The 144179-nt window shown below is 36.8% G+C and overlaps 3 protein-coding genes and 1 long non-coding RNA gene across 23 annotated transcripts; 2 read left to right on the top strand and 2 right to left on the bottom strand.

Annotated features, from left to right (window-relative positions):
* Positions 1-30001: 30001 nt before the first annotated feature.
* On the bottom strand, positions 30002-41329 carry LOC115509932. Its single transcript, XR_003967532.1, has 3 exons — positions 41263-41329; positions 36416-36543; positions 30002-30562 (listed from the first exon to the last, which is right to left on the bottom strand). It is a non-coding gene; the product is annotated as an uncharacterized LOC115509932 (long non-coding RNA).
* Positions 41330-41387: 58 nt separating this feature from the next.
* Positions 41388-84895, top strand: SUPT20H (SPT20 homolog, SAGA complex component). Of its 19 annotated transcripts, none has more exons than XM_030309177.1 (26): positions 41388-41441; positions 43922-44015; positions 47010-47045; positions 47703-47761; positions 48021-48087; positions 51112-51241; positions 52217-52320; positions 55776-55892; positions 56567-56620; positions 59941-60080; positions 61799-61955; positions 62047-62103; positions 65321-65392; positions 65907-66064; positions 67262-67288; positions 67853-67885; positions 68466-68583; positions 69124-69226; positions 69370-69528; positions 71233-71539; positions 72039-72193; positions 74789-74844; positions 77460-77579; positions 81966-82071; positions 83535-83638; positions 84398-84895. In XM_030309177.1, the coding sequence occupies exons 2-26, from the start codon at positions 44013-44015 to the stop codon at positions 84533-84535; spliced, it is 2580 nt and encodes an 859-aa protein (XP_030165037.1). In that variant the 5' UTR covers positions 41388-41441; positions 43922-44012; the 3' UTR covers positions 84536-84895. The 19 variants fall into 19 exon arrangements, with proteins under 19 accessions (XP_030165037.1, XP_032449956.1, XP_030165117.1 ...); XM_030309194.1 differs by lacking the exon at positions 41388-41441 and adding an exon at positions 41493-41553; XM_030309274.1 differs by lacking the exon at positions 41388-41441 and adding an exon at positions 41546-41627 and having other exon boundaries at positions 51115-51241; positions 71470-71539.
* Positions 84827-91940, bottom strand: EXOSC8 (exosome component 8). The gene is made up of 11 exons (XM_030309324.1): positions 91907-91940; positions 90789-90825; positions 90556-90619; positions 89507-89580; positions 88323-88368; positions 87506-87611; positions 87376-87421; positions 86576-86672; positions 86175-86295; positions 85609-85715; positions 84827-85032 (listed from the first exon to the last, which is right to left on the bottom strand). Exons 1-11 carry the CDS (start codon positions 91921-91923, stop codon positions 84917-84919), a joined length of 831 nt encoding a protein of 276 aa, XP_030165184.1. The 5' UTR covers positions 91924-91940; the 3' UTR covers positions 84827-84916.
* Positions 91941-93306: 1366 nt separating this feature from the next.
* On the top strand, positions 93307-135668 carry ALG5 (ALG5 dolichyl-phosphate beta-glucosyltransferase). 2 transcript variants are annotated; one of them, XM_030309300.2, is made up of 10 exons: positions 93307-93427; positions 97264-97435; positions 97818-97864; positions 99897-99965; positions 101287-101379; positions 105951-106064; positions 119892-119951; positions 124692-124843; positions 133240-133325; positions 135466-135668. In XM_030309300.2, the coding sequence occupies exons 1-10, from the start codon at positions 93362-93364 to the stop codon at positions 135579-135581; spliced, it is 975 nt and encodes a 324-aa protein (XP_030165160.1). In that variant the 5' UTR covers positions 93307-93361; the 3' UTR covers positions 135582-135668. The 2 variants fall into 2 exon arrangements, with proteins under 2 accessions (XP_030165160.1, XP_030165170.1); XM_030309310.1 differs by lacking the exon at positions 105951-106064 and having other exon boundaries at positions 93316-93427.
* Positions 135669-144179: the final 8511 nt, after the last annotated feature.

The raw sequence follows: 144179 nt of genomic DNA, 5'->3' as shown, positions 1-144179 counted from the left end.
AAGATTTTCTCTTTCTAGAATATGGAATCTCTCTCTTGCGATTGGCAGAACATAAACATGCTCAAATTTCTTTAAATTTTAAAATAATTGTATTATTTAAAACCAATTTCCCTGAACCTTCATTTTAATAGACATGGGGTATTCTTTTTCTTTTAATGCATGACCCAGCAGTCCCCAGTTTTCTTAGAGCACTCACATTAGTGGTTTCATGTGCTCAGAGAAAAGACCTGCCCCTAATCTGATTTAGATCTCCTCCACTGTACTGATGTAGCATTCACACACACTATAATTATATTGAACTGTGAACCCTGATTTATTATCTGTCTCTTCACTACACTAAAGACTTACAATGTTTTATGTGAATCTCATCCATTCAACATGGATGGATAAATGGGTGGATGGATAGATCAATGGATGGATGGGTGAATAAAGAGACAGATGACAAACCTCATTTAATCTTTATAAGCAGAGATTTTAATTCAACTCTATAATTTCATGACTGCAAGGGCCATGCTTCTTTACTTTTTAAATTTTTTTAATTGGTTTTGAAGTTTATTTTTATTTATTTTGAGAAAGAGATGGAGAGCAAATTGGGGAGCAGCAGACAGAGAGGGAGACAGAATCCCAAGCAGGCTCTGAGCCATCAGCACAGAGCCAAAGTGGGGCTTGAACTAACGAACTGTGAGATCATGATCTGAGCCAAAGTCAAGAGTCGAACATTTAACTGACTGTGCCACCCAGACACCATGCTACTTTAAATGTAGTATGTCTGCCATCTAGATGTCTTCTTTCCAAAAGTGTTCATGTCTTTTGCCCATTTCTTCATTAGATTATTTGTTTTTTGGGTGTCCAGTTTGATAAGTTCTTTATAGATTTTGGATACTAACCCTTTATCTATCATCTGAAAATAATTTCTTCCATTCAGTCGGTTGCCTTTTAGTTTTGCTGATTGTTTCCTTTGCAGTGCAGAAGATTTTTATATTGATGAGGTCCCAATAGTTCATTTTTGCTTTTGTTTCCCTAGCCTCCAGAGGCATGTCTAGTAAGAAGTTGTTGTAGCCAAGATCAAAGACGTTGTTGCCTCTTCTAGGATTTTGATGGTTTCCTGTTTTACATTTAGAACTTTTATCCATTTTGAATTTATTTTTGTGTATGGTGTAAGAAAGTGGTCCAGGTTCATTCTTCTGCATGTCACTGTCCAGTTTTCCAAATACCATTTGCAGAAGAGACTCTTTTTTCCAATGGATAGTCTTTCCTGCTTTGTCAAAGACCAGTTGGCCATACATTTGTGGGTCCATTTCTGGGTTCACTATTCTGTTCCATTGATCTATGTGTCTGTTTTTCTGCCAGTACCAAACCGAAAATTGTCGAACAAGACATCCAGATGGCTAACAGACACATGAAAAGATGCTCAACATCACTCATCATAAGGGAAATACAAATCAAAACTATAATGAGATATCACCTAACACTTGTCAGAGTAGCTAAGATTAACAACTCAGGAAACAACATATGTTGGCAAGGATGTGGAGAAAGGGAAACACTTGCATTGCTGGTGGAATGCTGGTGGTGCAGTCACTCTGGAAACCAGTATGGAGGTTCCTCAAAAAATTAAAAATAGAACTACCCTAAAATCGAGCAATTAAACTACTAGGTATTTATCCAAAGGATACAAAAATGATGATTCAAAGAGACACCTGCATCCCAATGTTTATAGCAGCACTATTGACAATAGCCAAATTATGGAAAGAGCCCAAATGTCCATTGACTGACAAATGGATAAAGAAGATGTGGTGTGTGTGTGTACATATACACAATGGAATATTACTTGGTGATCAAAAAGAATTAAATCATGCCATTTGCAACAATGTGGATGGAAGTAGAGTGTGTTATGCTAAGTGAAATAAGTCAGAGAAAGAGAAGTATGATTTCACTCATATGTGGAATTTAAGAAACACAACAGATGAACATAGGGGAAGGGAAGGAAAAATAAGATGAAAACAGAGAGGGAGGCAAACCATAAGAGACTCTTAAATACAACAACAAACTGAGGGTTGCTGGTGGAGTGTTGGGCGGGGGGATGGGATAAATGGGTGATGGGCATTATTAAGGAGGCACTTGTTGGGATGAGCACTGGGTGTTATATGTAAGTGATGAATCACTAAATTCTATTCCTGAAATCATTATTACGTATATGTTAACTAACTTGGATTTAAACAAAATTTTAAAATTAATAAAAATAAAATAAAATAATTTAAAAAGTATATGTAATATGGTTTCTTTTTCATTCAACTAATGAACAAATATATGAATGAAATGAAATTAGTTACCCAACTAATATATAAACTATAATTGACTTTATTTGTATTTATAAAACATTGGAATATCATAAAAATCTGATGTTGCTTTCAGTTATTTTAGTAAACTATCTGGCTTTAAAAAAGATATCATTTCATTTTCTTCACCTAACCAATTATCCACCTATGCAACAACAACAATATCAAAAACTATTAAATATTGCCAGTTATATTCTTATACATCTGGAAAAAAAATCATATAGTTCAGAACATTCTTCTAAGTAGTTAAAATAAATATAAAGGTTTAATACTGATATGGGCTGGAAAGAAGAGATATACTTCCAAAAATAATTTCTGAGAACTTATTATATAGGGTGACAGTAGAGAATTTTAAAACTTCAATTTTTAAGTAAGTGAAAAATACATTAGCTAAGTATTTAAGAAATTCCTAAGACCATTTTAACTAGACTTAAAGAATTTTTTTTCTTTTTTTTTTTAACGTTTATTTATTTTTGAGCCAGAGAGAGACAGAGCATGAACAGGGGAGGAGCAGAGAGAGAGGGAGACACAGAATCTGAAATGGGCTCCAGGCTCTGAGCTGTCAGCACAGAGCCCCATGCGGGGCTCGAACTCACTGAACGTGACATCATGACCTGAGCCGAAGTCAGACGCTTAACCGACTGAGCCACCCAGGCGCCCCAAGAATTTTTTTTAATGTATATTTATTTTTGAGACATAGAGCACAAGCGGTGAAGGGGCAGAGAGAGAGAGAGAGAGAGGGAGACACAGAATCCAAAGCAGGCTCCAGACTCCGAGCTATCAGCACAGAGCCTGATGTAGGGCTTGAACCCACAAACCGTGAGATCATGACCTGAGCCAAAGTCAGCCACTTAACTGACTGAGCCACCCAAGTATCTCCATTTTAACTAGACTTAAACAGTTCAGCATGATTCAGATCAGGCCCAGGTGTAGATAATAATAAAAGGCTAGCTAAAATCCATGACCTCACATAGTTAAATTTTTTTTCTTGAAATTAGAAATGTTAAGATTTACTTTCTTAGCAACTTTCAAATATACAATATTATTAATATAGTCCTTGGTCTTATTGGTCCCACTTTATATACACATGAACTGACACTCAAAGTGGTCATGTTACAAGATGACATAATAAAGTAGTGCCAGAATCTAAACCCCAGATTATCTGGGTTTAGTTCACCAAAGTAAAGATGTGATTCTCAAAATGTATAAATTACTGCTATTTTCATACTCATTATTGTTTTGACATTATGTTCTGGGGCAGTAATTTACCATAATAGTTGTGTTACTTAAATTCAATTTTTCCCACTTGTAAAGAACAAAAATAACACATATCTACCTCTATCAGCATCTCTAATAAAAATTATTACTGTGATTAAATTGAAGAACTTCTTTGGACCCTCAAGGCCACCCATTCATTCAATAGCAGGAATGTTTCAAAAAAAGTTCCAGAGACAGCACTGGGAAGCAGACCTGTGCACAATCCCAGGGAGGAAACACAGCTGCAGATTCCCACAGTAGCCACAGACATGCCTTAGTTCCTCCTCTCCTTTACTGTCATCCCCTTTTTCCATGCTTGGTTTCACTAGCATTTTTCCTATTGTCTTATTTTTCCCGTTTTACCATTTTAAGCAGAATATTGTATACAACTAAAGCAGCATACAAACTGAATTAAACTTCCAGGATACAGAAGTGTTTAAATCTGGGAAACATATAGTTTTAATATAGTGAAAATGGTTTAAAATGGAAAAATTATATTGCAAAACTATATTTAACCTTTTAAGACAGCCATCATTTATATTTAAGAGACAAAAAGGTTTACCCAAGAATTCCTAATGACACCTCATTAACAAAGATTTTTCCACTCTTTTACAAAACTTAAGTCTAGATCCTTCATGAAGTCCACTATGGTACTTATTATTTTTAAAACAAAGTCCTGACCTCTAGTGGCTAAATTGAATTAATTCAATAATTGAATCTACTGAATAATCCTAACATCAAAAAACAGACAGCTATTATAACCCCCCAATGTAATTCAGTAGGGAATATACAGTTCCACCTATGACATATTTGTAAAAAAAGAAAAAAAAGAAAAAAAAAAAGCTCAAACTTGAATCTGAATTAGCCTCTAGGTCTAACATAACAACCAGGTTAGTGGAAATAAAAAGCTAGATAAACAAGGTAAACAATACCAATCTAGAATGTGGGAAATTCTACCACCTAAGATCCATTCTTTACAAAAAGAAGAAAGTGGTGGGAGAGAAAACTCTTACAGATTAAAAGTATCTTAAGAAACATACTATGTAGAATCTTAAAAACAAAAAAACGAATAAACAAAAAATAAAATCAGAACTATACATACAGAGAACACTCTGATGACTGCCACAGTGAAGTGGGGTAGGGGGATGGGCAAAATAGGTGAAGGGCAGTAGGAGATATAGGCTTCCAGTTATGGAATAAATAAATCAAGAGAATAAAAGGCACAGAATAGGGAATACGGTCAATGATATTATAATAGCATTGTATGGTGAAAGATGGTAGTTGCACTTGTAGTGAGCATAAATAACATAAGATACAGACAAGTCGAATCACTATGCTATATATCTGAAATTAATGTAACACTCAAATATACGTATGTATATATATATATGTATATATATACATACATATATATGCATGTATCATCATGAACATACAAAAAAGAGACACACTAAACAAATGCAATGTGTGAACCTTGTTTGGATCTTAATCTGAACAGATTTCCTTCTAAATTACAAAAACTAGGGAAATGTAAACTCTGTAATCAGATGACATTATGAAATTACAGTTTAAGATGTGATAATTATGATTACTTTTAAATGATCTCTTAGATGTAATGAAGTATTTACAATTAGAATTTTTTAAATATCAGAGAATTATAAGAAAACTATAGATGCAAAGGCAGAAATGTGTTTGAGAAGATAAGGTAAGATCAAAAAGGTCATGGAGGTATAGGATAACATAGAGTTTTGTAGGGTTTTTTTTTTTTTTTTCAATGTTTATTCATTTTTGGGACAGAGAGAGACAGAGCATGAACGGGGGAGGGGCAGAGAGAGAGGGAGACACAGAATCGGAAACAGGCTCCAGGCTCTGAGCCATCAGCCCAGAGCCCGACACGGGGCTCGAACTCACAGACTGAGAGATCGTGACCTGGCTGAAGTCGGACGCTTAACCGACTGCGCCACCCAGGCGCCCCGAGTTTTGTAGGGTTTTTAATGACTTTGGCTATGTGAAATGGAAAGCCATCAAGAATATTTTTAGCAGAGGAGTAATATAATCAGGTTTAGGTATTAAATTCTTCATGGAAAGCACACTGTTGACAGGCAATGGTGGACACAGAGCAACCAGTCAGGAAGCTGTGGCCATTAGAGAGGATAATAAATGGGGGCTTGGACAGCACAGTGAGAAGTGGTCATGTTCTGTCATATTTCATAAGTAGAGCTGACAGGTTTACTAAATGTGAGCAAATGTGATGATTACATGTGACTATGAGAAAAAGAGAGGAGTCCTATATGGCCACAGTTTTCTAAGCTGATCTATTGGAAAGATGAAAATGCCATCAGGAAATGGGAAAGATAACAGGAGAGGACTTGGGGAATTTGAAGTTCAGTTTTTAACATGGTTTCCCTCCTTAGTTTTATTGAGATATAATTGACATATATTATATATATAATATTTTATTAGCTTAAGGTATACAACATAATAAATTTGATATAAATATACATTGTGAAATGATCACCACAGCAAGTCTAGTTAACATTCATCACCTCACATAGTTACAACTTTTTTCATGAGGTGAGGCTTTTAAGACTTACTCTCTTAGCAACTTCACGTATACAATACAGTATTATTAACCATAGTCACCACCCTGTACATTACATTCCCAGAACTTATAATGTGAAATTTATACCTACTGACCACCTTTGATTATCTTCACCCATTTCTCTCACCCCCCTAACACCTCCTCCAGCAACCACCAATCTTTTCTGTTTCTATGGGTTCAGGTTTTTTTTAATTCCATATATAACTGAGGGCATATAGTATTTGCCTTTCTCTATATAACTGATTCTACTTAACATAATGCCCTCAAGGTCTAAACATGTTGTGAATGGAAAGATTTCCTTCGTTTTTATCGTGAAATAATAACCCATTATAAATATACACCACATTTTCTTTCTTTTACCATTGATGGACAGTTAGGTTTGTTTCTATGTTTTGGCTATTGTAAATAATTCTGCAATGAACATTGGAGGGGGTCAGATATACCTTCAATATAGTTATTTTATTTCCTTCAGAGATATGACAGAATAGAACTGCTCTATCATAAGGTGCTTCTCTTTTTAACTTTTTTAAAGGAAACTCCATACTGTTTTACACATGGCTGCCCCAATTTATATACCCACCAGCAGTACACAAGGATTCCCTTTCCTCTATACCCTCACCGACACTTGTATCTGTTGTCTTTTTCATGACAGCAACACTAACAGGTATGAGGTGATATCTCATTGTGGTTTTGATCTGGATTTCTCTGATTATTAATGATGCTGAGCATCTTTTCATGCACCTGTTGGCCATTTGTATGTCTTCTCTGGGAAAATGTCTAATCAGTTCATCTGACCATTTTTTTAATCATATTGTTTGTGGCGTTTTTTGCCAAGTTATGTCATGTCTTTATATTTTCTATATTAACCCCTTATCAGATATACGATTTGAAAATATATTCTCCCATTTGATAGGTTACCTTTTCATTTTGTTGATGGTTTCCTTCATGTGAAGAAGTTTCTTAGTTTGATGTAGTCCCACTTGTTTACTTTTGCTTTTGTTGCCTTAGTTTTTGGTATCAAATATAAAAAAACATTGCCAAAACTGTTATCAAGGATCCTAGTCCCATGTTTTCTACTAGTTGTATGATTTCAGTTATCATGTTCAAATATTTAATCCAGTTTGAGGTGACTTTTGTATATGGCATAAGACAGAGTTCCAGTTTCATTCTTTGGCATGTGGCTGTCCAGTTTTCCCAGCACCATATATTGAAGAGATTTTCTTTTCCCTGTTATATGTTCCTGACTCCTTTGTTGTAAATTAATTAACTATATCTGCATGGGTTTATTTCTGGGCTCTCTAATCTGTTCATTAAGATATGTGTCTGTATTCATGCCAGTACCATACTGTTTTGATTACTAATGCTTTGTAATATAGTTTGAAATCAAGATGTGTGATGCCTCCAGCTTTGTTCTTTCTCAAGATTACTTTGACTATTTGGGATCTTTTGGGGTTCTATATTCCAAGATAATTTTTTTCTATTTCTTTGAAAAATGGCATTGGAATTTTGATAGGGATTGCAAAGAATCTATAGATTATTTGGGGTAGTATAGACATTTGAACAATATTGATTGTTCTCATCCATAAATACTATCTTTCCATTTAATTATGTCTTAAATTTCTTTTATTGATGTCCCTGGTTTTTAGTGTATAGCTCTTTACTGGCTTGATTAGACTTATTCCTAGTTTTGTGCAATTATAAATTGGATTGTACTCTTAATCTCTTTCAGATAGTTCATTTTTAGTGTATACAAAGACGTTGATTTTTGTAAATTGATTGTGAATCTTGTAAATTTACTGAATTTGGTTTTTTTGTTCCAACAGTTTTTTGGAGGCATCTTTAGGGTTTTCTATATATAATATCATGCCACTACAAATAGAGACTGCTTTACTTCTTCTTTTATAATACGGATGACTTTTCTTTTTCTTGTTTAATTGCTCCAGCCAGGATGCAGTACTACACTGAATAAAAGTGACATGAGCATCTTTGTGTTGTTCCTTATCTTGGATGAAAAGCTTTTATACACACTACTGCATATAATGTTAGCTGTGGGCTTGTCATATACAGCCCTTATGATTTTGAGGTATGTTCCCTCTAACCCATTTGGATGAGAGTTTATATCATGATGCATGTTGAATTTTATCAAATTATTTTTCTGCATCTATTGAGATGATCATAGAGTTTTTATCCTTCATTTTGTTAATATGATCTATCACACTGATTTGCAGATGTTGAACCATCCTTGCACCCCTGGAATAAATCCCAATTGATTATGGTATATGCTACATTTAATGTACTATTGAATTGGGCTTGCTATTTTGTTGAGGACTTTTGCATCTATGTTCACTCAAGATATTGGCCTATAATTTTCTTTTCTTGTGTCTTTGACTGGTTTTGTTATCAGGATAATGGTGGCCTCAAACAATGACTTTAGGGGTATTCCCTTCTCTTCTATTTTTTGGATGAGTTTGAGAAGGATTTGCATTAATACTTCTTCAAAAATTAGAATTCACCTGTGAAGCCATCTGGTCCTAGATTTTCATTTGTTGTTAGGTTTATGATTACTGACTCAACAAATTTATTAGCAATTGGTCTGTTCATATTTTCTACTTCTTCACAATTCAGTTCTGGAAGATTATATATTTATATGGATTTATCCATTTCCTCTAAGTTGTCCAATTTCTGGGTGTATAATTGCTCATATTAATCTCTTATGGTCCTTTGTATTTGTGTGGTAGTAGTGGGAGTGTATCCTCTCTTATTTGTAATTTTATGTAATTGAGTCCTCTCTCTTTTTGCGTTGGTGAGTCTAGTTATTTTGGTTTCTTTTCAAAAGTCAGCTTTCAGTTTAACTGATCTTTTCTATTGTCCTTTAGTCTCTAATTCATTTCTTTTTGCTCTGATCTTTGTTACTTCATCCCTTCTACTAACATTGGGCTTAGTTTGTTCCTCTTTTTCTACTTTCTTGAGGTGTAAAGTTAGTTTTGGGGGATCTTTCTTGTTTCTTAATGTAGGCACTTATTGCTATAAACTTATTACCTCTTAGAATGGCTTGTGGTGTGTCCCACAACTTCCAGTATGTTGTATTTCTTTTCATTTGTCTCAAGGTAGTTTTTTATTTCTCTTTTGATTTCTTTCTTGAGTCATTGATTGTTCAGTAGTATGTTGTTTAATCTCCACATACTTGTGAATTTCCCATTTTCTTCTTATAACTGATTTTTGGTTTATGCTATTGGCTCAGATACAATATTTGATATGATTTCAATCTTATTAAATTCACTAAGACTTCTTTTATGGCCTAACATCTGATCTATCCTGGAGAATGTCCATGTGCTTGAGAAAACTTATGTCCTGTTGCTTTTGGAAGAAATGTTCTGCCTATCTCTGTTAAGCCCATCTCGTCTAATATGTAGGTTAAGTCATATGCTCTCTTATTGATTTTCTGTCTGGATGATCCATGTATTGTTGAAAGAAGGTTATTAAAGTCTTCTATTATTATATGACTACTTCTCTCTTCATGTCTGATAATATTTGATAAAATTAGGTGCTCATATGCTGAGTGCATATTTGCAAATGGTATATCCTCTTGTTGGATTGGCCCTTTCACCATTATTTGCCTGTTATTACACTCTTTGGCCTAAAGTATATTTTACACAATGGAGTACTACGTGGCAATGAGAAAGAATGAAATATGGCCCTTTATAGCAACGTGGATGGAACTGGAGAGTGTGATGCTAAGTGAAATAAGCCATACAGAGAAAGACAGATACCATATGTTTTCACTCTTATGTGGATCCTGAGAAATTTAACAGAAACCCATGGGGGAGGGGAAGGAAAAAAAAAAAGAGGGTTGAGCGGGAGAGAGCCAAAGCATAAGAGACTCTTAAAAACTGAGAACAAACTGAGGGTTGATGGGGGGTGGGAGGGAGGGGAGGGGAGGTGATGGGTATTGAGGAGGGCACCTTTTGGGATGAGCACTGGGTGTTGTATGGAAACCAATTTGACAATAAATTTCATATATTAAAAAAAATAAAGTATATTTTATGTGATATAAGTATAGCTACCCCTACTTCCTTTTGGTTTCCATTTGCATGGAATATCTTTTTCCAACCCTTCACTTTCAGTCTATATATGTCCTTAAGGCTGGACTGTCTCTTGTAGGCATTATACACTTGAGTCTTGATTTTTTATCCATCCAGCCACTCTATGTCTTTTTATTGAAGCAGTTTTTACCATGCTAAACTTGAAATGCGTATTAGATGTTCAAGAGGAGATATTGAGTCAAAAATTCAGGGCACTAGTCCAGGTTTGACACATAAATATAGGAGTTGTTAAACTCTACACCTAACTCTCCTTTGTCTATCTTAACCTCTCAAATTTCCTCACCTTTTAGGTTGGGCCACATGTAACTGCCATTTTTGTAAGTCAAAAATGGTAAAATATTAGCAATTTCACATAGCTCAACCAAATATAAAACAGAAAAATTCCTACCTATTCCACAAGGTAGTTAAAATGTTCAAATAAGATAAACATATATTAAAATTTACACAGTAAATGTTTAAAGACACTGTTATGAAAGAGCTTGTCTAGTGAAAAATTAGAAGAGGCATTTTCATAACTCAGAATTCATCCACATATAAAATATACATTTGAAGACAATTTAAGGTTATCCATGTGGAATCTGTTTAGGGAAGAGGCCTTGTAACCAGGAAAATGCATTCAGCAAATGTTGGGAGTGCTCACTGTGTGCCAACACAAAGCTACGCACCTATTTCGGCAACTGTTCTTAGACAATGCTGGGGAGATAAAGTCTGTCAAAACATGCTTTTTAAAGTAACCTAGTTGAGACTAATCCAACTCCAGATCAATACCCCTAATTAATATACCAAAAGGTAGTCCAGTCTTGACCCAGGCCCTGCTGAAGTCAGTTTGAACTCCACTCAATTTGGGTAACTGGGTTAGACACTCTATATCTAGCAGCAATATCTTAGTTTGTATCACTTATTTTACCTTTGTTAACTAATCATTTTTAGGTCTACAGTTCCTAGAATGTGTCAAGGACTTACCCACCATCACCTCCATTCATTTCTTCACCTTTTCACTTGTTGTGGGTTCATTCCCTCACCTCCTTCAGATCTTTGCACACGTGTTAGTTACTCATGGAGTCCTTCACTGACTATACTTTTTAAAGATCAAAACCACTCCTGCCTATCTCTATCAGCACTCCTTATCCCCTCCCTCTCCTTGATTTATTCTTCTTCTTCATGGTATTCACTATCACCTAAGAAAGCAAGAATTTCTGACATCTGGAAATTGGCCTGATGCTTATAGCTACACCATGGTGGTCTCCTGTTGGACATAAACAACTCACAGAATATTAGCAATAGACAAGGACATTCAATTATAGAATTGTCCCTGCTTTCTGATAATATCAAATCCACAGCAAATCTCCAATTCATTAGACCCTTTCTCAAATTACCCAAACTAACCCTGTAATAGGTTCTGTCTAATCCTCTTACTGGGTCTCCCTACAGTTCCCCATGGTGACAGTTCTCCCTCACTGCAACAATAAACCCGAGTTGTAAAACTACAAGTGTGTTCCTGCTGGTCTTTGCCTGAAGGATGCTGACACATCTGTGTTCTTGTTTAGTTGTATAATGTCTGTCTCTCCCACTAGGATATATCTCTATGAAAACATGAATTTTTGTCTTTTTGGTTACCACTAACATTCCCAGCAGTTAGAATCATTCCTAGTATATTACAGGCTCTCAATAAATATTGCTAAGTGAATGAAAGAACACTAAGCACTAAGATTTCATCAGGCATTAGAGACACAAATGTGAATCAGAGTAAGTCCCTGAGATTTTCAGATTGGTGGCCCAGTTCCACCAATAATGGTTCAATAAGTTTGCCTGGGGAAAGGATGAAAGGGCACAGACAGTTAAGTTAAATTCTGCACTGGGGACTGGTATGTTACTCTGCTTTTAATTCCTGCTTTTTTGTGTGTTTCTTTGCTTTCTTTCATTATCAAGGCCATCCTTGGGAGAAAGTCAGACACATTTTTTTTTGAAAACAGTGATGGCTAAAGGAAACTTGAGTTTAGACTCTGCCAGTGAAAACTGGACTTGCTGTAGAATCTCATGCCAAGTCTATAAAATGGCATCATTGTCATCACAATCCCAGACTTTAGCCTCTACTACAAAGCTAATGGCCAACTAATCTTTGACAAAGCAGGAAAGAATATCCAATGGAAAAAAGACAGTCTCTTTAACAAATGGTGCTGGGAGAACTGGACAGCAACATGCAGAAGATTGAAACTAGACCACTTTCTCACACCATTCACAAAAATAAACTCAAAATGGATAAAGGACCTGAATGTGAGACAGGAAACCATCAAAACCCTAGAGGAGAAAGCAGGAAAAGACCTCTCTGGCCTCAGCCATAGCAATTTCTTACTTGACACATCCCCAAAAGCAAGGGAATTAAAAGCAAAAATGAACTACTGGGACCTTATGAAGATAAAAAGCTTCTGCACAGCAAAGGAAACAACCAACAAAACTAAAAGGCAACCAACAGAATGGGAAAAGATATTTGCAAATGACATATCAGACAAAGGGCTAGTATCCAAAATCTATAAAGAGCTCACCAAACTCCACACCCGAAAAACAAATAACCCAGTGAAGAAATGGGCAGAAAGCATGAATAGACACTTCTCTAAAGAAGACATCCGGATGGCCAACAGGCACATGAAAAGATGCTCAACATCGCTCCTCATCAGGGAAATACAAATCAAAACCACACTCAGATATCACCTCACGCCAGTCAGAGTGGCCAAAATGAACAAATCAGGAGACTATAGCTGCTGGAGAGGATGTGGAGAAACAGGAACCCTCTTGCACTGTTGGTGGGAATGCAAATTGGTGCAGCCACTCTGGAAAACAGTGTGGAGGTTCCTCAAAAAATTAAAAATAGACCTACCCTATGACCCAGCAATAGCACTGCTAGGAATTTACCCAAGGGATACAGGAGTACTGATGCATAGGGGCACTTGTACCCCAATGTTTATAGCAGCACTCTCAACAATAGCCAAATTATGGAAAGAGCCTAAATGTCCATCAACTGATGAATGGATAAAAAAATTGTGGTTTATATACACAATGGAGTACTACGTGGCAATGAGAAAGAATGAAATATGGCCCTTTGTAGCAACATGGATGGAACTGGAGAGTGTGATGCTAAGTGAAATGAGCCATACAGACAAAGACAGATACCATATGGTTTCACTCTTATGTGGATCCTGAGAAACTTAACAGAAACTTAACAGAAACCCATGGGGGAGGGGAAGGTAAAAAAAAAAAAAGAGGTTAGAGTGGAAGAGAGCCAAAGCATAAGAGACTCTTAAAAACTGAGAACAAACTGAGGGTTGATGGGGGGTGGGAGGGAGGGGAAGGTGGGTAATGGGTACTGAGGAGGGCACCTTTTGGGATGAGCACTGGGTGTTGTATGGAAACCAATGTGACAATAAACTTCATAAGAAAGTGAAAAAAAAGAATCCCCTAAGGAATTTGGGGTGCCTGGGTGGCTCAGTCGGTTAAGTGTGTGACTTTGGCTCAGGTCACAATCTCGTGGTTTGTGAGTTCGAGCCCCAGGACAGGCTCTGCGCTGACAGCTCAGAGCCTAGATCCTGCTTCGAATTCTGTGTCTCCCTCTCTCTTTGCCCTTCCCCCATTTGTTCTCTCTCTCTCTCTCTCGAAAATAAATTTAAAAATTTTTTAAAAAGAATCCCGAAAGAATTAGAAAAGAGACTTTTTAATTGAAATAAAATTTACGGGGCGCCTGGGTGGCGCAGTCGGTTAAGCGTCCGACTTCAGCCAGGTCACGATCTCGCGGTCCGTGAGTTCGAGCCCCGCGTCGGGCTCTGGGCTGATGGCTCAGAGCCTGGAGCCTCTTTCCGATTCTGTGTCTCCCTCTCTCTCTGCCCCTCGCCCGTTCATGCTCTGTCTCTCTCTGTCCCAAAAATGAATAAACGTTGAAAAAAAAAATTAAAAAAAAAATAAATAAAATTTACTAACTTTGTAATAAAATTAGTACATTGAACTTAAAGGCTTAAAATATCTAAATTTACAAGTTTACACTTACAATAAATTGAAAATTCATTAAAAGACTGACAACTGTAAATATCTTTTTCAAGTCCAAAATCTTCCCTCAAGAAAATTAATAATACAACAGACATTTCTCAGGGTTCTTTGCAAATACTCTTGGCTTACAACAGCCAACATACATGCTTCTCCTTTTCTTTAGTTTCAACTGTCAAAACCTTTAGGCCTATTATTTAAAAATTAGTAATTTTAATTTAGGGAATCTCTTAAAAGTGTGGTGGGTTTCAGACATGGTAAAGGCTATGGTGATCTAGCCAGGAATTGTCCCAAGCATCCTTTAGCAATGCTGTTAGCCTATTATCCTCTGATTGCAATCATGCTTATTTTAGGTAAACTTTAAAGAAGACATATGGAATCTGGACTTTTTAAAAGAGAAAAATTTGTTCAAAGAAAATATTGATATAGTACTGACTATTCCACTTTGTGCCACAAGATGTCACTTATACATCAGACAATTCTCCATGTATAATAGAAACCGTTTGAATTCTTTTCAGTAAACATTTTTTGAGCCCTAACATGCTTCTCAACCTCCAAGGGCTTTAAACATCACAGAGGAAAAGATGTGTGCTCAAGTAGCTAAGTATAATGCATGGTGCATACGATGCAATGCCGGAAATATGAACTGTCAAAGCAAAAACTGCCCCAAGGTTAAAGAGGTAAGGAAGACTATATACAAAGCTACTGAAATAAATATGAGAGATCAGGACACAGTCGGAACTCACCTTCTCTGAAACAAAAAATGGGAGAGTTGTTTTAGAGGTGTTTTCAGTATTTTGTTATCATGGGTAAATACACATAAGATAAAATTTACTATTTTAACCTTTTTTAAATAAACAATTCAGTGGCATTAAGTGCATTCACAAATGTTGTGTAACCACCAGCACTATTTCCAGAAACTTTTCATCTTACAAAATGGAAAGTCTATATCCATTAAGCAACAATTTCCCATTCCTCCCTCCTCACAACCCCTGGTAAACTGTTCTATTTTCTGCCTCTATGAATTTGATATTTTAGATACCTCATTAAGTGGAATCATAGAATAGTTGCCCTTTTGTGTTGAGCTTATTTCACTTTGCGTAAGATGCTAGGTTCATCTGTTAGCATATATCAGAATTTCATTCCTTTTTCACACTGTATGTTAGACAATTTGGCAAATTATATACATATAAAAAAGAATTTCATTCCCTTTTAAGGCTTAAAAAATACTCCACTGTATGCAAACAACATATTTTGTTTATTTATCTGTTGATGGATACCCTAGTTGTTTCCATCTTTTGGCTATTGTGAATAATGCTACTATGAACAAATATGAACAATGCCGTGCAAATATCTGTTAAAGTCTCTGTTTTCAATTCTTTTGGGAATATACTTAGAAGTGAAATTGCTGGATCACATAGTAATTCTGTTGAACTTTTTAGGGAACCACTATACCATTTTCCATAGTAGCTGTACCATTTTACATGCCCACCAGCAATGTGTAAGGAGTCTCATTTCTCCACATCCTTGCCAATATCTTCTATTTTCTTATTTGTACCTGTGAGGTTTTTTTTCCAATCAGGATAGGCGTACTCTCTAATCTCCATCACCTATTTCACCCAATCCCCCACCCACCCCCTCTCTGGTGACCACCAGTTTGTTCTCTACAGTTAAGGATCTTTTCATTGGTTTTTCTCTCTTTTTTTTTTTTTTGCCTTTGTTCATTTTCTTTCTTAAATTCCACATATGAGTAAAATCATATGTTATTTGTCTTTCTCTGACTTATTTCCCTTAGCATTATACTTTCTAGCTCCATGTAAATGACAAGATTTCATTCTTTTTTATGGCTGAGTAATATTTCAATATATATATATATATATATATATATATATATATATATATATATATATACCACTTCTTCTTTAACCCTTCATCTATCGATGGACACTTGGACTACTTCCATAATTTGGCTATTATAAATAATGCTGCTATAAACATAGGGGTGCACGTCTCCCTTTGAATTAGTATTTTTGTATTTGGGGGGTAAATACCCAGTAGTGCAATTATTAGATCATAGTTCTATTTTTAACTTTTTGAGGAACCTCCATAGTGTTTTCCACAATGGCTGCACAAGTTTGCATTCCCACCAACAGTACACAAGGGTTCCTTTTTCTCAACTTCTTTGCCAACACTTGTTGCTTCATGTGTTTTTGATTTTTGCCATTCTGAGAGATGTGAGGTGATATCTCATTGTAGTTTTGATTTGTATTTCCCTGGTGATCATTGATGTTGAACATACTTTCATATGTCTTTTGGCCACCTGTATGTCTTCTTTAGAGAAATATCTACTCATTTATGTCCACTTTTTAATTGGATTGTTTTGGGGGTGTTAAATTGTAAAAGTTCTTTATATACTTTGGATATTATACCTTTATCACATATGCCATTTACAAATATCCTCTCCCATTCCATAGGTTGCCTTTTAGTTTTGTTGAGTCTATCCTGTGCAGAAGTTTTTTTAAAAATGTTTTTAAATATTTATTTATATGTGTGTGTGTGTGTGTGTGTGTATGACAGAGAGAGAGAGAGAGAGAGAGAGAGCAGACAAGGGGCAGAGAGAGAGAGATGGAGACAGAATCTGAAGCAGGCTCCAGGCTTTCCATTCTTTGTGTCGTCTTCAATTTCTTTCATCAGTGTGCTATAATTTTCACAGTATATAGGTCTTTCACCTCTTTGGTTAGATGCATTCCTAGGTACCTTATTCTTTTTGGTGCAATATGGAACTGTTCTTTTATTTCTCTTTATGTTGCTTCATTATTGTTACATAGACGTGCAACAGATTTATGTATGTTAATTTTGTATCTTGCAATTTTACTGAATTTGTTTATCATCTCTAACAGTTCTTTGGTGGAGTCTTTTAGGTTTTCTATATATAGTATTAAGTCATCTGCAAACAGTGAAAGTTTTACTTCTTCCTTGCTGATGAGGATGCCTTTCATTTCTTTTTGTTTTCTGCTGTGGCTAGGACTTCCAGTGCTATACTGAATAAATGTGGTAAGAGTGGACATCCTTGTTTTATTCCTGATCTTAGCGGAAAAGCTCTCAGTTTTTCCCCATTGAGTATGATGTTCACTGTGGGGTTTTCATACATGGCCTTTATTATTTTGAGGTATGTTCCCTCTAGACCTACTTGTTGATGGTTTTTATCATCTATAGATGTTATATTTTGACAAATGCTTTTTCTGCAGCTATTGAAATGATCATACGTTTTTTTTTTATCCTTTCTCTTATTGATGTGATATATCACATTGGTTAATTTGTGAATATTGAGTCACCCTTGCATCCCAGGAATAAATCCCACTTGATCATGGTGAATGATTCTTTTAATGGATTGTTGGATTCGGCTTGCTAGGATTTTGTTGAGGGTTTTTGTATCTATGTTCATGAGAGATATTGGCCTGTAGTGGCCTCTTTTTTGTAGTGTCTTTATCTGGCTTTGGTATCAGGGTAATACTGGCCTCACAGAATGAATTTGAAAGTTTTCCTTATTCATCTATTTTTTTTGGGGGGAGGAATAGTTTGAGAAGAACAGGTATTAACTCTTCTTTAAATGTCAGGTAGAATCTGCCTATGAAGTTGTCTGGTCATGGACTTTTGTTTGTTGGGAGTTCCTTGATTACTGATTCAATTTCATTGCTGGTAATCAGACTACACAAATTTTGTATTTCTTCTTGCTTCAGTTTTGGTAGGTTATATGTTTATAGGAAATTATCCATTTCTTCTAGGTTGTCCAATTTGTTGGCATATACTTTTTCATAATATTCTCTTACAATTGTTTGTATTTCTGTGGTATTGGTTACTTTTTTCTCCTCTCTCATTTGTGATCTTGTTTATTTGGATCCTCTCTCTCTCCCGATTTTTTTTTTTTTTTTTTTTTTTTTTTTTTTTACTATGGCCATACCACCTTGATCTCATCTGTGATTTTATTTGGGTTCTCTTTCTCTCTCTCTCTCTGTTTTTGTTTTTGTTTTTTTTAATGAGTCTGGCTAGAGGTTTATCAATTGTGTTGATCTTTTAAAAAAAATCAGTTCCTGGTTTAATTTATCTGTTCTACTGATTTTTTGTTTTGTTTGTTTTGTTGTTATTGTTTTACTTTCTGTATCATTTATTTCTGCTCTAATCTTTATCATTTCCTTCCTTCTGCTGGTTTGTGGTTTTGTTTGTTGTTCGTTTCCTAGTTCATTTAGGTGTAAGGTTAGGTTGTTTATTTGAGATTTTTCCTGCTTCTTGAGGTAGACCTGTATTGCTATAAATTTCTCTCTTTGAACCATTTTGCTATACCCTAAAGATTTTAGATCAATGTGTTTTTATTTTCACTTGTTTCCATGTAATTTTTTACTTCTTTGATTTCTTGGTTGACCCATTCATTGTTGAATAGCAGTAATGTAACCTCCATGTATTGGTGTTTTCTCCAGACTTTTTTCTTGAGGTTGATTTCTAGTTTCAAGTGTTGTGGTTGGAAAAGATACATAATAGAACTACAATCTTTTTGAATTTGTTGTGGCTTGTTTTGTGGCCTAACATGGGATCTATTCTGGAGAATGTTCCATGTGTGCTTGAAAAGAATACGTGTTCTGCTGTTTCAGGATGGAATATTCTAAATATATCTGTTAAACTCATCAGGTCCAATGTGTCATTTATAGCCACTGATCCCTTGTTGATTTTGTTTGCATGACCTATCCATTGATGTAAGTGGAATGTTAAAGTCCTCTACTATTATTGCATTACTATCAATTACTTCCTTTATTCCGACTTCCAACTATTAAGTTGCTTTATGTATTTGGGTGCCTCCATGTTGGGTGCACAAATATTCACAATTGTTATTATTTTCTTACTGGATTTTTCCCTTTATGATTATGTACTGTCCTTATTTGTCTCTTGTTAAAGTCTATGTTTTAAAGGCTGTTTACAAATATTGCTATCCTGGATTTATTTTCACTTACATTTGCATGAAAAATGCTTTTCCATCCCTTCACTTTTAATCTGCATATGTCTTTAGGTCTGAAATGGGTCTCTTGTAAGGCAGCATATAAATGGGTCTCACTTTTTTTATCCTTCCCATCACCCTATGTCTTTTGATTGCAGTGTTTAGTCCATTTATATTCAAAGTAGTTATTTTAATGTTTATTTTTGAGGGAGGGAGGGAGGGAGGGAGGGAGGGAGAGAGAGAGAGAGAGAGAGAGAGAGAATGAATGAGTGGGAGAGGAGCAGAGAGAGAGGGAGACACAGAGTCTGAAGCAGGCTCCTGGCTCTGAGCTGTCAGCACAGAGCCTGATACAGGGCTCGAGCCCATAAACTGCAAGATCATGACTGGAGCCAAAGTCGGATGCTTAACTGACTGAGCTACCCAGGCACCCCTACATTCAAAGATTATTGATAGGTATACACTTATTGCCATTTTGCTTTTAGAGTTGTTTTTGTAGTTCTTTTCTGTTCCTTTCTTCTCTTGCTCCCTTCTGTCATAATTTGCCAGCTTTCTTTAGTGATATACTTGGATTACTTCTCTCTCTTTCTCTTTCTTTTTGATATCTATTACCAGTTTTTGATTTGTGATTACCATTAGGTTTACATATAACATTGTATGCATATAGCAGTCTCTATTAATTTGATGGCTACATAAGTTTGAGCCCATTCTAAAAGCACTAAATATTTACTCTTCTCCCCATCACTCAGGCATGGTGCCATGCCTTACTTTCTTCTCTTTTGTGAATCCTTTGTCTGATTTTTATAGATATGCTTAATTTTGCTGTTTTTGTGCCTCCTACTTTCTTACTCTTACTTAGGGTCTTTTCTTTCCATTCAAAGAATCCCCTTTAATATTTCTTATAGGGTAGGCTTGGTGATGAATTCCTTTAATTTTTGTCTGGGAAAGTCTTTGTGCCTTCTTCTATTCTAAGTGATAGCCTTGCTGGATAGAATATTCTTGGCTGCAGATTCTTTCCTCTCAGCACTTTGAATATATCATGCCAATCCCTTCTGGCCTGCAAAGTTTCTTCTGATAGTTTTATGAGGTTTCCTCTGTATGTAATTGTTTTACTTTCTCCTGCTGCTTTTAGAGTTCTCTTTTTATCATTTTTTTCTGCCATTTTAATTACTATGTGTCTTGGTGTGGACCTCCTTGGATTGAATTTGTTGGGGGCTCTCTGCCTCCTGGATCTGGATTTCTGTTTCCATCTCCAAGTTAGGAAAGCTTTCAGCTCCTATTTCTTCAAATCAATTTTCTTCCCCCTTTTCTCTATCTTCTTCTAATGGGATCCCTAGAATGCAATGTTAACACTTGTGGTCACTGTGTTCCCTTAATCGCTTCTCAGTTTTTATTATTCTTTTTTCTTTCTTTTTCAGCATTATTTTTTCATTACTCTGTCCTCCAGGTCACTGATACATTCTTACACTTCCTCTAGTCTCTTACTTATTCCCTCTGGTATGTTTTTAATTTCAATTATTAAGTTTTTCATCTCTGGTTCTTTTTTATGTTTTCTACCTCTTTGTTGAGGGTCTCACTGATGTCTTCTACTCTTTTCTCAAGTCCAGTGAATATCTTTATGACCATTACTTTAAATTCTCAATCATTCATGTTACTCATTTCTGTTTCATTTAGCTCTCTTGTGATTTTGTTCTTTTCTCTCATTTGGGACATAGTCCTCTGCCTCTGTCTCCTCATTTTGTCTACCTATCTGGATATGCTTCTATGTGCTAAGAAAGTCAAGTATGTCTCCTGCATGTGAAAGCAGTGGCTTTATGAAGAAAAGCTCCTACACTGCCCTGCAGTAACAATGCCCCTAGCACTTCAGGGATGTCTCTCTCCTATGTATGTTGTGTGCACCCTACCATTGTAGCTAAGGCACATTTGCCTTCAGTCCAGTCATCTGCAATGGTTCTTTCACCTGATATAGGTAGGGTTTGGTCTCTGTGTTATTAATGGGCCAATAAGGGGTTTCCTTGGGCTTTATTTGTGTCAGACTAAGCATCTACCAGAGCTCCAGTCACACCTAACTGAAGAACACTCACCCTGTTTGTCCTCAGAACCTTTATTCATGGGAGGGGTCTGCAGTCAGACCAGATGTCTGTCCCCTAGCCAACTGCTGGGGCCACAGTCAAACTGGTTCTCTTACCCCCTCTCCAGGGCAAGAGTGGCCTTCCACAGACTCTTGCCAAGGGTGTGCTAGATGGGGTGGGCCCAGAGGAGAATATGAGGGTGTGGCACAGGTATTAGCACAACTCTGCTGTGGGAGGAGACCTGGAGCAGCTTTGGAAAACTCCTGCAGAGGCCAGGTTGGAGGGGGCAGGTCTGAAAGAGAGGGCAGGGGCAGGGCATGTGGTTAGCAAGCTAGGTAGAAAAGTGTTAGCACTGGTTCCCACAGATATATGAAAGCTGGGGGAAGGGGAGGGAAATGGTGTCTGTCAGATCTTTTATCCTTGAAGAAGTCTCCTAATGATCCCTGCCCCTCCAGCACATTTCCTAAGATTAGTAAATGAACCTTCCCCTATACCCCACGACTTTTTCAAACTGCAGCTTCCATGCTATATCTCAGTGGGGCTATTTGTTATACTGCTTTTTTTTTTTCATTTACATCCAAGTTAGTTAGCATAGTGCAATAATGATTTCAGGAGTAGAATCCAGTGATTCATCACCTATATATAACACCCAGTGCTCATCCCAATGATGTTCTCCTTAACACCCCTTGCCCATTTAGCCCATTCCCCCAATGAAAACCCCTCCAGCAACCCTCAGTTTGTTCTCTGTATTTAAGAGTCTCTTATGTTTGTCCCCCTCCCTGTTTTTATATTGTTTTTGCTTCCTTTCCTTATGTTCATCTGTTTTTTAATCTTAAATTCCATATACGAGTGAAGTCATGTGATATTTGTCTTTCTCTGACTACTTTGGCTTACCATAATACACTATAGTTCCATCCACATTGTTGTAAATGGCAAGATTTCATTCTTTTTGATTGCCAAGTAATATTCTATTGTATATATACACCACACCTTCTTTATCCATTCATCAGTCGATGAACATTTGGGCTCTTTGCATACTTTGGCTATCGTCAATAGTGCTGCTATAAACATCAGGGTACATGTGTCTCTTTGAAACAGAACACCTGTATCCTTTGTATAAATACATAGTAGTGCAATTCCTGGATTGTAGGGTAGTTCTATTTTTAATTTTTTGAGGAACCTCCATACTGTTTTCCAGAGTGGCTGCACCAGTTTGCATTCCCAACAGCAGTACAAGAGAGTTCCTCTTCCTTCACATCCTCGCCAACATCTATTGTTGCCTGAGTTGTTAATATTAGCCATTCTGACAGGTGTGAAGTGGTATCTCATTGTGGTTTTGATGTGTATTTCCATGATGATGAGTGATGTTGACCATTTTTTCGTGTGTCTGTTAGCCATCTGGATGTCTTCTTTGGAAAAGTGTCTATTCATGTCTTTTGCCCATTTCTTTAATGGATTTTTTATTTATTTCGTGTTGAGTTTAGTAAGTTCTTTATAGATTTTGGACACTAACCCTTTATCTGATATGTCATTTGCAAATATCTTCCCCATTCCACTGGTTGCCTTTTAGTTTTGCTGATTGCTTCCTTCGCCATGCAGAAGCTTTTTATCTTGATCAGATCCCAATAGATCATTTTTGCTTTTGTTTCCCTTGCCTCCAGAGACATGTTGAGGAAGATGTTGCTGTGGCCGAGGTCAAAGAAATCTTTGTCTGCTTTCTCCTCTAGGATTTTGATGGCTTCCTGTCTCAATTTTAGGTCTTTTAACCACTTTGAGTCTACTTTTGTGTATGGTGTAAGACAGTGTCCAGGTCCATTCTTTTGCATGTTGCTGTCCATTTTTCCCAACACCATTTGTCTTGATTCTATTAGATTTTTTTTTGTGCTTTGTCAAAGATGAGTTGGCCATATGTTTGTGGGTCCATTTCTGTGTTCTCTATTCTGTTCCATTGATCTGTGTCTGTTTTTGTGACATACTGTCTTGATGATTACAGCTTTGTAATACATCTTGAAGTCCAGAATTGTGATGCCTCCAGCCTTGGTTTTCTTTTTCAGGATTCCTTTGGCTATTCGGGGTCTTTTCTGGTTCCATACAAATTTTAGGGTTGTTTGTTCTAGCTCTGTGAAGAATGCTGGTGTTATTTTGATAGGGATTGCATTGAATGTTTAGATTGCTTTGGGTAGTTATCAATGTTTTAACAATATTTGTTCTTCCAACCCATGACCATGGAATGGTTTTCCATTTCTTTGTGTCTTTAATTTCTTTCATAAGCTTTCTATAGTTTTCAGTGTATAGTTTTCAGTTCTCTTTGGTTAGGTTTATTCCTCGGTATTTTATGGTTTTTTGGTGCAATTGTATATGAGATTGATTCCTTGATTTCTCTTTCTGATGCTTCATTATTAGTGTATAGAAATGCAACTGATTTCTGGGCATTGATTTTATATCCTAAGACTTTACTGAACTCATGAATCCGTTCTAGCAGTTTTTTGGTGGAATATTTTGGATTTTCTACATAGAGTATTATGTCATCTGCAAATAGTGAAAATTTGACTTCCTCCTTGCCAATTTGGCTGCCTTTTACTTCTTTGTGTTGCCTGACTGTTGAGGCTAGGACTTCCAACACTATGTTAAATAACAGTGGTGAGAATGGACATCCTTGTCATATTCCTGACCTTAGGGGGAAAGCTGTCAGTTTTTCCCCATTGAGGATGATTATCAGTGGTGGGTCTTTTGTATATAGCTTTTATGATCTTGAGGTATGATCTTTCTATCCCTACTTTATTGAGGGTTTTTATCAAGAAAGGATGTTGTATTTTGTCAAATGCTTTCTCTGCATCTATTGAGAGGATCACATGGTTATTATTCTTTCTTTTATTAATATGATGCATCACATTGATTGATTTGTGCATATTGAACCAGCCCTGCATCCCAGGTATAAATCCCACTTGATCATGATGAATAATTCTTTTAATGTATTGTTGGATCCAGTTGACTAGTATCTTGTTGACGATTTTTGCATCCATGTTCATCAGGGAAATTGGTCTGTAATTCTTTTTAGTGAGGTCTGTCTGGTTTTGGAATCAAGGTAATGCTGGCCTTGTAGAATGTGTATGGAAGCTTTCCTTTCATTTCTATTTTTTGGAACTGCTTCAAAAGAATAAGTGTTATCTCTTCTTTAAATATTTGGTAGCATTCCCCTGGAAAACCATCCAGGCCTGGATTCTTGTTTTGGGGGAGATTTTTTATTATTAATTCAATTTCTTTACTGGTTATGGGTCTGTTCAAGTTTTCTATTTCTTCCTGTTTCAGGTTTCGTACCTTATACATTTCTAGGAATTTGTCCATTTCTTCCAGATTGCCCAATTTATTGGCATATAATTTCTCATATACTCTCCTATTATTGTTTGTATTTCTACAGTGTTGGTTGTGACCTCTTTCATTCATGATTTTATTTATTTGGGTCCTTTCCCTTTTTCTTCTTGATCAGTTTGGCTAGGGGGTTATCAATTTTGTTAATTCTGTCAAAGAACCAGCTCCTGGTTTCATTGATCTGCTCTACTGTGTTGTTGTTGTTGTTGTTTTAATTGCAATATCATTGGTTTCTGCTCTAATCTTTATTATTTCCCATCTTATGCTTGTTTGGGGCTTTATTTGCTCTTCTTTTTCCAGCTCTTCAAGGTGTAAGGTTAGGTTGTGTATCTGGGGCCTTCCTTCCTTCTTCAGGAAGGCCTGGACTGCAATATACTTCCCTCTTATGAGTGCCTTTGCTGCATTCCAGAGATTTTAGGCTATTATCATTTTTGTGGCTTTTTAATTTCCTCTTTAATTTCTTGGTTAACCCATTCATTCTATAGTAGGATGTTCTTTAATCTCCAAGTATTCATGGTCTTTCCAAATTTTTTCTTGTGGTTGATTTCAAGTTTCATAGCATTGTGGTCTGAAAATATGCATGGTATGGTCTCGATCTTTTTGTACTTGTTGAGGACTGATTTGTGTCCCAGTATGTGATCTATTCTGGAGAATTTTCCATCTGTACTCAAGAATAATGTGTATTCTGCTGTTTTAGGATAAAATGTTCTGAATATACCTGTGAAGTCCATCCAGTCCAGTGTGTCATTCAAAGCCATTGTTTCCTTGTTGATTTTCTGCTAAGATGATCTGTCCATTGCTGTATAGGAAGTGTTGAAGTTCCCTACTATTATGGTATTATTGTCAATGAGTTTCTTTATGTTTGTGATTAACTGATTTATATATTTGGGTACTTTCAAACTGGGGGCCAAAGTGTTTACAATTGTTAGCTCCTGTTGGTGGAGAGACCACTTACTTATGATATAATGCCCTTATTCATCCTTTGTTACAGTCTTTATTTTAAAATCTAGGTTGTCTGATATAAGTATGGCTACTCCAGCTTTCTTTTGGCAACCAATAGCATAATAGATGGTTGTCCATCCCTTGCTTTCAATCTGAAGGTGTCTTTAGGTCTAAAATGTCTCTTGTAAACAGCACACAGATGGATCTGGTTTCTTATTCATTCTGTTGTTACCCTGTGTATTTTGATTGGAGCAGTTAGACCATTGACATTTAGAGTGAGTACTGAAATATATGAATCTATTGCCATCGTGTTGCCTGTAGAGTTGGAGTTTCTGGTGGTGTTCTCTGGTCCTGTCTTTGTTGCTTTTGGTCTTTTTTGTTTTGTTTCATCTTTTCTCTCCTCAGAGAGGCCCCCTTAAAATTTCTTGCAGGGCTAGTTTAGTGGTCACATACTCCTTTAGTTTTCATTTGTCTGGGAAACTCATTATCTCTCCTTCTATTTGAATGATAGCCTTGCTGGATAAAGATTTCTTGGCCGCATATTTTTTTGATTCAGCACATTGAATATATCCTGCCACTCCTTTCTGGCCTGTCAAGTTTCTGGGGATAGGTCTGCTGCAAACCTGATCTCTTCCTTATAGGTTAAGGAAGACTTAACCTATAGGAAGACTTTTTTTCCCTTGTTGCTTTCATAATTCTTTCCTTGTCTGTATATTTTGTGAAGTTGACTATGATATGCTTTGTTGGTGGTCTTTTTTTGTTTGTTTTTAATCTAATGGGAATTCTCCGTGCTTCTTGGATTTTGATGTCTGTGTCTTTCCCCAATTAGCAACGTTTTCCAGTATAATTTGCTCACATAAAATTTCTACCCCCTTTTCACTTTCTTCATCTTCTGGGATTCCTATGATTCAGATGTAGTAAGGCACTGAGTTCTCTAATTCTTGTAGCATGCTCTTTTGCTTTAGTTTCCCCTCTTTTTTTCTGCTTCATTGTTCTCCATAATTTTTGTCTTCTATATCGCTGATTCACTGCTCTGCTTCATCCATCCTTGCTGCTATAGCAGCCATTCGAGATTGCATCTCGGTTATAGCATTTTTAATTTTGTCCTAGCTAGATTTTACTTCTTTCATCTCCAGAGAAAGGGATTCTATGGTTTTTTCAACCCCAGTTAGTATTCTTATTATCGTGGTTCTAAATTCTAGTTCAGACATCTTGCTTATATCTGTGTTGAGTAAGCCCCTGGCTGTCATTTCTTCCTGTTCTGTCTTTTGGGGTGAATTCCTTTGTTTTGTCATTTCAGAGGGAAAAAAGAATTAATAACATAAAGAATAAAAAATAAAAAAAATTAAGAACAACACAAAAAATCAAATAAAGGAATCTCGATCTTAGTGTGTTTGGTCTGGTCGTTGAAAGAAGCTTGATAGAACAGAGAAAAAAGGGAAGGAAGAGAAAAAAAGAAAGAGAAAAAATTTAAAAATTAAAGTATACAATAAGTAGAATAAAGTGAAATAGAATAAAAGACTTTACAAAAAAAATAAAAACATAGTAAAAAGAATTTTAAAAAGGAAAATAAAAATTAAAATATTCTCTTTCTGTATCCAAGAAAAAGAAAAAAAACAAAAAGAAAAAAACATTTAAAGCAAAAAAAAAAAAAAATAGATGAACAGCAAACAGAATGAAACCCCAATGAAGTTACATCCAATTTCCCGTAGAGCTCAAACTATGAAGTACTCTATAGTCCATACACTAAGCTGGTAGAGGGACTTGTGATGGTCTATAAGGGATTGTGCTTGGAGGGTGCAGTTGGGTGGGGTGGGGTGTAACGACTCCTTTCTCCACTAGGTGATGCTGCTTAGCTTACTGGGGTGGATAGGTGTGGTACGCATGCCCATGCAGGTGTATGTGCATGCATGAGAGAGGTGAAAATGGCATCATCCAGCTTCCTAGTTTCTGGCACAGGAACTCTGCACTTTCATTGACCCACAATCAAGTACCCCTCCTTTGTCTCAGGCTTCTGTCCACTCCCTGCTTCTACACTGTCCAGGTCCCAGCTGTCAGCCTTCCAGGCAGCACCTCCCTCCCAAATTTTATCAAAATTGGGGCTATGTTTCCAAACCCCTCACTTCTGAGAACCCAGTGGTGTGGACCCACTCTGACCCTCTGGGGGAGGGTCTTGCTGAGCAATGGCCTGGTACCAGCTCGCCCCAGGGAACATTTATACAATTTCCCTGCAGCAGAGGTTCAGAGATTATGGCAAATCCCAATATATAGCTGGCACTAGATTTCACCACACTCTGGAAACTTTGTTCCAATACCAACAAATGTGGCTGTTCTCCAGGGTCCCCTGGGGCCTTTGCCTGTGGGGAGGCCGTATGGCCTCTACCAAATGCCCTCCAAGAAGCAGAACCACTTCTCCTCATGTGGCCCACAAAACCCTTGGACCTGCTGCACTCCTGTGCCCCCCCTTCCTCTTTCCCTCTCCACAAAAACAGATTCCTACCCTCTGTGACTTCTCTCTCCCAGTTCACCTCTCTGCACCACATACCTGCCGAGTTCTGTGGCTCAAGTTATGCAGATTGTTGTGTTCTGCTATGCTGCCTTTTTAAAGGTAGAGACTCAGTTTCCTATCACCCTCCCCTCTCCCAGAGCTGAGTCACTGCTTTTTAAGCACTGTTAAGCCCCACTGATTACAAAAACTGGTGATATTAATCCCCTCTGGTTTTCAAAGCCAAATGTTATAGGGATTCATCTTCCCAGTGCAAGTCCCCCAAGCCTGGAGTGCCTGGTGTGGAGTCTGGTCTTCTCCCTCCCCCACTGTGGGTCGTTTGGCAAGTCAGTTTTGTTCCTAACTGCATCTCTGCCCTTCCTAGCATTTTTTATTTGGCTCTTCTCTGTGTTTAGCTGTGTAGAGTCTGTTCTGCCAGTCTGGGTTTCTGAGTTATTTTCTCAGAATTTTCCTAGCATTTTTTATGTGGCCTTTCTCTGTGTTTAGCTCTGTGGAGTCTGTTCTGCCAGTCTTTGGGTTTCTGGGCTTTTTTCACTGATGTGGGTGTTATCTGGGTGTACTTGTGGGAGGAGGTGAGCTTAGAGTCCTCCTACTCTGCCATCCTCCCTGGAAGTTCTATTAGCTTTTATTCTTTAAAAAGAAACTTTTCATAAATTAATTGAATCCCTTAAGGCACAGAAAATTACAAAAACAGAATAAAATGCTTTAATCCTCTCTTTATTTACCAGTTTCCATTAGTATTAGTAACAAAAGACACATATATACATACATATATATGCATATATAATATATAATAAATACATGCATATTTAATATACATGTATATAGTAACTATATTAAATAGAATAAACCAAAAAAAAAAAAAAAAACTAATACAGTTTTGTTACCAATATAGGGAAAGAGGAACAGGATGAGGGAACTGGAATAGAAGCTAGAATTTCTGAGTTTAACCTAATTTGTAGATTTGATATGTAACCACATATTTATTTCACATTTTTATGAAAGTAAATTATTAAAAAAATCAATTCCTAAAAACAAAAGCAAAACCATACTGAAATATATTTCAAATGTCTCTTTAAAAAAAACACAATTTGTAGGTGTATTTCTAATAGTATATACTCTACAAAAACATCTTTAAAAAATTTTTAAATGTTACAGTAATCGTATTGTTGATGGTAGTCTTGGTGTTATTATTCTGAAACAGTTGCAAATGTTACATAGGACAAAGCAATGGTCATTATTTTGGTGCACTTGGGGATGAGCATTTTCACTGTGGGAGAAAGCCTATATACACTTAAGATAAAGAGGTTAAATAAAAACCCAAAATACTGAATTTAAATTAAAATGTCCACACAAGTTCATGATGTATGTCAATATATTTACTTTTTATTTTTATTTACACTTATATTTATTTCCTACCACTGTCCACTGAAATACCTCGAAACAATGACTAATCTGAAAGCCACGAACACTATTAGTGCCAAGTTGTGCTCTCCTTCCCCACTAAAAGGAATCAGGTGTGAAGGGCACCTGGGTGGCTGTTGGTTAAGCATCTAACTCTTGATTTTGGCTTAGGTCATGATCTCACTGTTCATGGGACGAGCCCCACGTCAGGCTCTGCACTGTCAGTGCAGAGCCTGCTTGGGATTCTGTCTCTCCCTCTCTCTCTGCCCCTCCCACGCTTGCACACATGCATTCTCCCTCTCTTTCTCTCAAAATAAATAAATAAACATTATTTATTTATTTATTTATTTATTTATTTATTTATTTAAAAAATAAAAATAAAAGGAATCGGGTGTCATTGTAGGTGTGGGGCTTTCTTCACATAACAATACATGCTATAAAGAGATATATTTTTCATTCCTTTTTAGGGCCAGATTAGTGTACTATGGGGCCCTATCCTGGTTTACTCAGGTTACCTTTTGATGAAAATTTGGTTCCTTCTGGATCTGTGCTATCATAAACTGTGCCACAATAATAGACTCACTTTTTTATTGTTATATATTTTTGTACTGCTTTATGTTCATGTATTATCTGTCCAACTTTCTTTAAAAAGTTATGACAAAAAAGATGACTTTAGCAACAATCTGAACATAACTGAGTGGGAGACCCAGGATAAGAAAGGAAGCAGGGACTGCAGGTAAGAGGGACCTACAGCTATCCAGGTGTGAATACAGTAAACCAGAGTGAGAACCATGGAATTGACATCAGAGAGGAGAGGCCAGACCTGACAGGCATTCAGAAATAGGACACCAGAAACTTGAGGACTGGTGAGATGTGGGGCCTAAGAGAGGAGATCTCTAAGCCAGACTCTTATCTGTGGAAAGCTGATGATCACCAGCAGACAAACATGGAAAATCTGAAGGAAAAGATGTGAATTAATTTTGGACATTTTACATGTGAAAGGCCTTTGGCACAGCAAGTAAAAATGTTGAGTTACCAGAAATGGATAAAACTGAGGACTTGAGAGTCTTTAGCACATGGGCAATAGCCAAATCCATGAGACTAGATGAGTTTGAACCAGAATTCTGAGTAAAACTATATTTCATATAGCATATATTGGCATATGGTATGTATGTGTCTGTGGTTGCATGTGCATACGTTTATTTATTTTGGACATTTTCAAACATATACAAAAGGGGAGACAAAATGCATTACTAATACCTCTTACTCAGTTTCAGTAATTACCAATAACTTACCATTCTTATTTCATCTACCATGTATTTTTTAAGTATTTTAAACCATATTACAAAATTCATAATTTCACCTGTAAACACTATATTTTGTATCTCCAATAGATAAGGTTCATTTCTGTTATTCTTATAACCAAAAATTCACTGTTCCACCTAATGTTATTGTATTCATTTGCTGGTCTGCCATTATAAAATACCACAGATTTATGTGTTCACATCCCTGGTGTCTCTTTATGTGTCCCCACCTCTTTTTACAAGGGTATGAGTCATATTGGATTAGGACCCACCTTAACAGCCTCATTTAACTTAATCACCTCTTTAAAGGCTCTATTCCCAACTGTAGTCACATTCTGAGGTACTAGGGATTAGAGCTTCAGCATATGAATGGGGAGAGGGGAGGCACAAAATTCAGCCTATATCAGTAATTCCTTAATATCAACATGGCAAGTTCACAGTCCGTTTTCCTACAGTGGTTACCACATCATGTACTGGGTGGATTGTAGTATCATGGTGTTACTTAACATGTTACTCTGTGCCTCTTTTTTCAAGTAAACTGGTAGACCTGTAGGCTTCATTAGATTCAGATTCAATTTCTGATTTTGTGAAAATATATCATAAATAGTAACAATATGAAACATGTCATATGACAAAGCACAGAATATTTGATCATCTCACTATGGTACTGTTAAGATTGATCAAGTGTTGGCAGCCTGATCCACTTTTTATAAAGTTCTCCATCAACATTCTACCTAATGGTTATTTGGCAATCATGAGTTATTATTTCCTCTGCCAGCCCAGTCTACTAATAGGCCCATCAAAGGCATTCTTCCTTTCTTTTACACATTTTTTGGTCTCTAGCATTTATTTTTGGTTCTGTTAAGACTTTCGTCTCCATGCTCACACTGCCCATCTTTTCTTGCATTCTGCCTACTTTATCCATTAAAGCCTTCAGCAAATTACTCTCGGTTTTAAATTCCCAGTCTGATCATTCCAATATCCATGCCATGTCTGGTTCTAATGCTTGCTCTGTCTCTTCAAACTATATTTTTTGCCTTTTAAAATGTCTTGTAATTTTTTCTTGATAGCTGGACATGATGCACTATGTAAAAGGAACTGCTGTAAATAGGCCTTTAGTAATATAATGGTGAGGCTTAGGGGAGGGAAGCATTCTACAGTCCCATGAGTAGGCCTCAGTCTTTCAGTGAGCCTATGCCTCTGAACTATGAACCTCACAAGTGCTTCTCTGCCTCCTCCCCATTCCTCCCACATACGGGACAGGATGGCTAGAGTGGGCTAGAGTTGAGTATTTCCTTTCCACCAGGTGATCTAGGCTCTGATAAAACCCCTAATCTGACTAACTGGTTTCCTCTGAGGGCAAATCTTACTAAGAATACAGTTCTTTTTTTTTTTTTTTTTTTTTAATGGTTCTTCTTCCTCTTCTCCTGCATGAATCATAAGATTTTTCTCTGATATTTACTGTGAGATCCTGGTAGAATTCTTGGAGGTATAAACTTATAAGAGTGGGGGCTGCCTCATGACTGGGTCCCCCTGGAGATTTTAACTCTCAACATTGTCGACACTGAACCTCCAGCAATTCAATTGCAGTTCGGTTTCCCTACCCAGCACTGGTTCTCACAGAGGCTGCTGCTCCAATAAGTTGTGAATCTGTAGTCATCTGTCAGTTTCTAATTTGGGGGCAGTGTGTGCCCTGTGACTTCACTTCTCTTGCAGATCTAAGAAGAGTTGTTGATTTTTCAGTTTGTTCATCTTTTTGCTTATTATTAAGATGGAGTATCAACTTCTGAGCTCCTTATATGTGGAACTGGACCTATTATTTCCTGGAAGCATTATTTTCTTATGGGTTGCAAAGCAGCGATAACTCTATCATTCCTCCTTCACTTATTCATTGGATGTTTTCTATTAGTTTTTCTTCATCAGCAATTTGGTTACTCTGAATTTCAGTTTGTGTAGGAAAGCAGGGTAATTATTTTTTTAACCTTTATTTACTAATTTCAGAATAATGAATTGGTGTCCTAGCATTCCTCAACGTGACTAGTGAGGTTTTTTTTTTTCTTAAGAAATATTAAGAATTCATGTAGAAATATCAAGAACTTTTGGGGTGGCTCAGTCAGTTAATCAGCCAAACCATGGTTTCGGCTCAGTTCCTAATCTCATCGTTCATGAGTTCAAGCCTCACATTGGGCTCTGCACTGTCAGCAAGGAGCTTGCTTGGGATTCTCGATCTCTCTCTCTCTCTCTCTCTCTCTCTGCCCCTCCCCTGCTCATTCATACACACTCTCTCTCCCTCCCTCTCTCTCTCTCTCTCTCTCTCTCTCTCTCAAAATAAATAAATAAACATTAAAAAAAGAAAAAAGAATTCATGTACTCTTAACATATTTAATATGCTTCAATCCATTGCAGTAAAAACCTTTTAATTATCCTTGGTGCTGCAAGTATTATTTCTTTTGCCAGTAGGAGCCATTTCAAGCTGGACACTATATAATTGCCTACAGAAACACACACATACAAACACACATGTGCACATGAAAAGCCAAAGGATTCAGAATATACATGCCTTCTCCTTCTCTCCAAGACCCCAGCTAATTTCCCAATTAGTGGACACGTGTTACATCCACTCACAATTCCATTGGCCAAAGTAAGTCATATGGCAAAATGCAAAGTCACTAGGGTGGGGAAGTATACTCTACCCAAACTTAAGCCATGAGAAAAGTGAATTTTTTTATTTAAAAAAATTATAAACTAATAAAACTATCTATCACACTGGGCGTGATGGTTGGTTTTACGTGTCAACTTTGCTAGGCCACAGTACCCACCTATCTAATCAAACAGTAACCCAGGTGTACTGTGAAGGTATTTTGTAGATGTGTTTTTCATCTACAATTGATTGATTCTAAGTAAAGGAGATTATTCTTGATGATATGGGTAGGACTTTTTCAATCAAGTTTGATAATACACGAAGGCCTTTACAGCAAAAACTGAGGTTTCTTGGAAAAGAACAAATTCTGTCTCAAGATTGCAGCATCAACTCCTGCCTGAGTTTTCAGCTTACCAGTCTGCCCTATAAATTTCAGACTTGCCAGCTTCCACAATTGCATGAGCCAATTCCTTAAAATGAAAGAACGACTCTAGCCAAAGCAATTAGGCAAGAGAAAGAATTAAAAGGCATCCAAGTTGTGAAGAAGAAATAAAACTATCTCAATTAACAGATGCTATAATACTATATATATAGAAACCCTAAAGAACACACACACACACACACACACACACACACACACAACTATTAGAGCTAATAAACAAATCTGGCAAATTTCCAGAGTGCAAGATCAGCACTCAAAAAACTTTTTGTTGTGTTTTTTTTAATACACCAACAATGAATAATCCAAAAAGTAAATTAAGTAATAATTGCATTTATAATATCATCTGCTATGGAGTGAATCATCTCCCTCCCCACCCCCCCGTCAAATCCATATGTTGAAGCCCTAATCCCCAATGTGATTGTTTTTTGGAGATAAGGCCTATAAAGAGGTAATTTAAGGTTAAATGACATCATAAGGGTGAGGCCCTGATCTGATAGATTAGTAGCTTTATAAGAACAGACACAAGAGTATACTCTGTCTCTCTTTCCTTCTCTCCCTTCCCACTATGGAAGGGCAAAGTGAGAAGGGAGCTGTCTACAAGCCCAAAAGAAAACTCTCACCAGAAACCACATTGGCCAGAACCTTGATCTTGGATTCCCAGTGTCTAGAACTGTAAGAAAGAAATTTCTATTGTTTAAGGCACTTGGTGTGTGGTATTTTGTTACAGCAACCTAAGCAGACTAAGACAGCATTCAAAAAGATGAAATATCTAGGGATAAATTTAATTAGAAAGGTGAAAAGTTTGTGTACTAAAACTCACAAAACATTGATGAAAAACAATTAAAGAAGACCTAAATAAATGGAAAGACATCATGCTCATGGATTGGATTAACAGACCAATACTTATTAAAGTGATCTACCAATTCAATACAATCCCTTTGGCATTTTTGCAAAAATGGAAAGGCTAACCCTCAAATTCATATTAAGTTGCAGGATAGCCAAAATAATATTAGAGAGGGGCACCTGAGTGGCTCAGGTCATGATCTTGCAGTCTGTGAGTTCAAGCCTCATGTTGGGCTCTGTGCTGACAGCACAGAGCCTGGAACCTGCTTGGGATTCTGTGTCTCCCTCTCTCTCTGTCCCTCCCCTGCTTGCACTCTGTCTCTCAAAAATAATAAACATTACAAACGTTTTTTAAATAAAAAAACTATTTTTTATTTATTTATTTTTTTTTTTAAATTTTTTTTTTTCAACGTTTATTTATTTTTGGGACAGAGAGAGACAGAGCATGAACGGGGGAGGGGCAGAGAGAGAGGGAGACACAGAATCGGAAACAGGCTCCAGGCTCTGAGCCATCAGCCCAGAGCCCGACGCGGGGCACGAACTCGCGGACCGCGAGATCGTGACCTGGCTGAAGTCGGACGCTTAACCGACTGCGCCACCCAGGCGCCCCACTATTTTTTAAATAAAAAATAATATTAGAGAAGAACAAAACTGGAGGACTTACATGTCCCAATTTCAAAACTTACTACAAAGCTACTGTAATCAAAACAGTGTGGTACAGGTTTCTTCCTACTATCCAAAAATGACTTCCTATGAAACCTTTCATAAACAGAAATGGTAAGGAGTGAAGAAGCAATTACCATAAATTTAGATGGAAAATATTTTTGAACATTCCCAGGCCCCAAAAATAATTTGTAGTAGGCTTTTCTGATACTCTGATCTTGCTAATGGATGCACAACATACATCAAGATTAAGCACAGATGCTCACAGGTACAGTTCAAAGCTATAATGGCTTGGTGCTGAGATGTAGTTCCCAGGGAAAGAGCTTGGCTGTGCCTCTCTTATGGCTAAGGGTGCACGCTGCCTCTATAAAGACTCACTGCAAAACAAATGCTGAACGCTAGTGTCTCTTTTTACCTTTTGTCATAAAAGGGAAAATCCTTTTCAGATTTCTTTCAGTTAGCAAAAGTAGGTAGTAATGTAGGTCTTTTGTAAAAGCAAAGTGGTATAACACAAACTTTTGAAAAGCAGGGAATACCTATACTGACATAGGATAGACATATAGACCAATGGAATAGAATTAACAGTCTAGAAACAAACCCATACATGCATGGCAGATTGATTTTTTATAAGGAGGTAAAAACCAGTCATTGGGAGTAAGAATAGTCTCTTCAACAAATGGTTCTGGGACAACATACAAAAGAATGGAACAAAAACCTGATTACACAACATGTACAAAAACTAGCTGAATGTGAACCAATGACTTAAATACATGAGCTAAAAATCATAAAATTCTTATAGGAAATCCTAGGGTTAAATACTATAAAATTAAAACTAAAATGGAGTCACTTATCATGGCAACAAAATGGTGTTGGCCAATGCAGGCACATTAAAAAATAAATAAAACTTAGCCTTACCTGACAAATTGCAGTAATTTATGGCTCTTCTCAGAAATCAGCACAGGATGCTAGACAATCCCCAATGCCAAGTCTGTTCATAACATCTTTGAACTTTCTTGTTTCTCCCATCTCTCGTTTCAGTTACACTGATACAAATAAGAAAGAAGACCAAGCAACCAATCAACAGAAAAAGCCAAGTAACTTCCACATTTAACTCCATAAACACCTTTTAGTCTATGAGCAACTTGAAACTCATTATTCTTTTAGCCTTGAGTTTCCCAGCTTACAGGTCAAAACAACTGCAATAAACTCATCCTTCTGCTTTATCCTGCAATAAACTCATCCTTCTACTTCACTCAGTGTGCAGAGTTCAGTTTTTGACAACCCTTATGAACTTGGATTTGGTAATGGGTTTTTAAAATTTTTTTTAATGTTTATTTTTATTTTTGAGAGAGACAGAGACAGAATGTGAGTGGGTTAGGGGCAGAGAGAGAGGGAGACACAGAATCCGAAGCAGGCTCCAGGCTCCGAGCTGTCAGCACAGAGCCCGACGCGGGGCTCAAACTCACGAGCTGTGAGATCATGACCTGAGCCAAAGTCAGACACTCAACCAACTGAGCCACCCAGGCACCACGGTAATGGGTTTTTAGGTATGATGTCAAAAGCACAAGCCATAGTAGAAAAAATAAACTAGGCTTTGTTCAAAAATTTAAGTTTGTGCATCAATGGGCATCAGCAAGACAGTCAAAAGACAACCTACAGAATGGGAGAAAATATTTGCAAATCATACATCTGATAAGGGTCTAGTATCCAGAATATAAATCAACTCATAACTTAAACAAAGACAACCCAATTAAAAGATAGGCAAAGGAGATGACACGATACTCTACGTGTTAAACCTGAAAGACTCCACCAAAAAGCTGCTAGAACTGATAACAGGAATTCAGCAGAGTTGCAGGATACAAAATGAATGTACAGGTATCAGTTGCATTTCTACACACCAATAATGAAGCAACAGAAAGAGAAATCAAGAAATTGATCCTATTTACAATTGCATCAAGAACCATAAAATACCTGGGAATAAACCTAACCAAAGATGTAAAAGATCTGTATGCTGAAAACTATAGGAAACTTATGAAGGAAATTGAAGAAGACACAAAGAAGTGGAAAAACATTCCATGCTCATGGATTGGAAAAATATTGTTAAAATGTCAATACTACCCAAAACAATCTACACATTCAATGCAATCCCAATCAAAATTGCACCAGTATTCTTCTCAAAGCTGGAACAAACAATCCTAAAATTTGTATGGAACCACAAAAGACCCCGAATAACCAAAGTAAGTTTGAAAAATAAAAACCAAAGCGGAAGGCATCACAATCCCAGACTGTAGCCACTACTACAAAGCTGTAAACATCAAGACAGTACGGTATTGGCACAAAAACAGACACATAGACCAATAGAATAGACTAGAGAATTCAGAATTGGACCCACAAATGTATGGTCAGCTAATCTTTGACAAAGTAGGAAAGAGTATCCAATGGAAAAAAGACAGTCTCCTTAGCAAACGGTGCTGAGAGAACTGGGCAGCAACATGCAAAAAAATGAAACTAGACCACTTTCTTACACCGTACACAAAAATAAACTCAAAATGGATAAGAAACCTAATTGTGAAAGAGGAAACCATCAAAACCCTAGAGGAGCAAGCAGGCAACAACCTCTTTGACCTCAGCCATAGCAATTTCTGACTTGACACATCTCCAAAGCAAGGGAATTAAAAGCAAATATGAACTATTGGGACCTCATTAAGATAAAAAGCTTCTGCACTGCAAAGGAAACAATCAACCAAACTAAAAGGCAACCAACAGAATAGGAAAAGATATTTTCAAGTGACATATTGGATAAAGGGTTAGTATCCAAAAATCTATAAAGAACGTACCAAACTCAACACCTGAAAAACAAATAATCCAGTGAACAAATGGGCAGAAGACATGAATAGACACTTTTCCAAAGAAGACATCCAGATGGCCAACAGACACATGAAAAGATGCTCAACATCACTCATCATCAGGGAAATACAAATCAAAACCACGTTGAGATACCACCTCACACCTGTCAGAGTTGCTGAAATTAACAACTCAGGAAACAATAGACGTTGGCAGTGGAGAAACAGGAACCCTCTTGCACTGTTGGTGGGAATGCAAACTGGTGTAGCTGCTCTGGAAAACAGTATGGAGGTTCCTCAAAAAATTAAAATAGAACTACCCTACGACCCAGCAATAGCACTACTAGGAATTTATCCAAAGGACACAGAAGTGCTGATGCATAGGGGCACATATACCCCAATGTTTATAGCCGCACTTTCAACAATAGCCAAATTATGGAAAGGGCCTAAATGTCCATCAACTGATGAATAAAGATGTGGTTTATATATACAATGGAATACTACTTGGCAATGATAAAGAATGAAATCCTGCCATCTGCAGCAATGTGGATGGAACTGGAGGGTATTATGCTAAATGCAATAGGTCAGTCAGAGAAAGATATCATATGTTTTCACTCATATGTGGAACTTGAGAAAGTTAACAGAGACCATGAGGGAAGGGAAGGGGAAAAATATAGTTAGAGAGGGAGAACCATAAATTCAGAGAACAAACTGAGGATTGATGGGTGGGGAGCAGGGGAGAGGGGAAAACGGGTGATGGGTATTGAGGAGGGCACGTTTTGGGATGAGCACTGGGTGTTGTATTTAAGTGATGAATCACGGGAATCTACCCCCCAAACCAAGAGCACACTCTGTACAGTGTATGTTAGCCAACTTGATAATAAATTATATTGAAAAAAAAAAAAAAAAAGAGAGGCAAAGGACTTGAATAAAGTAACGAATAAAAAAAATAACTTGAATAAAAAAAATAACTTGAATAATGTCTTCTCCAAAGATATATAAATGTTCAAAAGGGCATGAAAAGATGTGTAACATCACTAGCCTTAGGAAAATGCAAATCAAAACCACAATGAGATACTATTTCATACCTAGTAGGATGGCTATAATTAAAAAAAAGAAGAAGAAAAAGAAGAAGGGGCACCTGGGTGGCTTGGTCGGTTGGGCGGCCGACTTCGGCTCAGGTCATGATCTCGCGGTCCATGAGTTCAAGCCCCGCGTGGGGCTCTGGGCTGACAGCTCACAGCCTGGAGCCTGTTTCGGATTCTGTGTCTCCCTCTCCCTCTGCCCCTCCACTGTTCATGCTCTGTCTCTCTCTGTCTCAAAAATAAATAAACGTTAAAAAAAAATTTTTTTTTAATTAAAAAAAAAAGAAAAAGAAGAAGGAAGAGGAGGAGGGGAAGGAGAAATGTTGGTGAGGATGTGGAGAAACTGGAACCACCACACGTTGTTAGTACATAAAATGTCTCTGCCACTGTGGAAAATGGTTTATCAACTCCTCAAACATTTAAGGATAAAATCACCGTATGACCCAGAAATTCCACTCCTAGTATTTGGCAAAGACTCTCTCCTTGATTTTAGTCTGCCTTGTGGGACATGTATCAACCAGTTGTAGCAAGAATCCTAAATCAGATTACAAAGAACACCCACCTAGATATCTGATCACCTTCAATATCTGATCAAACTCTCAATCTCCACCCTTGGTGTCTGATCACTCTGATGTGCCTTCAGCCAGAACCCTGTCAAGTCAACTTAGCCAGAATTCCCCCAATCCCTGTATTTCTTACTAAGAAATTTCCATCCAAAAAAAAAAAAAATAGAGGGAGAGAAAGAGGCAAAAAAAAAAAAAAAATTCCACCCACTGCCCTCCAACTCTGCTCCTTGGCTATAAATCCCTACTTGTTCATGCTCTATTTGGAAGTGAGCTCAGTTCTATACTGAGGTCTCTTTCCCTCTTTTGCAATAGTTCCTGATTAAAATCTCTTTTTAATACTTGAACTACGTCAGGCCCTGGTTTTCTGTAATAGTATATACCATCCTACACCCCCCGCCAATTGAAAACCAGGACTCAAATTCTTCCACACAAATATCCATAGCAGCACTACACACAATAGCCCAAAGGTGTAAATGACCCAAATGGTAACCAATGGAGGAATGCATACAATTGTGGTATTTACATACAATGGAACAGAATATAAACCATAAAAAGGAATGAAATACTGATACTGATACTTGCTACAAGGTGCGTGGACCTGGAAAACATTATACTAAGTGAAAGACACAAAAAAGGTCACACACTCCATTTATGTGAAATATCCATATTAGGTAAATACACCAAGTAATTATTGTCTGCTAAAGTCTAAGAGAGGGAAAAATGGAAAGTCCTTAATGGAGGTGATAAAAATGTTTTGGAATTAAGAGTTGTTGGTTGCACATCGTGAACGTAACAAATGCTACTGAATTATACTCTTAAAACGTTTCACTTTATATTCTGTGAATTTCACCTCAATATTAACAATAAAGTTTATAACCAAAAAATCAAAGTTGTTTAAAGGTACAGAACTGCAATCAGACATTGCAATATATCCTGGTTATTCCATTTCTGAATTGTTAGAACTCCCCAGTGAGGTCACTTTTGTCTGTTTTTCGGAATTTTTTAAACATTAAATTCATTGGCATTTTACAATACACTATCGAGGGCTGAATGGCTTGGACTAGTAACTGTAGGAATGGTGACATTTCCTTCCATTTGCATGGGTTGGGCAATAAAAGCTCAGGGCAAGTTTCTTCGTTCTAGAAATTCAAAAAGGCACCCTACCCACCAAATAGCCACATCCTATCCCGCATTTTACAGTACTGGAAGATGGGCCAGCGAAGGAGACTATGGACCCCGCCCTCTGCCGGACCTCAGTCCCCACGAACCTTGTAGGTACCAACCCCTGCGACACCACCCCCTGGCTCCGCGAGCCTCCTGGGGGCCACCGAGTCGTCCCAGCTCCACCTCTTCCGCCCGCGGTTTACAGGCTCGCTCCGCCCTGCGCGCCAGTCGGAAGTGCGGACGCCGGAACCACCCTTCAGCTGAGTTGCGGCGCGCCCGTGAGGTACGTGCGGAGCGAGCCTGCAGCCTCCAGCGCGGGGCCCGTTCCCGCATGTCGCATTCCGGCAAAGTCAGCGGCGCCGTCATGACGCCCAGCGCGCCGGCATCCCGCACAGGTGGGCGGTGGCGGGTGGGAGAGGCGTGACCGCTGCGGACGGTTAGGCACGCGAGATCTTGGCCGGGGTCAGAGGTGAGTGAGCGGTTTCCCGAGTGGCTTTTCGCGGCTTTCCAGACCCCGGATCCCGCAGGAGGAGGACGGTGTTCCCGTAGGCGGGGCGGGCTGAGCTGAGCACCACCCGCCCCCCCGGCCCTGCACCCTCCAGGTAGTCGCCTCAGTTGCCTCTCGAAGTGCTAACAAGCAACGCTTTTCGTTGTAGTTTTCACTTTTGGATTCCAGGTATAGGTATTTCCGGAAATTCCCGAGAATTTCGCGTGGCGCTTCTGGGGGTTGGGGGGAGGGATTCTTGGTGTCCATATTGAATAAAGGCTGGTCGCCTGGCTGTTGAGTTGCGGCGTTATACTGCTAAACCCTAAGTTGTTGGAAAGAAAGCAGTTCGAACAGTTGAAGAGTCAGATCGATCAGGAAAAGCGATGGAACCGATTGCGAGTTTTACAGTTGGATTAATTGCTGGTTGTCGCATTGGTTACCGGGAGTTCAGAATTTAACTTAATAGCTAACTGCTTCTGGAAACCATCTCTTGTAACCTTCGCTTGAAGGAGCGCCTGCGTTTTCCTGAGTACAATACATTAAAGTCCCGGGTAGGAAAATAGAAAGTGATTAACAGAATTTTCGGGGTTAGATTGGGTGCAGTGTACTCCGTGTACATGTAGAGAACCATGAAGTAAAGTTAGATCAAAATTAAGGAAAAATATGTATGTTAGTCTGAGCAGAATAGGGTCTTTTTTTTTTTTTTAAGTGTTTTGTTTTTAAAAACCTAAAAATGGGTGCTGGATTGAATAGCCTGAAGGTCGTAAGCTTTACTAGAAAGAATCTAAGAGTAAAAATTTAGAGAGGTGTGAACTGAATTTGTCTGTGTGTGATCTTGGGAAAGTCGTTAGTTTTGAGTGCCTTATCCTGTAAAATGGAGATGATAATTTCAGTGGTTTTCTCACAGTGTCTGGCAAATCCTGTATACAATCATAATGTTTGGTTTGTAAGTTGTACACGTAGTTAATGGTTTTTATCTATAAAACTTCAAGTTTGCTAAGCCTCGTCTTCCCATCCTCCCTCCCCCAATTTTCGTGGAAGAAGATATGATTTGAAAATCACTGCATTTTGCCTCTACCTGGTATGCCTTCGTCTTTAGATTCATTGGTCAGAAAGTTTTCACCTTAACTTAAATTCATATTAAATCTAAGAGCTATTGCAAGGTAGGATTAATGTCTTATTTACTTTTTAAGATACCATTCCTGGAACTTGTATGATGCCTTTCACTTGTTTTTGTTTGTTTCTTGAACCCAGACTGGCAAAACCTAAGCTTTGGGTTCACCAGAAACCAAAATCGTTTTACAGTGGAAAAACACTGTTTTTTGTCACTTGATGATGTGTTTTTTAGCTTAGTGTTATGTAGACAGACAAGTTAGAGGGTGTTAGATACAGAATTAGACTTTGAATTGCCTGGAGAGTTTCAAAAATGCTGGTCCCAGTAAATATTGGGGTGCCTGGGTGTTTTAGTTGGTTGAGTGTCTGACTCTTGATTTCTGCTCAGGTCAGGATCCCCGGGTCTTGGGATCAAGCCCTGCCTCAGGCTCTGCACTGAGTGATGAGCCTGCTTACAATATTCCCCCCCCCCCATCTCTCTCTCTCTCTCTCTCTCTCTCTCTCTCTCTCTGTCTCTCTCTCTCAATCTCAATACATAAATAAATGCTGATCCCTGGTTCCTACTCCAGACCAATTGATCAGAATCTCTGGAAGATATGACATGGGTATACCACTTTTTAAAACTCCCCAAGTTATTATGTTGTGCAGCTAGGATGAGAATCCATGTGTTAGAGGAATGAGATTCTTCAGCAGTGTATCCAGTTTGCTTGAGGAAGGAATGGCTGGAGGAACTGGAGCTGCATCTGACATCTGGAATATGTAGCTTGGGACGTTTAGGGGAATATTTTTAGAGGACTTTTATCAGCAGGTATGATGAAACGTATGATTTGTAAAGTGAACTGTACAGTGACCCATGGGAACAATGACAGCAACAGTGGTGATGGAGAGATTAATAAACATTCTTTTCTCTCCTGGATGTTAAGTATTTTGAAGAAAGCAAGTAATGATTTTAATTTGCAAACTTTTTTTGCCGTACCTAATAAAAACTGTACCTTTCAACAATTGAAAAGATTGTGGTATGTGATTTCTTTGTTGCTGATTATTTAAAAATGTACTCAAAAATTTATATTTTTCAAGTGGTTTTCCTTGTTAATAATGAAATAATCTCATTGCTCATAATAGCTTTATGTTAATATGGGTTTCTTTTGTTTTTGATTTTTTAGTACTATAAGATTGATATTAAAGACATGGTTTTCACTCCTCATCAACACACATAAGTTTTCTCTTCATTTTGGACCCCTATTTTATACCACAATGGTAAGTTGTAGCTCATTATGTTTGTGGTTGTATTTTAGAATGTTCTCTTCCTTCATTTCCATAAAAATACTGTATTACGGGTACAGAAATACTTAATGTATGCCCAAGTTAACCTAACTGGTGAATTACTTAGCAATCACCTGCAAAATCTGTTTCAGAAAATAGGGGGCTTATCTCTCGATTCAGTGTTGGAATTATGCCCAATTTAAACTGATCAATTATCTGTCCTTATCTTTGTGAAGCATTAAAAAATACTTACCTTCTGGGTGGTTCAGTTGGTTGAGCGTCCAACTTCAGCTCAGGTCATGATCTCACGTCTCGTGAGTTCAGGCCCGTGTCAAGCTCTGTGCTGACAGCTCAGAGCCCGGAACCTGGTTCGGATTCTGTGTCTCCCTCTCTCTCTGCCCTTCCTCTGCTCACTCTGTCTCTCTCTCCTTCAAAAATAAACATTTAAAAAAAAATGTTCTTTAAATAGTTACTTCTTTGTGCCATAGTCAAATCACTGCCAAGGAGGATGGGTATAAATACAAATGGCTTTGGAGGACACAGGTTTCTCATATTTTAAAACTTCTCTTAATTTAGATTTTTTTCTTTAATTCAAAAACAAATGTAACCTGCTTACCGCAAATAACATTTTAAGCAGCATCCATGTTGGATTTTAATGGCACATTTCTGTTCACTGACTTACAGTCATTAAACATACTAGGGACTGGGTGTTTACCTTTTGCCATTAAAAAAATAAAGACATGGAAAAAATTACTTTATTATGTTTTAAAGAATCAGCAGCATTTGACAATGAAAAAATAAACACTGACCACCGTGTTGAATAAACCTTTGAGAACAGTTCTCTTCTTTTCCAATCTTGCGTATCCACCACTGACCTGTTACAGAAAAGTAGAGCTGCTGAGGCGCCTGAGTGGCTCAGTCAGTTGAGCATCTGAGACTTCGGCTCAGGTCGTGACCTCGTGGTTTGTGACCCTAGTTGGGCTCTGTGCTGACAGCTTGGAGCCTCCTTAAGATTCTGTGCCTCCCTCTCTCTCTGAAAAATAAACAAACATTAAAAAATTTCAAAAAAAATAGTGGAGCTGTTACAATGAGATGCTGACCTTGACTTATATTTTGCACCATATTAGCTATCAATTCCTTCTTAAATGTTGGAAGGAAGTAGTGAATAAATGATGTTTATGTTTACATTTGCAGTTCTATCTCTCTAGAGCTTTTGAAGTTTTGATTTCAGAAGATGAGGTACTTACTTGAGAAGACTAACAATAGCCAGTTGTCCTCAAGTGTACATTTGATTGTGTTTATTATAGTTTTTTATATAAATTTATGTTAAGGTTTTATGAGCAAAATAATTTAAAAACCTTATATATTTGTTCAGAGTACTCATCCAGGAAATGGTTTATACTCAAGAATCTCATCTTGAATCCTGGGAACCAATTTTGTTATGAATCTGCTGCTCATAAGATTTTTTTCATAAATTGGTATAAATTTATTTTAACAACCTTTTGAAATGATGGCATATTTCAGATTTTTTTTACTTTTAAATTTTAGGTGTTTAATGCGTTTTTTTTTTTTTTTTTTTTATTACAGTAAAAACGCAGACAAACTATTTTTGTAATCCTATGAATTCTCCATCCTTACGACTAGAGTGGCAGGGGCACTTAAACCTTTTCACAATTTCCAAAGGCTGGCACTATTTCTTTTTTCCATTGCATTCTTGGGATTTTGGTGGGTGCTAGTAGTTTTTACTACATGGAATTTGGTAGGTTGAATTATTGGAGTCTACAAAATAAAACAAAAATTTAGGTCCTTGTATGTTAACAATGAAAGCTGTCTCTTGATGGAATTAAAAATTAAAGAGGACTATCATTGTGAATGAAAAATACTGTAATCCTGTGTGGTAACCAAACCACAAAACTAGAAAGAGATATCATTGGTGTTAAATTTTCTTATTTAAAACTTAATACTTTTTATTCTTAGATGTCCTTACAAAACAAAGCTTTACAAATGAGGAAGTCAGAGACTCCTCTTCTCTTGGCTTGAAATCATGGTCTCTAAGAAATGGATGAAGGGTGGGAATCTACTATAAGATCTCAAACCCTATGTGCAGTAATAAAACTATTACTTCATTCTAGATACATTTTCTTTTACATTTTAGTATTGAGTTAATGATGAGTCTATAATTAATGACATCTTACAATTATAATTGGCTTTTCTTAATATTACCTGAAAGCCTGGCTGGCTGACTCAGTTAAGCGTGTGACTCTTGATTTCAGCTCAGGTCATGATCTCAACAGTTGTGAGATCAAGCTCTGTGGCGAGCTTGGCACTGTGTGTGGAGCATGCTTAAGATTCTGTCTCCCTCACCCTCTGTTTCTCTATCAACTCACTTGCTGTCTCAAAAAAAAATTTTTTTTTTAACCTAGGTTACTGATAACATGCTTATAACTGATGGTATCTTAAAGTCATTGAAACATGGTAATGATAGCCATCATTTAATGCGTTTCTAGTAGGCACTGACCTAGAAACTTTATATTATAGATTCTCTGCATTAAGATACTAGAAATTTCTATATTGGTGTTATGTACCAATATAATAGCTCCCCCAGTTTTCAGGATTCCTAGCAGATTCACTTTAATTGCATGCTTGATAGCCATATATTTTCCTGAATGGTGCTCTTAGAGTGTTGTAGAAGTTAAAGTTCATAAAGTGGTAGTAGTTTCTCTGACTCTTGGCTCTGTAGCCAGAGAAAACCATTTGAGCATTTCTGATATAATTTGTTGTCCTAATCAGGTGCCCAAGACTGCCATGTTTTCTCTTTGTAACATATCTCTAACATAGAGTGGGGTGGGTAGAGGGTACAAAAATAAAGGAAAATATGTTAGATGTATTTTAGGAGATAAAACATATTTAAACACTTAACTAGAAATGTTATATGTATATTAAATTTTTTGTGAGAATAATATCAAATACACTATTTACTCTTTACAGCAACAAGCTTTAGAACTAGCTTTGGATCGTGCTGAGGTGAGGCATGACTAAGTTACATATGAAATAGTGTCGTCTTAATTTGTCTTAATTAAGCAAACTCAGTTTTAAGAGATTTTTATATGTGGTTGTCAAAGGAGTACGTTAACATTTTAGGACAAGTATGCATATAATTTTGCTATAAATTATAAAAATACTTTGTGATGATGTTTAGGTCATCTGTTAGAATTCTCAGATAATGTTGTGGAATAAAAATTATCGAATAAAGACATAGGATTTCCAAAATTATGTTTTCCTGTTTTGATAAGTTTTCTAATTTTCAATTAATGAGGAAGATAATTCAAAATGTGTAGATTTCTTGCACTTGGATACGCTGTGCATATTCTAAATAACCATAAAACATATTGAGAATAATTTTGACCTGTGAAACCTCAGTTCTGAAACTATATAATTTTTTTTATATCATAGCAGTGAAATATTATGCTAAGTTTTAGTACAGTTTAAATTTCACTTGTTTGTAACATATATTTAGAAGTTAAGTAGTTTTTCTCCAAGGTATAATTTTAATATGAATCAGAGATTGAAGCGACTAAATAGTCTGTTCAGTCTTAACCCGTGTTTTAAGTATACTTAATATAGGTGTTCATGTGCTAATAAGCAAAAGGCAAACTGTTTTCATAAACTTTTCTTTTTTAGTATGTTATTGAAAGTGCCCGACAGAGACCTCCTAAAAGGAAATACCTGTCTAGTGGAAGGTATGAATATTTTATTGATTGGTATTTTAGATTATTTAAAATATGATATCTACCATTTATTGCATTCCTGCTAGGCACTGTGCTAGAAATGTTATAGGTACTTTACGTGTATTTGAAATTTCTGAGTTGATATTAGCTACTATATCCAGCTTACTTCATCCTCAGTTTGGGGGAAATTGGGGGGAAGAATTATGGGAAAATTCAAAATAACATCCATTTTATGATTAGAATATTCACATTTTGTTTCATTAAATTTTAGAAAATCTGTATTTCAAAAACTTTATGACTTATATATTGAAGAATGTGAAAAAGAGCCTGAGGTTAAGGTAAGTATAAATTTTTTATGTTTTTACGGCTTTTGAAATGTAGAGGAACAGGGACATTTGAAAGATTTACATTTGAAGCAGGTAATGATTTATATTTTTGTGAGAGAACTAACATCTTTCCTAGCCAGACTGTAGCCAGTTTTGCAGCTCACCCACAGCCTTGGCTAATCTGGCACCAAGTAGAGATCACCTGCTTAGGTAGGAGAGACGACCAGTGTTTATCGAGTAACAGAAAATCATTGAGAAGTCCAAAGAAGCAAAGCTCCTATATATATTATCTTTTGCTTCTTTTTCCCCTGATAAGTGATTTGTAGACTGGAAGAAAAAGTAACCTGTTTCCTCATGGTGATTTGTACTGGAAATTTAAAGGTTTTACAGGATGTAGGACATTCAGGTGTGATAATAAAAGATGAATTTGGTCACAAATACTAGTTCCAGATTAGATTAACAGAACTCATTTTTAATTAGCATAAAAGTATGGGCAGTAGAAATGTAACAAATTGATTCCTTAAGATCTTTTGGACTCTTGGGGTATAAAAGCCTTAAAAAGTTTCTATGTGCAGGGCGCCTGGGTGGCTCAGTCGGTTGAGCGTTCAACTTCAGCTCAGGTCATGATCTTGCGGTTTGTGAGTTCAAGCCCCGCATCAGGCTCTGTGCTGACGGCTCAGAGCCTGGAGCCTGTTTCAGATTCTGTGTCTCCCTCTCCCTGACCCTCCCCCATTCATACTCTGTCTCTCTCTGTCTCAAAAATAAATAAATGTTAAAAAAAAAAAAAAAAGTTTCTATGTGCTTCTTTAAAAATGAATACCGTTTTTTCGTGAGTTTGAGCCCCGTGTTGGGGCTCTGTTCTGACAGCTCAGAGCCTGGAGCCTGCTTCAGATACTGTGACTCCCTGTCTCTCTGCCCCTCCCCTGCTCTGTCTCTCAAAAAATAAATAAACTTAAAAAAAAAAAAAAAAGAATACATTTTACTTTTTAGACAAAAAATTAGTAGAATTCCAGTAATATCCTGCCTTTAAAATCTTCAATAGGAGAAAACATTAAATATTGAGTAAATTTTACACTGTGTTTCTCATAAGTTTTTTTGAGGTATAATTGATATACAATAAATTACATGTGTTTAAAATATATATTTTGTAAGTTTTGACATATATGTACACCCATGAAGCCATCATCACAATATAACAAATATGTCCATCACTTCAGAGACAGAATTAAGGTAGGAGAGATAAAGGTTCTAAATTGGGTTTGGCAGCCATTACCTGCCAACTGAATCTTGCCCACTGCATGTTTTCGTAAATGAGGTTTTATTGGAATCCAGCCACACCCATTCATTGTCTTGTCTGTGGCTGATTTTGAGGTACAACAGCAGAGTTGAGTATTTGCAACAAAGACCATATAGCCCACAAGCCTAATACGCTATCTGGCCCTTTAAGAAAGAAATTTTCTGACCTCTGATTTGTATATTGACCCAAAAACTAAGTGGAAACCAACTTTTATTGTCTTGAAGAGATGCTGTCACAGTTTTTCTGACTATTCTGTCATGTGTCAAATTACGACTTTTTTTTAACTTTAATTTTTTTTTTTTTTTTTTTTTTTTGAAATTTACACCCAAATTAGTTAGCATATAGTGCAACAGTGATTTCAGGGGTAGATTCCTTAGTGCCCCTTACACATTTTGCCCATCCCCCTTCCCACACCCCCTCCAGTAACCCTCAATTTGTTCTCCATATTTATGAGTCTCTTCTGTTTTGTCCCCATCCCTGTTTTTATATTATTTTTGTTTCCTTTCCCTTATGTTCATCTGTTTTGTCTCTTAAAGTTCTCATATGAGTGAGTATGACATTTTCTTTACACTTGAAAATACTTTAAAATTTTAGTCTCTCTTTACTAGTTTTTTGAAGTAAATGTTGATTTGCTTTTTTTTTTTTTTTTAATTTTCGAAATGCTGGATTTTTTGTTTCCTGGTCACAATAAATCAGTTTTTCATTTCTCTGTGCATAAAACTGTATGTATACATGTTTAATATAAAATATAGAAATAGTTAGGTTTGTTTTTTGAGATTCTGCAGAAATACTCTATTGATTCAATTTTTTATAAATAAGATGTGATGAAGTGAATTCTTATATCTATGTGGGTTTCATTTTAAATCATAGGCATTTGTAAAATAATGAATTTTTAGGTATGTGTATTATATTTTCTGATGGTTTTTGGTTTTTTTTATTAACAAAATAGTTTCTAAGGAGCTGTTAAATTGAATTTGTCGGAAATTGCTTAAATTCCTAATTTCCTCTTCTTTTTAAAAATTTTTTAACGTTTATTTTTGAGAGAGAGAAAGTGGGAGAGGGGCAAAGGGAGAGGGAGGCAAAGGATTCAAAGCAGAGGGATGTCCCTTGCAGAGGATATCTCTGCGCTGACAGCAGAGAGCCTGATGTGGGACTCAAATTCAAGAACTGTGAGATCATGACCTGAACTGGTGTTGGATACTTAACCGACTGAGCCACCCAGCACCCCAGTTTTCTTATTTCCTCTTACAAGCTAAGTGTCTTCGAGCCTAACATTACAACTGACTAGAGCTGTTGATTTGTTTAGATCTAATTATGCCAGAAAACGTGTTAAGAAGTAGATACCTATAATAGTACAACTGAAGATAAAACCCCAAATTCTTTATTTATTTTTGTGTAGACTTAAATTTAATAGAAACTAATTATATGGCATCTGTGTTTTATATGTTTGCATTTAATGGTTTTACTCTTCACTTAAATATTTTTGTTATATTCTATTTATGTACTCAAAGATACATATTTCATATATAGACTTTTTTCTTTGTCGTATGAACTAATTTCTATAAAATGTAATCAAAATTAAGTTTATGTAAATGTTCTGTATTTGGTAGCTGTAGTATTTGTGCATTTTCCTCATATGTGGAAGGAGCACCAAAAGATAATTGATCTAATTTTGTTAAAATAGCATTTTTGTTAGGGTTATGCCTGATTATTTTCATGAGCTCTGCCTCTTTTTAAAGCAGAAATTAAGAAGAAATGTGAATCTGTTAGAGAAGCTTGTTATGCAAGAGACATTATCCTGTTTAGTGGTCAACCTATACCCAGGAAATGAAGGATATTCTCTGATGCTCAGGGGAAAAAATGGATCAGGTAAGAACCTCTAAAGAGCTACAGCCACAGATATCCCTCTGCAAGGCAGGGTGTGCTGTCTTCTAGAAGTAGAAGTGGTCTGTCCTTCAGGTCATTGATGACTTGATAAAAGAACCCTTTGAGTCCAAATTTTCCTCTTTACTATGTTTTGTTAGAAATTATCTCTAAGATGATTAGCCTTCATGAATATGCATTTGTAAAGAATTCTAATTGAGGTAGGTCTTTGAAGTTAAATTGTAGAAGACCCAACCTTTAAATAATTGTCACAATTTTCTATTTCTATTTATACTTTAAGATAGCATAAGGTGTTTTATGTTTTTCTTCTGTATTTTGACTGTACTGAGTCTGAAACCTTCAAAATTAAGCAGATTCACTGCCTTTTGAATAATTTTTCATATTTACATTTCTATTAATGTAAACTTTAAGTTTTGGAATATAAGCACTCTTAGATTTCACTAAAGACATCTTAGAAATGTGTTATGGTGATGATGATGTGGGTTCTACAAGGAAATCACCTATTTAAGAATTTCTTCTTCTGTTGATAATGCATTGTAAAATGTAACAGCCAGAGAATTTTGTTCTGTAAGTGACCATTTTTCATATGAGGTACCAAATTATCACTCTTATTTTCAGATTAGATTAAGTTGTTTTAAAGGGAATTTTCAGTTACCAGCATTGGAATTTTATCATATTCTCATTTTTGCACTGCTGGCTGTGGTTTGCGTTATGTTGTTATGCCAGATTCTTTTTCACATGTGTTAGAGGTTTTCTCCTTTCTGGCCTAAAATTGTATACAGTTTACCAAGTCTTATAGCAGTATGTGAAGTGATTTATTTGTAAGACAAATAAAGAAGGGCTTTAGAAGAGCCTTTTGGATTTATTTGCTTTATTCTTTTATGAAAACTCATTTAAATTATGCACCTAAGCTTTATGGTGAGCCTGATATTTTCAGAAACTTTATGTTTTAAAATTAAGATTCTGAGACCATTCGACTGCCTTATGAAGAAGGGGAATTGCTTGAATACTTGGATGCAGAAGAATTACCTCCAATTTTGGTTGATCTCCTAGAAAAATCTCAGGTACAAATTTGTCTCTTTAAAATTTCATTAGGGTCGCCTGGGTAGCTCAGTCAATTAACTGTCCGGCTTTGCCTCATGTCATGATCTCATGGCTTGTGAGTTTGAGCCCTGCATTGGGCTCTGTGCTGACAGCTCAGAGCCTGGAGCCTGCTTCAGATCCTGTGTCTCCCTCTCTCTCTGCCTCTCCCTCTGCTCACACTCTCTCTCTCAAAAATAAACAATAAAAAAAAATCTTTTTTAAATGTCGTTAGATTTGTCATCTCTGTGGTGTTTGTTATAAATGATATTTATGTTTAAATGATATTAAATTCTCAATGGTATTTGGAATAGGAAGTGAGACATTGTATTTAATTAGGTGGTAACCATTTTATTGTGGGATACTTACCCTTAGGCTGTACTGAAATGTATAGATTTAGTTGATTCTTCTAAAATTCCTTTAATAATTTGCTCATTTGTTAGAAATTTCTCTATACCTACAACAAGGATTATGGGAGAAACTCCTGACTTTGGCTTCACTCCAGCGATACTGTATACTTAGGAAAAAAAGGCCATCTGATGGGAACTTTCATTTTCTTCTACCCCTAGTCATCTAGAGGTCTGTCCACACTTTCTGCCTGCTTTTCTGTTAAAATGGATGAAAAGTATTCTGTTCTTAAGAAATCCCCTCTACTTGTATTCTGGATCCTCCTTCTCAAGGACTTGTGACTATAACCTCTCCTTCTATCATCTCTTTACTTCTTTCTACTAGATGAAAAATACAAGTATGTTTTACTGTATCTCAACTTAAAAAAATAATCCTCCCTTGACCCCGTGTCCTTCTTCAGCTAGTGTTGTACAATTCTGCTTTTCTTGATGGCAAAGCTACTCACAAAGTTGTCTATAATCATACTGTCTTTTTTTCTCACATCCCGTTATTTTCTCTACCCACCGCTTTCAGCATTATAACATCACCATTCTACAGAGGCAGTTTTGTCAAGGTTACCAATGATCTCCATGGCACAGAATCAGTTGGTCACTTTTCTGTTCTCATCTTTAATTGGTCTCAACAAAATACAGTGCAAATGAACTTTCCTCCTTGAAACACCCTTCTTTTGGCTTCTGAGACATCTCATTCTGGTTTTCCTCTTCTCTCTGTTCCTTCAGTCTTCTTTACTGTCTTCCCTCTTCCACTCCTAAATGTGTGCAGGTTTCAGAGTTCATTCCTAGGCCCTCTATTCTTTAGTAACACCGTCTCTGGATGATCTCAGCCAGTGTCAGGAGTTGAAAAATGACATCTAGGGGTGCCTGAGTGGCTCAGTGGGTTGGGCATCTGACTTTGGCTTGGGTCATGGTTTCATGGTTCGTGAGTTCGATCCCCGGGTTGAGCTCTGTGCTGACAGCTCAACCTGGAGCCTGCTTCGGATTCTGTGTCTCCCTCTTTCTCTGCCTCTCCCCCGCTGACACTATGTCTCTGTTTCTCAAAAATAAATAAACATTAAAAAAATTTTTTTTATTAAATAAAATAAAAGTGACATTTTATCTCTTGCTTATATCTTCAGGACTATTCCTTCAAGCTCCAAACTTCTGTTTACTAGAATATGTATTAGGTGCCTCAAACTTAAAATGACAAAAACAGAACTTTTGATTTTGCCTTCCAAAACAGTTCTTGTCCTTCTAATCTCAGACTCTGCTCTGACCTTTTACGTTCAGTCCAACAGTAAATGTCAGCTGTACCTTCAAAATATGTATGGTCATGACCTGCTATAGTTACCTTGCTGAGCTTTTTGCTTTCATTCTGGAACCCCAGAAATCAGTTCTCCGCAGACAACTAGATTCAGCTTATAAAACAAACAATAGGAAAAAAAAGTTCCCAGGCTTCAAATTCTTCAGTGTCTTCTCACTGTATAAAACCTCTATCTTCGGGGCGCCTGGGTGGCGCAGTCGGTTAAGCGTCCGACTTCAGCCAGGTCACGATCTTGCGGTGCGTGAGTTCGAGCCCCGCATCAGGCTCTGGGGTGATGGCTCAGAGCCTGGAGCCTGTTTCCGATTCTGTGTCTCCCTCTCTCTCTGCCCCTCCCCCATTCATGCTCTGTCTCTCTCTGTCCCAAAAATAAATAAACGTTGAAAAAAAAAATTAAAAAAAAAAAACTATCCTTTGTAAAAAAAAAAAAAAAAAAAAAAAAACCTCTATCTTCTTGTCTTCATCTCCTGATTCTCATCCCAGTCTTTATACTCCAGCCATGCATTGTTCTTTACGTACTAAAACACACCAGGTATATTCCTACCTTAAGGCCTGTCATCTGCTATTCCTTCTGTCTGGAATGATCTGTGCCAGATGTCCAGTCCTTTGTTGTGATTCAGGCCTAAGCTAAAAAGTCACTCCTGGGGCGCCTGGGTGGCGCAGTCAGTTAAGCGTCCGACTTCAGCCAGGTCACGATCTCGCGGTCCGTGAGTTCGAGCCCCGCGTCGGGCTCTGGGCTGATGGCTCAGAGCCTGGAGCCTGTTTCCGATTCTGTGTCTCCCTCTCTCTCTGCCCCTCCACCGTTCATGCTCTGTTTCTCTCTGTCCCAAAAAATAAATAAATGTTGAAAAAAAAAAAATTAAAAAAAAAAAAAAGTCACTCCTTCTGAGAGGTTTCTTTCTGAGCACACAATCTATGTTAGCTCCTCCCTATTTTATTTCCTTTTTAGCATTCATCACTAAGATTATCTTGTTTATTTCTGTACATGCTTATTGCCTGTCTTCCCACACTAAGAGCAAATGTTGTCCCACCACCCGTATATCTGTGAAGCTTCTTTAGTGCCTGGCCTATAGTTCACGTTGTCATGGACATAATAATGACTCATAGCATAGAAAGTCACAGACTCCAGTAAAAGTTCTGAAAGTGTGAAAAAACATAACACTTTCTATAAATGACTAATGTAGATTGTAATTAGCAAGACTTGAATTATAAAAGTCCTTACTTTTGGACTTACAAAAGGATTGGAAAACAGACAATATTTGAATTTATAGTTCACTTTCTTCCTTTTATTAATAAAGACTCCTATTTCTGGATATCTTAGAGCGAATAGAAGTTTCATCTAGAAGCTGAAACTGGCAGGGTTGATTGACACTTGATAACAAAAGACAAACTTGGTAACAATGACAGAGTTAGCAAAGTATAACAGCCAGTGAGCGTCAAGAATAGCATTTCCAGTGATTTGTAATATTAATAGTATATAAATGTCAAAACCCAATCTATAACCAAGAAACCATTAAACAATTTGAAACTGCTTGTTGAGTCATAATGATGAACATAAAATAATTCCTTGGAAAAGTCTATATAATGGTAAATCCATCAAGGAAGTCCACTTTAGAGTATGTGAGTGGCTAGAAGTATTGCATAAGCATGTAAAGAACTCTAAACATTCAATATAAGCAGACTTCTGTAGGCTTTTGAAAAATGAGATTTACTTAAATATTTTCACTCAAAACAGGTTAATATTTTTCATTGTGGATGTGTCATAGCAGAAATACGTGACTACAGGCAGTCCAGTAATATGAAATCTCCTGGTTACCAAAGTAGGCATATTCTCTTACGTCCAACAATGCAGGTAAGGAATGTTTAACTATTTTAGGAGTGCCTGACTGACTCAGTCAGTGGAATGTGTGAGACTTGATCTTGGGGTTCCAAATGTGAGCCCCCATATTAGATATAGAAATTAGTTAAAAATAAAATCTTTGGGGGCGCCTGGGTGGCTCAGTCGGTTAAGCGGCCGACTTCAGCTCGGGTCATGATTTCGCGGTCCGTGAGTTCGAGCCCCGCGTCAAGCTCTGTGCTGACAGCTCAGAGCCTGGAGCCTGTTTCGGATTCTGTGTCTCCCTCTCTCTGACCCTCCCCTGTTCATGCTCTGTCTCTCTCTCTCTCAAAAATAAATAAATGTTAAAAAATAAATAAATAAAAATAAAATCTTTGAAGTGCACCTGGGTGGCTTGGTCAGTTGAGCATCCAACTTTGGCTCAGGTCCCCAGTCTCTGCAGTTGTGAGTTCGAGCCCCACATTGGGCTCACTGGTATCAGCACAGGACCTGCTTTGGATCCTCTGTTACCCACTTCGTCTGCCCCTCCCTCACTCGCACTCTCTCAAAAATAAACATTTAAAAAAATGTTTTTAATAAAATAAAATCTTTAAAAAGAAAAATGTATTTTCGATTTTATTTGGAGGTTTATTAAGTATCTTCATATGTTTGTACATTAATGTGTTTTTTAAAACTCTTATTTCCTTTAGACTTTAATCTGTGATGTGCATTCAATAACAAGTGATAACCATAAATGGACCCAGGTTAGTTGTTTTTTAATTCCAAACAGGGAAAATACAGGATGGAATAATACTTAACAAGAAGTAAAGCGAAAAATATTTTATTTGTAATTTTATTCATGAGTAAATTTTGGGATTCTTTAATGAGCTTTAGAAATCAGGGGTCTGTTGGGGTGCCTGGGTGGCTCAGCTGGTTAAGCATCCGACTCTTGACTTTGGCTCAAGTCATGATCCCACACTATGTGGGTTTAAGCCCTATATCTGGCTCTGTGCTGACAGCATGAAGCCTGCTTGGGATTCTGTCTCCCTCTCTCTCTCTGCCCTCCCCTGCTTGCTCTCTTATCTTTCAAAAAAATAAACTAAAAAAAAAAAAAAGAAATCAAGGGTCTCATCATCCATGCAGTAATCCTTCAAAGAACTAAGCAGTTCAATCCCATTTGCTTTAGGACCATGATGAAATAGGGTCAGGCTGACCTGAGCTGCCCAATATGTGAAATTCAGTTTTTTATGCCCTCTCAAACAGAAGAAAAAAAATTCTTTTATACCATGGATACAAGTGGATTCTGATTTTCCATAATCTAGGATTCTAAAGCGAGCTTACCCTGTCTTTGCCATTTGTACCAGTTGCAGCACTGGGGGAACTCTATTACCCTTGAGAATAGCCAGTAACTCTCCAGTGCTCACTCAGTATATATGAGGTGCTAACTCAATAGTGTTCGCTTATTTCTTTGCTGCTATGGAGAGGAATAGTTACTAAACCAAAGAAAATATCAATAATGAAAATTATCTGCAAAATACGGTTATGAGTTGTCAGTAACTGTCAAGTGTGTTTTAATTTGGGCTATAATCTTTACAGGGTTAAAAGCTATTGAAAGAATATTCAAAACAATTAAAATCATTGGCCACCATCAGATGTTGCTAGGGTATCAGTTTCTTTTTTTTTTTAACGTTTCATTTATTTTTGAGACAGGGAGAGACAGAGCATGAACAGGGGAGGGTCAGAGAGAGGGAGACACGGAATCTGAAACAGGCTCCAGGCTCTGAGCTGTCAGCACAGAGCCCGACGCGGGGCTCGAACTCACGGACCGCGAGATCATGACCTGAGCCAAAGTCAGCCACTTAACCGACTGAGCCACCCAGGCGCCCCAAGGGTATCAGTTTCTTATTCTGAAGATGAATAAAGGGAAAGTCTGTAGCATTTTACTCTGCTTTTCTTGTATGAACTGTATGTTAGGTGGCCAAAGAATAACTAAGATTAGAAAGTTCTTTAGGAAAATTAGATCTTAAAAGTTTTCACAAGAAAAAAAAATTTGTAGCTGTGGTTAATGAAACCTGTTAACTAGACTTAGGGTGGTGATCATTTTTCAGTGTACAGGAGTATCAAATTACTTGTGCTCCTGGAAATATGTTCTATGTCCGTTACACCTCAACAGAAAAGAGAGAGAACAGACAGAATTATCCTGGTAAAGAGTAAATGTTAGTAGGGGAGATCGCCTATAGGTAGATGCATAGTTCCTGTCTTGGAAAAATAACCACCTGCGCACTCTGCGCAAAAGTTTATTTTCTTAATTTGCTTTCTTATAAACATGAGTTTAGAGTTAACTTTTGAGAATATAATACATTCAGATATGCTTCAATAATGATCTATTTAAGTGGGTTCCAGTAAGAATCAGGAAGTATAGAAGATAATTTAGCATTAACATTTCTGAATTAACATTTCTGATATTGGTGAAAATTTTTAATTTTTTTGCATGAGGTGCATATAAATGGTGCTTTTGTAATTAAGGATTCCAAATAGAAATTTCTACTTGTGATTTCACATATTATAGATATTATTGATATCTCAACTGTTAGATGTTGGCGTAGGCTCCATAGCATTCCTGCTTGATGGGTAATCTTAACCACGATTGAAAGGTTGACACTCCCAACTACGTAGCACATATACAGACTCAATAGAGAAAGGAAAAAAAAGAGTTCCTGCTAATAGATACAGAAGAAATAAATGATGGACTTTTTAAAATATCAATTTGGAAGTCTTAATCTAGACAGGTGTAACTCTTAGGTATAAAAGCCATTAGATTATAGGTTCATGGGAAATTTTATAATGCAGAGATCTGACTGACCCCATTGGTGTAAAAATGGGACAGTCATTGTGTTTCTCCTGGTGTGATGCAAGAGAAAGTATATAACAATACCAACAAAGAATTCTTGTCTAAAAAAACAGAACCAGAATTAAATTCAGCTTCTAGATCTAACAGTGTATGGAATTGGGGAAATAAGAGAAACTTAAGTGACACAGTGTGGAGATAGTCAGCCAGGAAGTAATTGGGTCAAATCCAACAAATCAATTACATGAGAAAAGGGAAAAACGTGGGAGAAGAAGTGATCATTACAGAACAAAGTAAGATGTTTAAAAGATAAAAACCCAATACAAAGTGTAGAGTTTGAGTTCAAATTCAAACAAACCAACTAAAAATACACTCTTGAGGTAATGGGACATTTAAATCCAGACTGGATGTTAGAGGTCCATATCAGTTAGCAATGCATGCTGAAGTATTTTGAGATGAAACAGTACAACATCAAAGATGTATTTTAAATTACTCCAGCAAAAGAAAAGCATAAGAAGTTAAGGGGCGGTTGTTAAATGAAATTGAGTGTTGGTACATGGATGTCACTACACTTCTCCTTTTGTGTACATTTGAAAATATCCATAATAAGTTGAACTGTTGAAAGAAGAAGTGTTTCTTTTTTTGCAAAAATCCTTATTCAGCAGTAATATTAATTGACTCATTTGACTGTAAAATACTTAGTTGTTGCTGTTAAAACATTTCACTGATTAAGTCAAAAAAAAGAAAAAAAACAGTAAATAAAACCTGTAGAGCACCTGTATACATTTTGGAATTGGGAATATAGAGTTTACACAGTATTAGTGTAATCATTTTTATTCTTGTAATGAAGTTAAGCTGAGTATTGAATAGGATGGTTATTAAAAATTCTATGATTCATCGTGATCTTGTAAGCTTTGTGGGAGCAGATGATTTTATCTGTTCACTATTTGATCCTCAACTCTTAGAACAGAGGCTAACACATAGTAGGTGCTCAGTAAATACTTATTGAATCAGTGAATAGGCATTCTTACAACTTGACCATTTTGTAAACTACAAATTACTGAATTTCCATTAATAATTTCATTATGCTGTCAAGTTTCTGAAGTCTGCAAAGTTGTGACGTGAAATACTGTGTTTTATGGTAGTACATATAGTTCCAAGGAATATTTCTAGATTAAGAAATATGTATGATTTGAAAAACTTAAATCTGGTACTGACATATGTTATACATTTTAGGAAGATAAACTCTTGCTTGAGAGCCAACTGATTCTAGCTACAGCTGAACCACTGTGTCTTGATCCTTCTATAGCAGTAACCTGTACTGCAAATAGACTGCTTTATAACAAGCAAAAGATGAACACGCGCCCCATGAAACGGTAATTGCCTTTGTAGATGGGTAAACCAAAAGATGCTCCTAGACAATTAGCTTTAAATTTTGCTATTTATGGGGGCACCTGGGTGGCTCAGTCAATTAAGTGTTCAACTTCGATTCAGGTCATAATCTCGTGGCTCGTGGGTTTGAGCCCTGTGTTGGGCTCTGTGCTGATAGCTCACACCTTAGCCTGCTTCGGATTCTGTGTGTGTCTCTGTCTCTGCTCCTCCCCCATTCACACCCTGTCTCTCTCTCTCTCTCTCTCTCTCCTTCAAAAATAAACAAACATTAAAATAAATACATTAATTAAAAAAAATAAAATTTGCTGTTTATGGTATCTTTTCTCTCTAAAGTATATATATAAGTACTGTGACTTTTTTTTAAATAGGATTTTTATGGCCTTAAGTTACATTTTTTGTGCATTACTGTTTTTAACTACTGTCTGCTTTATATGGGAGTGATGCATTCTCTGCATTTTGTGAAAGGACATGCTTCCTGTAAGTTTAGAGTCTTTACCAAAAACAGGCTGAGAAGACACAAGTATAAACAGAATAATTTCTTTATTACTAATTACCAGTAACCTGTTTGTTTTGTTAATATTGCTTTTAAAGAAACAATTCATAATTTATTTTTGATATCTGATAAAATACCAGTTTGTGATTAAATACCTTTTTATAACGTGGTAATTTGTTCTTTACATGCTTTAGCTATCTTTTCTACTTAAAAAAAGAATGCATATTAACTTGGATCACAGTTATAATTGGTCCATCATTAGGTACTCTTAACAATTGTTTGAGTTGCCCATTTTGGGTCATCTTAAGAGTTCAAAAACATACCCATTTTCTAAACTCCTTAGTTTACTACGTAAACAATATATGCTAAGGAAAAGGTACAGTTTCAGAAATAGTAAAATAAGTCTATATAAGATCTGTCAGCAGTTCTCTAAAGTCTCCTTGTATCTTCACATCTCCATGCCCCACTACCAAATTTTAAAGTCGGCATTATCTTGACTTCTGTAGTAAATTTCTATTTGATCTTCCTGTTACCACCTTTGCTCCCTTTTGGTCCGTTTGCCACATAAGCAAATTGGAATAATCTTTTAAAAACTTCAAAGCAGATTATGCCACCACTTGCTTAAATTTCCATAAAAGCGTCCCATTGTACTTCACATCAAATCTAAACACATTACCATTGATCTGCAAGACCCCTGCTTCACTCTCTGACCTCATCTATTATGTGTACCCTCATGCTCTAATCATACCTATTTCTGTTTTTAAAACAAAGTAAGTTTTTAATATTTTTTTTTTTAATTTTTCTCTCTTTCAAATACTCATTCCCTGATCTTACCGTATCTGGTTCTTTCTTGCCATTTATGTCTCAGCTCACACATCATTTCTTCAAAGAGTCTAGTCCTTCCTTTCTCTTACCTGCTGCTGTGCTCTCTATCACTGACTCACTGCAGTATCCCGTCTTCTTTTTTTTCTTTTTTTTTCCCCCCTCCTGACCAATGCTCTCTGAAATTATCTGTTTAATTGTGAATGTCTTTTTCCTCTGGACTATCAGCTCCATGGTAGCAGGAATTTTGTCTTGTTCATTTTTATTTTGCCAGTGCCTGGGACTCTGTTTGATAAGTGATAGTGGTGATTTAATTATATTTTAATGCTTACTGATTTAAACCCAGATTTATTCTGAGTTTCTTTTATTTTCAACTCTATTTTTCAGGTGTTTCAAGAGGTATTCCAGGTCGTCTCTGAATCGGCAGCAGGATCTCTCTCATTGTCCACCTCCGCCTCAGCTAAAATTACTTGATTTCTTACAAAAAAGGAAGGAAAGAAAAGCAGGTCAACATTATGACCTCAAGATTTCTAAAGCAGGAAATGTAAGTGTGTTTTTTAAATGAAGCTTATTATTTCAAAAACCTTGCTCATTTTGAATTTTTCAGCATTTTAATACTCTTTTTAATTTTTCAGTGTGTAGATATGTGGAAACGGAGTCCCTGTAATTTGGCCATACCTTCCGAAGTGGATGTAAGTCAGTTCATGAATTGCATTTATTTTCATACAAGATTCTTAAGTTTAATAGCAACTGATACTTTGGAAAAACAAAGACTCTTACTTGTTTTAAAAACAAAATAATGATTTTTTTTAACCAATTGCTCGTTTTTAGAATATTTTAGAATATTTCACATTAACGTGTAAGAATGTAGCCCCTTAATACGTTCTGTGTATTGCTGTAGAAGGCCTGTGTTTAAAAACCAAAGAATTTTGAACCATGGGAAAAGTGCAATAATATGCATTTAATATGTCTTTTTTCATAATACTTCATTATAATTTCCTGATAATGCTCCTTTTCTCAAATTGGTTAAATTTAAAAATTAATATTGGAGAAGTGGTCAAATTAGGAACTTTGGATGGTGTTCTCTACTGATCCATAATAACCATGAACTATTAATGGTAAAAAACATGAAAAAGATCTTTTGATGACTGGTCTCATATTTTTCACTTTCCTATTTCTCCTGTGTTACTTTTTGTTATTCACTCAATTTTACAATTGGTTAGTTATTTTATTTTTTTATTTTTTATTTTTATTTTTTTAATTGAATTTTATTTTTTAAACTTACATCCAAGTTAGCATATAGTGTAACAGTGATTTCAGGGGTAGATTCCTTAATGCCCCTTACCCATTTAGCCCATCCCCCCTCCCACAATCCCTCCAGTAATCCTGTGTTTGTTCTCTATATTTAAGAATGTCTTATGTGTCATTCCTCTCCCTGTTTTTATATTTTGCTTCCTTTCCCTTGTGTTCATCTGTTCTGTCTTTAAAGTCCTCATATGAGTGAAGTCATATGATATTTGTCTTTCTCTAATATCGCTTAGCATAATACCCTCAGTTCCGTCCACATAGTTGCAAATGGCAAGATTTCATTTTTTTTTGTTTGCTGAGTAATACTCCATTGTGTATATATACCACATTTTCTTTATTCAGTCATCCATCGATGGACATTTGGGCTCTTTCCATAGTTTGACTACTGTTGATAGTGCTGTTATACACATTGGGGTGCATGTGTCCCTTCAAAACAGCATACCTGTATCCCTTGGATAAATACCTATTAGTGCAATTGCTGGATTGTAGGGTAGTTCTATTTTTAATTTTTTGAGGAACCTCTATACTGTTTTCCAGAGTGGCTGCACCAGCTAGTATTCCCACCAACAATGCAAAAGAGATTCTCTTCACATCCTCGCCAACGTCTGTTGTTGTCTGAGTTGTTAATGTTAGCCATTCTGACAGGTGTGAGGTGGTATCTCATTGTGGTTTTGATTTATATTTCCCTGATGGTGAGTGATGTTGAGCATTTTTTCATGTGTCAGTTGGCCATCTGGATGTCTTCTTTGGAGAAGTGTCTGTTCATGTCTTTTGCCCATTTCTTCACTGGATTATTTGTTTTTTGGGGGTTGAGTTTCATAAGTTCTTTATAGATTTTGGGTACTAACCCTTTATCTGATATGTCGTTTGCAAATATCTTCTCTCATTCCATCGGTTGCCTTGTAATTTTGCTGATTGTTTCCTTCACTGTGCAGAAGCTTTTTATTTTGATGAGGTCCCAGTAGTTCACTTTTGTTTTTGTTTCCCTTCCTCTGGAGACGTGTTGAGTAAAAGTTGCTGTGGCCACGATGAAAGAGGTTTTTGCCTGCTTGCTCCTCTAGGGTTTTGATGGCTTCCTCTTTCACAATTAGGTTTCTTATCCATTTTGAGTTTATTTTTGTGTACGGTGTAAGAAAGTGGTCTAGTTTCATTTTTTTGCATGTTGCTGTCCAGTTTTCCCAGCACCACTTGCTGAAGAGACTGTCTTTATTCCATTGGATATTCTTTCCTGCTTTGTCAAAGATTAGTTGGCCATGTGTTTGTGGGTCCATATCTGGGTTCTCTATTCTGTTCCATTGATCTGAATGTCTGTTCTTGGGTCAGTACCATACTCTCTTGATGATTACAGCTTCGTAATACAGTTTGAAGCCCAGGATTGTGATGCCTCCTGCTTTGGTTTGCTTTTTCAAGGTTGCTTTGGCTATTCAGGGTCTTTTCTGGTTCCACAATTGGTTAGTTATTTTAATAGGTGTTTATTTTTCTTCTGTATCCTTCATAGGCTGGCACATGTACTATTGTTATATTTTTTAGATTGGAAGAAAAATTTGTGGAAAACACAAAGCCAAAACCATCAGAATTGCACTATATACAACTCAAGGGAATAAGCCACATTATTTTTTGATAACTTCTGTGTTTTCTGACGGAATGCTGCTTGAGAAGAGATGTTAGTGTAAATCCCAAAAGGTGGAATTTAGCTTTGAAGGGTAGATTGGATATCTAAAGCAGTGCTTCTCAAACTTTAATATACATCCTAGTTACCTGGCTTGCTTGTTAAAATGCAGATTTTAATTCAGCAGGTATGGGCTAGCGCCTGAGATGCTGCAGTTTTGCCAGGCTCCCAAGTTGCATGATAACTGGGGTCCACAGCCTATTTTGAGTAACAAAACCCTAATACAAAGTTTTTCAGTCGGAATCCATCAGAAGACTCATCTAGAATACCAGTGAAATATAGATTTCAGGCTCCACTTCAGACTTTCCAGTGGAGTCAGGTCTTCAGGGGAAGGACATGGAAATCTGAAATTTTACCAAGTTCCCAGGGGAGTCTGATTTACTCTTAAGATCATGGTTGCCAGTAAAATGAGTATATTTGATTCACACAGACTGGTAGGAGATAATACAGAATATACGGTCATTATCTTACTAGAAAATGGAAAAGGTTCACAAAAATCTTACCAACTTTAATACATAACTTCCCTAGTCTTCCTCCAGTGTTGTCCCCACTGTTACATGACAACTTCTGTTTCCTTCAAGTCCAGCAAAGGAAAAGATCCTGGTCCTGATCTCTCTGACGTTCCAACTTTGCTAAAGGATGACTGTGATACCAATTTATGGAATAAAAAGAAGAGGCACTGTCCAAAAAAGCAGCTGTGTTTGTTACACCTATTTAATGACAAAAGAGATTCTGATTTTGTTTTGTTTTTAAAACCAGTTGGTCAAGCCTAACGAATCAGGAGAGTTTTGAACCAAGCATAAATAGTTGGTGATATTAGCGAGTCAGGAATTTTTGTGCTTGAAATTATATTGTTGAGTTACTTAGGTTTTTCTCTTTTCGTCACAATACTGATTCCATTACATCTGCTGTCTATCGATTTGATTGTTTAGGTGGAGAAATACGCTAAAGTGGAAAAGTCCATCAAATCTGATGACTCACAACCAACAGTCTGGCCAGCCCATGTAAGTAATCACTACAGCAGTCTCCTTTCTAATAAAGCAGTTTCTAATCTGGGATCTGAATTTATTAAACATGAAGTGCCCAGGATTTTTTTTTTTTAATTTAAAGGACGTATTGGGGGTTTAGTGAATTAAAGGAAAAAACAGGTGTTTTGTTTTTCATAAAGTATGGTTTCCATTATAAAGGGCAATTTTAATGTAATACTGCATTTTTACTTCTCTTTTGGTTGCATAATGAAGTTTTATCTTTTTAGTATTTAGTATTTGCATTCATATGTCCATATGAAATTCTGCCATATTTCACTTGGGCTTGGTTAACTATTTGGAACTCTTCATTCTTAAAGTGCTATGTAAAAAAGAGTCCTAGTCTTTATTCTCTCAGAAGTGTTAAACAGGTCTATAACCAAAATGCTGTGTCTTCTTATTGCCCAATACAAGTTAATATGTCGTTTATTTTGTTAATTTTGATTATGTATTTACTGAAGAAGGTGCTTATCTGGGGTGTTCTGTCTTTCAGGATGTAAAAGATGATTATGTATTTGAATGTGAAGCTGGTAATCAGTATCAGAAGACAAAGCTGACCATTTTGCAGTCACTTGGTGATCCACTTTACTATGGCAAAATACAGCCATGTAAAGAAGATGAAGAAAATGACAGCCAGATGTCTCCATCCCAGTGAGTTCTGTTAAATACATGTAATTGACAAAATTAGGCATCAGAATTTATTCAGCAACTACTGATGAACCATTAATGAATAAAAGTTTCCCTTTGAGGATTCATTTGTTAGTTAAGTACTCCAGTTAGATTTGTGAGTGGACATAAGTAAACCTAAATTACAGTTACCATGTTGTCCAAGAGTTATTTAAAATAATAATGATATATTTTTAAAAATCTGTGGTATAAATATTTTCATACTTGCTTTGAACGGTATGCCATTGATACCCCTCTTACTCATTATGACTTCTTCCTGGGAGCATGAAGTTTTTCCAAGAAGTAGTTTGTTTAAGTAGGAAGCAAGTTCACTATAAATGATGAAGCTATTAAAGATACTTGGTATTGTGGTACTGCATGTAAGGACAAAGACTCTGCGCTTAATGTAGTTATTGTCTCTAGAAATCTCTATATATTAATTTGATGTATATATCTAGTGTTTATGTGTCTATACATACATGTACATATATATATTTGATTTTCCAAAACTTATGGACTACATATATTTAGTACAAGCTAATAGTAGTTAGTTTTGTTTTTATTGTTAGTTTATTAGTTTTTGAATGAAGTTGATGCTGTTTCGAATAGAAGAAACTACAAAGAAGAGGAGCTCAACAGAAAAAAAAGCAGGGGCCAGGCCTATGTTAAATTGTTTATAAAGTCTTTGCTTTTAACACAAGATACTAATTGAAACTATAACAGAAAGATGAATTATAAAGAACAACCTCACCAGTATCTAAATAAAAGTCAATGGTAAGAAATAGTTTGTTATGGAATCGTTAGGTAATTTTTCACATTAGCAGTTTCTTTTGTTGAATACTATGTAGAAAGGTCACATGTTTTGATTACCTGTATTTTAAAAAATCTTCCCCTTAAAGACACATTGGTCATTTTAAATTATTAACTTTTCTCAAACACAAGAAAATAATAGATACTCTTTTTTTCAATTAAAAAAAAAATCAGTTCAAAACCCAACTGATTAAATCTAACAAGAATTGAATTTTTTGCCTTTATGTCAGGGAGTTGCTGCAAAAATGCTGCATGATTTATTACTTCCAGTCATTCCTCCATATTCATAAATTACTTGAGTTAATAACTATGAAATTAAAGTTTGAGCTGCATTAACCAAGTTTTTTCTTTTTTTTACATTTTATATTTCAGCTCCTCCACAGATGACCATTCAAATTGGTAATTAAAAAATAAACAAACTCACTACTTTAATCTGTTAAGAAATCATATAAATGTCAAATTTTTTAAAAGGATTTGGTAAAGACATTTTATTGAATTGGCAATAAACTACCTTCCTTGTCTAAAATCTCTTCTAAGATCTGCTCTGTAGACATTAATAATGACGAAAATCAAAGGTTAAAGTGAGAGGAAGGCCAAAGGCCTTGCACACAGCAGTCCAGTGAATTGTACTGTAGGGCAGACACTTGCAAGGATGTATATAGTATTTGGTAACTTTCAACCCAGATTTTGTTTTGACACATAAGTTTTGTGCAAAACTACATCTCCCTTAAATTAAATCAACCAAATTATTCACAGGATTATTTTATAATGCATGCAAAACTTGGTCATTGCTTCATAAGTTTAAATGTATTTAAAAAAAATTTTTTTTTTTGGAATATCTCAGTAGATTTGACTCCTTTTATAAAACTACAATCACTAAAATATGGAAGCCTTCAAAAGTAATCCCAGGGCTCTTTAACACTACTCTTAACCTAATACTTTTCTCTTTCTTAAACATTTCAGGTTTATTATTGGATCAAAGACTGATGCTGAGAGGTAAAAATATTTGATTTGTGTCTTTATCTTTAATCTGGATGGATATGAAAAACTTCATTTTTATAGGATAAGGGAGTACTCCGCTAGGAGTCACAACTTTTTTGTTATACCTTAGCTATTACTAGGATTTTTTTTATAGAATTAGGAAAAAAAGGATTTTGTTTAATTAATGTTTAAAAGAATAATGTTTAAAATATAGTTTATTTTAAATAAGTAAATACATATCTGTGGTAGCTAAGGAAGACAATTCCTAAAATAGTACTTTAATCAGAATGTGGGTAAAAGGTAATGGGTAATTTCTTTGTCTGCTTATTGGTTAAGTAATCTGTGCAATATCTGTATTAAAAGGAAGATATGTATGTTTATGTTTCAATTGTTAATTAACAAAATGTTTTGAGCATTAGCTTGTCATTGAAAAGATTAAAAGAATATACTTCTGGCACACAGTTAAATTGTCTAATTTGAGGTTTTTGTGTTAATTTTGATGGAAATTCTTTTATTAGTAGTTATTATTTATTGCCTGTAAATTTATGTTTAAAACAGTTAACTAATCCTTACTTGTTTACTCCTGATATTCCAGGGTAGTCAATCAGTACCAGGAGTTGGTCCAGAATGAAGCCAAATGTCCAGTCAGAATGTCACACAGTTCCAGTGGCTCAGCCAGCTTAAGTCAGCTTTCTCCAGGGAAAGAAACAGAAGTGTGTTTGGTTACTTTTATGCACCTAATTTTTTGCACTGCTACTTTTTTGTGCCTAATCGTTAATCAAGGAATATAAGAAATGTTAAGGACTATTTTTTGAGGGATGGGGGTGTTATTTACTATGTAACTTTATATAATGGAAATTTTCAAATATACACAAAAGTAGAGAGAAAAGTATAATGAACACCTGTGTATACTAATCACCCGGCCTCAACAATTATTATTTTCCTGAAAAAGATTTAAGAATGGAAGCTTTGCCTTCAGTATACCTTTCTGCCCTTCTCCCTTAAAGTCTTTGTCTCCACCTACTTAGAAATCTTTCCTTCATCTTGTATGTATACTGTAATTTATCTCATGGATAGCCTTATGCAAAATTATATTTTTTTGTAATGCTTATAATACCCAACCTATAACACTAAGCGTACTTTGCAGAGTTTTAAATTGTGTGTTCTCATCTAGAAGCTGTGGTGGGATTAGTTTATGAATTTCTGATTTGAACTTAATTTTAACAAGTATATTTAATGTCCCTGTTTCTCAGCAGCCCGAGACTGTGTCAGTTCAGTCTTCAGTTTTGGGGAAGGGAGTAAAACACCGACCTCCACCCATCAAACTCCCCTCAAGCTCAGGAAATAGTTCTTCAGGTATCACATTCTTTACTTTTCTCTCATCTTGAGTAAGAAACGTCATACAGTCATTATCTATTTTTTAAACTTTACTCATATTTTGACATAACGCACAGAATTTTGAATTATAAGTGTGGAAAATAATTTTTGTATTCTTCTAGGTAACTATTTTACACCGCAACAGGCCAGCAGCTTTCTTAAATCTCCAACTCCTCCTCCTGCTTCCAAGCCACCAAGTCTTTCTCGGAAGTCATCTGTGGATCTCAATCAAGTCAGCATGCTTTCTCCAGCTGCCTTGTCACCTGCCAGTTCATCACAAAGTGAGTTATAACTTAAATACTTCATTAGCTTTTTGCATTAGCGTTTCTTAAAAGTTATTTTTTTTTGACCAGTAAAATACTGAAATCTGAATGTACTATGTACCCAAAATGTATAAGTTTTTAGAAGCTTCAGGCAGATCTCTTGTTGATTGTATGTATTATGTGTTTATTGTAATTGTATTTGTTTTTCTGTATCTATGTATGCACTGTGTGTATACCTTACAGAGTTGCAACCTACACATCTCCTTAAAAAAAATCTGTTAAATGTGGCAATAAGATTCCAAAATATTTTTTATTCCAGTGTACCCTAGGATCATGTTACATTTTATGTAAACTATGTAGCTGATATGGAAAAAAATGTCATAAGAGTTGTTGCTGCAGTCCTATCTTTGTATATGTAAAAAACCAACTAGTTCCAAGGTGGTGATAAAATAAACTGAAAACCGATTTTTCAAAAACACTCCTACACTCTTAAAAATTGTAATCAGTTACTAAAATGTGGTAATGATCATAAAGCATTATTCTGAAAATATTAAAATGTAATTTTTACTACTGAATACTTTTTTTTTTAACATCAAGAATTATGCAAGAATTCTAGCATTCAGTTGGGAGAATTTCTTCATATTAGAGATTTCTGAGATATTTAGGTACCAATTTGCAAAAAAGCATTCCAGTTTTTTAGATTTTTTTGTAGATAACTAAAGTGTGCTGAAAGTTTTAATACACTGCACAGTGATAGGGTAGTCTTTGCCTTAGATATAAACATCTTCATCTTGATAGCTCAAAAGGTGTAATTTTTCTGCCTTCTTGTTTTGCACAAAGAAAAATTTATAAATTTCCTGGAAGTCTTATTCACACTTCTTATGTTGTGGGTATGGATTATGTTAATCTACTGCACACAGTTGTTACTTTAAGTAAGGGTTGAGTGACAGCTTCTGGACATTCACATTTCTTTCCTTTCTTTCTGCAGGACATGAAAGCTAAAAAAGAAAACACCTCAAGAGCTTTTGGTTTTATTTTTTTGGTTTTTGTTTTTTGTTTTTGTTTTTTTTTAAAAAGTTGATAAACTGTGCATACTTCATTCACAACAGATTTTCTATACATTCTTACATTTAAACAGAAGTACACAGTTACTGTTAAAGATGCAGTATTATCTATCAAATATTTGCTTTTATAACTGTGTTTTGTAAATTTGTTTGTCAGGATAAACTTGATGTGTTAGGAATTAAACATGTATATTTAGGTGCCAAATATGATTGTTAACCATATGTAATTTATTAAATATGTTCAGAGTTTATCTCAGACTGTTACAGAAAATAAGCAATATTTTTAAAATGAAGTTCTAAATTAGTGAAATCGTAAATAACAAAAAATAATTTGAATTCCTCTTAAACTTTTTAGGCCAAAGGTAGCATGTAGGAAATTAACTTTCAAATGGGTATTGTGGTAGAATACAAATGTATATTTTTACTGTTACTGTAATAGCATCTTTGATGGAATTGCTAGGTGATATACTGCATCCTTAATTGTAATTGAGTGTAGCAACACTCATGTATCATGTGTAGAAATTAACACTTGCAGTTAACTGCTTAAAAAAAAACTGGAACAAATTGTCAGTGCTAAGTAAGATTCCATTAACCTTATTTTAAAAAAGGACTGGCCATTTATAACAAACTAGCAATTTTTATTTTTCTCAATGAGCAGGATCTGGAACTCCTAAGCCATCTACTCCTACACCAACCCCTTCATCGACCCCACACCCTCCTGATGCTCAGAGCTCAACTCCTATTACCCCTTCAGCCACCCCTACTCCCCAAGATTCAGGCTTCACCCCTCAGCCCACTTTGTTAACTCAGTTTGCTCAGCAGCAAAGGTCTCTGAGCCAGGCAATGCCTGTAACGACCATTCCTCTTTCCACCATGGTAACATCCATAACTACAGGAACCACGGCCACCCAGGTCATGGCAAACTCTGCTGGACTTAACTTCATCAATGTAGTGGGCTCTGTTTGGTAAGTTTGCACTGATGCTCTGAATTTTTTTTTTAAAGATACTGTCACTGATCTAAATAAATTCTTGTGAAATTAATAGCAAATTGCATATATCTGTAACTGAAAAACAGTTTAGATTTGAGTAGAAGCTATCTCAACAAGAATGTTTTTATTTTAGGTAATGCATGTATTAGTGCACTAACACGATACTACTTCGTATTGACCGCAGCATAGATTATCCTGTTTATTCTCAGTGTTACCACCTTTTAATCCCTTAATTAATGTTTTACTCTTCCAAATTATATCTTAAACCTTGGTAAATATACGGTGCTTAGTTTTTAGATAATCTTACTGTCACTGTCTACCATAAAAATGAAACTGAGCCCCAAAGCTGATGTTTAAGACCAGAAGTAGCTACTTGTGTTTGTTTAGTAGTTTGTTTTTTAATCCAAAGAATTACTGTGTAGTTGAGTTTTTCTTTTGTAGTGCAAGTTTAATGCTTTGTCTTATTCTCCCACAGTGGAGCCCAGGCTTTGATGAGTGGTTCAAACCCTATGCTGGGCTGTAACACTGGTGCCATAACTCCTGCAGGAATAAACCTGAGTGGCCTTCTACCCTCAGGAGGTCTGCTACCAAATGCATTGCCCGGTGCAATGCAGGCAGCCTCTCAAGCAGGTCAGAATATTGGAAATAATAACCTCTAAAAAAATTAAAGTATATGCTAATATAAAAATGTCATTATAAGCATATTGTATACACTTAATGTGCTTATTTCTTGAAGCATTATGTCGCAGATATTTCATTTTAAAAGCCCTTGAAGTTCTGATATTTGAATTAAAAACCATTTAACAATTCTGTGAAAAACATGGTAAGTTTCTACAAACTCGATCTGCCTTCCAAACATAATAAATTAACCGGTTGCCTTATTGTCAGTGTAGTCCTATTCCAGGTAAAAGAAATACATTTTGCAAACTAGGTTGCGTGAGAAAGGCAACAGGGAATGGCAATAAAAAGCCCAGCTTCTGGAGCCAGACTGCCTGAGTTTGAATTGCAGTTGTGCAATTTACTAACAGTGTAATCATGGGAAAGTCACCTCACTTTCCTTCTTAATAAAATGGGGAATAATTATTAATGCCTTGCCTCAGACTTGTGAAGATTAAATGAGTCGATACAGATGATGGACTTAAACTGCCTGAAACACATAAGCATTCAAAAATATTTTTTGTCCTCATCATACTTAGTAATAGTTTTATTTCAGCAGTAGTTATTGCTATTAAATGTCCTGGGAAACAGTTGTAACGACTTACAGTATTTTTTTTTAATTTTGAAATTATTTAATTTTGAGAGGGAGAGAACGTGCAGGGGTGCAAGTTGGGGAGGGGTGAGGGGAGAAGGGGTGGGCAGTATCCAAAGGTGGCTCTGCGCTGACAGCAGTGAGCCCGAGGCGGGGCTCAAACTCATGAACCATGAGATCATGACCTGAGCCAAAGTAGGACGCTCACCTGAGCCACCCAGGTGTCCCAAGTACTAATTTTTAGTGCTGTTTAAAAGAACATGTTGTAGTATCTTGGAACAATCCAGTTTCTTACTACTGACAAAAAATTTAGCAGGAAAAACAAACTTAAGAAAATTTTATTCTGAGTTGAGAAGTCAAACCCAAAGAATATAAACAAGGTGACACATACTGCTCTGATTTCCTAATTCTAGCTGGTGATTTCATTTTAATGTTCATAAATGTTTCTTTAGTGGCAGAAGCCCTGGAAATGGAATCAAATGTTGAAATTAGGACGTTTATATTTACATATACTTCTACCAATTAGTTACACTTGGCTCCAGATGTTAACCATGGGGCCTGAAGTCACTTGTCTCCCTCAGTTTCATTGCTCTAAAATGGGAGTAAAAATATCTAACTTCAGATGGTACTTAAGAGAAATTAATGAAGTGATCTGAAAGTGCCTTTGGTAAGCTATAAGCATTATACAGAGGTGATCCATTTTTAAAAGAAGTTATGTCCTATCTTTTCATGAGAATCTATAGTATATCAATACTGTAATATTTTAGAGTGATTATGCACCTTCATTTTCTTATACAAGGCTTTGATACTATTGCCTGTGAATGTCCTGCCTCATGTCTTTTTTTAATGCAATTGTCTGCTTTAGAGGACTAGATACATTTTAATGAGTGTTCAATTTGGTATATTTTGTTAGCAGAATGTACACATAACTTTGAGAGCATATGTGGCCCACAAAGCCTACTGAAAAAGTTTGCCAATCCCTGCTTTATAATCTGCTCTGTGTTGCCTCACAGATTTTTGAGAATAAATTCAGAATAGCAGAACATTGTTTCCTGACTTTCAGTTTTGAGCCTTATACACAAAATTCAGTGTTCTTTAACCTTATTAATATTACCATTTATACTTGAAAAAAAATAGCATTTGGGTTCTCAAAGATAGGATTATTACTGTATATACGATACTTAGCATGAAAGAATTTAAATATATGTCAATACCTGAAATGTTTTTCTATAACAGTGATAGTTTTATTACGCAATAGTTACTACTTTCTCCAGTCAAAAGTCAAAACAGTAATAAGGAAGTTATCATTTGTGAAACGATAGACTACAGAAATGCCTCGCTTTATTGCATTTTGCAGATACTGCATTTTCTTTTACAAATTGAAGGTTTGTGGCAACCCTGCATTAAGCAAAGGTGTTGATGCCATTTTTCCAACAGCATTTGTTCATTTCATACCTCTTGGTCACATTTTGGTAATTCTTGAAATATTTCAAGTCTTTTCATTATTAATTGCATTTGTTACAGTCATCTGCCATCAATATGACTCATTGAAAGCTCGGCTGATATATTTTTCGCAAAATATTTTAAGGTTTGCACCTTGTGTTTTTAGACACAATGCTGTTGCCCACTTAATAGACTATAATATCAACATAACTTATATTCACTGGGAAATCAGAAAATTCATTTAACTTGATCTAATGCAGTATTTGCTATTGCAGGTTTGCTTCCAGACTACTGCAGTGGTCTGAAATTGAACCCCCAATATCTCAGAGTTATGCCTATAAAATGTACATGTGGTGCTCCATAGTGATGAATTTTTTTGTTGTTTTCTAACATATTTTGAAACTATAGAAAAAATAACCACATCTATGCAGAAAGTACTTAAAATGTTATATTCCTATACACTAACATATAAAATATTTTGAAGTGTAATAAAATTTTAATTCCCTGTTCTAACCATGAGTTTCATTTAACAGGTGTTCCATTTGGTTTAAAAAATACTTCAAATCTCAGGCCCTTAAATCTACTCCAGGTAAATGTGAAACACTTTTTGATTGAAGCTTGTATACTTTATATCTTTTTTAATGATGTATGTCTGATCATATGAGCATTTGAAATTTTGAAGTCCGTTTGAAATCTTCTAAGGGTGTGGTTAATTGTTGCTCTTTTTGTATGATCACATGGAAAGTGTGTAAGGAGAAAGAATCTGTATCCTGTATACCCTGCTCACTGGTTCCAGCACCCTGCCTAGTCAACTACCAAGGACTACACTTGCCTACAATAGCAGTAATCAATATACTTAGAAAATAATTCCTCTCTCAACAGACATTTTATGTGTACATTGTATGTATGACTGTTTGAAGAGAGATTTTAAAATAGCTATTTGTTCTTTCCTAAGTAGAATATGATTGTTTAGCACAGTGCCAGGCACTTAATAGTCATTCAATAAATATGTGTCAGATTAGTTTGTGTCTAATGATGAGGCATTACTTACATGTTGTCAGTGTCAACATATAGATATTGAAAGTGGAGAATTTAGTACACGTTGTGAACTTAGAATATTCTGGGTGTTACGCTAAGTACTTGAAGGATGAAGTCCAATATAAAGCTACCAGGTTGGAAAATCAATAGGATTATCTACAGAGAATTTTAGATTTAGATTCTAAATGTCTGGACACAAAATGGCAGAGTTTTGGATTATTGGGAAATAAGAGAACCAGACAAATCAACCCAACCTGGTATTCAGGAATAAGAAACAAATCAGGAAATGTATTTTAAGCCAAAACTTAAAAAAATATTTCTTACACAAGATGCAGACAGTGTATTTACAGAATGTAATCACATTGGTTTATTTAGCCAGCTTTCCTGCCTGCATATTCCTTAATAGCACTAATAATAAGGAACAAGGCCACTTTATACGTTAATTATGTTTTGCTACATTTATTACCTGACATAGGAAGGAACAGTTGGCTTAGGCTATGTTCAAATTTCCAAATTTGTCTAACGATGAGCTCTACTGGGTTTAGAGATTTTGACTTACACTTTTTTTTTTTTTTGACTATGCAGATCTAACAGTTCTATAGTTGGATATTTATTTGCTCAGACTTTCTCATAAGGACTTCAGTGTGCTTACACAGTAGTGTCCCCCATTATCCACAGGAGATAATGTTTCAAGACCCCCAGTAGATCCCTAAAACATGGATAGTACCAAAACCCTGTATATATTGTTTTTTCTAATACATCGTACTGTTAACCTTAAAGATAAAACTGTCAGGTATTTTACCAACAAAATGGGTTTATTTGGGAATAACAGAAAATTGCTATTTGGGCCAAGCAAGCTATGACAAAACCATAGGCAAGTTCAACAGATGAAGGAGAGGAATGTTATTTTATGATGGAGGAGGAAGTTGGAAAGGGTTGTTTTGAATGAAGTCCAAATGAGAAAAGTTCAGGGTAATGACAGCTTCTCATTGGATGAGTTTCAGGGTGGTTGATTTCTTGTAGGAGATGTAGTATGCATCCCAGTAACTGTCACTGATAATTCTTTCCTGTTGAGGATTCTTTTGTTGGGGTCTTATAATTGACAATCTTCCTATAAATGACATTGAGCCTCCTAACTCTAGTTAGGCTTCCCTTTATTTTAACAGTTCCTACAATGAAGTTTAATTTATGAATTAGACACAGTAAGAGATTAACAGTAACTAATAGAACAGTTACAATAGTACAGCGTACTATTAGTTATGTAAATATGGTTCCTCTCTCAAAATATTTTATTGTACTGTACTCACCCTTCTTGTGATGTGAGATGATAAAATGCCTATGTGATGAGATGAAGGGAGGCGAATGACGTAGGCATTGTGACATAGCATTAGGCCACTTTTGACCTGACCATATCAGGAGGCTCATCGGCTTGTGGACTACAGTTGACTGTAGTAACTAAAACCGGGGAAAGCAAAACCATGCATAAACGGGGACTACTATAACTTAAACCCCTATAGAATAAATGGAAAAACCATTTGTTTCCTGATGCATTTGGAAACCATAGTTTTAATTTTTAACATGGAGTTTTCTGGGTGCTTTAACAAGTGCATTGGGGTGTTTGGTTTGGTTTGTTTTTTGGAGTATTTTAGATAATGTAATGACAGCAGCGAGTAGTACCTCCAAACTAAAAATATGGGTATCTAATGCACTTCCTTTGCAGCTTTGAAATTCCTTACTGTGTTACATAAGAATCCATGCATGCTGGGTTTTCATAAAGCTAGAACAAATTAAAGAAGTTTTCTTAATGTGTGTCTCGATCATCACTAGTTTCCTTTATACTTTGTAGTCATTTGATGCTGTTTTATATTGATGTGTAAGAAGAGTTCAATGTATATTTGGATAGCTAACTATTAACCTGAAGCAGATAAATACATGTTTGAGATTACTTACATATTTGAGAGCCCAAAGCCGTAGCACTTAGAAATTGTTTTTAGATTTTCTTTAAAGGCAGGGATATTGGTTTGGTTTGGTTTGGTCTGGTTTTTGTTCACCTGTTTTCTTCAATCCAGAGAAAAATGCCTGATACACAGTGAATGTTCCAAAAGTATGTGTGGAATAAAGAAATTTAAATAATATGAAATCAGCTAATTAGTTCTTCTTTAATAGCTTCCAGGTGGTTCACTCATTTTTAACACTCTGCAGCAGCAGCAACAGCAGCTTTCTCAGTTTACGCCACAGCAGCCTCAGCAGCCCACCACTTCCAGTCCTCAGCAGCCAGGAGAGCAGGTATGTACTTCCTAGCCCTCCATTGGCTTTGTCTTACAGAACTGCCAACTTTTTTTTTTTTTTTTTTTTTTTGGTATATTTCAGGCATATTTGATGTGCTTTTAGTTTGTTCAAACAAACAGTTCTTATTCTGCTTTTCTTTATTAGCAGTACTAGTGATGAGTTACTGGGTGCCTATTTCAAATCCTCTTTCTGCTCCTATTGCCCATGCACTTTTGCCAGTCATCAATCTTCTGTGTACAGTATTTTTTGTCTCTGTTGGAATAGAGATGTCCCTATTGTTATGAAGCTTAGGGCAGAGGGAAGAGACACACAAATAAATATTTATATGTTGTTAAACAGAATGAGATTGAATAATAGCTGCAGTAAGTTAAATTAGGAGAAACTACATGTTTTTCTGAACCTTTGCTGTACTTTGGAATGATCTGGGAACTAAAAATACTGATTTTTGGGTCCTACCGCCCCAGAGTTTTCTCTTAGTGCACAAAGATTCCCCAGTCAAGTCTTGGTTGGGTAAAAAGCTCATCCTCTAATAGACTCTCAGGAAGGGCACATTCAAAACAATTTTTCTTTATTCTTTAACTCATGAAGGATTACTTGGCTGGATAGAAAAATTGATTTGCATTTGTTTTTTAATTGTGATAAAATACACGTAATACATAATTTGCTGTTTTCAGTCATTTTAAATGCACATCTTAAGTAGTGTTAAGTATACTTATATTGTCACGCACCAGTCTCCAGAGCATTTTCATCTTGCAAAACTGAACCTCTGTGTCCATTAGACAATAATTCCCTAATTCCCTTCCCGAGTCCTGACAACTACTTTCTGTTTCTCCGTGTTTGACTGCTGTAGACAGTATTTGTCTTTCGGTGACTGGCTTATTTCACTACTGTCATGTCCTCCAGGTTCATCCATGTTTTAGTGTGTCAGAATTTCTGTACTTTTTAAGGCTGAATAATATTCCATTGTGGAATTCCATTGTGGATATTCCATAGATCTCGAGATATCTGTACACACCCACACACACATTTTGTTTCTTCCATCTGTCAGTGGACACATGAATTGCTTCCATCATTTGGCGGTGATAAATACTGCTGTGAACATGGGTGTACAAATAGCTCTTCAAGTCCCTGCTTTCAGTTCTTGTGGATAATCCCCAGGAGTAGGATTTTTAATTTTTGAGGGACCTGCACACTGTTTTCCATAAGGCTATACGATTTTATATTCTCCACATCAGTGCACAAAGTTTGTTTCTCCACATTCTAACAGGTTTCAACACTTGTTATTTTCTGGGCTTTTTTAAAATAGTAGCCATCCTAATAGATGTGAGGTAATCTCTCCTTGTGGTTTGTGTTTCCCTAATGATTAGTGCTGTTGAACATCTTTTCATGTATTGCTCTCATCATTTATATATCTTCTTTGGAGAAATGTTTACTCAGCTCCTTTCACCCATTTTTTAAATCAGATTTTTTGGGGGTTTTGTTGTTCGTGAGTTACAGAAATTCTTATTAATCCTTTATCAAGTATATAATCTGCACATACTTTCTTCTACTCCATGGGTCGCTTTTTCACTCTTTTGATTGTCTTTTGATGCCCAGAAGTGTTTAATTTTGATGTAGTCCCCACTTACCTATTTTTACTTTTGCTGCTTGTGCTTTTGGTATGTCATATTGAAATCTTTGCCAGATCAAGTATTGTGAAGCTTTTAAGTTTTCTTCTGAGAGTTCTATAGTTTTAATTTGTTGAAAATGCTGCCCACTGTTCACTTGCTTTGTAGGTTTTTGGAAAGTCTGGCACTAGTTACAATTACCTTGCTGTTTGTTGTAAGTTAACTGCAGAATATTGCCTAGAAACCCTGAAAATTTGTTTTTATGTTTAAAGTCTGAAACTGTCAGAATTTATCTTTCCATCCTTTCCTATGGGCCCTTTTAATGTGTATCTTCAGGTCTTTATTTCTGGAATAATTTCCTGCATTGTAGTTTTAATTTGCTCCTTTTTTTCCTAGTTTCTTAAGGTAGGAGCTTAGATTATTGAGTTGCAGCCTTTCTTTTCTAAAATAAACAGTGTTATAAATTTCTTTCCCCAGTAGTGTTTGAGCTGCTTTCCAGAAATTTTGATGTATGTGCTTTCATTTTCATTCATCAGAGAGTATTCTCTAACGTCCCTCATGAATTCTTTGTTAAGTCCATGGGTTGTTTAGATGCGTGCAATTTGATTTCCACATATTTGAGAATTTTCCAGATAACTTTCTGTAATTGCTTCCTATTTTAATTCCATTGTGTTGCAAAAACATGTATTTTTCAGTTCTCTCAAGTTTTTTGAGTTTTTCTTGATGATCTTGTGGTTTTTGTCTTACAGTTCTGTTTAACACTGTAGGGTGTTTTTAGGAGAAGTTGTGCTAGTTGGGTGGAGGTTTTGGGGAGTTATATTTGGGGAGTTTTCCTTTGTTTTAGGATAGATTTGTTACAGAAGTAATGTAATCTGTTTTTCTTATTCCTATTCATTTCATGAGCAGAGTTCCAAGTTCAAGAGGGTCCTCTTCTGTCAGTTCTGTGCTCTTCTGTGCAGTATCTAGGGAAGTCCCTTGAAGATAAATGTCCTACAACGTTTTTGAAATGTTTGAATTAATGTTGTTTACTAAAATGTTATTTCAAACACTATTTTAGGTGGTACCAAAGTCTTTCAGAACAAAAGTTTTTAGTTTTGGTGATGTCTGAGTTATCAGTTTATTTCTTTTATAGACTATGCTTTATGTATTATGTCTAGGAATGCCTCACCCCACCCTAGACCCCAAAGATTTTCTCCTGTGTTGTCTTCTAACACCTTTATAACTTTTCATTTAAATCTGTGATCCGTTTCCAGTCAATTTTTGTGTCAGGTATAAGACTTAGGTCCACATTGGTGGGGGGCAAAGAGGGAACATTGTCCAATTTCTACAGCACTGTTTGTTGAAAACGCCATCTTCATAGGTTTAATTACTTTTGCACCTTTGTAAAGATGTATTTGCATGGCTCTTTGTGTTCTCTATTCTTTTCCACTTATCTATGTTTCCGTCCCTGTGCTGGTACCACACTGTCTTGATCTGTGTAAGCTATATGGGAAATCTTAAAATCAGGCAAAGGTTTTCCTCCTATTTTGTTTTTCAAAATTGCTTAGCTATTCCAGATCTTTTGCCTTTACGTACAAATTTTATTTAAAAAAAAAAAATTTTTTTTAACGTTTATTTATTTTTGAGACAGAGAGAGACAGAGCATGAACGGGGGAGGGTCAGAGAGAGAGGGAGACACAGAATCTGAAACAGGCTCCAGGCTCTGAGCGCAGGGCTCGAACTCATGGACCGCGAGATCATGACCTGAGCCGAAGTCAGACGCTTAACCGACTGAGCCACCCAGACGCCCCTACGTACAAATTTTAGAATCATCCTGTCTATAGATAAGGGGCGGGGTGGCAGGGGAGGAAAAATGGGATTTTTAAAGAAATTGAATTTAAACCCATACGTCAGTTTGAGAGTGACTTTACCATCTTTACTGTGTGAATTTTCTAGTCCATGAACACGGAACTGTCTCTACCTAAGCCAAAATCAGCTACCTTTGAGCATATAAGTCCTATATATGTTTTGCAGATTTATACAAAAGTGGGTTTTTGTTTTTCTTTTTTTGAGTTGTAAATGATAGGTACTTCTTTAAATTTCAGGTTTCCACATGTTCACTAATAGTATATAAAATTTATTTTTGTATGTTGATCTTATATTCTGAAATCTTACTGAACTAACTCATTTATTAGTTTTAGGAGCTTTTTTGTAGATTCTTTATGATTTTCCTTTTAGATAGTCATTCCATTTGCAAATAAAGACAGTTTTCTTTTTTTGTCTCTTTATTTCCTTTTTTCATTGTGATCATTAGAAATTCTGGTACTTAAAAAAAAAGGAAAGAAAGAAATTCTAGAACTACATTGCAAAGAGTTTTAAGCTTTAAAAAATAGTTTTGATGAAGCTTTATAGAAAGCTTAGGAATTATTAATACAGCATCAAACAAACCAATAAAGAATCAATTCTGGGAAATTAGGTTGTTTAATTTTTTTTTTTTTTTTGCTTTCAAAATATGACGACATACTGGAGTGCCAGTAGTAAGACAGCATGTGACTCTTGATCTTTGGGTCATGATGTCATGCCCCATATTGGGCATAGAGCTTATTTGAAAATTAAAAAGAAATAGCACATCTTTATTCTTGCTAATTCTAAATATGTTTGAAATATTTTTTTATGTTATTCTTTTTACAAGATGTAGTCTTAATGTTGGTATTTTTCCTCATACAAGAAAAAAAATTTTTCACTGATTCAAATTGTTTTTCTTTCTGTACAAGTCATGTATCATTTTTTAATTCAGGGTTCTGAACAAGGTTCTACCAGTCAAGAACAGGCCTTATCCGCTCAGCACGCTGCTGTTATTAACCTTGCTGGAGTAGGAAGTTTCATGCAGTCACAGGCAGCTGGTTGGTATCTTCATACCTTCATATGTTGAATTTACTAAAAATAACTGATCACTTAGGGATCTCACTCAGTATTTTAATTTTCCTTCTGTTACAAGCAGTGACTGGGGAAAAAATATATTCTATTTAATGCATGAACTATTAAGTCAATTGATAGCCGTCTGAGTTTTTTTTAATTTGACAGTTGATTAAAAGTATTTTTACCAACATACATTAACAGCAGTTGTGTTTTACTCACATTACAGTTTGTTAGCAGAATTTTATACAGTTACCCAACTTACTAGGAAGCTACCAAAGCTATTAAGTCTTCAGTTCTTCTGAGTTATTATTGAGACTGCATTTTTCTCGATTGCATAATCTTTTGAATCACTTTGGTAGCTTGCAATTGCGTGAATTAAGACTTAATGGTCAGAAATAACTTTATAAGCCACTTTTACCATCAGTTAAAAAAAAAAAAGTTGAGATTATCCTAAATAACTGTTCACCACTTCTGGCAATAAATGGTGAACCAAAGATTTACCTCTAATGAAAATATCTTGTCACTTAAAGACAGTAATTATAACTTTGCATTTAATTAAAATCATGAAGCCACATGTGTAAGTAACCTATGATAGAGTTTGAGTATTGAGTAAATGAACATACCATCAACATTTCGAAATGTCACTGGGCTCACTGTCCTATCTATATACAAACTCCCAGTGTCTGAATTTAGAGTAAGCAAGGTCTTACATAATGTCTTATTTACAGCTGGTGAATTTCCAGATGGAAATTTGTGACCATAAACCTTTTAGCACCAAAGTTATAAATTTCCTAAAATGGCTGTCGTATACATTATTGGAAAGAATCTAGGCTGAAAAATCATGGGAATGTTTGTAGCGTTAGCTCTGCCAATGATTACTTTTGATTACATTTTGGCCTGGAATTGCATCTGTACATTGAGAGGGTTGAACTGATTACTCTGGCCCCACTCAGCTTGGAAAGAAATGGAATAATGAATGCAGTCTCAGTTAATCACCATTGTTAGTAGTGTAGTCTAAACTCATTGCAGCATCTTTTGTTTAAAGCACTGGTCCACCAGTTTCATCAGACTAGTAGATTGGACTTCTCCCACCCCTTTTCCTACTTCACTGACTATATTTTAAAGTACATACTGTATTTTACATTTTGCAAGAAAGCCTTCTCAACAAAATAGCACTAATACAAATTTCATTGAAATTTAAGAGGGATACAGTGCTTTGTCACGTGGGCACTCCCTTCCCTTTCATATCCAGGAGATTTTATAATCAGTGGTACCCTCAACTAACAGGAGACTATACTAAATTTATTCTGAAATGTCTGTGATTTGATACTTAAGATTAATCATACTGATAACTTTTCTATTATTTCATTTTCTGTGTTGTCCTTTTCTAACCCTGGTAGCCTTCAAACTTTTTGACTGGCCTGCTTTCCCCTTCTCCTCTCTGTAGTGTTGTCTCAGCTTGGCTCTGCCGAGAACAGACCTGAGCAAAGCCTTCCTCAGCAGAGATTCCAGCTCTCCTCTGCCTTTCAACAGCAGCAGCAACAGATACAAGTAATCCAGCAACTTCACTCTGATTACATTTTTAAAGATACTCTGCTCCAAAAGTACCTTAACATACCTTTAGTTTTATTTTACTGTCTTTTAAGACTATAAGGTAGTAGATAAATAATTTAGCAAATTTTACTTGAAAGTCTGACATTTTAGCTAGTCAGCTTGGAGCACGGAACATAATTTGTACATTTAAGCCATATTCTTCCTAATTTAAAATCTCTCATGAAGTGCTGGTGGCACAATAACCTACATTTTGTAGTTTCCAGTAGATTTTGAAACAGACAGCTGTTAAGTGCCAAAGGTTAACTTTTTGATACTGTACTGCAGAAAAAGGCAAGTATACCAGTGTTCCTGTTAGTAAATGTCATACCTGTTTTAGGAAAATGTTATTCCAGGATTGTAGGAAGTCAGCGTATTATAGTTGATTCTCTGATATGCAGGGTGGTTTTATATTGCTATAAACTATCCTACAACAAAATAGTGTAACTGAAGTTGCTGAGTTACTACAATATAGACTGGCGGGGCAAAGTAACAGAAATATTTTTAAAGTTTACCAAGAACCATTTTTAAAGCCCTCAGCAGGCTTCTGTGCCACTGGTGCTGTTTGACTGTGCATTGTCTCAGTGTGGTATAGTCCCTTTTCGTTATCTTGGTGCTTTCTCCCTTTCAGTTTTGTTGTTTTCATCTCTCAGGAAAAGCACCTTTCCATACCTGCCTACATTTAACGTAACTTGACTTTTTTCTCCCTCCCTTCTGCAGCAGTTGCGATTCTTGCAGCATCAAATGGCTATGGCAGCAGCAGCAGCACAAACAGCTCAGCTACATCGTCATCGGCATACAGGCAGCCAGTCAAAAAGTAAAATGAAGAGAGGCACGCCAACCACTCCAAAATTCTGAGTCTTGCTTTTTTTTCTTTTTTAAAACCATTAAGAGCATTGAATCAAAAGGATTCTGAGTTTCTACTTCATTTTTTGGTTTTGTTTTTTTTTAACGTCAGTATTTTACATTGCTAGATGTACAAACTTTATACAGAAGCACAACCCTAGCATTTTTAAGTAAAAACAGGGAGATGGTTTAATGAACCATTAGGGTTGGTTTGCCTAAGTTACTGCTTTTTCAAAATGGTTTCACTGTACATAATACATGTGGAAGTGACCTAAGAAATACTAGAAACATCTTTCAGAAGAATGTAGTTTGATATTTATTTAGTATAAAAGGTTTGTGCACAGTGTAACAAATACAGTTTTTACAAATCCGTTTTGAAAATGTGGTGGTGGTTTATTTGGGTTTCATACTCTTAATTACTTCATCCATTAGCTTTTTTACTTCTTTGTGTCTGGTAACTGCTCGGCTCATACAGTCCTGAAGTTTAGCTCCAGTCAGCCCACTTCCACCTGAAAAATTGTTGTGCCAACACTTTTAAGATGTTTTACTTATAAAAAATCAATATCATGTTATAAAACAAAAAATTCAATAATGCAAGCCAGTGAGACTGTCTCAAGATTTGAGGTTTTGTTTTAACAAGACCTGCAAATGATTCTGATGCATACCTTAAGAACCATGGTAGACATATATATAGAAATGTAAGGAATTTGAGATAACCAAGAAACCACAGAAACTTGTATTAGCAAACAACAAAACATTCCATTTGGCCCTCTCTAATACAAAGAAGCTCACATTGAGTTTTTACTTTACATGTTAAAGGACTGAATGGGGGGGCGTGGAGCACCTGGGTGACTCAGTTGGTTAAGCATCCTTAACCAACTTCAGTTCAGGTCATGATCTCATGGTTCATGAGTTTGAGCCCCGCCCCACATTGGGGCTCTGTGCTGACGACAGCTCAGAGCCTGGAGCCTGCTTCGGATTCTGTGTTTCCCTCTCTCTCTACCCCTCCTCCACTTGCACTCTGTCTCTCAAAAATAAACATAAAAAAAAAAAAAAAATTAAAGGACTGAATGGAAGGAACATACCTGGTTTGTGAAGACAACATAGTTTGCCTTCCTCATCCATTACTACTGTTAAGGTTCCTGTTGCTAGATGTTCCTCCTCTCCAGTAGGGTCAACTATGAGCAGAGTGCTATTTAAAAAAAAAAAAAAGTATAAATTATCAATCCACGGAACAAATTTCATTTGCAAAGAATAAAATCACTACTTGCCTTTTAGCTTAGGTATTAATGTCAAATACAAACACCAGAAAGAACTGTTAGGAAACCAGAAAAGTTAATAGCAACCTAATATTCTACTACTTGTTAGAATCTTTAATACCCATAGTAAATACAGAAGGTAGCCTAAGGTAAATCTGTGAAATAATTGAAGGTTAATTACACAGGAATAAGGAAATCAAGGAACAGGTAGGGAGAGCTGAAAGTGTAAGTGTTAGCTGATAATTCTGCAGGGACAACAGCTATAAATCTAGGTGTCCAAGGCAAACTAGGATGTATGGTCAGCTTAGGCACTTCCTGAAAAGTTAGAAAGCTGAGTAACAGTCCATAATTACCTTGAATACACAATATTTTTAGACATTTGATTAACTTACTCATCAAATACAGCAAAAGAAGTTGCAACTGGATGAGTTCTAATATTCAAATAACTTTTCTTCTTTAAATTAACTTCTGCTAAGGCAGTTTCTTCATTTATAGTAACTTCTGGTAGCTGTACTAGAAAAGGCAAATATGTGAAGTAAATCACTGTAGTTTAATAAATACAGCTTTCTATGCTTTGTTAATTCACTTTTCCCTCATTAAATTGTCTAGACATATTCTTTTTAAAAAAATTATCTTAGGATAATTAAGGTAAATTTAGTGGATATAAACATGGTTCTTAATTTAGAAACATCACTAAATTTTAACAAAAAACCTTTAAAAAGTTTATTGATAACGTTTAACAGAATATCCTGATATATAAAAAGGAATATTCCCTTTTATTAAAGTTGCTTACCATTTTTTAAAGCTGCTAACAAAGCAAATGTACAGGCATCCAAGATGTTCCCATCATAGTCCAGGCAAATGATATCACAGTACAGAACCCAAGAAAGCTAAAACAGAGTTTACAGAGTGTAAATTACAGCCTTCCGATGGTTAGAACATGGTATTTCAACTTAAAACCACACAGAACCCTTGGGTAGACCAGCATGATAACCTTCAAGGCTCAAAAACTTAAAAACTTTACGAAGTACACAACCAGTAACCAAACATAGTAGACAGGTCTGGTAAAAGCTGGCATTTAACTATCAAGCTGTCAGGTAACAACATCTACATTTCCATCAAGGGCTACAGAAACAAATTAGCAGATGAAGGAAATGCTTTTGAAAGTTCCAAATGAAACCCAAAATGTACTTTCCCACAAATACAAAAAGCCTCTACATCCTACTCATCTTAGTTCTAACTTTTAAACAGACTTAAAATTTATAGTGTAGATTTACCCTAAACACGTTGGCTGATCAGATGTTAATACTCTATATGGAATAAACAGTGGACTAATTATGTGTTAAAAGTTACCTCAGCTCAAAAAGTAGCTCGCAATCAGGTAATAAATAAAGTCGTTTTTTTTTTTTTTATAAACCACGTAGTTTATTTAGATGTTACAGAGTAAGCCTGATTTTTTTTTTTAAGCTGAATTCCAGCTTAAGACATTCATATCTGAGGCCACTGTGGTCTACTATTTTAATTCCCCTGTTCTCTTCCCACAAAAAACAATTCAGAATTAATAAAACCTCATAACTTCTTTATTCATCTTACCTTTCCTGGAGAAATGCATAAGTCCTCTTTCTGAATTATCTGTGAACTTGATTTAATAATAAAGTACAATAAATTAAAGGTCAACAATTATCTGAAAATGAATGACAGTCAAATGTTATAATGATCTTACTTTTCAATGACATCTGCAATGAACTGGCTAGCCACTTGGGCCTCTTCTCCAGGAGGTCCAGACCGAAATCTCGACGAACACAGAGGTGGTAGATCCACATTAGGAACTGAAAGAAACACTGCAGCTATGAACTAAACTTCACCTCTGGTTTATGGAAGTCTTAAAGACATTATTAATCAATCCACTGCAAAGGTGACAGTGGTCAAAGCTAGGATTGGCCAAGTGGAAAACACTGTAACACATCATTTCGTTTTTGGTCTAAGATTCTTAGGCTTAGATAAAATAAAATTTACATTTTCCAACTTTTTTTCTCACACAAATAATACCAAAAAAATACAAAGCATCTATTAAGGCCTCAATCATCCTAAATCCTTCAGAAAAATATATTTAACAAAATACTTCAATCTGTAACAGTATATAGCACTCTACCAGCTGCCTGCATTTTTAAAATGTTGGTTCCTACCATAAAAAACAGATGGTCGAAGGCAAGAAGAAAATTGCATAGTGGTATAAATGAATCTTTATGGAAACATAAACGTTTGTAATTGCAACTCTCCTAAGATTTTTATTTTCTTGGTTGACATCTGAATATATAAACAACTGATCATAGTTGAAAATTTTACAGAATTCTCTATCTTGCTATTAGGCTATCTTCTAAACAATACAGAAAACTTTTCAGCAATGTCTGCTTCATTTCTATGTATTTTTGAATCATAAATTTTCTTCAGCTCAACTACTAGGACTTAACATTAGCATTAAGATCAGAATTAAATGTGTTAGAGTATTTGTATTAAAATTACAAAACCATTTAACTTACCAACATATCCTTTATCAGGGGCATCTGTTGGTGGTGCTGCAAATTCCTATAGAAGCAAACACACTTCCTATGAAAGATGCTACTCAAATTGTGAAGACAGTTTAGCAATCACTTGGAGAACCCTTCAGCAAAGACCACCTTAGCTAGTTAACTACAAGATATTCTACTATGCTTTGGGAGTCATCAGGCTACATGGACACTGGAGCCAATCCTCACATTAGGTCTACAAGATAAAAAAGCAGGATGACATAGCTGCCTACACTCTAGTGCTACCAAAATTACCTGGGCTCAATAATAAATAATAATAATAATAATAATAAAATTACCTGGGCTCTTCATAAATACATATTGAGTTTCTGCACCACCCTCTTCCAATCATTTAGTAACCAAAAACTCAACAGTGCAGTATACTGGAAAAAGTACATGCTTTGGAGTCGAAGTTATATCTAAGCTCTAGTTATGATATGTTCCTGGACAAGTCACTGAACCTCATATAAATGATTGTTTATCACTTATGATTGTTCATGACTGTTCTCAAATGATTGTTCTCATGATTAAACTGGTAATTTTGTAATAAAGCACCTAATTTAAGGTGCCTGGAACACAACAGGTACTCAGTAAATAGTAGCTCTTACTCCCTCAAACTTTTCTTTTGAGCAATTTCAATTTGCACAGATTAAATGGCTAACAGGAGGTCACCAAAATCCCTTTCTCAACCAAATTCTTAAAAACTTAAAAGCAGTGAGGATTTAAAAAATTGTTTCATTTTAGAGGTGCCTGCATGGCTCAGTGGATTAAGCATCTGGCTCTTGATCTCAGCTCAGGTCGTGATCTCATGGTTCATGGGTTCAAGCCCCACATCAGGCTCTGTGCTCACAGCGGAGAGCCTGCTTGGGATTCTGTCTGTCCCTCTCTCTCTCTGCCCCTCCCCCACTCATTCTCTCTCTCCCTCTCTCTCAAAATAAATTTTAAAAAATAGTTTCATTTCAGTCCATCTGACAAATGTTCATAAAAGTCATTAGACTTTGAGTATTATCAAAGGTGAAAGCTCTTGGAAAATGAAAAATACTGAGAAACTGACAGCTGACTGCCTAATCAACAGAATTATCAGTGTAAATTACAATCTAACAAGTATATGAAGCTAATTTGGTAATTCAAATCTCAGTAAGATATATTAAACCTACCGCCTTAATTCCACAAATTACTGTAGTATTTCCCAGCTTCACTAAAGCAGAACCATCTGCAGTACTAATTGAACCTGGAAAGATAAGCAAAATGAAAGAGTTCACAGAAAGTTTTCATTTTCTACATATAATTTTTCTTGCTATGTATCTCAGTTTCTTATTAAAATGTATTCATACCTCAAGCCCTTTTTAAGTAATGTAACTATTTAAAATTACTGTTTTAGGTATTATTCACCTGTCCTTGAATTTGAGTTAACCATTTCGTTCAGTCACAGAACTGTTGTACAGATAAAAACCTCTTAACACAAAATAATAGGATTCCCTTAGATATAGAATTTGGCTGAAATACTGTTTAAATGGCTCTGACTAAAACTTAGGAATGTCAGGTTAAACTGGAAAATTCTGTGTTTGCAACAGAAAGTTTAGTAAGTATAAGACATACGAGAAAACCATGTCTTGTGGGGCACCTGGGTTGCTCAGTAGGTTAAGCATCAGATTCCTGGTCTCGGCTCTGGTCAATCTCCTCATGAGATGTTGAGCCCCACATCTGGCTCTGTGCTGACAGCGCCTGACAAGGCAGAGCCTGCTTGGGGTTCTCTCTCTCCCTCTCTCTCTGCCCCTCCTGACTCTCTCTCTCTCCGACATTAAAAAGAAGAGAAAAAAAAAAAAGAAAACAGGGCACCTGAGTGGCTCAGTCGGTTGAGCACTGGACTTCAGCTCAGGTCATGATCTCGTGGTTGGTGAGTTCAAGCCCCACACTGGGCTCTGTGCTGACAGCCTGGAGCCTGCTTGAGATTCTGAGTCTCCCTCTCCCTCCACCCCTCCCCTGCTCACACTCTGTCTCTCTCTCTGTCTCAAAAATAAACATTTTAACAAAGAAAGAAAACCATGTCTTGGAGATTTTGAAGGAAGGAAAACTTCAAATTTTAAAAAGATCAATTGAGACGATAGTTTAAAAAAAAAAACTTTACAAATAAAAATACTAGCATAAAAAAACAAGAAAAATACTGAAGCAACTTCATTCTATCTGAGAACTGAAAATACCTCACCTATGTTCACAGTTGTGGTTCTGAATTCACCAAGTTCTCTTCCATCTGGACGGCAGTTCTCTTTCTAAATAAACACATTTACATGAAAGGAGATTACATCTACATTTGTATTTTACACACACCAGGGAAAACACATTAAGCCTCATTAATTCATATAAGTCAATTTCCAAAGAGGCACCTGATACTGTTATCAAAAGATACAATACAACCTGTACAAAACCACCTTTACTCACCAGAAATCTCCTGTAATACTCCAGGGGTTCCACAGTTCTGAAACATGGAATCATATATCGAGGTAAGTTAATGAATTTTAACATAAATCCCGAAACTGGCAAAGATCTTAATGTGATCATGCAGCATAAGTCTCCCTAGTTTGTAACTAAGTTTCTTTCATGAATTCTGATGTTTACTTTGCCAGCTAGGACTCTTCTCGTAGCAATCACACTCAACTGCTGTCCTTAACTCTACCTTAAACAATCACAGGTTGGAGCCCAAAACCTTTGATCCAGTTGTTAAAATATTAGTAATGTCAGTTTCGCTCCGAAGCATAAGAAAAAAATATTCGCACTATCCTGTAACTGAAATTTAGCATGTTCTTCAATTATGACTAGGCAATAATGAAATGAATAATGAGTTATGCCTTCATTAAAATATTAGTGCCTGCAACTTTAACAACCACAGAGATTAAATGTTTTCGTTTTACTTTGGAGTTGTCGAAGGTTGTGTGCCAACTCGTTACTTTGAAATTCCAGTTGTTACTATACTCCCCACTAGATCTTGTTTAAGAAAGTTAATTTCGAAAAGCATATATTTATCACTCTATCAAGAACTCAGAGTTCATACAAATAGAAAGAAAACTGTGTCAACATAATTGTTTTCCTTTGGAATCGTCTCTATCTTATCCATTTAAAAACTTGACTCTGAGGACAACAATCTACAGGCTTCACCAGACTGGCACAAAAGAGGCTTAAGTAAAACCTTCCGAACAAGGCACAGTCTTTTAGAAATCAATCAGGGAGAGGGAGAATAGGGTGGTATGTGGTTCCGACACAACACTTTTTCAAAGATTTATGACGGTGTCTGGTGGGGCCGCGCGTCCACTACACAAGCGCTTGCAGCCGATACTGAACTCTGTACACAGTCCCTTCCATCTCCCCTCTCACTGCGGGAAAGCCCGCTTTCCCTTCACTACGACCACCTCCAGGTCCTTCCGCCCGTCGCCTGCTTCCGTTAGAAAAAGGAGTGGGAAAATGGCAGGGTGGCCTCCAGGTGAAAAAATCCCAGCGAAGGGTTAAAGGAAGCCTCCATCCGCCAGGGTACAAACACGCGCCCGCGGGCCGCCGACACTCACTTGAACCCGGCCGCCATCTTCCCGCCCGCGCGCGTGCGCCTGCGCAGAGCAACGCCGCGCCTCGCGACCGCTCGCCTACACCGCCTCCAAACTTTCGACAAGGACGCCTGCGCTCTCGTCCCGCTGCCTGAGACGCAGCCGGCTTGGCGCGGCGCGGGTGGTTCTCGGCCCACCTTGCTTCGACCTTCTCTGTCCCGGCAACGCCCCTAGGCTTCTTCTTTCCCTTGGACGCGTTTTGACGAATCTGCCATCAGAGAAGACGAGAGTGTATCTTTCTAGAAACAGTCTGGTAGTTCAAGAGTTTAAGAGAAAACCGACCCTACTGCCAGGAATTGAGTATTAAGAGTGGAGCATTATTCCAGAGTGTCTGTGTCCTTTTTCCGCCTCCGTCTTAGGCTGGGCCCTGGGCTTGCCCCCTCCCAAGCAAAGGGCTCCTGGCTCTAGTTACTGGAGAATTACATAAACTTTCTGTGCACTCACTATCCGCACCAGGTTATACTTTGAAGGTCCCGGGAGCAGGCTCCAAAGGAGTGGCTTGTGTTGCGGCTCAAAACCTCCCCCTCCCTCCTAGGTAGGGTTGCCGGACAGGGTACAAGACATCCGATTAAATTGGAATGTCAGATAAACAAAGAGAAAATGTTTTTCTTAAATATAATTTACTGTCAAATTGGCTAACGTACAGTGTGTATACCCCAAACAATACATGCTATTAGTTGTTACCAGGGGCTGTGGGGGAGCAAAGAATGTTTTATAAATAGATGGCGGTGATGGATGCAGAAAATTGCGAATGTAATTAGTAACACTAGTGTACACTTAAATTCGTTAAAATGACAAATTTTATGTTGTATCAGTTTTTTTAATTGTTTTTAATGTTTTATTTTTGAGACAGAGCGTGAGCAGGGGAGGGGCAGACAAAGAGCGAGACACAGAATTGGAAGCAGGCTCCATCCAGGCTCTGAGCTGTCAGCACAGGGCCCGATGTGGGGCTCGAACTCACAAACCGCGAGATCATGACCTGAGCCGAAGTCGGACGCTCAACCGACTGAGCCACCCAGGCGCCCCTATGTTGTATCAGTTTTTAAAAACTCGTGTAATATACCGAAAATTTTTTTAATGGGTGGGTTGTATGGTGTGCGAATTATATTTTAACAAGTCTGTAAAAAAAAAAAAAAACCAACTGTTCATTGCTTATCTGAAACTCAAGTTAGTGGACATCCTGCATTTTTACTTGCTGATTTTGTCCACCACACTGTGGAACAGAGGGCCCGCCTCCACAGCTGACCCCGGCTCCCAAGAACTACATGTTTTTCTCCTCGCCTTGCCGCGAGAGGGCGCTGTGGGCGGCGGGCGCCAGGCCTGCGCGGCCCCTCTGCCGGCTGGAGGCGGGGCTGCACCGGGGCTCTTCCGCGTGTGTGTAGGTACTTGGTAGGGCGGGCGGCGACCTGGGCATGGAGGATGCTTTCGCTGGTGCTGCAGCTGGCGGTGCTCGGCGTGGCGCTGGCGGCCGCAGCCTTGATACTGGTGAGGAGAGGGATGGGGGATCGCCGCAGGCCCAGGCTCACTGCTGTCTTAGAGACTCGGCCGGCACGCATCTCCTCTGCGTTGCCCACTCTTCGCCGGGTCCCTTTCCACCAGGCTTCCCGCAAATCTTGACCCGAGGATTCCTTCTCCTAGAATTCTACACACCCTTTCTTCCGTATTTATTTTTGTTTTGCAGCTTTACCTCTCTCTATGCCCGGAGTCTTGTACGCTTATTCACTGGGGGTCGTGCTTACCAGTCTCCATTTGCCCCCTGGTCCCTGGACCTCTGTCCACCCGCCCTATCTGTCCCGACCTCTCCAAGACCCCCCACCCCCAACCCCGGGCCTGCAGCCTATGCAGTTCTGGCTCCACCCAGGAAGGTCTTGAGCCCCCAGGAGGTGTGTGCTTTCTAGACTCACCCTTTTCCTGATGTTAAACAGAAAGTGGTGACAGCGCACCGCCGAGAGCCATCTGTTACAGATTGGAATAAATTCGTGGATCAAGAAGACCCAGGAGGGACACAGTAAGACGAAGACACACAGGCGTGGTGTTACCATGTGTCTGGGAGTCGTTACGTCCCATTATTGAACACCCTAAATTCGCTGCCTCGGAATGAGGCTATACAATAGAATTCAAACTCGTGTTTTCTCTGCTCTTATTGTGGAAACAGAAACGTTGTATAAACACTTGCTGATCCATAACTAATAGTCAATTTGCCAAGTGACCTTTCCCTCATATAATTTGGAATGAACCTGCCATCCAGTTAGTAAATGGAGTTTACTCCAGTACACTTCCAGGAGTAAAAGGAAGTTTCAGCTTCCTTGACACTCATATTAGCCCTCTAGATAGCACTGCTAGGAAGGCCATTCTTCCACCTTGCTAGGTTTGCAAACTCACGGTTTAGAAACAATAGAGAAAAAGCCATGTGTCCTGACTACTTTGGTGATTTGTGTCTGAGTGAGAAAGGGGTCTTCTTTCTTCCATAGTGGAGATTCTGGGTTTTTTCGGGGTTTGGAGCAAGTCAGGGTTTCAGTGGGGCAAATTTTGACAGAATCCGGGATTGAATCGTCTTGTTAAATCTGTCTGTTGCACAGAGTTAAATGAGTCCATTATGAGGGTATACTGGAAGTATTTGATCCCACTGGCTTGCAGTGATTATAAGAACTACCATTTATTGAGGACTTATAATATGTTGGATATTGTATTCAGCGTTTAACAGGGGCATCCCTTGTGATCTTTAAAACAATGCTGACATAAATGTTATTATCATTAGCTTTATTTGATGAGGAAGCAGATTGAGATTGAGAGATTTCACATATGAAAATGTCACACAGCTAGTGGAACTTCATTTTTTTTTTTAATGCCAGAGCAGGAAATTATAAAAGAAAAAAAAAAGCAACTAGTTTCATATATATCCACCTTCCAGACATTTCCTCACCCCACTTTTCTGAATTGTTTTGAAGTAAATCTAAGACATAACCTCTATCTGTAAATCCCCAGCATTTATCTCTAAAGACAAGATTCCCTTTTTTAAAATATAATCATAATAAAGTTATGGTTTTTTTTTAAAGTTTATTCATTTTGAGAAAGAGAGTACAAGCAGGGGAGAGCCAGAGAGAAAGACTGGGAGAGAGAATCCCAAACAGACTCCCCACTGACAGTGCAGAGTTCGATGCGGGGCTTGAACTCAGGAACCATGAGATCATGACCTGAGCTGAAAACAAGAGTCAGATGCTTAACTGACTGAGCCACCCAGGTGCCCCGTGTTATCATGGATGTTTAAAAATTTTAACCATTATTAAGTGATTTCAAATATCCCATCTGTTCAAATGCCTCATGTATGTTTTAGTATAGTCTTTTTGTTCCATTGAGCATTAACATACACTTAGCACTCAATTGATACGTCTCAAGTATCTTAATCTGTAACAGTTTGTCTTGCGTTTTTGTTTTTGTTTTTCCTTGTCTTTAATAAGTAGTCGTTTGTCCTGTAGAGTTTCCAACAATCTGAATTCTACTGATTGCATCCCCTTGGTGATTGTTAGCATCTTACTCTGTCTCCTGGATTTCCTATTAACTGGTAGTAATATTTAGATATGTAATCAAATGCATGTTTGAGGTTTTTAATCAAAAAAGGCATGTGATTGATGCTGAATACTTCCTCTTGTATCATACCAGAAGGCTTGTTATATCTAATTTTTTCTGGTGTTGAGAGGATCCAGGAGTTCAATTTTGTTAGCCTGACCGACCAATCATAAAGTTTGTCAACCTAAATCCATTATTTCTCTGGGGGTTGCAAGGTGGAATATTCTAATTGTTATCATTCCTTTTTCGTGTATTACCTGGAATTCTATAATGAAAAAAAAATTCATTCTCAGCCATTCAGTTACTCTGACATATCTTTCACTTATAAAAGGTAAGACAAAAGGCAGAATTTTCAAAATAATGAGGTGATTCTGTGGCATCTTACAGAGAGCATTGATTACTTTTGTTAGGAAATTGAATTTAGAAATCACATTCTGGACACTGGGGTGCAGAATAGGAACTTTCTTTTTTCAGGGAGAGGGAGAGAGTGCGTGTGCATGTGAATAGGGGAACGGGGGAAGGGCGGGGCGGGGGGGACAGAAGATCCAAAGTGGGGTCTGTAATGACAGCATAGAGCCAGATGCAAGGCTGGAACTCAAGAACCATGAGATCATGACGTGAGCTGAAGTCAGACACTTAACCCACTGAGTCACCCAGACACCCCCAGAACAGGAACTCTTAACCACTAGTCGGGATACTGCCTCCATGCTCCTACTAATCAGAACAAGTTCAATTTCAGTATGTACCCACTGGAATATTATAAATGGTCACCACATTAAAAATGAGTAGCATTCCAAATATTTGTGGATTGACTGCTTTAAAAGCAGGAAGTGTACCAGTAGAAACAGTGTTACAAAGAATGGTTATTTACAGGGCTCGCTCCCAAATAAAAATGGAAGGGAGCTATAAAATATTAGTAGTGCATGGTGACAGAGCTTACAAGTTTGATACTTTATTTAAAAAAAATAATATATTCTTTTTTTTAAATTTTTTAATGTTCATTTTTGAGAGAGAGAGAGCAAGCGAGTGGAGGAGGGGCAGAGACAGAGAGAGGGAGACACAGAATTCGAAGCAGGCTTCAGGCTCTGAGCTGTCCGCAGTGAGTCCAATATGGGGCTTGAACTCACAAACAGTGAGATCATGACCTGAGCTGAAGTTGGATGCTTAACCGACTGAGCCACCCAGGCACCCCAAAAAATAATGTATTCTGAATTCAAATCTAGGATAAGTGCCAAGAATATATTCTTAAGCATTACTGGCCCCTACCATGGGGGTGGAGGGGTCGTTTCTTCAAAACCTTGCTTGATTTGGTCCTAGATGGGAGGTCTGGCCTCATTCCACACATTCTGCCTGTACTGTGAACTTACCTTCTGTCACATACAGGCTCCAACTAGGAATCAGACCTAACTATGTGCTTGCCAGGGGATTGGAGGTTCAGGGCATCATAGATTGCACTTCTAGTGACTGTTCCCTATTAGATCTAGGACAATGGAGTCCTGGGGATGACAGATCAGAAGAGACAAAGAGCCTCCTAAGGCATTATTATTAGTACCTTACCAGTTGAAGAAAGGAAAATAACCAGTGCATAAGTAAGGGATTTGAATTTTGGTGTCATCTCTAGACCATTGTTAATGGACTAAAAACTGAGAGTAAATATTCCACCAAACAAAAAAAATCATGTAAAAGATGTGTTCTCATATAACAAATCAAAAAAAAATGTCAACATAATTTCTTGTTAATATACCTGCTTTTAGATTTCCTTTGTTGCATTTATAACTGCTACAAAAATGCCACATCTTCATCAATATGAAGAAGAGAAGTTCTTCTTAAATGCCAGAGGACAGAAGGAAACTTTGCCCAGCATATGGGACTCACCTACCAAGCAACTCTCTGTTGTTGTGCCTTCATACAATGAAGAAAAACGGTGTAAGCCCGATTTCATTTTTTTGGTCATTTGGGAAGAAAAGGAAATTTAAAGTATGACCTTTATTGTCTTTGCCAGAACATTAACAGATGTGGGCTGTGGTGAGTGCATAGTTAGTAGATGTAGTTCAGAAGAGGGGAAACGAGTAATAGCTGCAGAGGATAGGGTCAGCATCAGAAGTGGTAGGACTGAAGTATTCTAGAGACTAGAGTAGCTAGATGTGAACAGCAGACCTTCCAGATGGGAACGGCCACTGGAGGAAAGTCCCAGAGGAGCCTATTAGACTATTCAGACTTTCTCCATATGTAAACTGAGTGTTCTGAGGCTTGGTAAATCATTTTCAAAAACAATTTTTCATATATATATATATTTTTTTTCTTTAAGTGCCTGTAATGATGGATGAAGCGCTGGGCTATCTAGAGGAGAGACAGGTATCATGTTTTCTCTTTCAATATGATGTCTCCAATTAAAACCAGACTAGATCACCAACTTGTAGATCCTGGCTAGACCCACGGTAAGAGGCAGTGCCGGCCATGGCCGGGGCCGTCAAGGTCACAGGGCCTCCCGTGCTCAGCTTGTTGCCTGCCATGGGCTGTCAGCGAGCAAGCCCGGCACGTGGCTCCCTACCTCCAGCAGCAGGCGGGTGAACCCAGAACAAACTGGAAAGCTGACATTACTTATGTACCCTCCCACCCACTTTTATCTTCTTGCCTGATGGTACATTTAAAGTTGAATGTGGATCTTGAGAAACTTAACAGATGGCCATGGGGGAAGGGAGGGGAAAAAAATAGTTACAAACAGAGAGGGAGGGAGGCAAACCATAAGAGACTCTTAAATACTGAGAACAAACTGAGGGTGGATGGGGGTGGGGGAGAGGGGAAGTGGGTGATGGGCACTGAGGAGGGCACCTGTTGCGATGAGCACTGGGTGTTGTATGGAAACCAATTTTACAATATATTTTAAAAAATAAAAATAAAACAGCCCGAAAATAAAAATAAAAAAATTGAGTACATCTGCAGACTCTGTGGCAGCACAGTGCTGTTTTTACTTTTGTGACTTTTTAAAAAGACATTTATTTGAAAAAGGCTTATAATTAAAGTGAAATTATTTTTGTTTTTCTTTATTATGCAGAGGAGTTCCCCTCATTTATTTTCTCTTCTTTCCCTGAATAAAGAGAAGAAAAGTAATACGTGCCCTTGTTTAATAGCATCAGCTGCTGTTGGAATCTCCTTAGAGACTTTAAGGAAACAAATGGGTTTTGTGGCTGGTTCTTTTTTTTGTTTGTTTTTTTTAAGAAAATTCCTTGTTTTGATTTACATTGGTTTTATGTTTTCTTTGTAAAAGGAACATAGAAGATTCATTGAAAGAGAGAAGGACATGTTGAAAAATTAAATTTAAAGAAAAGAAGGAGAGAGGGGCGCTTGACTGGCTCAGTCAGTGAAGTGTGCAAATCTTGATCTTGGAGTTGTGAGTTTGAACCCCATGTTGGGTGTAGAGATTACTTAAAAAAAAAAAAAAAGAAGGAAAAAGGGAGAGAATGGAGCCCTTATTAAATGTGTGGCTTCTGTCTCTTCTATTACATGTATTCTTTACACCAACCACATAGACTAGGTGTGGGGTTTTTTTGTTTGTTTTTTGTTTTTTTGTTTTTTTAAATGAGAAAACAGGCCAAAATGTAACTTGCCCAAGGTCATAGGTTGTAGCCTGTCTCCAAAGTGCTCAGCACAGCAAGCATGTGGCTGCTCCCACCAGTTTGGTGCAGGGGGACCAGGGCAAGAGCAGGACTCACGGACACTCAATCAGTGTTTGCTCTCTGCTCTTGCTCAGCATCTCTCTTCCTTTTGGTTCTTGGACTTTTTATTTTATGTGACTTGTGCCCTTACATATCACTCTATAACAACTATTATTTATAACCTTCAAGGACAACTAAACTATTTTATTGTGGTAGGATTTGGTTAAACTAAATAAATGTCCAGGATTTATATTCCTAGCCTACAGGAAATTGGGAGAAATAGCTACTCAAGTAAACTTAGAGAAAGAAATGAAAGAGCTTGCATCTTGGGTTAGAGGACACGAGAAGTGAGGAAGAAACCCATGAGTTAGTAAGGATTCTTAGCTATTCTTGCCTCCCTCCCCAGCCAAACAAAAGCCAAGCAAATTCATTGCAAATAGCAACATGTTACACAGGATGCCCCTGCCAGTACTTGGAAACGGCAAATAGCAGAAGTGCAGCGTGAGGCAGGAGTGACGGGCATCTCTGGGAGTCTCTGCTGTGACAGTTGTCTGTTTTTGCTTATTTTTGACTTATGTACCCCCACTGGGTTTAGAGTAAGGATGTATTCTCCAGAGGGAACAAAGACTGAAAAAAAACCAAACAGTTGTTATTTAAACTCTTTGCAATCTTATCAGAATTCTTGATGGCATTTATGCCAAATTGAGGTATTTTATCTTTGCTTCTTGCAGAAGCAAGATCCCACGTTCACGTATGAGGTGATAGTAGTTGATGATGGCAGCAAAGACCAAACTTCAAAGGTAAGTAAACTTGCTTTTAGGATTGCCAGTGGATAGAAATGTAGAATAATTTAACAAATGTAAAGTCTTATTTCCGGTCATCAGAGAGTGCTAAAGCTGTGCCAGCACTCTCTGTTGTTATAGTGTGGGTAGTCAAAAAAGCAGAGAGGTTTCACCTATGGAAAGCTGGAAGATAAACCTGCTGTTCTACCACTCCATAAGACCAGGGAAGCTTTGAAGATCATCACATTGGGAGAAAACATGAACAACAACAATTCACCTTGGCCACTGGGACCCTTCTTTGCCTACCAATATATGGTTCCTTTTTTCTTAAGCATCATTTTTTTTCTTTATACTCCACCTTGCCTTACAGTTTCTAAGCAGTCATGCAAATAGGAAGATGCCTTCATATCTGGTGGTGGGTGTCAGATATGTCCTTTGGCATACCTCTATCTGGATTTACCCACAGGAGGTAACAAGTATCTTAGAGTATTATCCTCTCTCATTCCTGCATTCTTAGACCTATAGCTCCTAAGCTGCTAAAAAAAAAAACTAAAAGCTGGTCTGCCAGGAGGGCAAACAGCAGATGAGAATAACTTCACACTCTCTATGGAGATGAGGGTCAAAAGGAGAAGGTGTTGGGGCACCTGGCTGGCTCAGTTGGTAGAACATGTGACTCTTGATCTCAGGGTCATGAGTTCAAGCCCCATATTGGGCATGGAGCTTACTTAAAAAAATGAGGGGGAGGGCTGTTGATGAAGATAGGTAATATAGAAAGGCGATGTGGAAAAGCAAAGGGCATGGACCATACTACAATGGGTTGATGACTAAATGAGTGATGAAGAGATGTGTGTAGCAAATACAGATCACTGTTTCACGGCTTTGATTGTAAATCAAAAAATAATGGCAGTTGAGTGAAAAGATTTGGGGGAAATATTCCAGGATATGAGCAACTTCTGTGGGGAGTAAGATCAGTTGCTGACATGTAAGTAAGTCATTAAGCAGTAAGCGGCAGGGTCAGGGGGAGGATCACAAGTGTGTACCCGTCGATCAACGCATGGGTTTTATTTTCTCAAGCAGCTCACTAGCATAAATAAAGGAGTCAAAATAAGAGACAGCCACTGCCTCTTCTGTTGTTGCCTCTGCAGGAAGGTGAATTGTGACTTCAACCTAGTGGGTTGAAGGAATTCAACAACTCTGGGCCACTAAAATGTACAGTGTGTATAATCTAGTCAGAAGAACAGTGTAACGGAAATAGCAGTATTTAAGCCAAACTCAGAAACCTGGTTTACTGTCTTAGAATCCAAGTTGATATTATTCTGACTTTTATATAATTTGACAGGTAGCTTTTAAATATTGCCAGAAATACGGAAGCGACAAAGTACGAGTGATCACACTGGTGAAGAATCGTGGGAAAGGCGGAGCTATTAGGATGGTAATACATAGTTTCAGCATTTTAATCTAAAACGTAAACATTTTTTAATAAATTCTTTTGCAGACTAATATGTTTGTTTTCTACAGCTGTCTAATTGAATACCACCATTTCAGGTTAGTGGTGAATTAGTTTTAACAAGAACTTCATATACTTATCTATATATAATGTGATCAAATCTTAAAATTATCATGCCATATCTATGATATACTGGGTAATTCAGGAGAATAGGTGTATCTAAATCAAAATTTATAATGTTATCATCTGCCTCTGTGTGTCTTTAATACAGTCACCAGATAATAAGAGTATATGATTTTTTTGCAGTTTATAAAATGCTTTTACATATTAAGGTTTACCTATATGAAGACACTGTGCTTAACATGGTACCTGAACTAAGATAAATCTGATGTGGGTCTATCTTGATGAAATTGGCAGTCTGCTAGAAAAGATGATTATACTGATGAGAGGTACACATGATGTGTTATAGAAATTCCAAAAAGGATAGGTTACGTTCAGCTGAGGCATGTCAGGTAGAAGTCAAGATACTCTGAAGAAAGACCACAAGTCAAGATATGTGGAAGAAAATCCAAATAGTGTCTTAAATGATTTAGAGGTTTATTTTATTTTGCCCCCCCCCCCCCCATAAAAAGAACTCTAAGTACAAGCAGTCCAGGGCTTATTCAGCAACCCCACTGTGTCATCAGAAACTCTGCCTCCTAACTTTTCACTCCCTTTTTCCTCATTCACACAAGGTGACTCCTGGAGTACCTGGGAGCCATTACATCCACATTCCAGATAAGAAGGAGAGGGGCAGAGGGCAAAAGACATATGCTGGCTGGTTTGCCCCCTTTTGGGGAACTTTCCTAGAAGCTCCATCTAAAAATTTACTTAATTGTCATTGGCCAGAACAGTGTCCCAAGGCCACCCCTATTTCCAAGGAAGGCTGAGAAATGTTTTTTCCTCACATTTTCATTCCTGACCTGATGAGACATCCATTAGTAAAACAGAAGGAAAGAATAGATTTTGAGTAGGTAACTATCAGTCTCAAGCACATGTCAAGCAAACTTGACAAAGGAGATACCACTGAAGCCAAGCTCCAGCAATGGTGAAAACTGGCTTCCACCTGGTTATTCCACTCGACTGGTCATTTTCAGCTGGACAGTAAATTAGCCACTTCAACATAATTATCACATTTAACCCTCCTCATATTGTCTCATGAGTTAGGTCCTACTTTTCAATTACTTAGTTGAGGGAAGTGACACATAGTAAAGCAACTTACCAAGGTCACATGGTTATTAATAGTCAGAATGAAGATTTAGATTAGGTTAGTACCCTGAAATCCATACTCTTAACCTAACATCTCTGTTAGTGTGTGGGAAATGTTGAGAGAAGAGCAGCAAGACAGAATTCAGAACTCTTGGAATACATACTAGGAACAGTGAGCTTGCTCTGACTAGGTCATAAGCCATGCAAAGAGGAGAAAAAGAAAATAGGGTTGGTGTAATATCATGGTGGCCTTTAAATCCATCCATTCACTTATTAGAGATACTTAGATGAAAGACAACCATCCTATCCTTAAAGATACCATACTTTAATAGTGTTGTAACGCTGTAATAGAATGGCACCACTTTCCAGCTGGGAGGAACAGCAGCAGAGACTTCCCATAGGAGGTAAATTCTGCACAGAATCTTCAAGGAAGACTAGAAATTCTATCCAGGCAAAAGTTGGGGCAGGGAGCTTGCAGAGGAGGGACATGACCAAAGGTATGAGAGAAAGCGCTACAATCACGAACTGCTAGTGGTACATGTGGGTTGACTTTATAGGAGTAAGTTCAAGGGGGTAGGTGGGTTCATATCCTGAACTTTTAGGGTAGGGACTTTTAGGCTTTCACCTTTGACAGAGTGACAGTAGCCAGCACAGTAGTGTAAGCAAGGTACAAGTGGATTGTTAATTTGGATTATGATGGTGATGCAGCATCAGAAGAGGAGAGACCAATATGGTAGGGGTGGAGGGCAAAAATGAGGTAGAATTGTATCAGGTGATCAGGGAGAGGAATAAGTTACCTAAGACCTTGGAGGAGGCCAAGGAGAAGGAGAATGTCATAGAAGGAATGAAACACTGGAGAAGGAGCTGATTTAAAAGATAACTTTGAGGGGCGCCTGGGTGGCGCAGTCGGTTAAGCGTCCGACTTCAGCCAGGTCACGATCTCGCGGTCCGTGAGTTCGAGCCCCGTGTCAGGCTCCGGGCTGATGGCTCGGAGCCTGGAGCCTGTTTCCGATTCTGTGTCTCCCTCTCTCTCTGCCCCTCCCCCGTTCATGCTCTGTCTCTCTCTATCCCAAAAATAAATAAACATTGAAAAAAAAAAAATTAAAAGATAACTTTGAGTTTGAGCCATATTAAGGTTGAGATACCATGTAGTGGTATCCAGAATAGCCTGGTAGAGAAGATGTGAGTGAGTAATCCACATGCATCAGATGGTAGTTGAACCCATTAAGTTGGCAAGGAAGAAGGTATAGAGAAAAAGGACAGCTGGAAACCAAGCCTTGGGGAAATGTGGCTCATGAGGAAGAACAGTGCAAGCAGTGAGAAGGGATAGGGTGTGATTGAATGGACAGGAATGGGAAGTGCTAGGATAGACTACCTTTTCAAGAAGTTTGGTGGTGAAGTGAAGGCCATTGTCGGTAGAGTGGAGAATAGCCAGCATTGAAGAACCTCCTTTAAAAAATAAAATAATATGGGTGTCTTGGTGGCTGAGTTGGTTGAGTGTCTGACTCTTAACTTCTGCTCAGGTCATGATCCCAGGATCATGAGATCAAGTCCCGTGTTAAGCTCTGTGCTGAGCGTAGAGCCTGCTTGAGATTCTCTCTCTCTGTCTCTCTCCCTCTCCCCCTCCTTTCCTCCTCCCCCCTCCCTCTCTCTTTCCCTCCTCCCTCCCTCTCTCCCTCACTCTCTCTCTCCTTCTCTCCCCGCCTCCCTTTCCCCCCCTGCTCCCCCACCTCTCTCCCCTGGTCATGCTCTCTCTCTTTCTCTAAAATAAAAAATTTTTTTAAAGATAAAATAATAAAGTGGACTAAACAAGATTTAAAGCCAAAGACATTTTCCATAATGTTAAATAATTACCTCCAGTTCACCCTTAACATGTATTGCTGAAATAGTCCTTTGTTGTTTTTTTTTTCAGTTTTTTTTTGTCCAGATGTTAAACAAAACATTTTTATTCTGCCTTTTCACCTGCATTCTTTTTTTTTTTTTTTTTGAGAGAGAGCGAGAGAGAAAAAAGAGAGTGCGAGCAGGGAAGAGGGGCAGAAGGAGAGGGAGAGAGAGGGAGAGAATCTTAAGCAGGCTCCACACTTAGCACAGAGCCTGACTCAGATCTTGGTCCCACAACCCAGGAATCATGACCTAAGCAGAAATCAAGAGTGGGATGCTCAAAAGACTCAACTACCCAAGCCCCCTCACCTGTATTCTAACTGATATGACTAAAAAAAAATTACAGAAACTAATTAGTGGGCTTATCCCATAGAATAAATGATCAAAGTTTTGTCTACATTTGTATATATCTTATCTATATTCACATACTGTTAAGTAATATCAGAAGCTATATTTCTCCTGTATCAAGCCATACATATATTTATACTTAAGAAACAATGAATTCACTCAAATGGACCATGAATTAAGAGTTGATGTGTAGTTTGTTTCCATGTGAAATGTACACTGATAGAGCCATATTTTGCACAAAAGGCCAATTGATTCAGTATTGAGAGGCATAATTTTGCTAAGTGTCAGATGATTCAAATAACATAAAATAGTATTTGGATATATCCATGCTTCCCAAATTTTAGTGACATTTCATATTTCTTTGTTCAACGATTAATTTAAACTGCTTTAGATTCCATAATAAAGAATACTGGGGTGCCTGGGTGGCTCAGTCTGTTAAGCCTCTGACTTTGGCTCAAGTCATGATCTCATGGTTGGTGGGTTCAAGCCCCATGTCAGGCTCTGTGCTGACAGCCCCGAGCCTGGAGCCTGCTTTAGATTCTGTGTCTTCCTTTCTCTCTGCCCCTGGCCTGCTCATTATCTGTCTCTCAAAAATAAACGTTCAAAAAAACAAAGAATACTAAAGATCTATCTGATGGTGGGTTTCACAGCAAGTCTGTATATATTGTATTTGTTCAATCCAATAAATATGTTCTTCATATGCTGTCCTAAAGTAGCTCCTGATATGCACACAACACATATATAACATATATGATAGATATTTTACTTTTGTTCTTACTGATGTGGGATATCTGTTATTCATCCAAATCTATATTCCTATCATGATATATTCCAAAGTAATAGTGGTAGGACCTCACAAAGTTTTTAAAATCATGAACTAGGCATTAGATACATTTGGAAGAATCTTATCGATGTAATTTGTTTTCAGGGAACTTTGGCATCCTGCCATTTCACACCTAGTATTAGATATGAGATTATCTAATATTAGTTATCTTAAGTCAAGCAGAACAAACTGATATGTCATTGGATTTAGCCTTAATTTTAAGCAACTTTCTTTTAATTGAAATGTTTAAATACAGGGTATATTCAGTTCTCGAGGAGAAAAGATCCTTATGGCAGATGCTGATGGAGCCACAAAGTTTCCAGATGTTGAGAAATTAGAAAAGGGACTGAATGATCTACAGCCTTGGCCTGTGAGTATGAGAATATAGATTAAATAATCTTCAGTCAAGAACATGGGGAGTCTAAAGTAACATTAAAATGGAATTTACAGGAGTGCCTGGGTGGCTCAGTTGGTTAAGGATCCCGACTCTTGATCTCAGGTCTTGATCTCAGGGTTGTGAGTTCAAGCCCCATGCTGGGTGTGAAGCCTACTTAAAAAACAAAACAAAACAAAAAAAAAACTAACAAAAAAATGGAATTTACATATAAGTTTAAAAACTGGTGCTTTTTTTGTGTGTGAAATTCCTGTATACGGTCCCACAGAAAAGCTAATCATTTTATTACAAACATTCACTGATGGTCTGAGATTTACTTAACAATTACTTATTTAATATTCTGGCCATATCACTCCATTTTCAATCCCTTCTATCAGAGTTTTAATATTTATTATCTATATATTCAGCTAAGGCTTTTATTTAAAAGCATAGATGGAGCCTCCCAGGTAAAGATGTGAAATGAAACTGGATCACAGAGACTTGGTTTTGATGAAACAGACCTAAGCAGGAACCACTCAATAAAGATCATGTGCACCTTCATGACATAGTTTCAAAAAGTAGAGATAGACTTTCATTCAGCATTTGAGATTCATCCATATTGCTATGTTTATCAATAATTTGTTCCTTTTAATTGCTCAGCAGTATTCCATTGCTTGGGTGTATGACAGTTTGTTTATCCATTCAACTGTTGAAGGACATTTGGGTTGTTTCCAGCATTTGGCAATTACGAATAAAGCAGGTATCAACGTTTCATTAAAAAAAAAAAAAAAAAAAAGTGGAAGTTAAAGAAAGAAAACTCCTGGTGCCATTTCCACTCTTTATTTATTTTTTTTTTAATTTTTTTTTTAATGTTTATTTATTTTTGAGACAGAGAGAGACAGAGCATGAACGGGGGAGGGTCAGAGAGAGGGAGACACAGAATCTGAATAGGCTCCAGGCTCTGAGCTGTCAGCACAGTGCCCAACGCGGGGCTTGAACTCATGGACCGCAAGATCATGACCCGAGCCGAAGTCGGCCGCTTAACCGACTGAGCCACCCAGGCGCCCCCCATTTCCACTCTTTAAAGGCCATTTAGATATACTGAAAAAAAAAAAAAAAAAATATATATATATATATATATTGAAAAAAATAAATAAATAAAAATAAAGGCCATTTAGAGAAAGACGAATTTACCACATTCTGAGCTTTTTACCAAATAGTCCCAATCTGGAAAGAATCAGACTGAGACATTGAATAAGCACCCTGGGACAACATTAATCAGTACACCTACCTGCTATCACACAGTATCCCAGGATTTCAGTCGCAGCAAGAAAAACTAGGGCTTGCCAGTTTCAGGGCTTCAAGCTCAGTTAGGGCACAGATCCATGTGATTAGATCCCTTCCTCAGTGGAGTGTATCCTTGTACAGGACATGGCAAAATCTCACAATAACAAAGAACCCATATAACCCACCAAAGCTACACTGAGCTCTGAGGGAGCTCCCTCCTTCCCCCAGGTGTAATATTCAGGCCTTGAAACTCTAGTTCAGAGGGGAAAACCAGGGGCTACCAAAGGTAGAAGTACAGGTTTCCCCTGCTATCCAGAAGCAGAGTGTTCTCATTCGTAAGCCCAGATGGCATAAAGCAAAGAAGCAATTACCATTAATTCATGTGGAAAATTTTTTTGAATGTTCCCTGACCTAAAAAATAACCTCCCTTAGGCTTTTCTGACACCTTAAGACACAGCTACTGTCAGTCTTTTATAAAAGCAACATGGCCTAACAAGAACTTTTGAAAAGCGGGGGATACCTGTGTATCAAGGAAAATTCCCTTGTACTGTACAAGTGCTACCCATGTTAGTCACGACAAAATGAAATAAATGTCAGCTATACCAACATATTTCTATAGAAAAAGAAAGTTTCATACCAAAGTATTTTTGCTGAACAAATAATGAACATAGTTCAGCAACACAGGCGTTTGAAAGAGTGAGGACAAAACAGAATGATATTAAAAGAGACGCCACAGAAAATTTTCATAAATTTAATACCCTCATGATTGTCAAGAGGATTGTCCTAGTTCTCCCCAGTTCTCCCCTAGTCCTTCCCAGAGAACTGACAAAGATTTGGTAAATGTTTCTAATGCATTATGCCTCTAGCTTGGGGGAGCCATGAGTGGGAGGGAGGATGGAAGATGTCAGGTTGTTTGCAGCTGACTTTGTGTCATTCTACGTAGGGCAAAGAAAAATTAAATAATTTAGCCAAAGTTAGAGGGTGAACCAAACAACAAACAGGAGAAAAATCTGGACCTTCTGTGAATCCCAGTTCCCTTTATGCAACTCTGAAAAGGAAAGGAGTTCTGATGCCATCCTTTTCATTATCATAAGCTAATTTACTGCGTTGTTACTGTAAATATCAAGTTTTAAAGAATGAAAGCATTTGATGATGATTAAACTTTTAATTCACAGCCTTGGTCTACAGCACCTCACAATATGTCTAATTATTTAAGAGTATATCACAATTCACTTGAATGAATTTGAACTCAGTTTATTAAGAATTTTAATCAATATGCATCATATATCTCTTTTTGAAGGAGGCAGAGAAGTGACAAAGTTCTAAAATCCACTGTCTGGATCAACTCAGTAATAATTATTTTTGAATTGGGATGCTGTCTACTCATAATTATGACAAAACTCATAAACAGTCGGGCATTACTCAGAAAACTTGTACTCTGAAGCTAACATTCATAGAGGAATTAGAAGAAATCTTGATTATCTAATTCAGAGGTTGGCAGACCTCTTCTGTAAAGGCCCACAGAGTGAATATTTTCAGCTTCAAAGCCATACAGTGTCTGTTGTTACTCAACCCTGACTGTAGCACAAAAGCAGACCCAGATAATACATAATTGAATGACCATGCCTGTGTTCCAATAAAACTTTATTTACAAAACCAAGCAGCAGGCCAGATTTGGGCCACAGCCTATAGATTACAGACCCTTGGGCTAATTCAGTCATTTATCTAGTATTGGAAACTTTTTATAATTACCAAATGATCTTTTAGTCTTTGCTTGCATAGCTGTAGTGATGCCCAAGCAGCCCATGTATCTCAACTCAGTTACAGAGTTCCTTTTTGCATTAAATGCAAATATGCCTCCTTTTGATATCCCCTTTGGTTGGTTCTGTTTTTCATAGCTACACAAAATAGTCTACTTCTCCTTTGTGACAGCCTTTTGGAGAGTTAAAGCGATTTCCATGTGTCTTCTCTATTCTAAGCTGTCAATAGTTCTTCCAGTTTTCAAACAGCATATTTCTTTTTGTTATCATCCTGGTCATTTTCCACTGAAGATGCTTCAGTTAGCATGGATCTGGTTATACTGCATTTACATTGTTACCTCATGTAGCCAACTCTTTCATATGCAGTGCCATTGCCATTGAACCTTGTCTCCCTATCCTCAAACTGGCACAGTTATTTTTGTTTCTGTGTTTCTTTTGCCTTGTTTTATTTAGGAACAGAAGTGTGGCTCTTTATTAAACATCAGCATATTTGATTTCTGGTTCTTAGGGTGTAGGGCTTTTTTTCCATCTTTAATGAAATTGCCGTTCCCTTCTCAATTAAGTCACAAATCTGATAAGCGTGGCTTGCATATATTCCCTTGAGCCCAAATAAAAATTGACTAGAATTTTCAGAACTAGTTCTGCAAATAATGAAACAAGAACATGGGTTTCAAAGTAGTGAAGTCCTGTTATGACCACATGACTAACCCACTAGATACTAACCCACTAGTACTAATCTACTAGACAATAGTTAAATGTCTTTTACAGCATTGTGTTGACTCTCCGGAACATTTGTAATAGCTTCTAATGTTTTTTCATTTGATTTTATTTTTAATTGCAACAAAAAGAAATTAACTACTACTTTGTACTTTTAATTCCTCTTAGAGTTCTGGTCAGATTATTCTTAATGAATTTAGGAAAGTTGCTTGCAATTTCTTCTCTGAAGAAGGTCTTTTAAGGTTTTAAATTAAATATATGTAATTTAGGTAGAGTTTTGTGTAACACACAAATAAAATAGGATTTACATTTAGTTCCAAATACTTTATCTGTATATCTTTTTTCTTTAAGTGCAAAGCTTTTATCCCAGCTATTCAATTTCTTTTTTTTTTCCCTTTTTTTTTAAATTTTATTTATTTATTTTTTTTAATTTACATCCAAATTAGTTAGCATATAGTGCAACAATGATTTCAGGAATAGATTTCTTAATGCCCCTTACCCATTTAGCTCATCCCCCCTCCCACAACCCCTCCAATAACCCTCTGTTTGTTCTCCATATTTAAGAGTCTCTTATGTTTTGTCCCCCTCCCTGTTTTTATATTATTTTTGTTTCCCTTCCCATATGTTCATCTGTTTGGTCTCTTAAAGTCCTCATATGAGTGAAGTCATATGATATTTGTCTTTCTCTGACTGACTAATTTCGCTTAGCATAATACCCTCCAGTTCCATCCACATAGTTGCAAATGGCAAGATTTCATTCTTTTTGATTGCTGAGTAATACTCCATCATGTGTGTTTGTGTGTGTGGGGGGGGGTGTGTGCGCGCACGCATGTGTGTGTATATATACACATCACATCTTCTTTAGCCATTCATCCATCGATGGACATTGGGCTCTTTCCATACTTTGTTGATAGTGCTGTCAACATTGGGGTGCATGTGTCCCTTCGAAACAGCACACCTGTATCCCTTGGATAAATACCTAGTAGTGCATTTGCTAGATTGTAGGGTAGTTCTGTTTTTAATTTTTTGAGGAAGCTTCATACTGTTTTCCAGCTGGCTGCACCAGCTAGCATTCCCACCAGCAGTGCAAAAGAGGTCCTCTTTCTCCACATCCTCACCAACATCTGTTGTGGCCTGAGTTGTTAATGTTAGCCATTCTGACAGGTGTAAGGTGGTATCTCATTGTGGTTTTGATCTGTATTTCCCTGATGATGAGTGATATTGAACATTTTTTTCATGTGTCAGTTGGCCATCTGGATGTCTTCTTTGGAGAAGTGTCTATTCATGTCTTTTGCCCATTTCTTCACTGGATTATTTGTTTTTTGGGTGTTGACTTTGAGAAGTTCTTTATAGATTTTGGATACTAACCCTTTACCTGATATGTCGTTTGCAAATATCTTCTCCCATTCTGTTGCTTGCTTTTTAGTTTTGCTGATTGTCTCCTTTGCTGTGCAGAAGCTTTTTATTTTGATGAGGTCCCAGTAGTTCATTTTTGGTTTTGTTACCCTTGCCTCCAGAGACGTGTGGAGTTAGAAATTGCTGCGGCCAAGATGAAAGAGGTTTTTGCCTGCTTTGTCCTAGAGGATTCTGATGGCTTCTTGTCTTACATTTAGGTCTTTCATCCATTTTGAGTTTATTTTTGTGTATGGTGTAAGAAAGTGGTCCAGGTTCATTCTTCTGCATGTCGCTGTCCAGTTTTCCCAGCACCACTTGCTGAAGAGACTGTCTTTACTCTATTGGATAATCTTTCCTGTCTTGTCAAAGATTAATTGGCCATACGTTTGTGGGTCCATTTCTGGGTTCTCTATTCTGTTCCATTGATCTGAGTGTCTGTTCTTGTGCCAGTACCATACTGTCTTGATGATTACAGCTTTGTAATACATCTTGAAGTCTGGGATTGTGATGCCTCCTGCTTTGGTTTTCTTTTTCAAGATTGCTTTGGCTATTTGGCTCCAGCTTTTCAATTTCTTAACCAGTAATTATGTTACCTCTTTTAATAAAATATGCTTGGGTTTGCAATAATTTTTCTAAGCCAAAATATATGATGATCACTTGTTTAGTTGCTTAACTGTTCACAGTAGAATCAAAACTTCCTGAACAGGTAAAATAGATGACAAAAAGTCTGCATTCTATTAACCATAGAGTCATTCCTCAGGGCATGACTTGGATCTTAAATTCTCATTTAGACACAGTTTCAACAAACTTAGTTTTTAGGTTTTGAAGGGCACAAATGATTAAAGGTAACATATGAAAGAGATATGGAGTAAAACTGCATTGACAAAAACTATAGGGGCAGATATTAACCACCACTACCACCACCACCCCACACCCAAACACACCCTTCAGTCTGGAGCAATTGCTACCTAGTGGCCCTGAATGTTCCTTTGTCTTCAATTCAGTAGTCCTGGGCCAAAATGTGGGTTTGGTACACCAAAACTTCATATATGTATACATGGTTTGGCTTTTTCCTTAAACAGGAACGTGACAATTATTATTTCCTTTTTTTTGTGTGTGACCATGGGCAGGTTCAAGAGCCTGTTATGTTTGTGTCACCCTCTCAGATGACCAAGCATGCAAAAGAGATCCCTGAACTTCCCAAATCATTTGTTTTATAGACCCAGCATTCTGGTGAGATCTTTTTGAAAATCAAACAAGGGAGAAAAGAAAAATTAAGAAGATAGTTTTGAAAATGTAAAAAGAGGAAGAGTATATGTAATTGACCTTTCAGGACAGTCTGTCTCAGCAGATCACAAAGTATGTTTCCCACACCTGTGAAGGACAAGAGCTGCCTATCAAAGCAGGTATATAATGCCAACCAACCTGGCTTGAAAGTGGATAGCTCTTAAGTACAGAGAAAGCAAAACTTTTTCTCTAAAGGACCAGAGAGTAAATATTTTAGGCTCCGTAGACCACATGTGGTCCCTGTTGCAATACTCTTTTTTTAACAACACTTGAAAAATCATTCTTGCTCATAGGTCATGAAAAAACAGGCAGCAGGTTGTTTTTGGCCCACAAATCATGGTTTGCCAACCTTGTTCTAGAAGATTGAAATCTTGATGTTAACCATAATTTTTGCTGACCACATAAAATTTTCATAAATTTGATATCCTCATGATTGTCAAGAGAAGATATCCTAATTTAAAAGGAGGAAAATAATTAGGCATCTTTTGCCAAATTTATTTGTTGAGTGTGCAGTTTGATACAGTATTTTTATAGAACAAGTTAAAAGTAAGAGTCAAAGGTTTGGGTGCCTAGGTGGCTCAGTTGTCCAACTCTTGATTTTGGCTTGGGTCACGGTCTCCCGGTTCATCGGTTTGAGCCCTGAATCAAGTTCCAAAGTGGCAGTGTGGAGCCTGCATGGGATTCTCTGTCTCCCTCTCTTTCTGCCCTTCCCCCATTCATGCTCTCTCTCTTTCAAAATAAATAAAATTTAAAAAAAAAAATCAAGGAGTGCCTGGGTGGCTCAGTCGGTTCAGCATCTGACTTCAGCTCAGGTCATGATCTCATGGCCCGTGAGTTTGAGCCTGTGTCAGGCTCTGTGCTGACAGCCTGGAGCCTGAAGCCTGCTTCGGATTCTGTGTCTCCCTCTCTCTCTGCCCCTTTCCCACTCACACTGTGTCTCTTTCTCTCAAAAATAAATAAACATTGAAAAAAAATTTTTTTTTAATAATAATCGAAAGGTTTAAATAATTCACATCCATTGATCCAGTAATACATATCTCTTAACCCAGCTTTGAGAAACTTATCTTAAGGAAATAATTAAGAATGTGTATAAAAACAAGTTTTCAAGGATTTTTGCTTATTTTTTATTATAGCAGTGTTTTTTAAAGAGAAGGAAAACTTAGAAACAATTTTAAGTGTTCAATATTACTTTACACAGGTTAAATTCATTATAATAAAGGATGCTATTCATTGTATACAACTAGGTGAAAAAAATTTTTTTGAGACGGAGAGCATGAGCATGTGCCCAAGTGCGGGAGGGGCAAAAGGAGAGGGAAAAAGAGAGAATCTTCAGCAGGCTCCACGCTCAGTGCAGAGCCTGATGCGGACTCCATCTCAGGACCATGAGGTCATGACCTGAGATGAAATCAAGAGTCAGATACTTAACCCACTGAGCCACCCAGCCACCCCCAAAAAATAAATTTTAAACATCTGGATATATATAGATAGCTAGAGTTATATCTAGTTACCTACCTATGGAATTGTCTGTGGATAGTGGAATTATGGATAACTTTTCAAATTTTTATATTTCTTTAATTTTATTGTTTATTTTTAACAATGAAACTTTATTGCTTTTGAGGAAAATGGGTATAGGATTTTTTTAATTTTTTAATAAATACAAATTTTTCTAAACTCAGTACTTTGCTTTCTATGCTAAGTTTTCCATTTCTGCACATATTGGATGAATACGACTGATTTCATCATAAATTGTTTCAACTTCATTTCTATATATCTATCTCATTTGGAGTCACGTTTGCCTCATGGAGTACCTGTGCCAATTTCCATTTCCACTTCAGTAGGTTTCTTAATTTTGGGTTCAGAATTCAAATGCACCTAGGTTCAAATTCCATGTGACCTTGGACAAGTTAATCCATCCACCTCATTTTCCTCACCACTGACATATGGACAGTGAGCCTATGGACAGTGATGGTCAGTGGGCTTTGCACTGACATCTCAGAGCCTGCTTGGAATTCTCTCTCCCATTATCTCTGCCCCTTCTCCACTCCCTCCCTTTCTCTCTCTCTCTCTCTCTCTCTCTCTCTCTCTCTCTCTCTCTCAAAGAAATGAACATTTAATTTAAAAAAAGGAAGAAATCCTGAGGTGATGATTAAAATGTTTTAAAATGCATGTCAAGTGTTTATCATTATGTCCAGCACTCAATAACCATCATCTCTAATTATAAACGTTAGCCCTTATGCTTAATTCTCAGAGCTAATTCTAATGTTACTGTTTATAATTGTTAGTATAAGTTAGATCTACCTAGTTCTTCAATTCTATTCTTCTAGTCTATTCCTTTTCCCCAGTGAACTGTGAGAAAATACTTAAATGGAAAAGTATCAGAGTTCTGATTAAACATTTCTTTCTAGAAGACAATATGATACCAATTTACCACTTTTAAAAGCTAGCTGTAATATTTCAGTGACTGAAATATTCATTTTTTTCAATACTACAAGAAAATTAGTGATACTCTGAAAGAGGCATAAAAGAAAGAGACTCCATGTTTACATACATTGTCTAATATGAGCAGTTTTTAAAACAAGACTATCTTTTCCTGAAGAATAACTAACTGTTCTAAAAGCCGTTTAGATGAATTCCTTGCGATAGTGACATTAGTACCAGGGATTCAGTTCTCACACCAGAACTGAAGATAAACAAAATTCTCTTAAAAGCTTTTAGGAGATTTTAAATGAAAGCTTTTGGTTTTTATTTGTTTTTGTTTAATTAAATGGCATTTTAATGCTATTTAGTCTCTGAAAGGTGGGAGGAGGTCCGTTTGTTTTGTTTTTTCCTATTGCTTGGTAACATTACTGTTCTTTTTGGATTTAAAGTTGAAGTTTATTTGCCATATACTATTTGAACTTTTTATATAGGTCTTCTTTAAGAAAAGCATTCTCAGGTTACCCGGGTGGCTCAGTCAGTTGGGCATCCGGCTCTTGATTTTGGCTCAGGTCATGATCCCAGGGTTGTGAGATTGAGCCCTGTGTCAGCCCTGTGTCAGGCTCTGCACTAAGCACGGAGCCTGCTTAAGATTCTCTCTCTCGCTCGCTCTCTTTCTCTCTCTTCCTACCCCTCTCCCCTGCTCATGCTCTCTCTAAAACATACACACGTACATACATACGTAAGTAAAAATAAAATAAAGAAAAGCATTTCTCTCCCTTCCTGAGGAAAGTACCTCTGCCAGAAGAAGAAGGGAAGAAATTATTCCTACTACTAAATAGTAGGCAAAATATATAACAGATAATTTTCAAAAGAAAATATAGCCAGTAAAATTTCCCAAAGTTTACCTTTTCATTAAAAAGGAAATTAGGGGTGCCTGGGTGGCTCATTCAGTTAAGCATCTGATTATTGATATTGGCTCAGGGTGTGACTTTGCAGTTGTAAGATCGAGCTCTGCATTGAGCTTTGCACTGACATCTCAGAGCCTGCTTGGAAATCTCTCTCTCCCATTCTCTCTGCCCCTCCTCCACTCCCTCCCTTTCTCTCTCTCTCTCTCTCCCTCTCTCTCTCTCTCTCTCTCTCTCTCTCAAATAAATAAACATTTAATTTAAAAAAAGAAAAGGAAATTATATCACAAAGGGTTATATTTTTCCCTTTTAAAATTAGCAAATTTAAAATGAGAATAATTAGAACTGGCAAGGATTGGATGAGGTAATCAATATTATACCCATTTAGTGGGAATATAAAGAGCTTTTTGAAGAATAATTTGGCTCATATATATTTAAAACATTCATACTTTCAACTTAGTATTCTATTTGTATGACTTTTTCCAAAGAAGGAAATCCAAAATACAATTAGAGTTTTATATTCAAAGATGTTCTTTTGAGCCCCTTTCTGAAAACATGAAATTAGAAATAGTCAACACATACACAAACAGTGAAAGTATGGTAAATCTCTATGGTGAAATATAATATTGCCCTTGCCCTTGACATAAAAAAGAAAGATGGACATGCAACACTGCTATGATAAGTTCTTGAAAAGTAAACTTGAATCTTATCAAGCTTCTAACCCAAACAACCAGTTTACAGGGAACACTGGGAACAGAGGAACATGATAAATGTCACCAGTGTATACAATCAACAAAATCCAAAAACCTGGGTAAGTCTACAAGACAAGTTACATAGTTTCTTCAACAAATAAGTATAAGAAAAAAAAAGTAGGGGGAACCCACAGGTAAAAGAAATATCAGCCAATTTGTTGAGTGGGGTAGTGATGAGGGGCTGTAGAAGAAGCAAGGTTGGCCATGTATTGGGTTGTTTTTTTTTTTTTAGTTTTTTGTAATGTATTGATAATTATTGAACCACGTTGTGGGTACATGAGGGCTTCATTTTCCAATTCTCTCTACTTTTATGCAAAACAGTGAACTTGAACATAAGAAATTTTTGGATTATTTTAAATGGAAAAGAACATGACATATAGGTGAATTTCAGCTATGGTTTTAAATGCAGAGAAAAAAAGAATACAAAAAAATATATGAAATACTATCAGTGGCTGCTTTTAGGTAGTGAGATTATACATGACTTTTCTCTTTATAATAAAGTTTTACTATGTGTAAATTTACGTGCTTGACAAATTTTTTTTTCAATATGCACTTTTTTATTTTGTTTATTTTGGTGAATGGTTTAAAGGTCAAATGGTATAAGAAGAAAACAGTGAAAGGAGGCCCACGTTTCATTGCTCAGCTTAGTCACTTAGTTACTCTCAGAAGTAACCAGTATTATTTATTTCTTGCATATCCATCTGGAAGATGCTATAAGTAGTCTTTATTTAAAAATGCAGATTGTAACACTATTACTGTTCTGTTGTTTCCACTTAATGATGTACCTTGGAGACTGAGCCACATTTATATAGCAGAGTGCTTCCTCATGCTTGCACAATGTCATAACTAATGCCTTTGGATAGACCTACAGGATTGCTTTGCTGCTAGAAGCAATACTGAAATGATTAACCCTGAATGAAAGTCCTTTCCCACATATACAAGTTTATTTACAGGAAAATTCCTGGTGGTGGAATTGGTGGGTCAGATTATATGTATATTTGTAGTTTTGATCATTTGTCACATTGCTGCCTGTAGTGTGTAGGCACCATATAGTAAACACTGTTCGCCTTGCTCTTAAGTGTGATTGAGGATGTTTTCAATTGTTTAAGAGCAGTTTTTACTTCCTCTTTTATGAACAGTCTGTTCATAGACTTTGCCGCTTTTCCAACTGAGTTGGGTACTTTTATAATAGTTTGTAGGAGTACTTTAGCATTTTGGAAGTAATCCTTTTGTCTGTAATATAAATTACCAATATTTCCCCCAATATATTTGTCTTTTAATTTTGAAAATGCTTAGATTTTTGTTAAAATTTAAAAAAAGAATTAAGTTCATTTTAAGACGAGGGGAGGGGCAGAGAGAGAGGGAGAGAGAGAGAGAGAATCCCCAGTAGGCTCTGTGCTGTTAGCACAGAGCCCGACGCAGAGCTTGATCTCATAAACCATGAGATCATGGCCTGAGCTGAAATCAAGAGTCGGATGCTTAACCAACTGAGCCACCCAGGCACCCCTCTCTCTACACAGTTTTTAAAAAAAATTGTTGTCAAATTGATCTATCTTTTCTTCTAGATTTTGTGTACTTATGTTTTCCTTGAGGTCATTTTAAAAATTATTCCTGGGCCGCCTGGGTGACTCAGTCGGTTGAGTGTCCGACTTCAGCTCAGGTCATGATCTCACAGTTTGTGGGTTCAAGCCCCACATTGGGCTCTGTGCTGACAGTACAGAGCCTGGAGCCTGCTTCAGATTCTGTGTCTTCCTCTCTTTCTGTCCCTCCCCCAGTCATTCTATCTCAAAAATAAATAAACATTAAAAAAGTTTTTTTAATTATTCCTGATATTTTACACTTAAATCTTTGATGTATCCAAAATACATCCTACTTTTCAGTATGAGGCCCAGGTTCAACTTAATTTGGTTTCCAAGTGGCTACCCAGATGTCCCACAGCATTTATCAATTCAGTTTTTGCCCACTGCTTAGAAACATCATCTTTGTCATATTCTAAATATCCATATTTGTGTGGTGTGTGTGTTTCTGGCTTTTCCTTTCTGGTTCATGGACTTATCTATTCATTTTCTAGTACTGTAGTTTTAATTATTATAGCTTTATAATGTATATTAAATCCTCTAAGGCTAGTCATTCCTCATTCTTAGAATTTTCCTGGTTCTTTTGGTTCTTTATTTTTCAATATTAACTCTAAAAATTAGCTTGTCTGGTTCAATGGAAAATTATTTTGATATTTCTATCAGTATGGTACTAAATTTAAAGATTAATTTTAGGGAGAATTGATTTTTGATACTGTCAACACATGTTCTCATCCATGATCATGGTATGCCCTTCTATGTGTTGGATTCTTTTGTTTCCCTTGGTACCATATACATGTTTTCTTTATTTAGATATTGCTACGTTTTTGTAAAGTTTATTTCTAGATTTTCCTTTCTTGACTTTACAAATACTGTCTTCCATTATATTTTCTGATTATTGTTTGTACATATGAAGACTAAAGTATGATATATATTCATTTTGTTCCACTTTTTTAATTCCCTTAATGTTTGTAGTAGTTTTTACTATAGTAGTTGATAATCTTGGATTTTCCAGAAAGTAATGATTATATAGATATAATCATACCAGCTGCAGATACCCTTTTCTTTCTAATACCACTATTTTTCCCTCTAACTATGTTGATACAGTGTTTTTAATCAGAAAAATCATTTAAAAATATGAATTTTCAAGTTGTACATGCCCCTGATATTTAGCCCTGAATATTGGCCTCTTAGTAAGTATAATCAGGCTTCTTGAAGCTGTACATATTCTGAATACCTTAGTAAACCTTTGAAGATATTTAATGTGACTTTAAAAAAAAATCAGTGTCTAAAAAATGAGATACTTGGATTGAAAATAAATGTTTTTATTAATATTTATTTTTAAAAATTTTTGTTTACATTTTAATTAGTTAACATACAGTGCAATATTGGCTTAAGGAGTAGAATTCAATGATTCATCACTTACATACAATACCCAGTGCTCATCACAAGTGTCTTCCTTAGTACCCATCTAGCACATCTCCCACCACCTCCCTCCATCAACCCTCAGTTTGTTCTCTGTCATTAAGAGTCTCTTGTGGTTTGTTTCCCTGTCTCTTTTTTCCCCCCTTCCCATTTGTTCATCTGTTTTGTTTCTTAAATTCCACACGAGTGAAATCATATGGTATATGTCTTTCTCTTGACTTATTTCGCTTAGCGTAATACACATTTGATTATTGATATTCAAATATTCAAATACTGACAAATCATTTTACTGCTTTTTCCTCAGGACCAAATGGCTATTGCATGTGGATCTCGAGCTCACTTGGAAAAAGAATCAATTGCTCAGGTGAGGCTTTACTAACTGTCCTGGATCAGATTTTGTTTTTCTTTTTTTCATACTCATTAGCAAAAAGGAAGCTTTCATGTTTAATTTCATAAAAATGAATTTCTTTTCAAAGGGAAAGAAAATAATTTTTTACTGTGTGAAAGATTAACACATTTAGGAATTGATTATTTTTCTCAGTGAGTTTACAAAAAAGGATGTAAACTTCACTTTGACTTAGAATGCAAGCAGCTTATTTTTTTTTTTTCTTTTTAAGACACAGGAGTCCCCATTCAGTTCTGATATAAGGCAAACTTTTCTAAATGATACAGTTCTGAACCATTCAGCTTACCTTTAGTTTTTCTTTTAATGGCACATTTAAGTACATTTAAAGTTTGTTTTTTTCCTTTTTTTTTTTTTTAACTTTATTCCTCTTAGAAAGTACTATATCTTAAAATTTAACAAGTTGTGACTGCCCTCACTAAAGACCTTAAATTCTTCATTTTGTAATTTGTATTATTGGGCTACAAAAGTTGGAGTAACTTGGGAGGAAAAAATAATAAGGAATTTATTCTGTGCAATTTTAAATTCTTTTTTAATTTTTAAAATTATTTTAATTATTCACTTAAAAATGTGGGCCCAGTGTATCAAGCCCAGTAATTGTCCATTATATTCTTTATGGTTCATCTACTGGAGTCACCAAATAGATCAAGAATAAAGCAGTATTCTTCAACCCAAGGTCAAAATTATCTGGGGAGGTTTTTTTCTTTGGTTTTAAACATGTGTATTTCTAAGCCAATCCCAGGCACACTGAATAAGACTGTAGAAATGAACCAGGAATCTGCATTTTTAACAATTTCCCAGGCTACACTTACACCCAGAGTTTGAGAACCAGTGGAATAAAAGGTTAAACCTTTCCCTCCCTCAATGATTCTGAAATAAGACACAAAGAAATTTTTTTTTTTTCAAGATATACTGATGGCAGGGTCATAGAACCTCTTAAGAATTATGTTCAAGTATGGAAACCTAGACTCTTCCTAAGAAATAAATTATTTTAATATCTTCAGCATCTAATCCAGTGTTCCGTGTCTCTGTGGACACTCACTGGTTTTAAAAAAGGTAATCTGTTAACCATCGAGGTTATCATACTCCTAGAAATTTAAAATTGAAAGATTGCTTAGAGATTAGCTAGTCCAGCTTCATCAATTTACTGATGCACAGGGGATAAGAAGAGGAAGAGTATATGTCTAAGATGTTTACATTATTTATAATTTTATAATTATATAAATTTTATAATTTTATATAATTATAAAATAATAGAAACTATAGGGGTGCCTGGGTGGTTGAGTCAGTTGAGCATTTGATTCTTGATCTTCACTCAGGACATGATTCCAAGGTTGTGGGATCGAGTCCCATCTCAGGTTCCATGCTGAGTGTAGAACCTGCTTAGGATTCTCTCTCTCTCTCTCTCTCTCTCTCTCTCTCTCTCTCTCTGTCTCTCTGTCTCTCTCTCTTTCTCCCTCTGCCCTTCTCCACCTCTTTCTCTCTTTCCCTAAAATAGAAAAAATAAAAAATAAAACTTAATACTTGATATCTAAAAACAAAAAAGAAATGATAAAATGCTAAATTCCAACAATAGAAAATACAGATATTTTCCTGGATGAAATATGCAGCCAATAAAACAGATGATAATGCAGGCTATATAATAATATGAGAAAATATACAAAATATTAGGTTATATGAAGAAAAAAGAGTACAGTGTTATAAATACTGCATAATTGTTTATGTAAAAACTATCTGTATAAACAAAAACACTTAATGAGACCAGGCTGATATTAAATTAATGATTTTATGTTTACTTTTTTCCTTTTTAAAAAATGTAGAAAAGTAGAAAGGATAATGTATTTGGTGAAGGAAAAAAGATTTGGAAAAATAGGAAGCAAGAGAGTAATTAAGAAGCTAGTGAAGGCAAGAGAGAGTGTGTTCATATGCCCATATGTTCTGTGTAACAGTTATAACAGGGATGTTTATATTGTCTGGGTATTCTTGCATTTATTATTTTTAAAAGATTCAAAATAGAATCCATTGGTGTTTATTTGATGTCCTTAGAATTTCTTCGAAGAGTCTTGGCTTACATTTTGGGACTTCTTTGAACTTATTTTAAGATAATAAAAGTACCAGTCAGCTTTAAATTCCACCTGAATTCCTTATTTACATTTCATCAGCATTAGAGAGAATATTGTTAATAATGAAGTAGTGAATGTCTTTTTCCTTCATATTTTTAAATGTCTGTTTCAGAAGTTCGTATAATGTTACTCTACGACTGTTAGGTTTATGTAACTAAGTCCGTTGCATAATATATTTTTAGATGTCTTATAAATTGTAAGATATTTTGCAAAGTTAAAATAAAAATTAAAGGGAGATCCTTTTGTTTGTATGTTAGGAATCAAATAAGTTAAGTTCTTCATGTGAAGTCCATGTGTTTCTGTTTTTTTAAAAATAACCATTATCCTTAAACAAACAAAAATCTTCTATTAACATCCAAGCAAGAGTAGCCATGAGTATTTCCATTTGGTAACCAGTAAGTTCACCTAAATCACATAGAAGATCATTCAAGGAAAATAGTTTATAGGCATTATTATTATTTTTTTTTTTACCTTGTGATTTTAATTTTTCTATCTTTCAGTTTCTATTTGTTCCTTTTGTAAGCATAAGTGCTCTTTTGGAGGTTTAATCAGTCAACCAGTATTTATTGGAAATATTTTATGTGAAAGTCTCTGAGCAAGCTGTTATGAGATTACCCAAGTATTTTAAGATGAGGTTTCTGCCCTATCTGCTTAGAGAGGTAAGACCTGTTTACATCAGAACATAACTAATGATTCTAAGTGATAAGTGAGAAGTGATAGATCCTTCCAAAAAGTTTGTTTTACAGTTGACAAACATTTTGCAAAACTGCTCCAAAGTGGTAACTGATTCATATTTCCATTAGTGGAATAATCCCATTGCTCCACATCCTAACAAAAGATTTAATGCTATGATTCCTTTTAACGTTTGCCAGTTGGATGGGTATAACACGGTATCACGCTATGGTTAAAATTTGGTTTTATTGGTTGCTGATGAGAATGACCATTGTTTTATATGTTCAAAGGGCTCTCTTGTGTCCTTTTCTGTGAGCTGCTCTTATGCTTTTTCCAATTTGCTTTAGTACTCTTTTCACTTTTTATTTCTAGAGAGTTCTAAAATTTTATCTAATGTAGAAAGAATGGAGACTAATCATTTTCAGTTATTTGCACAGCAGCTATTTTGTTCCACTGTGTTATTTCACTTTTTTTTCCTTTGTGATGTGAAATATAATAAAAACACAGAGAAGTACGTACACACACACACACACACACACACACTTAAAAAAATGTTTCACATACCTTATAGATAAGTGTTTTATTCTTTTTCCCTTCCTGCCCTGTTTAATACACAAATGAAACTGCAGTTAGGATGTAAAGTGAGCTCCCAAGCTTTCTTCCTTTATTAAAAACATTTATTGAGTTCCTGTTACTGTCTGTGCCAAACACTTGGCTAAAGGCTTTAATCTTATCTCATTTAATCTTTACAGTAACTGTGTGAGGTGGGCATTTTCGTTCCCATTTGATAAAAGAGGAAAGTGGGATAGAGAGTTGAAGTAATGTGCTCAAGGCCACCCTAATCATTAATGTAGCCAGGATTCAAATAATCAGTCTGCTCAGGTCACTGGCTTTCTGTACTTTGTTGTGTTATCACTGGTGCGTCATAGTTCTGTTTGATAATAATAGAAAAAGCCACGTAAATGAAGAATGACACTACAGATTACAGTTATAAAAAGCAAAAGCCAAAAGGAGGAAGGGAAACACTAAATAGTATGAAATATTAAATGTTCTACATAGATTCTTAGTAGGTTGCTAGTGTAGCATTATGATACACATATGATATCGTGTATCATTCCATGGATCTATTACATTTGAGAAAACTTTTAATCTTAAACATGAAAGTCTTGAATATGATAATTAATGACCTATTTATCTTATGTTTTAACGTTTGCAATGTTTAATGTATAATGGAATATTATGTTGTGTTACTATTATTAATAAAAGTAATTACTAATAATAGTGAATATTCAGATAGGATTACAGACCACTTAGGTTTGATATCCAAAGCATTAAAAAACTTAATTGTTAAAAGTATATTTATCAGATGTCTGCCATACCTAATTGAAGAGACTGTTGTTTCAGACTCCTTAGTCTGTGACTTTTTGACAGATACTCTGCTGTACTTTTTCTATCAGTATTCTCATTAACTAAGCACAGAACTTTAGGTTGAAACCATAGTGTTTTGTTTTTCCAAGAATCTCCAGTAACTGTCACCTTTTTTGAAACTGAAATCTATTTGGGGCAAACAGGCACAAAATCTATAGATGAACCAGATGCTGGTTCATCAGCCCAAAACTGCTGTGGTGTACTTCTGGTAGAGTAAAGCCCTGACCCCTCACAGGTACTGTGATTCTTCTTGTCTGATTCTTCTCGAACCTGTGGGAAATGAATAACTGCTCCCATGGTACCACTCCCCTGCTCTAATATAATATACTTTGCCAGTGAAGCCAACAGAACAATGGTGTTCATATGTAAGATCTACCCAGTCAATTAAATATTAAAATGCAGTTGTCTACAGCCAGGTGTTTTCAATTGTCCTCTACAGATTAATGGAAAAGTCATTTATATTTTGTCTTTGTTTCAGCGTTCTTACTTCCGTACTCTGCTCATGTATGGGTTCCACTTTCTGGTGTGGTTCCTTTGTGTCAAAGGGATCAGAGACACACAGTGTGGCTTCAAACTATTAACTCGAGAAGCAGCTTCACGGACGTTTTCATCTCTGCACATCGAACGATGGTAAGTTCCCAGCAGATGTCCTGGGCGTGTCTTACACAGCAGTTGTTCCAGGCAACGAGAAACAGCCCTATATTCTCAGAGTGAACACTGAAGTTTAAACAAAATTGACAATGTATGTAAAGTTAATCTGTGCCTTTATTCTTTTACTGAGTTGGATCTAATTTTCAAAATCTCAAACCAAACATATGGTATAAAGTTAATTTTTTCACCTCATTGGTGGATGGTACAAATTGAAAAGCCTTAAAAACATCCTGTTTCTTTAGGCTTCCTTCTTTTCCTTTGAAGAAAAAAAAAAAAGCTCAGAAATAGCAAAGTGAAAGAGGGTACCCGTTTTCTTTTTGTTCTTTCCTTTTCACTAGTAAGTTCCTTCTCCGGCATATGACAAACCAGTCTTTGGACCTCTGCATCCCCTTCTACCTTCTGTGGTTTGTTTGTTTGTTTTGTTTTTAAATTTTAACGTTTGTTCATTTTTGAGAGCAGAGAGAGACAGAGTGCAAGCAGGGATGGGGCAGAGAGAGAGGGAGACACAGAATCTGAAGCAGGCTCCAGGCTCTGAGCTGTCAGCTGATGCGGGGCTTGAACTCATGGACCGTGAGATCATGACCTGAGCCAAAGTTGGACGCTTAACCGACTGAGCCACCCAGGAACCCCTAAACAAAATTTTTTTTAATGGTTATTTATTTTTGAGAGAGGGAGAGAGACAGAGTGTGAGTGGGGAGGGGCAGAGAGAGAGAGGGAGACACAGAATTGAAGCAGGATCCAGGCTCTGAGCTGTCAGCACAGAGCCCAATGAGGGGCTCAAACTCACGAACTGTGAGATCATGACCTGAGCTGAAGTCAGACGCTTACCTGACTGAGCCACCCAGGCGCCCCCCCACCCCGTCTCCACCTTCTACCTTCTTAAAAACTTCATCCTGTTCATTTATTTTGTCTTGTCTTTTCTCCTTAACCACATCTTTTACACAGGTTTTTAAAACAAGTTTAAATTTCCCTTGCCATTTAAAAATCAAAAAACAAAAAACAGCCTCTCTCTATTGATAGCCCCCCTCAGTACCTCTCCAGCTCCAGCCCTTTTTCCCTTCACAGCCAGCTTTTCTTGAAAGAGCACTCTATGTTCACTGTCCCTGTTTTCTCACTTCCCACTCATGCCTTACGCCACCTCAGTGTGGATTTTTTCCCCCGCCCCTCCATCTAAGCATCTCGTTACCTCCTGTCATGAAACCCAGTGGTCATGTTTGATATGACCACTTACTGTCTTAATTAACCCATCAGCAGTGCTCCATACTTCTGAGCTCACTCTCCGGACATATCCCAGTCCCCTGGCCTGTCTTCATCCCAGACCTCTCCTCAGCTCTCTGCCGGTTTAGTGAGTAACACTGACACATGGAAGCTTAAAACCTTGCAGTCAGCTCTGACATTCCCACAGGTCCTCCACATGTCCAGTTCATGGCCCAGACCTGTTACTTTTGGCTTTTATGTCCCTTTGTTTCTCTTTGTCTTTCCCCCCACCATCCAAGACACCATCATGTCCTACGCTGTAGCCCAAGGAGTCAGTCTTTTCAAAATTAGAAGTAATCAATCAAATGCACCTTTTTTGTTTAAAATCCTTCAGTAGCTTCCCAGTGCCTTCCCATGGCCTTGAGAGGTGCTGCGTAATCTACCCACCCATGTCTCTACATAGGGACCCTTCCCTTTTCAACTTCTCCTCCTTCAGCTCTTCCATAGGGCAACGAACTTTTACTCTCCAAATCAGATCACATGCCCCTAATCGTACGATGTTGCTGTACCATAAGCCCTTCTTCACAGCACCCATCACATCATTAGGTTTTTGTTTTTATTTGCATAATGTTTCTTTGTCTCTATTAAAACATAAGCTCCAAAAGGGCAAGAATCCCATCTGATTTTGTTTGCTAATACATCCATCCCCCTATCTAATAGAGTGTCTGGCACATTATAGCTGCTCCTAAATATTGTTGAAAGAATTAATACTTAGTGTTACTCATGGGTTCTATATGAATTGTGTTCATGGTGGGAATCTACATAATTATTCCAGTAGATTCCATTTTTGTAGTTTCTGTAACTTTTGTGCATCTATTTGCAAAGATATGTTATCTCCCTATAAATAGATATCATATAAACACCCCATAACTTTAAAAAACTATAATTTCAGGATTAAAATTATCAAACATGGTTTTTAATATCTATCCTAAATTTAAAAAAAAATTTTTTTTTAATGTTTATTTTTGAGAGAGTGAGCAAGCATGAGTGAGGGAGGGGCAGAGAAAGACAAAGACAGAATCTAAAGCAGGCTATCAGCACAGACAGAGCCCAACAAGGGGCTTGAACTTAGGAGCCTTGAGATCATAACCTGAGCCAAAGTCAGACACTTAACAGACTGAGCCACCCAGGCACCCCTAAATTGTTTAAGTAATGTATATTTGATCTTCAGATTCAGATACATGTTTCTGTTATGTTGAAAAATAAAATATATTGATAGTTAATGGACTTCAAAATCAGTGAATCTAATTTAAGAAGCCATTCTAGAAGTAAAGCCCTCCCTCTGGATATAGTTTTCAGTCAACTGTTGGGTTCAGAACTAGGGTCAAAAAGCTAGGTTCTTTGTAGTTTGAAAGGAAGTTGGGAACTAAGGGTTGAGGACGTTAGGGTTAGGGTTGATAATTAAGTTAGGGTTGATAACTTAAAAATCATGAAGTTTCTCTTGTCATAATTGTTCTGGCAATATAATGTCTGTTCTGTAATATAATGTCCAATATATAATATAATGTGAGACATATATGTAATTCTAAATATTCTAGTAGCCACACTAAAAAAGTAACAAGAAACAGATGAAATTTATTTTTTTAATGTTTGTTTAGTTTTAAGAGAGAGTATAATCAGGGGAGGGGCAGAGAGTGGGGGCTGACAGAGGATCCAAAGCCGGACCCTTGCTGACAGCAGAGAGCCCAGCGTGCGGCTGGAACTCATGAACCGTGACATCATGACCTATGACCTGAGCCTAAGTTGGATGCTTAACCAACTGAGCCACCCAGGAGCCCCAAAATGTATTTTAATAGTGTACTTTAACACTGTATAAAAATGTCATCGTCTCGGCATGCACTCAGTATGAAAAAATATTCAGATATTTTACACATTTTTCTGTGTACCATGTCTTCCAACTATAGTACATCTCACTTCAGACTAGCCACATTTCAAGTGCTCATGTGGCTACTATATTGGACAGCATAATTCTAGAGTTTTATTTAAGTTAAAGAACATTTTAAACTTTTTTTCTCTTTTAAATTTTATGTTCATGTGCATGCCTTTTTAATTATTTATTTGGGCTTGATTAACATAGGATTGACCTCATTTAAAATTTTAGCCTCTCACATCTCTCTTTAGGGTCCACATGTTTATTTTATGCCTGTAAAGGAAAACCACTAAATATACATGTATCAACTTGATTAACAATATGCCCGTCACCATATTAATGTTTCATCAGTGGCTTTTATTCAAGCATCTCTGTTCCTGCACTTAAAATCAAGAAAGACTAAAGTATTTCTTTCTTATGCAGCACAAGTTATAGAAACCAAGTTGTGCATCTACTCTTTATGTCCAATGTAAGTGTCCCCTCAGACTGATATTTTAAGGACTTATTCTAAAATTTCATTGCAGTTTTTCTCATAACTTTCAGGAAATTCAAGTCAAGTAGAGTTTCTAGGTATTAGAATACATCAAGCTATAGTTAAAAACCAATAGGCAGGCATCTCTGATTCAGAATTACAGACCTAGTATGGGTTATGCTAAACAGTAAAGATATACATAATGTTAAATATAAATGTATGTTTATGTATGTTAATATTTATATAATTTTAACATTTTTAAACATAAAATTTTAAGCATAATATTTAACATCACATAAATATATTTAATTTTATATATATATATATATGTGTATATATATATATAAAATCTCCATCCTCAGAACTGTTATCTCACCTAAATTATTTCCATTTAATATTAAGGTATAATTTGACTCTTTTTATGAGTAATTTAAAAAAAAATTTTTTTTAATGTTTGTTTTTGAGACAGAGACAGAGTGTGAGCAGGGGAGGGGCAGAGAGAGAGGGAGACACAGAATCCAAAGCAGGCTCCAGGCTCTGAGCTGTCAGCACAGAGTCCAATGCAGGGCTCAAACTCACAGACTGTGAGATCATGACCTGAGCTGAAGTCGGATGTTTAACCAACTAAGCCACCCAGCCCCAGTTTATGAGTAATTTAAAAAATGGAGTCCTTGAAATGTACTTTCTTCCCATGAATATTTTTTTAATCAATGTTATATACATGGTTATAATTTAAAGTCACTTCCATAAGGCTTCTAAAAAAAATCATCGTCCTTTGCTCCCTGTCCCTCAACCCAATTCCTACTCCCTGGCTATGGCCACTTTCAGCTGTGTGCTATTCCTTTGTGGTAATTACTTTCATATTCAAAATAATGGGTTTGCATAGCCATGTCTCCGTTTTTTCAGTTTTAGATATTACTCCAAAATAAATCAATGGAGAAGTATAGTTTTCTTAAACCCCTGTATACCCTTCACACATATCCTCCTAATACAGTTTCTAAATACAGATCACTACTGATGGGTACAGGTGTGTAAAGATAATTCACATTCAAGCCATAGTGTACAATCTGATTATTTTACCTTGTAGTACTTTTTGTTTTCCTGAAGATAATAAATTTCTGGAGTTTTCTGTCACACTACTTGACCATGGACCTGTCACTTACTTACGTTCACACTCCGCGAGAAGGAGAAAGTACCTCTCCGTGTGTTCCAGTGCATCCGTGTGTTCCAGACTGTGCATCAGTTTCACTTTTTTCTTGGAGACATCTCATCGGCTCTCACCTTTCTAGCTGTTCTCAGGCTTGCTGCACAGCTCCTGTTTTTTTCCTGGGTTTATATCCCTATTGTAGTAGAGCACATCCTCTGTGAATCTTCCTAAAGAAATGACAACAAAATCTTGAGACTGCGTTGGCAATGCACTGCATTATTCTCCTCTCACATTTGCCTCATAGCGAGCCGGAGACAGAAATCTAGGTTGGAAATCATTTTTCCTCGGGATTTTGAGAACATTGCTCTGTTGCCTTTGGCACTCGGTGTTTCTGGAGAGAAGTCCAATTCTGTCAGTAATCTGAATCTTGATTCTTTGTCTATGGCACGCTGTTTCCATCCCCTTTTGGAAGCTTTTACTCCACAGTGTTTTGAAATACCATGATTCAGGGACTTAATGTGGCTTTTTCATGCATCTTGTTGTGTATGCAGTAGGCACTCTAAATCTGGAAACCTGGGTCCTTTACTGCTGACAAATGTCCTTTAGTCATTAAATAATTTCTCTAGTTTTTCCTTCTCTCCTATAAACAAATGTGAGCCTTCTGTGCTGATCCTGTAATTTTCTCTTCTCTTTTCTGTTTCATGTCTTTTGAGATTTTCCTCAATGTTATCATCTAGCGCTCCTTTTAAATTTGTGTTTCTGCTATCAAAAATGTTAACTTCCTACAACTCTTGTTTTCTGGTATTCATTTTTTTTACCTTATTCGTTTCATGAGTACAGTACCTTCCACTACTTAATGTCTCATTTAAAACTGTGACATTTTCTTCTTTCCCTCCATTGTTTCTGTTGTCCCAATTTTCTTTGTTTTTATCATTAAAGTCTGGCCTCACACGTATTTAGTGTGGTACTACAAAGCTCATCGGAAGCTGTGTACATGATCAGAGAACTCTGATCAACTCACCACGGATTAAATAGTGGGCCGCTTTATGTGGGAAACTTTCAACTGTCCTTATCTTTTGGGCTGGTTGTTTTCACTAAAGTGGGATTTCCTGATTTCCTGTCTGGTGGAAATGAGCCTGGCTGCCAGCATTCACACAACCAACTTGCGGAAAGGAGAATCCCCTTGAGCTTTTCTGTGAGTCCTCCCTTTTGAAGCCCCACCTGCACCACCTGCAGACCTCATCTGCAGTGAGGCCAGGGATGCCTGAGCCTTTGGAGAGCTCTGCGGGACCCATAGCCTGCTTCTAGGCTTCTCGCTTCTCACAGTCTACTTTTCCTAGTTCCCAGTTGTCCAGCTACTTTCCAAGTTTCAGATTTGTTTTATTACTTTCATCCCTTCTTTGTTCTTACGTGTTTTAATTTTAGTGGGACTTCAGGAGGGAGCAGTAGAGGACATGTGTGCCTGGTGTGTTTAAAAGAGTATCAACGCGCCCTTTGTTCTTCAGGAATAGATCTGTGAGGTCACAGCTATACGAGAAACTGAGTAACAAAAGAAAACAGTGGCTCTGCCCTCCCCGCATTTGTGAAAACACGTGAAGGCATCGGAGATGGAGAGTGACCCTTATAAAGCTTATGTGCCGTAGTGTGAGATTCTATCCAGAAGTACTTGGTATTTCAGTTATGTTTGCTCTGGTGACAGATTGGTCTCTTATGGTGATGTGAACTGGAAATTTCTTTTTAAGCAAACATCTTCGTGTCTTTTAAAATGTTAAAAGAGAAGGATATAGTAAAAGTAATAGAAGATGAATAGTCCTTACAGGGTTTTTTTGTAAATATAAAGTAATTTCAGTTAATCCGTGCTTCTTTTTCCCCACTCCTTTCCACTCATCATTCTTATGTTGTTTTGTGTCTTTGATAAGTCATCATATGCTGATATCCTTAGAACAGTATTTAATAATCGTGTTCAAATTATTGCATATCATTAGAATCAACTCAACCTTTTGGGTATTTTTTGGTTTTGTGTTAAAGGGGAGGGTTAAGGGTTAACCAGGTTTAATATTCATAAAATTTCCTCCTTTCGTGAGTGTCCCATGCTAGTTAACAGAAGTTTTACACAGTCCTTTTAACAACACAAAGAACGCCTTTGTAGATGGTTTTATCATCTTAAGTAAATATTTTATTAGGATAAGAAAAAGCATTACATGTTTTTTTTTTTTTTTTTTTTAACGTTTTCATATTCACTTATCCAAACACTTGGGATTTAAACAAGTCACACAGTGGACAGTCACAGTTTTGTGGCCAAGAAGACAGAACTCCCAAATTCAAGTTGTCTGAAATCAGGGAAATCAAGCAGAAGTGGGTTTTAGGTATTTTCGTGTTTGTGCTAATATTTTAAAACCAACCCCCTGGAAGTCCGAAGTGTGTTCCATGCAGTCCAGAAAGCGGGGGCTTAATGGCTCAAGAGGAAAGCAAAGCTGTGAAGGACTCGAGCGCTTTCAGTTACCAGAGCGTGAAGAAGGTTTAGCAGGTGATGGTGCTGCTCTCCCCGAGCTCACTGCCAGTGAGAGGAAGAAACTGGCTTCAAGAATTTTGTAAGCAGAATCCAGGAAAATTTTGAAGTCAAGATTCAGAAACTAGGGAAAGCAGATTTGATCTAAACCACTGAGGAGGAGCTTCTGGAGCCTTTCATAGGGAGAAGGAAGGATGAACTGGGAATTCAGACTGGAGATGATTTTAACAGGGTTAAGTGAAAATGAGACAATATATCGAATTCCCATGTATATATTTAGTTATACCCAAAGAGCATTTCAGACTAATCTAAAGTGGCTTTTTACTTTCAACAGCTGGCAGTACTGTATTGCCCAGGACGTATGAGGAAGGGCAAAGGGGAAAACAAGGCCCTAGTGAACCATGTATTTAAAAAAGAAACCTTAGGGCGCCTGGGTGGCTCAGTCAGTGAAGTGTCCAACTTGGGCTCAGGTTATGATCTCATGGTTCGTGGGTTTGAGCCTCACACTGGGCTCTGTGCTGACAGCCCAGAGCCTGGAGTCTGCTTTGGATCCTGTCTTCCTCTCTGTCTGCCCCTCCCCACTTATGCTCTCTCTCTCAAAAATAAATAAACTTGAAAAAAAAAAAAGAAAGAAAAGAAAAGAAACCGTGATCCTCTGGTGGTAGATGAATGAAATCAAACAACTCTTAAGTGATGGACATTTTCTGTAAGAGGTGCTCAGAGTTCTGTTTTATCAACTCTCTGAATCAGTTGAAAATGCTATGAGTTCTGTACCTTGAGGTAGTGAAGCCTGGGATTGAAAGCAATTGATTTTGAAAAATTTCCATGATTAAATTTTCTCAGAGCCCAAGCGGCCTTTTTTACCTCTGGGGGTTTCTGACTTGTGATGGAGACACCATATTTCTCATCTAAATGTTATGCAATGACACACTAAATTATTGACCTTGAAGCTCCTGAACTACTTAACCTTTTGTTTGACCTTCTGTGAATCTGACTTTCAGTTTTACTATATAAGCTCTATATCTGCCTTTTAAGTTTCTTTAAAACATGCCAAAGTAGAGATTTAATTACACTCTATCTCTCTTTTTAAAAATAAAAATCAATATATTTTCTGTTTCAGGGCATTTGATGTAGAACTGCTTTACATAGCACAGTTCTTTAAAATTCCAATAGCAGAAATTGCTGTCAACTGGACTGAAATTGAAGGTGAGTATATTGTTGATGTTACGGCTGATCCTAGGTGGGGGTGGGGAGATAGGAGACAATACAGTAGTCCAGTAAACTTAACTGGCTGCCCCCTTCAAGACCTCCTCAGCTGGCTTGACTCAGACGTGGTTGTGTAGAGTTCTGGCTACTAATCCCCTCCACCCTCCAGACGGCACACAACCTTCTCTATCCTTGCAGTCTCCTCCTGGGGGCTTCAATAGGCCTACTACCCTACCCCACTGTAGAATTCAGTAAAACTTCTACAGCAGACAAGATCATGGTAATCTGAGGTTAGAAGAAAGTTGGTAAGTCTTTTAAGATAAATTTTGTTTGTGTCATCTTTTTTTTAATGTTGTCTTACTTCATTACTCAGTAGGTATTGACTACCTACAAGCCACCATGCAGAGCTTAATAAGGAACTATGGTTGTTTTTACCACAAATCTCCACATCCATTCAGAGCCAGTCTTTAACTGGTATCTGTACATATATCCAAAAATGTGAAAATCTCTAAGATCTCTAATAATGTGAAATCTATCAGAAATCTTAATAATTCCTGTTTGAAAAAGCTTTGAAAGCTTGTATTGTAGAACGTAAAAAATATTCTGGTTTTCTCCTTTGCTTACCTTACAATGCCCCTAAGTTAATTCACAGTGTGGGCGCACTTACCATTCAAGTGGAGATTTTTCAACTGAGTCTTTCCTCCTCTGCTGAGCATGGCCTCCTCTCAGAAAGTCACTGTTGCAGTATACCATGACTGTTACATAACCGTGGATGTTTAGGGACAGGAAAAGGTTAAGAAGCAGTCTGGGGATCATACAAACTATACAGTACAGAACAAATGCAAACGTCTTGGAGTCTTGCTGAATCAAACTTAGCTTACAAAAATTTTAGTACTCTCTGCAGTAGCTACCTAGATCAAAGGGGATTGAGAAGCTGGTAAAAGATTGCTCAGATTTGTAAGATCTGTTGTGTTGATCTGTGTTGATTTATGCCCAGCATAGACTCTGTAGGAATTTGAAGTGGGGAAAAGTAAAAATGGGTTTCATATTTATATCATTTGTTCATTTGCATTTCAGAGATAGTTGTGTATTATTTTTCATTAACCGGCACTCAATGAGCGGTTTTGTATCAGTCATTCCCAGAATCGTCAGCCATATATACTCAGTGCCTCCTCCTTATAATAGGGCCATCCAAAATTTCCACAATTTAGATCCTTCCCAGTTTCATTTCACTTCCAAGATGTTTTGTTTTTGTTGTTATTAGAGAAACCACTCACTTCAGCTTTGAAGATGTTTCTTTTGTAAATGATACAAATAAAATTAAGGTGGATATGTTAATTAACTGTGTTAATTAACTTAATTGTGGTAAGCATTTCACAGTATGTGTATGTAAGTGTATGTGTGTTTATATATATGTATATATATCAAATCCTTACATTCAACACTTTAAATATATTTCAATTTTGCCAACTCTACCTCAAAATTTGGGGGAAAAAAGAAAGAAAAACAGGAAGAAGCCAGAGTATTTGGGCTTAAATGTGGAAAATTGTCACCAATCAGTCTGTGACAGTTTACCACCTCGCACTCGTTACCTGACCTGCAATCTATTTTTGACTTACTGAAAAAACAGTTCTATGGGATAAAATCAAGGAATACAAGCTTTTAAAACATGCTCCAGGAGGCAGATCTCCTGTAGTCAACTAGGGTTGGCATACTGCCTCTTAGCAACCACTGGACAAGAAGATGTCGTAGCTAAGATAGTATTTATCTTAGCTAACTGAAGAGTCTTTGGTAGAATTAGAATAAAAAGTGAGTTTTTGTCTTACATTTCTTCTCCCAGATTATTAATTTATATTACATGTGGAGATGTACCTGTTTCTCTATAGTACATGAGACTGAAAAGTAGCATGTAAAACAAAAAAAAAAAAATGCACCCCAAAAAACATTTTTAAATGTATAGATGGAATTAAATATATACACATATACATAATTACATGCATACATACCTAATATAAAAAATAAGGTGACTAGAAGCTCACAAAGGTCATGTAGACTGACTTCTAAAATATAATTTCACACTGATATATTTTCTCCAGAGTTTATTTAAGTTAATTCATTTTTAATTATTTTTAAATCACAGGTTCTAAATTAGTTCCATTTTGGAGCTGGCTACAAATGGGCAAGGACCTACTTTTTATACGACTTCGATATTTGACTGGTGCCTGGAGGCTTGAGCAAACCAGGAAGATGAATTAGGTTACTTGCCGTCTTTGTATTCTTATGTATCAGTGTCACGTTATTTCACCAGAAATTAAAATTTTAAATAAACCTGGAATAAACCTATGCCCTTGCCTGCCTTTTGATAATTTTTAAAGAAGTAACTGCCATAACTAAAAATGTTTATACCTCTTTTGAACCCCCCCCCAAAAAAAAAAATTAAGGTGTTCATAACAAAGATTTTCCTTTGCTTCAGCAGTTTTGTTTATTGATTCTTATTATCATTATGATTCTGAGAAATATAACTTTTAAGCAGAAGAGAGAAGCAGTTATTCTACCTGCATAATTCTCATGAATTTAAATATAAACCATAATCATATACCTGTGCTCAGAGATTTAAAAATAAAATTGGCATATGTTTAAATATATGCAAACTTATTAGTATTAAGCCCATATTCCAACTTATAAAACACTAGGAAATTGTATGTTAAAGAAAGGATATAGGGCACCTGGGTGGTTCAGGCTGTTAAGCATCCCGAATCTTCACTTTGGCTCAGGTCATGATCTTACAGTTAATGAGTTCGAGCTCCACGTTAGGCTCCACGCTGACAGTGTGGAGCCTGCTTGGCATTCTCTCTCTCTCTCTCTCTCTCTCTCTCTCTCTCTCTCTCTTTTTCACTCTCAAATAAACTTCAAAAACAATTTAAAGGAAGGATATAGGCTCTCTCACCAAGGCATCTACTTCCTTATATGGTCTTTACATCTCTCTTCCCCAATTTTACTTACATATATTGCACTTATTTTCTTACTTCCTGGCAACACCTTGCTCTTGAGTTCATGTTACTAGAAATTGAAAATTCTTTATAAAAAAGAGAAAGTTTTGGGGGCACCTGGCTGGCTCAGTTGGTAAAGCATGCAACTCTTGATCTCAGGGTCATGAGTTCAAGCCCCATGTTGGGTGTAGAGATTATTTAAAAAAAAAAAAAAAAAAGTTTTCTAACATTGATAAATGCGTATACTTAACATCAGAAGCCTATGTTTTTGAGATACTATCAAGACTAATGAATAGCAATTATAAAATAATTTACCCCTAAAACTCAGAATTAGATTATTTCTGATGTTTTAGAGAAACTAATAACAATATCTAACATTTATTGAGTGGTTACTGTATGCCTGCCACTGTTCTAAGCATCTGGTGTATACCATGATTCACTTAACTTTTACAGTGGAAGAGGAAACAGGTATAAAGTAGTTACTCACTCAAGGTCGCACAGCTAGGAACTAGTGGAGCTGTGATTCTAGCCCATGTAGTCTGGGTCCAAAGCCTACACTCTAATGGCTATCCTACTTCAGTTTCTGAAGGTATGAAAATTGGAGATACCTAAATAGAAACTTTCAGAAGTACACTATAACATTTTAAAGACAAAACTTAAGTGGAAAAGTTTAAAATAAGCTAAAAAATGACTCCTCTCCAGTAGTTTCAGCAACAGTGATATTATCACATCTGCAGTAGACAATAAGCCCCTTGAAAACAGAAACCATTTCTTACTCAAATTAGTATGCCAGCACAGTACTTAGTATATAGTAGACACTTAATGCTGATTACGTGAATAAACAAACTTCATTTACCACCAGATTTTAAGAGCATTTAAGTCACTTAAGAGAACAAAGCAAGGCTTATGCAAGTAGAAATGATAGAAAGCCAATTGTAGAAGAATGACTGAGCATTTACGAAGAGTGTAAAAGTACAAACCCGAACCAAAAATAAGATCCTTAATGAAACTAAATAAAAATAAAATAATTTACAGGCATAGCTCATTTTATTGCACTTCACAGATACTTCATTGTTTTTACAAATGAAAGGTTTGGTCACCCTGCGCCAAGCAAGTCCTGGTGCCATTTTCTTCAGCATTTGCTCAGTCCATGTCTCTGTGTCACATTTTGGTAATTCTCACTGAAAACTCAGATGATGGTTAGCACTTCTTAGCAATGAGGTAATTTTGTATTAAAATATGTACCCTTTTTAAATAGAATGCTATTACCCTCTTTAACGGACTACAGAATAGTGTAAACATAACTATTATATGCAGTGGGAAACTAAACTGATTTGACTGATTTTACTGCATTTGCTTTATTGCAGTGGTCTGCAACCAAACCTGCAATATGCTCTTTGCAAGCTAGTGATAAAAATGCATATTTAAAGAATAATAGGATTTTGAGGGGAAGTATCAATACTTTTATGTAGTTCATCCAGGAACACTATTTAGAAAGGTTTCTGATCTTGATGCCAATTTACCCATCTAAGCCCAGATTCACCTAGGTTAACAGCATAGTATAGAATCTGAAGCACTCTGTAAGAGAAAACATAGTTTGACTTGTTGACGTTACAGAACCTGCTCAAAAAAAAATAACAAGCAGCCATAGCAAAAGTGAAACTATCGGCTATTATTATTTTCCCTATATATAAGAAAGTGTGATAAAAATGTTACATGCATTAGTTTAATCTGATCAAGTAACTCTATCAATAGGAATAATTACATTTCAGAAATAAGTAGGATTAGGCAAGGGATAGGGTGCTTGGGTGGCTCGGTCAGTTGAGCGTCCAACTTTGGCTCAGGTCACGATCTCACAGTTCCTGAGTTCAAGCCCTGCGTCGGGCTCTGTGCTGACAGCTCAGAGCCTGGAGCCTGCTTCAGATTCTGTGTCTCCCTTTCTCTGTACCATCCCCCCTATCCTGCTCATACTTTGTCTCTCTGTCACTCTCAAAAATAAACATTAAAAAAAATTAAAAGAAAAAAATAAGTAGGATTAGGCAAGGGATTTGTCCATGGTCCCACAGGTAGCCAGGAGTTGTGCTTCCACTGAATAAAAAATAGGAAACATAAAGGATGGTGAGGTAGGATTAAAACTGAGAGGATAAGTTTATTACATGCAGATAAAACCTGACCATTCACTTTGTACCTTCTGACTTGTTCTTACATAATATTTATATATGTAGTTTCACTTGAGATTGTATCAGGACAACAGTGTGTTTCTTGACACCCGTAATTCAATGTCTACAATCTTGTGTCTTTCCACCATTCGTGGTTGATTCTCAGTTCTATTTTCCATTTTCTTTATTCAATTACGATTTCCTTACGAGCAGAAACCTTGCCTTTTATTTTATTTGTGTGTCTCCACAGCATCCTAAATTGTGGTTTTTCAAAAAAGGTTTCTGAAATGGTTAGATAATGCCACCATTTCAATTCATTTGTGAAAAAAAAAAAATTACAGGAATGAGTTTCTCCATTTTATTAATAGCTATATCCCCTGAAGTAATAGTCTAGTAGGTTGTTTTGTTTTTGCACAATCTCAAAATCCATCAAATCTACAAATTAATGATTTCATTATATCAATCCAATAAAGGGCTCTATGAAGTAATACATTTGTAATTCACTGTTTTTGAATAAAACTCCAGGTAGTATTTTGATGGTCACAAAAAAAGAAGTATCTTTACAGATTTGATCCAATCCAGGTGGTCTTTTTGCACGCTATATATATACATATGTGTGTATATATACACATACATATATATATTACATATGTTATATATGTATGTGTATATAAAACATACATATATATATATATATATATATATATATATATAACATACACATATTTTTTGAAACTCATCCCAGGATCCCTTGATACAGTGATAGAGTGCTCTAGATATGCAAGCAAAACAGATCCTATCCTGACATTTTGAAGACTTTGCATTTTAAGGGCACAATGCCTGCAAATCTTACCTGCAGCACCACATACCTGGAAGCATTCAGCCTGTCTTCAACTTATAAACCAAAGCCAGCTTACAAATCAGTTGTTTGAAACCTATAAGGTGTTTCCCATGAAAAATAATATTAAAAAATATGGTTAAGTCCTTACAGCAGTCTGAAAGATGTATAGCAAGCCTATAACACACCTGAACTACTACTCTGTACCGGTCTGCAGTAATACCTAACCATGCTTTGCAATGTGGAGAAATCGTTTTCCATTTTCCAAGTGGGAATGCCATGGAACTATCTCTACCCACAGCCTCTAGGAATCCCAATGAAAAGGTAGGCACAAAGGCGCGTGGGTGGTTCAGTCAGTTAAGCGTCCGACTTCGGCTCAGGTCATGATGTCTCGTTCTGTGAGTTCAAGCCCCTGGAGCCTGCTTCAGATTCTGTGTCTCCCCTCTCTGCCCCTCCCCCATTCACGCTCTGTCTCTCTCCGCCTTTCAAAAATGAATAAATGCTAAAAAAAAAAAAAAAAAAAAAAAAAAGGTAGGCACATGAGCAGTGGGTCTAAATCTCACTGCAGCCACAGTGGAGGCTATGGGCAACTTCCCCCACCTAGGAGGGTCTGATGGGGTAGGGCAAGGGCTCCAATGGTAATCAGTGGAAACCTGCTTCTAGTACTACATCAAAAGGTAGTCCTACAGGAAGGACTGAAGGCAGAGAAGGGACCAAGAGTGACAGCAGTGATCCTTAGCTGAGAAGTATCACAATGTACCTCAGAAATAGTCCCGGGAAATGAAGATATGTATACTACCTCTCTGACCCATGAATGTCTACATTAATAAGATAATACGTGTGTGTGTGTGTGTGTGTGTGTGTGTGTGTGTGTGTGTGAGATGATGATGATGAAGGTAAAGGGTAAGTGATTGTCAGTGCAACTCATTCCACTACGAGAGTAGGGACAGTAAAACCTGGGCCCCAAGAGCCATAGTGCTGACAAACATGCCCGAACCAACCAGAGTATGAATTTAAATTTGAATCCTCCAAAATAAAATTGAAGAGCAAGTACAAGTCCTTAAAATAACAATATATACACCCTCAAGGCTTTAGAAAAAATTCTCTTATAAATCACTCATTTATTCCCTCTTTCACTCAGTGAGTGCATATATATTGAATGCCTAGCTTCCAAGCATTGTTGGATGGCTTTATTATACAATTAGGAGGAAATCGATAGCAGTACCACATTTAAAAGGCATCTACCCCCAAATAATCTGCTTGCAAAGAAAATGTGAAGCATTTATATAGCAATTCCAAAAATGTAAAATCAAGGGGCCAGTTATATTTTGAGCAAAAATAAATCTTTGCAGTTCAAAATTAGGACAATTTTCCCTAAATTATTATATTTCTATAGGACTCTCCATGCACAACATACAATTTCAATGAAAGTAGATTCACCTCCATCTGGGAAGATAGTTTATATCCTCTCAGTTCCTTTTGCTTTTTGTCATTCTGAAAAAAAAAAAAAAAAAAAAAAGCAGTCCTACTCATTTATAGTTTTCACTATATTCCTTGAGACCTAAAGAAATATTTCCTCAAACATTTTAATGGAAGGGCCAGCTAAATCAAGATAATGACACTACGACTATAAAAATTATAGTAAGTACTCCCGCTTCTGGGAAGATAGAGTAAATGTACTTTTCCTTTCTCTCTCTTTTTTATTTGTAAGAACAAATAAAACCCCTGGACATTATATATACAACAAACATGAATAGACTCTGAAAGGTGCAAGAAGAAGGCAGACTGTGTAGAGACCCTGAGACATAAGGATGGACATGGTGGTGACTCCCTTGGGTTTTCTTTTTGTCTCATATATCCCAGACTTGGAGGTCAAGGAGCCACCTAAAAATGCTGATGGGCACAGACAAAAAAAAAAAGTCCCTCAAATGCCTCTCTCTCTTTCCAAAGGTCCAAGAAAGGAGCAAGGTCAGCAAAACAGTCACTGCTCCATTCCAATCAAACACTACAGAAAAATAAAATGGTGACCCCACCCTTGCTGACAATAGCAAAGGCTGAATGGGGAGCCTAGACTCACATCCTCATGAGGCTGTAATAAGGCACCTGAACACCCTCATCCAGGTGAAGTCAGAGAAGGCCAAGTAGGGAGCAGGATTTTCATTCCCATCATCTAGCAGTGATTCCTCTACCTCATGACATCAGTGGCGACCAGCCAGGGAGCCTCTCTTCCACCCCACCCCGCAGTAACAAACCGCTTCACCCTCTCCTCACTGAGATGGTGTCAGAGGAGGCCTCATTTCCTCTGGTGGCCCAGCAGTCATGAAACCACTCTTACCACAGTCACAATGAAGACCAGGTAGCTATAGCTCCCTTCCCTCCAAAAGTAATAAGCAGACCCCCTTCCCTTTGGTATCAATAGGGGCCAAGTGGGGAATTTGTACTCACACCTCCCCCTGGCAATGTAACAAGACACGTTCCCCTCCCCCTGTGGTGGAAAAAGCTAGCTAGTACAAAAAGTTTAAATGAGACCCAGAGTCCAAGAATATAATTTAAAAGTCCAGGTTTCCAAAAAAAATAATTTGTCAAAACAAGAACCAGGAAAACCTCAACTTGAATAAAAACAATCAACTGATGCCAACACCGAGATTACCAAAATGTTAGGATTATCTGACAATGATTTTAAAGCAACCATCATAAAAATGCTACAATGCATCTGCAAGCATGCTTAAAATGAATGAAAAAACAGAAAGCCTCGGCGGGGGGGGGGGGGGGGGGGGGGGAATCTCAGTGAAGAAAAAGAAGATACTAAAAACTAAATGGAAATTTTAGAAGTGAAAAATATAATACCTGAAATTAAAAGCTCAGTGGATGGACTCAACAGTAGAATGAAGGCAATGAAGGAAAGAGTCAGTAAACTCAAAGACAGATAAACAGAAATGACTCAATCTGATCAAGAGAGAGCAAAATGAAAAAAAAAAAGTCTTGGGAACCGATGAAACTATAAAAATAAAAAAATCTAGCATTTGTATCATCAGAGTCCCTGGAAGGACTGAGAAAGTACTTGAGGAAATAATGGTCAAAAATTCAAACTAAACTATGAAAACAGTTCTTTGGACACGCATATATTGATCTAACAGTTCCCTGTATTCATTTTTTAATTTTTTTGAATGTTTATTTACTTTTGAAGGAGCGACAGAGTATGAGTGGGGGAGGGGCAGAGAGAGAGGGAGACACAGAATCCAAAGTAGACTCCAGGCTCTGAGCTATCACCACGGAGCCCGATGCAGGGCTCGAACTCACGAACCGTGTGATCATGACCTGAGCCGAAGCCAGACGCTCAACCAACTGAGCCACCCAAGTGCCCCAAAAAAATGTTAAAAAAAAAAACAAAAAACTACACATAAAATCAGCAAGAAATAGAAAACACCACCACCAACAGGATCTAACAGACATTTATAGAAAATTTCACACAACAACAGCAGAATATATATTCTCTTCAAATGCCACCTATATCAAGATGGATCATATCTTAGACCATAACAAATGAATAAACTGAAATAATACAGAGTGCTTTCAAACAACAGATAAAACTAGAAGTCAACAGCAGAAACATGACAAGAAAATCTCCATCCAAACACCTGGAAACTAAACAGCACACTTCTAAATAATACAAGGACTGAAGAAGTCTCAAGGGAAATTTTAAATATATATATATATATATATATATATATATATATATACTGAACTGAATGAAAATGAAAATAGAACATAACAAAATTTTTGAAACACAGTCAAAGAAATGCTGAGAGGTAAATTTACAGCACTCAGTGCATACATTAGAAAAGAGGGAAAGTCTCAAACCAGCAATCAAAGCTTCCACCTCAACAACCTAACATAAGAGCAAAATAAACCCATAGTAAGCAGAAGGAAGGAAATAATAAAGATAAGATCGGAAAACAATGAAATTAAAAACAGCAAACCATAGAAAATAGCAATGAGACAGCAATGAAAACTCTACACACACAAATTTGGCAACTTAGATGAAATTGAATACTTCCTTGAAAAAACACATAGTACAATGCACCCATGAAACAGATCATTTGAATAGCTATAGCCCTGCACTATTAAAGAAACTGAATATAAAATTTTAAAAAGAAATCTTCAGGCTTCGATAATTTCACTGAAAATTCTACCAAACATTTAAAGAATTAACACCAATTCTATACACTGTTCCAGAAAAAAGAGAGAGAGAGAGAAACACTTCCCAATTCATTTTATGAAATATTAGCTTGATATCAAAACAAAAGAAAGGGGTGCGTGGGTAGCTTAGTTGGTTAGGCGTCTGACTTCAGCTCAGGTCATGATCTCGCGGTCCATGAGTTTGAGCCCTGCATCGGGCTCTATGCTAACAGCTCAGAGCCTGGAGCCTGCTTCAGATTCTGTGTCTCCCTCTCTCTTTTGCCTCTCCCCCACTCATGCTCTGTCTCTCTCTGTCTCTCAAAAATAAACATTAAAAAAATAGAAAGTACAAAAAAAGGAAAACTGCAGACCAATACCCTTTATGAATACAGACAAAAAAATCCTGAATAAGATATTAACAAATAACATTTCTCAGTATCTAAAAAAAAAATTATGCACATCATGATCAAGTGTGGCTTATACTGGGATGCTGGGGTGGCTCAATATTTGAAAATCAATCAATATCATACATCATGTTAACAGACTAAAAAAAAGAAATACTATATATGAATTATTTCAGAAAAATCATTGGAAAGTTCAATATCCATTCATGATAAAAATCCTCAGAAAAATAAGACTAGAGGGGAACTTCCCCAACTTGATAAAGTGAATCTACTACATCTACAGA

Source organism: Lynx canadensis, chromosome A1, assembly GCF_007474595.2.
Source record: "Lynx canadensis isolate LIC74 chromosome A1, mLynCan4.pri.v2, whole genome shotgun sequence".
Classification (NCBI taxonomy): Eukaryota; Metazoa; Chordata; class Mammalia; order Carnivora; family Felidae; genus Lynx; species Lynx canadensis.
Note: the sequence above shows the minus strand (reverse complement) of the source record. Positions and strands in the feature narration are given on the sequence as shown.

What these genes read in the sequence shown, in the direction of transcription:
- SUPT20H (XM_030309177.1), top strand. An exon ending in ATCTCCTAGAAAAATCTCAG is followed by an intron (nt 52,321 to 55,775) that starts GTACAAATTTGT and finishes CACTCAAAACAG; the next exon opens with GTTAATATTTTTCATTGTGG. An exon ending in ACAGATGACCATTCAAATTG is followed by an intron (nt 67,289 to 67,852) that starts GTAATTAAAAAA and finishes TAAACATTTCAG; the next exon opens with GTTTATTATTGGATCAAAGA.
- EXOSC8 (XM_030309324.1), bottom strand. An exon ending in CCCTGATAAAGGATATGTTG is followed by an intron (nt 87,612 to 88,322) that starts GTAAGTTAAATG and finishes TGTTTCTTTCAG; the next exon opens with TTCCTAATGTGGATCTACCA. An exon ending in GTTAGCAGCTTTAAAAAATG is followed by an intron (nt 86,296 to 86,575) that starts GTAAGCAACTTT and finishes TGCCTTTTCTAG; the next exon opens with TACAGCTACCAGAAGTTACT.
- ALG5 (XM_030309300.2), top strand. Translation starts at nt 93,362, where the DNA reads ATGCTTTCGCTGGTGCTGCAGCTGGCGGTGCTCGGCGTGGCGCTGGCG. An exon ending in ATACAATGAAGAAAAACGGT is followed by an intron (nt 97,436 to 97,817) that starts GTAAGCCCGATT and finishes TTTTTCTTTAAG; the next exon opens with TGCCTGTAATGATGGATGAA. An exon ending in AAAAAGAATCAATTGCTCAG is followed by an intron (nt 119,952 to 124,691) that starts GTGAGGCTTTAC and finishes TCTTTGTTTCAG; the next exon opens with CGTTCTTACTTCCGTACTCT.